General features: G+C 47.1%; 3 protein-coding genes across 5 annotated transcripts; 1 reads left to right on the forward strand and 2 right to left on the reverse strand.

Annotated features, from left to right (window-relative positions):
• Positions 1-4,875: 4,875 nt before the first annotated feature.
• On the reverse strand, positions 4,876-7,546 carry ADRB1 (adrenoceptor beta 1). Its single transcript, XM_069978817.1, has one exon. It carries the CDS (start codon positions 6,517-6,519, stop codon positions 5,344-5,346), a length of 1,176 nt encoding a protein of 391 aa, XP_069834918.1. The 5' UTR covers positions 6,520-7,546; the 3' UTR covers positions 4,876-5,343.
• A 31,148-nt stretch (positions 7,547-38,694) lies between these two features.
• On the forward strand, positions 38,695-119,632 carry DCLRE1A (DNA cross-link repair 1A). 3 transcript variants are annotated; one of them, XM_069979752.1, is made up of 11 exons: positions 38,695-38,790; positions 80,600-80,720; positions 110,219-110,621; positions 111,694-112,866; positions 115,945-116,078; positions 116,450-116,568; positions 117,569-117,712; positions 117,981-118,126; positions 118,390-118,544; positions 118,638-118,779; positions 118,949-119,632. In XM_069979752.1, exons 3-11 carry the CDS (start codon positions 110,228-110,230, stop codon positions 119,107-119,109), a joined length of 2,568 nt encoding a protein of 855 aa, XP_069835853.1. In that variant the 5' UTR covers positions 38,695-38,790; positions 80,600-80,720; positions 110,219-110,227; the 3' UTR covers positions 119,110-119,632. The 3 variants fall into 3 exon arrangements, with proteins under 3 accessions (XP_069835853.1, XP_069835854.1, XP_069835852.1); XM_069979753.1 differs by lacking the exons at positions 38,695-38,790; positions 80,600-80,720 and adding an exon at positions 108,974-108,992; XM_069979751.1 differs by lacking the exons at positions 38,695-38,790; positions 80,600-80,720 and adding an exon at positions 109,303-109,392.
• On the reverse strand, positions 77,804-108,891 carry NHLRC2 (NHL repeat containing 2). The gene is made up of 11 exons (XM_069979755.1): positions 108,695-108,891; positions 105,446-105,598; positions 101,740-102,195; positions 98,403-98,524; positions 97,741-97,870; positions 93,960-94,038; positions 92,066-92,297; positions 87,900-88,022; positions 84,317-84,526; positions 78,623-78,839; positions 77,804-78,158 (listed from the first exon to the last, which is right to left on the reverse strand). Exons 1-11 carry the CDS (start codon positions 108,855-108,857, stop codon positions 77,899-77,901), a joined length of 2,145 nt encoding a protein of 714 aa, XP_069835856.1. The 5' UTR covers positions 108,858-108,891; the 3' UTR covers positions 77,804-77,898.
• Positions 119,633-123,256: the final 3,624 nt, after the last annotated feature.

The raw sequence follows: 123,256 nt of genomic DNA on the forward strand, positions 1-123,256 counted from the left end.
AGTCAGCAAATCCACATAAAAGATCGCTCTGTGACTGGGAAAGCTGGGTGACAGCTAATATGGGGGCAATCTCTGCTCCCACCGGAGCCGTCACCAGTAAATATGGCTATTCATGTAGTGACAAAGCTGCTATTGTCATACCTCTATACAATGGGGCAGATATGCCTTTCAGGACTCTTCCTAGGCCAATCTGACTAATACACAGGTATACAACTGAAAGCTGGATGTGCGTGATATAAACCAGGCAGAATTACCGATTCTAGGAAAAGCTGACTATTACCTTATTGCTAGGCAGATATATTGCAGATATATAACCCAGCTTTCCCAGGCACAGATATACCAGGATATGATGACTTCTGGGTAGACTTTCTCTGGGGTCTCAGGAGATGCGTGACGCCATTCATTGCTGTGAAAAATAAATGATGACACATGAGATCTCCATTTTCAAGAAGTTGGATGATGGGAGTTAGTAATTTTATTTAACCACATCAGGGGATCCTGTAATAACACTGATATCTGTCATGTACTGGATAATAACACTGATTTCTGTCATGTTCTAGATGTGATACAGGATAATAACACTGATATCTGTCATGTTCTAGATGTGATACAGGATAATAACACTGATATCTGTCATGTTCTAGATGTGATACACGATAATAACACTGATTTCTGTCATGTTCTAGATGTGATACACGATAATAACACTGATATCTGTCATATTCTAGATGTGATACAGGATAATAACATGGATATATGTCATGTTCTAGATGTGATACAGGATAATAACACTGATATATGTCATGTTCTAGATGTGACACACAATAATAAAACTGATATGTCATATTCTAGATGTGATACAGTATAATACCACTGATTTCTGTCATGTTCTAGATGTGATACAGGATAATAACACTGATTTCTGTCATGTTCTAGATGTGATACACGATAATAACACTTATATCTGTCATGTTCTGGAAAATAACACTGATATGTCATGTTATGGATAATTACACTGATATGTCATATTCTAGATGTGATACAGGATAATTACACTGATTTCTGTCATGTTCTAGATGTGATACAGGATAAAACCACTGATTTCTGTCATGTTCTAGATGTGATACAGGATAATAACACTGATATCTGTCATGTTCTAGATGTGATACAGGATAATAACACTGATATATGTCATGTTCTAGATGTGATACAGGATAATAACACTGATTTCTGTCATGTTTTAGATGTGATACACGATAATCACACTTATATCTGTCATGTTCTGGAAAATAACACTGATATGTCATGTTATGGATAATAAAACTGATATCTGTCATGTTCTAGATGTGATACAGGATAATTACACTGATATATGTCATGTTCTAGATGTGATACAGGATAAGAACACTGATTTCTGCCATGTTCTAGATGTGATACAGTATAACAACACATATCTGTCATATTCTAGATGTGATACAGGATAATACCACTGATTTCTGTCATGTTCTAGATGTGATACAGGATAACACTGATTTCTGTCATGTTCTGGATGGGATACAGGATAATAACACTGATATCTGTCATATTCTGGATAATAACACTGATATCTGTCAGGTTCTAGATGTGATACAGGATAATAACACTGATATGCCATGTACTGGATAATAACACTGATATCTGTCATGTTCTGGATAATAACACTGATATGTCAAGTTATGGATATTAACACAGATATCTTGATGTTCTAGATGTGATACTGGATAATAACACTATTTGTCATGTTATAGATAATAACACTGATATCTGCCATGTTCTGGATAATAACACTGATATCTGCCATGTTCTGGATAATAACACTGATATCTGCCATTTTCTGGATTCATCATCATCGTCGTTCACAGTGAAATAACAGACGGCACCAGGTTTCGTGTCAAAACTGGTTTATTGTATTCACAGTCTCCCTGGTACTGGTGGCACTGGGGGCGCAGCATAAAGAACGTTGCTCCTGGCGCTTCACAGAAATGGCGCAACTACCTTAGGGAGAATGTATAACTACTGAGTCACGCTTTTACGTTAGCCCAAAATCAGGCTGAACGGCTCCACCATGATGGCTGCCTTATAGTGAGAGTCTCCTTGTTGCCTGTAGCAACCAATCACAGCTCAGCTTTCTCTTTACCAGCGCATTATGAGAAATGAAAGCTGAGCTGTGATTGGTTGTTAAGGGAGTCATTGTTTGGTTGCTATGGGCAAGAAAGAATCTCCCTATGAAAAGCGCCATAAATTTTGGCGTCATTTTTATTTCACAGACGTAATGGGAACATAGAGTCGTAAATAACCGTCCTAAGCGTCTGTCGGCGCCATATTCACCGTGCAGTGACATTTACCAGGAGATATTATATATGTGACTCCCATCTAGATTATCACCCCCACCCTCCGCTCCAGCATCGGGTTTCATTAATGCTTGTGACGCTGACGCTCGAGTAGAACTACAACGCTCAGCAATCCTAATGAATCTCCAAGTATAGTGGATCCAAAATACTTATCCTGATGGGGGTTGTAGTCCGACATTTCCTATTTTTAAAATGCAAAGATAACTCAAGGTTGTGGGACTAAAAGGCAGCATTACACATCTGGCTGGGAGTAGTAGTTCTATCTATATACTAAGAGTCTCAGTATTGGCTACCTGACTGGGAGTAGCAGTTCTACTATATATATATATATATATATACTAGGAGTCTCAGCATGACCTACCTGACTGGGAGTAGCAGTTCTACTATATATATATATATATATATATATATATATATATATATATATATATATATATATATTAAGAGTCTCAGCATGACCTACCTGACTGGGAGTAGTAGTTCTTAGATCTATATACTAAGGGCCACATGTATCATCCGGCGAATGGATGATTTTCGGCGGAAAGTGCCGATTTGAGTCTTTTTTTAAGCAAAAATGGCGGATTTGCGAATAAAATATTCGCAAATCGGCACTTTCCGCCGAGTACGCCAGGGGGCGGAAAAGGGGCGGAGAGTGGGCGGAACGGAGGGCGCGGACTCAGAGTCCGCGCGATTTATCATCCGTTCCGCCAAAATGTATGCCGAAAACCTACTCCAGTCCTCAGCTGGCGTAGGTTTTCGGCGGTGCGCAACGGCGCGCACGGGATTTATGTAGAGGCAGTCCGCCTCTACATAAATCTCCGTAGCGCCGGAGCTGCGGGGGCATTTTTACGTCCGGCGTAAAAAACGCCGGACTTAATAAATGCCTCCCTAAGAGTCTCAGCATTAGCTAACTGACTGGGAGTAGTAGTTCTGCGATACATGACAGCCATTGTATTTGTGTTAGTAATAGACTCACCATATGAGACATGATGGGATGTGTGGTTTAAGGCAGCTACATTAAAGACTACTTAGGGGTCCTCAAGTGGAACTAAACAGTGTTAGACAGAGTAGGCTGGGAGTTGTAGTTCCATAAAAGGTGACAGCTCTGCACCTGAAATCATTTGTGTTAATCACATGACTTACTTGCCTTTAACAGTTTTAAACACTGGGAGTTGTAGTTCTACAAGACGTGACAACCACTATAGCATTACATACAGGAGTGGATGGGAGTTGTAGTTCTACCAGAGTCGGTGGCCACAGAGTTGTGCAGATTCTATGATAACAATCCCTGTAAATTGTGACCTTAATATAAAAGTAGCAGCTGTGCCCAAACACTGTGCAAACCTACAGAGCGCTGTATCTCAGCTGCCCCCGAGGTGTATCCATCCCCCACCCCCACCCCGTATAATAATATCTGTTTAATATAAACATATTACATTCTGTGTCGTGTGCAATGTGCACAATCTGAGGTAGAGGTCAGCAAATAATAAATTACAGCAATACAATGCGGAAAAAGGCAGGGGTCCCCCACCCTCAGAGGAGCCATCACACCTCTAAAGGAGCCCCCCCTAACCCTCAGAGGAGCCCCAAGACTCCCAGAGGAGACCCCCCCAACCCTCGAAGGAGCCCTCACACCTCCAGTGGAGCCCCCACACCCTCCAGAGGAGCTGTCAAATCTCCAGAGGAGCCCCCTAACCCTCAGAGGAGCCCCCCCTAGCCCTCAGAGGAGCCATCACACCTCCAGGGGAGCCCCCCCAGGTGAGCTTTCAAACCTCCAGAGGAGCCACCCTAAACCCCAGAGGAGCCACCAAACCCCCAGGGGAGCCCCCCTAACCCCCACAGGTGCCTTCACACCTCCAGAGGAGCCCCCACACGCCCAAAGCAGCCCTCACACCCCCACAGGTACCCTCACACCTACAGAGGCGCCCCCACACCCCCAGAGGAGCCCTCACCCCCCCACAGGTACCCTTACACCTCCAGAGGAGCCCCCATACCCCCAGAAGAGCCCCCACACCCCCAGAGGTGCCCCCACACCCCCAGAAGAGCTCCCAGACCCCCAGAAGAGCTCCCACACCCCTAGAGGCGCCCCCACACGAGCCCTCACACCTCCAGAGGAGCCCCCTAATCCCAGAGGAGCCCCCTAATCCCAGAGGAGCCCCCACAGGAGTCCTCACACTTGCAGAGGAGCCCACACCCCAGAAGAGCCCCCATACCCCCAGAGGAGGCCCACTCCCACAGGAGCCCCCCCCACCCCCACCCCCGTTACACAATCTCCTGTCAGGAGTAAATTATTATAGAGAGGAACGAAAAAAGAAAGAGCAACAAATCCTCACAAATAAGGAAAATTCCCAGCACACTGTGCCCGCAGCATGGAAACCTGCCATGCCAACCCATGGAGAGGGACAGGGCAGTGCCAGCCAGAAGCCCCAGGGGTCCACATCAATGTCCCCCAGCCCCATCCCCCCCAGAGGCACCTGTGGCTAGTAAAGTGCTTCAGACACCCCATCACTTAGGGCAGTGTCCCCAACCTGTGGCTCTACAGAGGCAGCAAAACTACACAACCCAGCATGCCCTGATACACAATAGGAGTTGTAGTTTCAAAACAGCTGCAATTTGCTCCAGCTCTTGCAAAACTGCAACTCCCATCATGTCCTAACACACTATGGGAGTTGTAGTGATGCAACAGCTGGAGAACAGTGCACCTGCTGCAGAACTCCATCTCCCACCCTGTCCTGTCAGCCTTCCTTGGTCAGGCCAAGATTTGTGGTTCTGCAAAACTACAATTCCCATCATACCTTCACGCACAATTGAAGTTGTAGTTTTGCAACAGCTATAGAGCCTTCAGGTGTCTGCACGATGGGAGTTGGTTTTGCAACAGCTGTATAGACAAAGGTTGGGAGAACTGATTTTGGGCATCTCAGAGGGTAGTGCCCACCTGCCCACCATCATGTCCTCATGTGGGCGGCCCAAGGGGCTCCAGGGACTGCTGGGTGGTCCCATTGCACTCAGACCACGTGGCCAGTACATTGGTGGTATCCAGAGAGTTTGCGAACCCTGTAGAGTGGCGGGAGATGTCGGTGGCAGCGTGGAGCCTTCTGTTTGCCTTGCGGGGGCAGCACAGGAGCCTCTTGAAGGCTTTCCTGAAGTCCGGGCTCCTGCAGTAGATGATGGGGTTGAAGGCAGAGTTCACATATCCCAACCAGTTCAGGAACAAGAAGAGCTTATCCGGGATGAGGTTCCTGTAGAAGACGTTCACTATGTTGGCCAAGAAGAAGGGCAACCAGCAGAGGGTGAAGGTGCCCATGATAATGCCCAGGGTTTTCAGTGCTTTCTGTTCCTTGACCACCAGCATTTTGGAAAGTCTCCTCCTGCTGGAGCGGGCATTGCCCAGTGTCTGGTTTTGGTGGAACCTGCCCTCACATTTATCGATCTTCTTCATCTGCTTCTTGGCTTCTTTGAAAACCCTGAAGTAGACAAAGATCATGACCACCAAGGGGACGTAGAAGGAGATGATGGAGGAGGCGATGGCGTAGGCTCTGTTGGTGACAAAGTCACAGCACCCAGGGTCCTCGTAGCAGCTCAGGGCCAATGGGTCTTTGGTGTCCCTCCACCAGTGCATCATGATGGGCAGGAAGGAGACCAGTGCGGAGATGGCCCACACTGTGCACACAATGCCTTTGGCCCTGGCCTTGGTGAGCAGGCTCTGATAGCGGAACGGGGAGGTGATGGCGATGTAGCGGTCAATGGCGATGACACACAGGGTCTCTATACTGGCAGTGACACACAGAACATCCACTGAGGTCCAGAACTCACAGAAGATGGAGCCATACATCCAGGTGCCACTCACCACCAGGGTGGCCCCCAGGGGCACCACAAAGAGCCCCATGATGAGGTCAGCACAGGCCAGAGAGGTGATGAACACATTGGTCAGGGTCTGCAGTCTCTGGTTCTTAGCAATGGCCACAATGACCATGATGTTACCCATCAGGATGAGGAAGATGATGGTGGTCATCAGGGCAGCCATACCTATGGTCCACTGGGGGGACATCTCGGAGGGAGGGAATAGGGGGCTGGCCTCTGTAGAGCCACTCCGGTTCCTGACGTCAGGGGGCACCCAGCCGTCCCCCATGAATCCTGGGGGAGTCAGCAGAGGACGGGAGGCTGAGGAAACATGGAAGGAAAGTCAGGAGCAGGTGTTCACAGGTGATGGGTGTGGAGCCCTAAGGGCCCCTGTGGTCAGTGCTGGAGCCCTGATAGTGGAGGGCTCTTGTGCCTGGTGCCAGCTGCTGATCTACAGGTGAGCCTGCAGGTGCTGGGTGCAAGAGTCCAGGGGATGCAGGGGCAGCAGGTCTCCCGGATGATATGGTCTGGAGCGCTTTTTCTGTTCCCTATGGTTCTAGAGGCTATGGATTGTTCACACTTGATTCTCAATGCTTTAAGTTCTGTATAGCTGATTCTGGGTTCTGCAGCTCAAGTTCTAGGTCATCCAGGTTCTGCAACTCTAGTTCTGGATGCAGTTGTTTTTGCAAACCTGGTTCTATAGACTCCTAGTTCTTTAGTCCAGGTTCTGGTTGCTTCAGGTTTTGCATTATGTGTTTTACATTTTTCTAGCTCCGAAGCCCGGGTTCTAGAAGATTTGGGTTCTGCATGTCTTGGTCTGGATGCTCTGGGTTCTGCAGTCCTGGATGTTCTATGTTCTGCAGCCCAGGTTCTGGATAACCGGTGTTCTGCGGTCCTGGTTATGGATGCTCTGGGTTCTGCAGCCCAGGTTCTGGATGTTGTAGGTTCTGCAGCCAAGGTTATGGGTGTTCTAGATTCTGCAGCCCAGGTTATGGATGTTGTAGGTTCTGCAGTCAAGGTTCTGGATGCTTGGGGTTCTGCAGACCCGGATGTTGTAGGTTCTGCAGCCCAGGTTCTGGATGTTCTGGGCTCTGCAGACCAGGTTCTGGATGTTGTAGATTCTGCAGCCCAGGTTCTGGATGTTGTAGGCTCTGCAGCCAAGGTTCTGGATGTTGTAGATTTTGCAGCCCAGGTTATGGATGTTGTAAGTTCTGCAGCCAAGGTTCTGGATGTTCTGGGCTCTGCAGACCAGGTTGTGGATGTTGTAGGTTCTGCAGACCAGGTTCTGGATGTTCTGGGCTCTGCAGACCAGGTTCTGGATGTTGTAGGTTCTGCAGACCAGGTTCTGGATGTTCTGGGTTCTGCAGCCAAGGTTCTGGATGTTGTAGGTTCTGCAGACCAGGTTCTGGATGTTCTGGGTTCTGCAGACCAGGTTCTGGATGTTGTAGGTTCTGCAGACCAGGTTCTGGATGTTCTGGGCTCTGCAGACCAGGTTCTGGATGTTGTAGATTCTGCAGCCCAGGTTCTGGATGTTGTAGGTTCTGCAGCCAAGGTTCTGGATGTTGTAGATTTTGCAGCCCAGGTTATGGATGTTGTAGGTTCTGCAGACCAGGTTCTGGATGTTCTGGGCTCTGCAGACCAGGTTCTGGATGTTGTAGGTTCTGCAGCCAAGGTTCTGGATGTTCTGGGCTCTGCAGACCAGGTTCTGGATGTTCTGGGCTCTGCAGACCAGGTTCTGGATGTTCTGGGCTCTGCAGACCAGGTTCTGGATGTTCTGGGCTCTGCAGACCAGGTTCTGGATGTTCTGGGCTCTGCAGACCAGGTTGTGGATGTTCTGGGCTCTGCAGACCAGGTTCTGGATGTTCTGGGCTCTGCAGACCAGGTTGTGGACAATCTAGATGCTCCGGTTCCGGTGCTGGCGTCTCCCGGAGCCCTGCTCTCCCGGTCTCTGCTCCTCCATCTCCTCCCGGAGCAGTACATGATTGTGAGCCCGGCTCTCCGTCCCGCTCCGCGATCACCTCCCCTCCCTCCTCCCGCCCTCCAGCCAATCAGCACTGAGGAGGACGAGGTCGCCACGCCCACCTGTCGAATCCCGGAGTACAGTGACGTCGGCAGACAGGAGAAACGGTGAGAAAAACCCTCTAATGACGTCATTACACAACTTTCACATATCTATTAGACACGTGACCCTCTAAAAGCTACAGAGTCCAGATACAGCAGTGATATATACAGGTATATACAAATATCAGTTATACAGCAGTGATATACACAGGTATATACAAATATCAGTTATACAGCAGTGATATATACAGGTAACAGGGGATATACACAGGTATATATACATATCAGTTATACAGTGTAGATATATACAGGTAACGGGAGATATACACAGGTATATATACATATCAGTTATACAGCAGTGATATATACAGGTATATACACATATCAGTTATACAGCAGTGATATACACAGGTATATACACATATCAGTTATACAGCAGTGATATATACAGGTAACAGGGGATATACACAGGTATATACACATATCAGTTATACAGCAGTGATATATACAGGTAACAGGGGATATACACAGGTATATACACATATCAGTTATACAGCAGTGATATATACAGGTATATACAAATATCAGTTATACAGCAGTGATATACAGGTATATACACATATCAGTTATACAGCAGTGATATATACAGGTATATACACATATCAGTTATACAGCAGTGATATATACAGGTAACAGGCGGTATACACAGGTATATACACATCAGTTATAGAGTGTAGATATATACAGGTAACGGGAGATATACACAGGTATATATACATATCAGTTATACAGCAGTAAGAAAGTAACAATTGAAGACAGCGTCTCTTAGAGTATCAAAAAGGTTTCTTCTTTTATTTAGCCATATGCGTACAAAAAAATCAAACAACGTTTCGGCCCTTTAAAAAAGCATACTGAGCCTTTCTCAAGTATATTACAACAGTGTGCAAACAGGAGTTTTATATACAAAGTGACCAATCACCATTGACATACAATTAAAGAACGTGCCAATCATGAGATCCTAGGGGCGGGGACATTCATCAGTTAAACAAACCTTCATAGTTATATCCATAACAATAGACATTAGATATACATTGTCCCCTCCGGGAACTAACCCGTTACACCCTCCGTACTCCGCCCCTAGGATCTCATGATTGGCACGTTCTTTAATTGTATGTCGATGGTGATTGGTCACTTTGTATATAAAACTCCTGTTTGCACACTGTTGTAATATACTTGAGAAAGGCTCAGTATGCTTTTTTAAAGGGCCGAAACGTTGTTTGATTTTTTGTACGCATATGGCTAAATAAAAGAAGAAACCTTTTTGATACTCTAAGAGACGCTGTCTTCAATTGTTACTTTCTTTGTGGATGAAGTACTGGGTACGAGCCAACCTGGTGGAGGACTGTGCGTCTGTATGGGAACACCGCTGTTTTCACTTGGGAAAAACTAGTTATACAGCAGTGATATATGCAGGTAACAGGGGATATACACAGGTATATACACATAACAGTTATACAGCAGTGATATATGCAGGTAACGGGAGATATACACAGGTGTATACACATCAGTTATACAGCAGTGATATATACAGGTAACAGGCGGTATACACAGGTGTATACACATATCAGTTATACAGTGTAGATATATACAGGTAACAGGCGGTATACACAGGTGTATACACATATCAGTTATAGAGCAGTGATATATACAGGTATATACACATATCAGTTATATTATACAGTAGTAATACCACCACTCTCTAGACATGACATGACCTCATCACTTTCAATATACAACAGTGACATCACCACTATAGGTAATATTATACAGCAGTGACATCACCACTATAGGTTATATTATACTACTGTGACATCACCACTATAGGTTATATTATACTACTGTGACATCAAAACTATAGGTTATATTATACTACTGTGACATCAACACTATAGGTTATATCATACAGCAGTGACATCATCACTCTAGGTAATATTATACAGCAGTGACATCACCACTATAGGTTATATTATACTACTGTGACATCACCACTATAGGTTATATTATACTACTGTGACATCAAAACTATAGGTTATATTATACTACTGTGACATCAACACTATAGGTTATATCATACAGCAGTGACATCATCACTCTAGGTAATATTATACAGCAGTGACATCACCACTATAGGTAATATTATACAGCAGTGACATCATCACTATAGGTTATATTATACAGCAGTGACATCACCACTCTAGGTTATATCATACAGCAGTGACATCACCACTATAGGTTATATTATACAGCAGTGACATCACCACTATAGGTTATATTATACAGCAGTGACATCACCACTATAGGTTATATTATACTACTGTGACATCATCACTATAGGTTATATTATACTACTGTGACATCACCACTATAGGTTATATTATACAGCAGTGACATCACCACTATAGGTTATATTATACTACTGTGACATCACCACTATAGGTTATATCATACAGCAGTGACATCACCACTATAGGTTATATTATACAGCAGTGACATCACCACTATAGGTTATATTATACAGCAGTGACATCACCACTATAGATTATATTATACTACTGTGACATCACCACTATAGGTTATATCATACAGCAGTGACATCACCACTATAGGTTATATTATACAGCAGTGACATCACCACTATAGATTATATTATACTACTGTGACATCACCACTATAGGTTATATCATACAGCAGTGAAATCATCACTCTAGGTTATACTTGCTGGCGGTGGGGATGGGGTGTTTCCCATGCAGTGATGGGTTATATAATGTGGGCGGCATGCTGTGTACCACATGACAGCCTGTGTGAGGACATGACCCTGCCGCTTATCCTCTATTTCCTTATAATAGTGGTGCCTGCTGGAACGGAGCACACCGAGGATGTGATGTCATCTCAGACACCCCAGGGGAACTACTATAAGGGGTCCAACACTCTGCTATATTATACTGTATACTCTAATACAATAGTCCCCAATGGACAAACACCATCCCCAATATAATGCTACCACTCACCAAAGTTTCTGCACCAATAACACATAGCAGTAACACTCAAACATAACCAACCCAACCAGTCCAACCAGTGTCCTTATAACACTACCAACCCAACCAGTGTCCATATAACACTACCAACCAACCAGTGTCCTTATAACACTACCAACCCAACCAGTATCCATATAACACTACCAACCAACCAGTGTCCTTATAACACTACCAACCCAACCAGTGTCCATATAACACTACCAAACCAACCAGTGTCCATATAACACTACCAACCAACCAGTGTCCTTATAACACTACCAACCCAACCAGTGTCCATATAACACTACCAAACCAACCAGTGTTCATATAACACTACCAACCCATTCAGTTTCCATATAACACTACCAACCCAACCAGTGTCCATATAACACTACAAACCCAACCAGTGTCCATATAACACTACAAACCCAACCAGTGTCCATATAACACTACCAACCCAGCCAGTGTCCATATAACACTACCAACCCAACCAGTGTCCATATAACACTACCAACCCATTCAGTGTCCATATAACACTACCAACCCAACCAATGTCCATATAACACTACCAACCCAACCAGTGTCCATATAGCACTACCAACCCAACCAGTGTCCTTATAACACTACCAACCCAACCAGTGTCCATATAACACTACCAACCCAACCAGTGTCCATATAACACTACCAGTCACACCAGTGTCCATATAACACTACCAACCCAACCAGTATCCATATAACACTACCAACCCAACCAGTGTCCATATAACACTACCAACCCAACCAGTGTCCATATAACACTACCGACCCAACCAGTGTCCATATAACACTACCGACCCAACCAGTGTCCATATAACACTACCAACCCAACCAGTGTCCATATAACACTACCAACCCAACCAGTGTCCATATAACACTACCAGCCCAACCAGTGTCCATATAACACTACCAACCCTACCAGTGTCCATATAACACTACCAGCCCAACCAGTGTCCATATAACACTACCAACCCAACCAGTGTCCATATAACACTACCAACCCAACCAGTGTCCATATAAAACTACCAACCCAACCAGGGTCCATATAACACTACCAACCCAACCAGCGTCTATATAACACTACCAACCCAACCAGTGTCCATATAACACTACCAGTCACACCAGTGTCCATATAACACTACCAACCCAACCAGTGTCCATATAACACTACCAACCCAACCAGTGTCCATATAACACTACCAACCCAACCAGTGTCCATATAACACTACCAGCCCAACCAGTGTCCATATAACACTACCAACCCAACCAGCGTCTATATAACACTACCAACCCAACCAGTGTCCATATAACACTACCAGTCACACCAGTGTCCATATAACACTACCAACCCAACCAGTGTCCATATAACACTACCAACCCAACCAGTGTCCATATAACACTACCAACCCAACCAGTGTCCACTACCAGTCACAAACATCTCCTTGATGATACAGAGAACTGTGTGGTCATACAGTTACAGCTGCACAGTCCTCTCTATCCCCTCCCTGCTTTTCTCTATGATCATAGAGAGAACTGTGTGGTCATACAGTTACAGCCGCACAGTCCTCTCTATCCCCTCCCTGCACTCATCTATCTGTGTACAGTCACAGTCTTCTGGATCCGCTGCATGAAATAATAAATTACGGCTGCTATAATGTGTCACATTGCGCTATTTCTGCCCCTCGATACTACCAGATTTCTTTGCCTTTCTAAACACAATGGGATCTGGCAGCATCTGCATCATAAACGTTATGGTCAGGCTGTCCGGGTTCTTCTCGTCGTCCCGGCCCCATTACATTGCGACACACGTTGCGTTGCAGATTGCGCCATTTTCAGTAAATGAGCCTACAGGGCATGGCTACCTGGGCCGCCTGGACTGTTATGTGATGAGTCTGCGGGTCTTTGTACCGTCCCCAATGTCGCCATCCGTCTCGCTGATTAGGACTAATATTGACGGAAATGTAAATGAGCGGCGCTCGGCGCGGGGGATGAATATTCATGATTCCCTCAATTGTAATTAAATTAAAAAAAATGAGGTTGTGAGCAGATACAAGTCAATAATCCGGCTTCACCTTGAGTGCAGAGGGGGAGGTGTGAATGGAAAACATAGGAATCTTACAGTCCTTCTCCCTCACAGTGTAAAGTACTCACCCCATGGTCTGAATGGTCTGACAACTATTTGCCCCATTAGACAGTTTGACCCATCAGACAGTTGTCAGACCCAACACCTTGTATTTCTCTTCCTATACCGTGATAGAGACAGAGGGGATTCCTGACAACCACTTTCACCCACCCAGCTTTCCCAGACTCCTGAGTGGCAGATCCCATCTGCAGCATAATACACGGAATTGATCAGGATCAGCGTAGTGCCGTATCTTTATCATCCTGTCATTTACTATAAATTATTACATATAAAAGGCTATTAATAGTGATAATGAGCGGAGAGAAGTAATTATCTGGGCTGGCACAGCGGGCACCACAATCTGAGTGTAACACTCCCTATGAGTGTACAAGTCCCGGCAAAGACTAAGGAAGAAGCCAAATATAACCTCCCTTCCCGCACCTGATGGGTGTACTGACTACACCTGATAGATGTGCTGACCGCACCTGATGAGGGGGCACTGACCGCACCAGATGAGGGGGCACTGACCATACCTGACAAAGGGGCACTGACCGCACCAGATGGGGTTACTGACTACACATGATAGATGTGCTGACTGCACCTGACGAGAGGGCACTGACCACACCTGATGAGGGGGCACTCACCGCACCAGATGAGGGGGCACTGAAAATACCTGACGAGGGGGCACTGACCGCACCAGATGAGGGGGCCTTTGACCGCACCTGAAGAGGGGGCACTGACCGCACCTGACAAGGGGGTACTGACCATATCTGATGAGGGGCCACTGACCGCACCTGACGAGGGGACCTTTGACCGCACCTGATGAGGGGGCACTGACTGCACCAGATGAGGGGGTTACTGACCCTACCTGATGAGGGGGCACTGACTGCACCAGATGAGGGGGTTACTGACCGCACCTGATAAGGGGGCACTGACAGCACCTGATGAGGGGGTAATATACTGTACCTAATAAAGGGGCCACTGACCGCACCTGATGAGGGGGCACTGACCGCACTTGATGAGGGGTCATTGACCGCACCTGATGAGTGGCCACTGACAGCACCTGATGAGGGGGTAATATACTGTACCTAATAAAGGGGGCACTGACCGCACCTGATGAGGGGGTAATATACTGTACCTAATAAAGGGGGCACTGACCGCACCTGATGAGGGGGCACTGACCGCACCTGACTAGGGGGCCACTGACTGCACCAGATGAGGGGGGCACTGACTGCACCAGACGAGGGGGCACTGACCGCACCTGATGAGGGGGGAATATACTGTAACTAATAATGAGGGCACTGACCGCACCTGATGAGCGGGGAATATACTATACCTGATGAGGGTGTGCCGTATGCCAGGGTAGCCTATGCAGTGTTGTGGCAGCTCTGTGGATGTAGGGTCACTTGGGCACTTGTCACTGTAGCCTAGAGTGGTGTTGGGACCCACTCAGTGTCGGACTGGGGTATCTGGGGCCCATCAGAGGAAATGATCGTGGGGGCCCACCAATTAAGAACCAATGACATGTCAGTCAGTGTTAGTGCAGGTTCCAAAGCTGGGGGCCACCGGAGGATACTCAGGTCCTTTGGTGGGCCAGTCCAACACTGGACCCACCCGAGGAAAAATGGACGCGGTGTGTAGGTGCAGGTTTAAAATGACAGACAAGATAACACACTTTGGGATGCAGGTGCAGGTGTAGTTGTATAGACTTTGTAGGTAAGAGTAGAGTGGAGTAGAGGAGCGTCTTGAGGCCCTGTCCGAGGTAGCTGTGCACTCTGCCGGGATAGTGTAGTAGAGAAGAGAAATATCCTCGTACTCACATATAGATCCCTCTGATCTGACCGCCTTTTGCCCTATAGCAGTGCTTCCCAACCTTTTCCACCTCAGGGCACCCCTTTGAAAAAAAAAATCAGCTCTCTGCACCCCTAATAAATAATGTTCAAAAACCGTCCATCAGTGACTCACAGGTGACGTCTTCTTTGATCTGAGGCGTCACTTTCACTTTTCCTCTCCATCCAGCCCGGACCACCATGATGATTTCTTCCAGCTACGTTTCATCTCTTCAGAACCTTCGAGACAAACATCTTAGGCTCCACACATTCTAGTAACTCACTTCCCTTTCTCCCTCCTATAGGCTCCATACAGTAGTAACTGCACTGTTTGGTGTTATGTGCAGTAAAGTGAGTAGGACTATGGGTTGCCATCTGTATGTAGGATCCCCTGCTGTACCCTCATATACTAATAATGCCCCCTGATGTGCCCCCTTATACTAATAATTCCCCCTGCTGTTTACCCCATACAATAATAATGCCCCTGCTTTGCCCTCATATACTAATAATGCCCCCTCCTGTGCCCCCTTATATTAATAATGCCCCCTGCTGTGCCCTCATATATTAATAATACCCCCTAATGTGCCCCCTTATACTAATAATGCCCCCTGCTGTGCCCCCTTATACTAATAATGCCCCCTGCTGTGCCCTCATATACTAATAATGCCCCTGGCTGTGCCCTCATATAATAATAATGCCCCCTGATGTGCCCCATTATACTAATAATGCCCCCTGCTGTGTACCCCCATACGATAATAATTCCCCATGCTATGCCCTCATATACTAATAACGCCCCCTGATGTGCCCCCTTATACTAATAATGCCCCCTGCTGTGTACGCCCATACAATAATAATGCTCCCAGCTGTGCCCTCATATACTAATAACGCCCCCTAATGTGCCCCCTTATACTAATAATGCCCCCTGCTGTGTACCCCATACAATAATAATACCCCCTGCTCTGCCCCTCGTAATAATGTCCCCCATAATGTGCCCCCCATACTACTTAGCCCCCACCTACTGTGCACCAATTGTTAAAAAAAATCATACTCACCTAATCTGAGCTGTGTTGCTGCAGGGAGCAGCTCTTCTTTCTCTTCGGGCTCCATCTTGCAAGCCACAGGGAAGGAACCTCCGGCAGGCCTGATGACGTGCGGGCGGAACATCAAAGTTATTAGTGCATCCCTAGAAACTGGGCTGCCGCAGATTCTAGGGGTACTTAAAGTGTCACAATTGTGTCACAGTGTCACAATTCCTACCGGGATCCCTCGGCACCCCTGGCGGGTTCTCCCAGCCCCCTGGTTGGGAAAGGCTGCCCTATAGTGTTGGGGTACCCATCCTACTAGTGTAGTACGAGTTCCCAGGTCCCTGTACTGGGTGGAGCAGACTTTTCAGAGTTTCCCAGAATAGCCGTGTGTTACAGCAGGATACGTAGGCTTGAACTGCAGCTTTGTCAGTACCAGTACTGGGGTCAGTACCTAACTCAAGTATACTGCCCTGTAGAAGTTATCCTTCTTGATTGGTCTAGCATTGCATGCTAGCGGTGGCTAGTGGCAAAAGAAATCTTTCTCTGTGTCTGTGTCTTGCTCTTTCCAACACTCCTGACAAAAAGACTCTGCTACCAGGAACTAGATCCTTTATAAAGGGTTCCCTTAGCTAGTGAGCGGTTGGTGGGCTGATAGTGATAGCATTGAAGTCACCTAATAGTGGGGCACTGATCACACCTGATAGGGGTGCACTGACTGCACCTGATAGGGGTGCACTGACTGTAACTGATGGGCGGCTGCTCTCTGCACCCATAAAGCCTATTTCGATATACAAGTTGTAGTTCAAGTGAAACTCAACCACCAATAACCCTGCATGTATTTCACTAAGCGGAACTAAGATTAAAATGGGTAATGGCGGACGAAAGGAATGCGACGCTGCCGCCATCTTGACACATTGTGTGTATATACAGCCCTGGCTACTGTGGGCCCCTTTCTCCTGTGTGTCCCTCACTCTCAGGGTGTAGTCGCAGTTAGTCTCAGAATTGCGCCAAAAATGTTAAAATTTTGGAGAATCTTGTTTCCGGTCTAATGCGACTACACCCCAATATGGTGATATGTCGCTTTCACGCAGTATTTTCTATACTTGATTAGGGCATGGTACAATGTGGTGCCATCTTTTTTAGATTGAAGAAACTTCTTGTGCTGCCATTGTTCTGCCAGACAGAAATGCCGCCATATTCTGTGTTTATTTTCCGCACAGACACCTGTGCTGGATCCAGCAGAGCGGCGGCGTCCTGTCATTCCATTCTCTTCTTGGCATCGCTCACTGTGCTGTCCAGTGATCCGAGCAAGGGACGGAGGAGCGAGCAGTGATCGGTGAAGAGCGCTGATCCCCCCGTGAGAGGTGGCGGCATTATATAAGTAGATTATGTGATAAACCGCCAGGCGCTCACCGTCCCCCCGTCATCTCCTATCTTCTCGCTGTTGTTTGGTTTTGCGCGTCAGGTGCCAAATAACCGGCGCCAGAAATTCCACCACGGATTACAGATGCGAATGTTCATCAAATGTCGCCAATCTCTGAGGCTGCGGAAATTATACGGAGGGGAGGAGAGATTAACCCTTTGCGGGAGCTAATTGTATGGGGGGGCTATCAATATGGCCGCCATATAACCTAGGAGCGGGAGAGGGGTAGGTTTACTAGTCAGAGCTTACAGAGAGCTGGGTGACAGCCTCGGGCCTAGGGGTCAGCTATAATAAAAGGGCACTCGAGTGTAATAAAGTATCGGCCCCTCCCGGTGACAGATCCAGGTTCATTATACTCCTGGGAGCCGAGCCCGCACCACGTCTGGTTAAAGATGAACCGGCCGCCTGTTATTGTGGGAGATTAAGATTCTTTTCCACAGGGATGCACAAGGTCAGGGAAGGTGATGGCGGCTCCCAGAGAGGGGTGAGATCTGTGTGTGAGGACCGGCACAGGCAGGAAGTGGAGCTGTTGCCCATAGCAACAAGGAAAATGGAGGATGATAGTGGAGGTGTCGCCCCGGCAGCCAGTCATAGTACACTGTGCAGTGTGGAGGCTACAAAGAGGAACACATGGAGGGATCATTCGTTTTGTGTTGTTATAAATGAGGTCCACAGAGGCCCCATAACAGTGACAGTCACAGAGCCCCCATAACAGTGACAGTCACAGAGCCCCCATAACAGAGACAGCCACAGAGCCCCCATAACAGTAACAGTCACAGAGCCCCCATAACAGTGACAGTCACAGAGCCCCCATAACAGAGACAGCCACAGAGCCCCCATAACAGAGACAGCCACAGAGCCCCCATAACAGAGACATCCACAGACCCCCCCCATAACAGTGACAGTCACAGAGCCCCCATAACAGAGACAGCCACAGAGCCCCCATAACAGTGACAGTCACAGAGCCCCCATAACAGTTACAGTCACAGACCCCCCCATAACAGTGACAGTCACAGAGCCCCCATAACAGAGACAGCCACAGAGCCCCCATAACAGTGACAGTCACAGAGCCCCCATAACAGTGACAGCCACAGAGCCCCCATAACAGAGACAGTCACAGAGCCCCCATAACAGAGACAGCCACAGAGCCCCCATAACAGTGACAGTCACAGATCCCCCATAACAGTGACAGTCACAGAGCCCCCATAATAGAGACAGCCACAGAGCCCCCATAACAGTGACAGCCACAGAGCCCCCATAACAGAGACAGCCACAGAGCCCCCATAACAGTGACAGCCACAGATCCCCCCATAACAGTGACAACCACAGATCCCTAACAGTGTCATCTACAGATCCACATAACAGTGTCATCCACAGATACCCCATAACACATCTACACATCCCCCATAACAGTGACAACCACAGATCCCTCATAACAGCGTCATCCACACTGACATAATCCACAATACACAGAGGATGGATGGACACAGATACTGGATGGAAGATATGGGGCAGAAGGGGAGTCAGTGAGTGAAGATGATGGGGACTGTGGAAGATCTTGGGGGGTTGGGGCACTGTACATGGGGAGCATTGTACCTGGGGGGCACTGTACATGGGGGGCATTGTACCTGGGGGGCACTGTACATGGGGGGCATTGTACATGGGGGGCATTGTACATGGGGGGCATTGTACATGGGGGGCATTGTACATGGGGGGCATTGTACCTAGGGAGCACTGTACATGGGGAGCACTGTACCTGGGGGGCACTGTACATGGGGGGCACTGTACATGGGGAGCACTGTACCTGGGGGGCACTGTACATGGGGAGCATTGTACCTAGGGAGCACTGTACATAGGGAGCACTGTACCTGGGGGGGCATTGTACCTAGGGAGCACTGTACATGGGGGTCACTGTACACGAGGAGCACTGTACCTGGGGGGCATTGTACCTAGGGGGCACTGTACATCGGGAGCACTGTACTGGGGGGGCACTGTACATCGGGAGCACTGTACTGGGGGGGCACTGTAAATGGGGGGCAATGTATAGGGGGGGCTCTGTACATGGGGAGCACTGTACTGGGGGGCACTGTACATGGGGAGCACTGTACTGGGGGGCACTGTACATGGGGAGCACTGTACTGGGGGGCACTGTACATGGGGGGCACTCTACTGGGGGGGCACTGTATAGGGGGGCACTGTACATGGGGGCACTGTACATGGGGGCACTGTACTGGGGAGCACTGTACTGGGGGGCACTGTACTGGGGGGCACTGTACATGGGGGGCACTGTACTAGGGGGCACTGTACTAGGGGGCACTGTACATGGGGGGCACTGTACATGGGGAGCACTGTACTAGGGGGCACTGTACATGGGGAGCACTGTACTGGGGGGCACTGTACTGGGGAGCACTGTACTGGGGGGCACTGTACTGGGAGGCACTGTACATGGGGAGCACTGTACTAGGGGGCACTGTACATGGGGAGCACTGTACTGGGGGGCACTGTACATGGGGAGCACTGTACATGGTGAGCACTGTACATGGGGAACACTGTACTAGGGAGCACTGTAAATGGGGAGCACTGTACATGGGGAGCACTGTACTAGGGAGCACTGTACATGGGGGGCACTGTAAATGAGGGGCACTGTACGGGGGAGCACTGTACTGGGGGGCACTGTACACGGGGAACACTGTACATGGGGAGCACTGTACTAGGGAGCACTGTAAATGGGGGGCACTGTACGGGGGGGCACTGTACATAGGGGGGCTCTGTACATGGGGAGCACTGTACTAGGGGGCACTGTACTGGGGGGCACTGTACTGGGGAGCACTGTACATGGGGAGCACTGTACTAGGGAGCACTGTACATGGGGGGCACTGTAAATGGGGGGCACTGTAAATGAGGGGCACTGTACGGGGGGCACTGTACATAGGGGGGCTCTGTACATGGGGAGCACTGTACTGGGGGGCACTGTATAGGGGGACACTGTACATAGGGGGGCACTGTACTGGGGGACACTGTACATGGGGAACGCTGTACTGGGGGGCACTGTATATAGGGGGGCTCTGTACATGGGGAGCACTGTACTGGGGGGCACTGTAAATGGGGGCACTGTATAGGGGGGCTCTTCACATGGGGGGCACTGTATAGGGGGGCTCTATACATGCGAGGGCACTGTAACTAGGGGGGCTCTGTACATGGGGAGCACTGTACTGGGGAGCACTGTACTGGGGGGCACTGTAAATGGGGGGCACTGTATAGGGGGGACTCTGTACATGGGGGGCACTGTATAGGGGGGCTCTATACATGCGAGGGCACTGTACCTAGGGGGCACTATAAGTGGGGGCACTGTACATAGGGGGGCTGTGTTAGGGTCCGGTGAGATGATTGATGATTTGCAGGGAGCAGAATCTGATCTGTCTCCGCTAAATATAATCCTCATCACGGAATAAAACAACAATCACTGGGGGCACAGAACACGCTGCACCTCGTTCAGGGTTCATATTCGGTTCCACCAGACCCCCCGACCCCGGACAGATGGACACAATATCTCCAGCGAAGATTCACAGCCAAGAAATGTATCATTGATGCGAATCCTCCATACTACGTGCCAGCCCCTCCCCCCACTTCTCATTCATAAATCCTGGCAGGACCTGGCGCCATCTGCTGTAGAACTACAAATCCCAGCATCTTCATCATGTATCAATTATCTCTAATAATCAGGGTCCAATTGTCATCATAACATTATCTGATACCCAAAAGAAGAAGGAAGGTGACGCCTGCTGCCAACCCCCTCATGTGACCCCATCGAGGGTACAACGGCCGCAGCCTTGTCACATCCTGATTTTTTTGAGCATTAAAGGGATTTTTGATTGGGGGGGGGGCTGTTCATTTTACAGGAAAAAACACCCGAGAGCAGACTAGTTATGTACAATGTATCAGTCTGGGGTCCTGACTGTTGAGCTCACAGAGCATTGTCTACACTGGATACAGCTGAGAGCAGGACTAGCTATGTGGAGCAGGATCCCCCCTTCTGTGTGTGTATACAGTGTATGGAAACATCATAGCAGCTAGCCTCCTCCTTCTAAGGAAGTGCTATAGAGATATAGGGGAGCAGGATTCCCTCTTCTGTGTGTATACAGTGTATGGAGACATCATAGCAGCTAGTCTCCTTCTTCTGAGGGTGTGCTATAGAGATATAGGGGAGCAGGACCCCCTCTTCTGTGTATACAGTGTATGGAGACATCATAGCAGCTAGTCTCCTTCTTCTGAGGGTGTGCTATAGAGATATAGCGGAGCAGGATCCCCTCTTCTGTGTATACAGTGTATGGAGACATCATAGCAGCTAGTCTCCTTCTTCTGAGGGTGTGCTATAGAGATATAGGGGAGCAGGATCCCCTCTTCTGTGTATATACAGTGTATGGAGACATCATAGCAGCTAGTCTCCTGCTTCTGAGGGTGTGCTATAGAGATATAGGGGAGCAGGATCCCTTCTTCTATGTGTATAGTGTATGGAGACATCATAGCAGCTAGTCTCCTCTTTCTGAGGGTGTGCTATAGAGATGTAGGGGAGCAGGATCCAGGGCCGTCTTAACAGTATTATGGTCCCCTGGGCAGAGGTGCGAATTGCCCCCCCCCCCCAACCGCCACCATCAAATCCCCCACATCTTTGCATATAGTGCCCCCCATAGTAGCCAATCCCCCCCATATAGTGCCCCCCATAGTAGCCAATCCCCCCATATAGTGCCCGCCATAGTAGCCAGTGCCCCCCATAGTAGCCAGTGCCCCCATAGTAGCCAGTGCCCCCCATAGTAGCCAGTGCCCCCATAGTAGCCAGTGCCCCATAGTAGCCAGTGCCCCCCATAGTAGCCAGTGCCACCCATAGTAGCCAGTGCCCCCATAGTAGCCAGTGCCCCCCATAGTAGCCAGTGCCCCCATAGTAGCCAGTGCCCCCCATAGTAGCCAGTCCCCCCCCCATAGTAGCCAGTCCCCCCCATAGTAGCCAGTGCCCCCATAGTAGCCAGTCCCCCCCATAGTAGCCAGTCCCCCCCCCATAGTAGCCAGTGCCCCCATAGTAGCCAGTGCCCCCATAGTAGCCAGTGCCCCCACAGTAGCCAGTGCCCCCCATAGTAGCCAGTCCCCCCATAGTAGCCAGTCCCCCCCCATAGTAGCCAGTCCCCCCCATAGTAGCGCGTCCCCCCCATAGTAGCCAGTCCCCCCCCCATAGTAGCCAGTGCCCCCCATAGTAGCCAGTGCCCCCCATAGTAGCCAGTGCCCCCATAGTAGCCAGTCCCCCCCATAGTAGCCAGTCCCCCCCCCATAGTAGCCAGTGCCCCCACAGTAGCCAGTGCCCCCACAGTAGCCAGTCCCCCCCCCCATAGTAGCCAGTCCCCCCCATAGTAGCCAGCCCCCCCCCATAGTAGCCAGTCCCCCCCCATAGTAGCCAGTCCCCCCCATAGTAGCCAGTGCCCCCATAGTAGCCAGTGCTCCCCATAGTAGCCAGTGACCCCCAAAACAACAAACCAGTTACTCACCCGTCCGCCGGCCCCAGCAGCTCCTCTCCCGTCAGCGCACACTCCCGACATCCTCCGGCACAGGCAGCGGGGTACAGAGAGACTGCCTGTGCCGGAAGTGACCTGCTGCACGACACATCCAGGACACAGGCAGCGTCTCTGTACCCCGCTGCCTGTCCCGGAGGATGTCGGGAGTGCGCGCTGCCGGGAGAGGAGCTGCTGGGGCCGCCGGACGGGTGAGTTCCTGGACTGCCCGCCCCTTCTATCGCCGCTTAGCTGAGTCGATCAGAAGCCCAGGAAAGTGCTGCTCATAGCACTTTCCTGGGCTTCTGATCGGCTGTCAGCTGAGAAGCGATAGAAGGGGCCGGGCGGGCTGGGCGGGCGGAGGGGGTGGCTCAGGGCCGCTCACTATGCATATGCATAGTGAGCGGCAATAGAGGGGGCGGGTGGGACGGCTTCCTTGCGGTGCTCAGCACTGCTTGGGAGCCGTCTTTGCTTTATAGGACGCACTTTTTTATAAGTGCGTCTTATAAAGCAAAAAATACAGGTGTGTCCCAGAGGGCAGGGGCCCCCTAGGACGCAAGGGCCCCCGGGCAGCCGCCTACCCTGCCCAATGGATAAGACGGCCCTGGCAGGATCCCCTCTTCTGTGTATATGCAGTATATGGAGACACCATAGCAGCTAGTCTCCTCCTTCGGAGGGTGTACTATAGAGATATAGAGAGCAGGATCCTCCTCTTCTGTGTATACAGTGTATGGAGACATCATAGCAGCTAGTCTCCTCCTTCTGAGGGTGTGCTATAGAGATATAGGGGAGCAGGATCCCCTCTTCTGTGTATATACAGTGTATGGAGACATCATAGCAGCTAGTCTCCTGCTTCTGAGGGTGTGCCATAGAGATATAGGGGAGCAGGATCTCCTCTTCTGTGTATACAGTGTATGGAGACATCATAGCAGCTAGTCTCCTCCTTCTGAGGGTGTGCTATAGAGATATAGGAAAGCAGGATCCCCTCTTCTGTGTGTATACAGTGTATGGAGACATCATAGCAGCTAGTCTCATTCTTCTGAGGGTGTACTATAGATATAGGAGGCAGGATCCCCTCTTCTGTGTATACAGTGTATGGAGACATCATAGCAGCTAGTCTCCTCCTTCTGAGGGTGTGCTATAGAGATATAGGGGAGCAGGATCCCCTCTTCTGTGTATATACAGTGTATGGAGACATCATAGCAGCTAGTCTCCTCCTTCTGAGGGTGTGCTATAGAGATATAGGGGAGCAGGATCTCCTCTTCTGTGTATATACAGAGTATGGAGACATTATAGCAGCTAGTCTCCTCCTTCTGAGGGTGTATATAGAGATATAGGGGAGCATAATCCTCTCCTCTGTGTGTATACAGTGTATGGAGACATCATAGCAGCTAGTCTCCTCCTTCTGAGGGTGTGCTATAGAGATATAGGGGAGCAGGATCTCCTCTTCTGTGTATACAGTGTATGGAGACATCATAGCCAGGGGCGGAACTACCGCCGTAGCAGCCGTAGCGGCTGCTACGGGGCCCCTAACATCAGGGGGCCCGTGGCCTTGGCCCCCCGAAGATGACCGCTTGCAACACCCGGCGGCCGAGCGGGCCTCCCGGGTGTTCAGTGTTCTGACTGACAGCGCGAGAAGCCATAGGCTTCCCGCCCTGTCAATCATTCTTGTGACCGCAAGCAAGCATTGCGCTTGCGATCACAAGAGTGTCCCACCCAATGAGCAGCTCTTTGGTGAAGTCCTGGCAGCGTCATCGCTGAGCGCTCAGTGTGCGCCGCCGCGGCTGGGACTTCCGGTACTAAGAACACAAACCGGAAGTCCCAGCCGCCGCGGCGCACACTGAGCGCTCAGCGATGACACTGCCGGGACTTCACCAGAGGGCTGCTCATCGGGCGGAGGCAGAGAGAAGAGGAGACCGGCGACCGACGGGGGAGCGTGGGGTTAGGTGAGTTATGTGTTTGTTTTTTTAATCAGAGGGGCAACACTGCGGGCTATGTGGGGAAGGGGATGCACAATACTGGGGGCTATGTGGGGGCTGGGGATGCACAATACTGCGGGCTATGTGGGGAAGGGGATGCACAATACTGGGGGCTATGTGGGGGCTGGGGATGCACAATACTGGGGGCTATGTGGGGGAGGGGATGCACAATACTGGGGGCTATGTGGGTAAGGAGATGCACAATACTGGGGGCTATGTGGGGAAGGGGATGCACAATACTGGGGGCTATGTGGGGAAGGGGATGCACAATACTGGTGGCTATGTGGGGGAGGGGATGCACAATACTGGGGGCTATGTGGGGGAGGGGATGCACAATACTGGGGGCTATGTGGGGAAGGGGATGCACAATACTGGGGGCTATGTGGGGGCTGAGGATGCACAATACTGGGGGCTATGTGGGTAAGGAGATGCACAATACTGGGGGCTATGTGGGGAAGGGGATGCACAATACTGGGGGCTATGTGGGGGCTGAGGATGCACAATACTGGGGGCTATGTGGGTAAGGAGATGCACAATACTGGGGGCTATGTGGGGAAGGGGATGCACAATACTGGGGGCTATGTGGGGAAGGGGATGCACAACACTGCGGGCTATGTGGGGAAGGGGATGCACAACACTGCGGGCTATGTGGGGAAGGGGATGCACAATACTGGGGGCTATGTGGGGAAGGGGATGCACAATACTGGGGGCTATATGGGGGCTGGGGATGCACAACACTGCGGGCTATGTGGGGAAGGGGATGCACAACACTGCGGGCTATGTGGGGAAGGGGATGCACAATACTGGGGGCTATGTGGGTAAGGGGATGCACAATACTGGGGGCTATGTGGGTAAGGGGATGCACAATACTGGGGGCTATATGGGGAAGGGGATGCACAATACTGGGGGCTATGTGGGGAAGGGGATGCACAATACTGGGGGCTATGTGGGGGAGGGGATGCACAATACTGGGGGCTATGTGGGGAAGGGGATGCACAATACTGGGGGCTATGTGGGGAAGGGGATGCACAATACTGGGGGCTATGTGGGGAAGGGGATGCACAATACTGGGGGCTATGTGGGGAAGGGGATGCACAATACTGGTGGCTATGTGGGGGAGGGGATGCACAATACTGGGGGCTATGTGGGGAAGGGGATGCACAATACTGGGGGCTATGTGGGGAAGGGGATGCACAATACTGGGGGCTATGTGGGGGAGGGGATGCACAATACTGGGGGCTATGTGGGGAAGGGGATGCACAATACTGGGGGCTATGTGGGGAAGGGGATGCACAATACTGGGGGCTAAGGATGGACAACACTGGGGGCTACATGGGGGATGCACAATACTGGGGGCTATATGGGGGATGCACAATACTGGGGGCTATATGGGGGATGCACAATACTGGGGGCTATATGGGGGGGATGCACAATACTGGGGGCTATATGGGGGATGGGAATGCACAACACTGGGGGCTACCTATATGGGGGATGGACAACACTGGGGGCTACCTATATGCGGGACGGGGATGGACAACACTGGGGGCTACCTATATGCGGGACGGGGATGGACAACACTGGGGGCTACTTTTATGGGGAATGTGGGCCATCTAAAAGGGGAACTACACAGAGGGGCCATTTATGAAGGGGACTAGGGGGCATCTATAAGGGGAACTACACTGGGGGGGTTGACACAGAGGGGTCATCTAAGAGGACTACACAGAGGGGACCATATACTGTAGGGCAGGGATAGGGAACCTTGGCTCTCCAGCTATTGCAAAACTACAGCTTTATTTTTGACTGTCCATACATGATGGGAGTTGTAGTTTTGCAGAAGCTGGAGAGCAGAGATTCCCTACCTCTGATATAGGTGATGCACAGAGGGTGTCATCTACTATAAATGGATTACACAGAGGGGGATCTCTACTATAGTAGATGCACATGGGGCCATCTATATGGAGGACTGAACAAGGGGCAATCTATAAGCTGTCTACACAGAGCCTAATTTGTCTGTCTGGCAGATTCTGTGGATTCGTGGCTCGGAGTTCTTATAATGGCCCAGGACAGATGGAGAAGAAAATGAAAAGGAAACAACTCTAATGAGAGAAGGCGTCCCCTGTGAGTTACTTAATATAACTGCAGTGTAATTTATATGGTGTATAGAACCTGTGTAGAGCTGGGTGTGTTGATGGCATAGTGGTTGGTCGAGGAGGGGGGGGCCCCAATCAAAAGTTTGCTGTGGGGCCCAGCCATTTCTAGTTACGCCCCTGATCATAGCAGCTAGTCTACATCCTCAGGGACAACTGAAAATTAGTCTTGCAGAGTGGAAAAGTGGTGAAAAACATCATATACAAGTTATATAACATACAGAGGTGATATATACACTGTATGCTGTATATGATGCTATTATTTGTAAAGTATATAGTGACCTGACTTACATCTACAGTATGTAGCAATACCATTTATATATGTTGTATATAGTGGTACTATATGTGTGTACAGTTGTGTGATGATGTCGCTTACATGTACAGTATATAGCAGTATTATTTATATATACTGTATATGGTGGAATTATTTGTGTGTACAGTTTATGAAGACCTTACCTTTACACTATATAGTGGAATTATGTATGTATGGTATTATATATACTGTATATAGTGGAATTATGTATGTATGGTATTATTTATATATACTGTATATAGTGGAATTATGTATGTATGGTATTATTTATATATACTGTGTATAGTGGAATTATGTATGTATGGTATTATTTATATATACTGTATATGGTGGAATTATTTGTGTGTACAGTTTATGAAGACCTTACCTTTACACTATATAGTGGAATTATGTATGTATGGTATTATATATACTGTATATAGTGGAATTATGTATGTATGGTATTATTTATATATACTGTATATAGTGGAATTATGTATGTATGGTATTATTTATATATACTGTGTATAGTGGAATTATGTATGTATGGTATTATTTATATATACTGTATATAGTGGAATTATGTATGTATGGTATTATTTATATATACTGTATATAGTGGAATTATGTATGTATGGTATTATTTATATATACTGTATATAGTGGAATTATGTATGTATGGTATTATTTATATATACTGTATATAGTGGAATTATGTATGTATGGTATTATTTACATATACTGTATATAGTGGAATTATGTATGTACGGTATTATTTATATATACTGTATATGACAGTAACATTACTTCCAGGTACATTGTGGATATATTATATGGTAACATTATGTATATGCTCCGAATATAGCTATAATAAAGGGGTATTCCATTCAAGCTTAACTTTCGATATGTTGCTGCCCATGGTGAGACTAACAATTCCTTCCATACTTGTTATTATATATTCAGTCTCCTTCCCCTAGTTCTCAGCTGCTGCTTTCTGCTGAAGACACAACAATCTGTGTGTGAGCTTTTCTCTTTGTCTCCCCCTTCTCCCCCCTCCCTTCTGAGAAGCTGATGTAAACAAGTCCCCGGCAGGCTGTATCTGCAACATTGTAGCTTCTTTGTGATGCTGGGAGGGTTATTCTGAGGTCAAGTTGCTGATGAACTCACTCCCAGCATTACAGAGAAGCTACAATGTTGCAGATAAAGCATGACAGAGACTTGTTTACATCAGCCTTCTCAGAAGAGAGGGGGGAGGAGGGGGAGACAGAGAAAAGCTCACACACAGATTTTTGTGTCTTCAGCAGAAGGCAGCAGCTGAGAAATGGGGGAAGGAGACTTCCCCCAGTTAGATAATAACAAGCATGGAAGGAATTGTTAGTCTCACCATGGGCAGCAACATACCAGAAGTTATGTTTGAGTGAAATATCCCTTTAAATGGTGTCCCCCAATCTACAGGTGACACTGGCTGAGGGCATGTGAGTCCCTGACCCTAATAAGCAGCCAGGGCGGCCGGAGTGGTCACAGGGTGCAGCCCTTGCTGATGTGTGTCCAGCTTATCTGTGATCCTCGATCTCCACCAGGTCTCATCCTGTATTGTAGATTGTGATCGGTGTCGTAACTCCTCTGTATTTGTGGGATCACTGATGTGTTATTCCTTCTCGCAGAACGCTCTGTCCCTGCTCACTGTGTTTGATTTCTCCAGATTTAGTATCTATAGAAACATCACATAGTGGAGGATCTCAGGCAGATGAATGACTCGGAATGCTCCAAGACCCAATTCTGTAGTCAGCACCCAGCTCTGTAGTCAGCACCCAGCTCTGCAGTCAGCACCCAGCTCTGCAGTCAGCACTTACAGCCAGGACTCTGCAGTCAGCACCCAGCTCTGCAGTCAGCACCCAGCTCTGTAGTCAGTACTCAGCTCTGCAGTCAGCACCCAGCTCTGCAGTCAGCACCCAGCTCTGCAGTCAGCACCCAGCTCTGCAGTCAGCACTCAGCTCTGCAGTCAGTACCCAGCTCTGCAGTCAGTACCTAGCTCTGCAGTCAGTACTCAGCTCTGCAGTCAGTACCCAGCTCTGCAGTCAGCATGAACGCTGTAGTCACCCAGTTTGGCTGGATTCCCTGCAGTTACTTTCTGGGCTAAATCTAACAGGGACACAACCATTCCTCTTGGGTTTCGTAGATACTTCAGTCCTTATTCTGACCCATTACACATTCCCTGTACACCTAACAGGACAGCGCCCCCTGACAGCGCCCCCTGACAGCGCCCCCTGAGCCGGGAATAACAGGCTGCACCTCACACTGCATTATATACATATACTCCAGGGACAAACAAATCACTAAACAATACGTGTCCTGACCGGCCATGATGCGGCCCGGCGGGACCTGATCCACAGACCATGTACATGGGTGATTGGCAGCCGCACATATAAAGCATAACAATAATGTTACACACTACAAAAGAAATAGTGCTTAAAAAGAAGATATTTAGATATATGGCGGTAGATCAGGATATACAAACGTATGGCAGCAATATCTGTGTGCAAGTGCAAAGAAAAAGTGCAAAAACGGTAATAGGCTCTGTGTAGAAAAGCTGTGACGTCTCACAGTGGATCAGGTAAGATCTCCCCACGTGTTTTGCCGCCTGGACTTCCTCAGGGGTAAATAATGTGCCCCACAATACAGATATCTATAGCAATAGTTATCAGTATTAAATGAACACCAGCTGATGGTAAAGAAGCGACATGAAAGACATGGATCCAGCAACGCTATCCGCCGCAATCAGCCATAGAATCGTCCTGGTGCCATCTTGCCGTAGTCAGGTGACTAGTAGGTCACCTGACCACTATTACCGCGAGATCCAGGGCCGATTTACTAAGGTGTTAGCAGCAGCAAATTGTGAACCGACACATTTACTAAAGGTGTGCAAAACAATTTGTCCAAAAACCTGATTAACCTGTAATTTTTGTCCGAAAACCCTGCCAAGTGGGCGTGTCCTCTAAAACCCCCCACACCCGAGAGATTTACTAAGCAAACAGTCATTTTGTAATGGGTTTTCTAATCTTAAAAACAGCCACTTCTTGGGTGGCGGGATGGTCGGGTTTCAGTTTTATCCTATGAAAAACCTTCCAGATGTCCATCGGGCGTGCGTCACATTAATTAATTTGGCGCAACCCTCCCCCCGACACAAACAGCAGCATAATGGTTAAAAATTTACACATTGTTAGTAAATGAGGCCAAGTGAGGTCAATGCATGTTTCAGTGCGCCTGTGCGTTACACAGAAGTTCCGTTGCACCTGCGCATTCTGCTGGACAAGGTAAGTATCGTATCCAGGCAAGTATTGTATCAAGGTAATGTATCAAGGTAAGTATCGTATCAAGGTAACGTATCAAGGTAAGTATCATATCAAAGTAACGTATCAAGGTAAGTATCGTATTAAGGTAATGTATCAAGGTAAGTATCGTATCAAGGTAACGTATCAAGGTAAGTATCGTATCAAGGTAACGTATCAAGTTAACGTATCAAGGTAAGTATCGTATTAAGGTAACGTATCAAGGTAAGTATCGTATCAAGGTAACGTATCAAGGTAAGTATCGCATTAAGGTAATGTATCAAGGTAACGTATCAAGGTAAGTATCGTATTAAGGTAACGTATCAAGTTAACGTATCAAGGTAAGTATCGTATTAAGGTAACGTATCAAGGTAAGTATCGTATCAAGGTAACGTATCAAGGTAAGTATCGCATTAAGGTAACGTATCAAGTTAACGTATCAAGGTAAGTATCGTATCAAGGTAACATATCAAGGTAAGTATCGTATCAAAGTAACGTATCAAGGTAAGTATCGCATTAAGGTAACATATCAAGGTAAGTATTATATCAAGGTAATGTATCCAGGCAAGTATCGTATCAAGGTAACGTATCAAGGTAAGTATCGTATCAAGGTAACATATCAAGGTAAGTATCGTATCAAGGTAACATATCAAGGTAAGTATCGTATCAAGGGAATGTATCAAGGTAAGTATCGTATCAAGGAAACGTATCAAGGTTGGTATCGTATCACGGTAACGTATCTAGATAAGTATCGTATCAAGGTAATGTATCAAGGTAAGTATCGTATCAAGGTAACGTATCAAGGTTGGTATCGTATCAAGGTAACGTATCTAGGTAAGTATCGTATCAAGGTAACGTATCTAGGTAAGTATCGTATCAAGGTAACGTATCAAGGTAAGTATCGTATCAAGGTAACGTATCAAGGTAAGTATCGTATCAAGGTAACGTATCAAGGTTGGTATCGTATCAAGGTAACATATCTAGGTAAGTATCGTATCAAGGTAACGTATCTAGGTAAGTATCGTATCAAGGTAAGTATCGTATCAAGGTAACAAATCAAGGTAAGTATTGTATCAAGGTAACGTATCTAGGTAAGTATGGTATCAAGGTAACGTATCTAGGTAAGTATCGTATCAAGGTAACGTATCTAGGTAAGTATCGTATCAAGGTAAGTATTGTATCAAGGTATTGTATCGTGTCACACAAACCAATGAAAGATTCAGGTCTAACTCACTCTGCCATTACAGCAGTATCCAAGAATATAGAATCAATTCCTACATCATTCATAAATCAGCCAATCCTTATCCATGCAGATGCAGGTTATATAACCACAGAGGGCACTGCAATAGGATCACATGGGCCGAACGTAGATAATGCACTAGTACAATAACCATCCAATGACCCATAAGTCCTTCTGTTATATATGGCGTATAGAGCGTCCCGAGATAACTATACATGCCGTCAGCCAATACATCTGTGAAGCCCAGCACTCCCTCCCAGGTTATATATATATATATATATATATATATATTGTATATTTATATCTCCCCTGTATATGTCACTGCTAACAAACAGCAAATCTTTCTGTCCTGTACTGTTGCACAACTAGGCAAGTATTCCCTTCAGGAATCTGGGAAAGCTGGGTGATGGTAATCCTGGTGCCGTCACTAATCATAGCGTGATGAGGAATCAGGTCAGTGACTTTCACAACCAGCTGGATGATACCAGAGAAAATTACACGTCTGAGGATGGAAAGTCATAAATCCTAGGATCCAGAACACGTAACGATCATCCCAAAGCATCAAGAGGAGGAGACACTGAGGGGTCCAGCATCTTCACTGCTCCCCAATGCTAGCCAGGAATCAAAGTTATTCTCTACCCCAATTGTTATTGCTCTGTACCCCAGGTATCAGTGACTCATAGAGCTTGGATTTAGGGACACAGTGTGTATTATAACTAATATCAGGGTTACAGTGTGTATTATAATTAATATCGGGGCACAGTATGTATTATAATTAATATCAGGAGCACAGTGTGTATTATAATTATTATCAGGGCACAGTGTGTATTATAATTAATATCAGGGTACAGTGTGTATTATAATTAATATCAGGGGCACAGTGTGTATTATAATTATTATCAGGGCACAGTGTGTATTATAATTACTATCAGGGGCACAGTGTGTATTATAATTAATATCAGGAGCACAGTGTGTATTATAATTAATATCAGGGGCACAGTGTGTATTATAATTAATATCAGGAGCACAGTGTCTATTATAATTATTATCAGGGCACAGTGTGTATTATAATTAATATCAGGAGCACAGTGTCTATTATAATTATTATCAGGGCACAGTGTGTATTATAATTAATGTAAAGTGCACAGTGTGTATTATAATTAATATCAGGGTACAGTGTGTATTATAATTAATATCAGGGCACAGTGTGTATTATAATTAATATAAAGTGCACAGTGTGTATTATAATTAATATCAGGAGCACAGTGTCTATTATAATTATTATCAGGGCACAGTGTGTATTATAATGAATGTAAAGTGCACAGTGTGTATTATAATTAATATCAGGAGCACAGTGTTTATTATAATTATTATCAGGGCACAGTGTGTATTATAATTAATATCAAGTGCACAGTGTGTATTAGGCCATGTTCACATTACATATAACATCGGACGTTCTTTGACCCGGTTGGATCACAGAATGGCCGGTGTTACTGATGATCATCCCGGCCGGTACTGCAGTACCAGCCGTGTGATCTCCATTTCTGCTGAATTAGGATGCGGGCACACCCGTGTGCGCCCGCATCTGAATTCTCCGCTGCATACAATGGAGTGTGCGGTCGGGATTCCCTTTAGCTTCAGCACAATGTAATCACGGCCGTGTTGCTAATCGGCAACCCTGTGTCAGCGTGTCATTATCCTGTACCCCAAGTGTCATTATCCTGTACCCCAAGTGTCACTATCCTGTACCCCAAGTGTCATTATCCTGTACCCCAAGTGTCATTATCCTGTACCCCAAGTGTCACTATCCTGTACCCCAAGTGTCATTATCCTGTACCCCAAGTGTCATTATCCTGTACCCCAAGTGTCATTATCCTGTACCCCAAGTGTCACTATCCTGTACCCCAAGTGTCATTATCCTGTACCTTAAGTGTCATTATCCTGTACCTCAAGTATCAGCTTGTCATTATCCTGTACCCCAAGTGTCAGTGTGTCATTATCCTGTACCCCAAGTGTCAGCGTGTCACTATCCTGTACCCCAAGTGTCAGCGTGTCATTATCCTGTACCCCAAGTGCCAGCGTGTCATTATCCTGTACCCCAAGTGTCAGTGTGTCATTATCCTGTACCCCAAGTGTCAGCGTGTCACTATCCTGTACCCCAAGTGTCAGCGTGTCACTATCCTGTACCCCAAGTGTCAGCGTGTCACTATCCTGTACCCCAAATGCCAGCGTGTCATTATCCTGTATATGTCGGTGTTACTGTGGTACTCGGCCAGTTATGTAGATGTTATCTGTCATGACGCCAGCACTGTAGTGTTGTACTGGTGTGATGTTGATACCTGTTTGTATGGCCGGTTTATGTCCCCAAATAGTCAGTAACCTCCGGGCTTCTTGTGGGTCCCTTGGGCTTTTGTCACGGCAACCTGGAGTGGTAGTTGACCCACCTGAGATGTTGGTACCGCCACCTACAGAGAAGGGGACAAATAACCCAAGGTGTACTGTGGTGTGTGTATGGGTGCAGGTGCAGTTCTGTGCATTTTGTACAAAAGTATAACACATGTACATATAATTGTATAAAGGTGAACAGTACACCCTCTGTAGATGTGCAGACTTAGTGCTTTTAACAGTAGGTGCTTGGAAAGAGTGAGAGCTTTGGTAGTAGTAGTGCTTTGTAGAGGTAGAGAGAAGAGGAGTTGCCAGAGGAGCCCTTGCCCAGTGTAGATCCTGTCGGAACTGTAGTGTAGATATAGATAGATAAGTGATACTCATACTTACGTTTAGACCTATGTCTTACCGCTTTCTGCCCCCTGGTATCGTAGAACCCATACCAGGTGGGTAGCAAGAGCCCCAGTTGTCGGTTATCTGGGTGTCACAGACTTCCAAGGTTACCCGGTTGTATTGCACAGCACAGTAGGATACGTAGACCTTAACTCTGGTAGCTTTGTCCTACTGGGGTCAATTCCTGTGTTAACAAGATATCACCCTGCACATTTTTAAAAGGTTCCTGGCGTGGGCAGGGTGTTCCTAAGTGGCTGCTCTTCCATATAGTGAACTTAGCACTGCATAGTAGAAATAGTGGTTGCTTGTCTGAAGAAAGTCTCTCCCAGCTTCTGCCTTTGGTCCCTGCCAGGGGTCCTGGCCAAGGAATTGCTTTGTGTCCTCTCTCACTAGAAACTAGGACCTCACTCACTTCCTCCACCAGTTTAACTCCTCCTACAGGGGCTTTTGTGTACCCTCTTATGAGTGGTGGGGATGAGTGTGGGCAAGAGAGAGGGAGAAGAAGATAGGATAGAAAAGAAGGAGCAAATCCTAGTGGATTTGAAATGATGCAGAAAAATGTAACTGATGACTTTCAGCTGTGCATAGAAGTAATGCATAAAAAACAACAGTGACACCTAGTAGGGAATATACATACTTTATCCACCACTTTTACCTGAGTGCACGACTTATTGGGGTGCATATATAACAACACCCATGGTGGGACACCACAGTTTTGTTGTTACAATATTTTCCTTCAGTGTTTATTCTTGGATTCACTTCTGAGTCAGTAGTGATGTCAAATGGAGACCATAGGTGCCGGCGGCCATGTTCATAGCCATCAATTGTTTATCCAGGAAGTTTTTTGTTTGCTGCAATTTTACGTCTGACTTGGTAAATAGAAACATGGAATGAAGCCCAAGTACACGACAAGGTGCGAAATCTGCCATGAGGAGCGCAGAGAACAATGATCACTTCATCTAAAGTGAATGTAGTCTACCGTCTACCATATGGTCCATGTATGCAACAAACATGTCTATAGACCCCTATGAATGAATGTATAAAACAATAGTCACTGACGGAGGAGACGTCCGGGGCAAACATTTCTCTTCATATCCACATGTATTATAATATACTGCTAAAAAAAATAAAGGGAACACTCCAATAACCCCTCCTAGATGTGCATGAATGAAATCTTCTCATTGATTACTTTGTTCTGTACAAAGCTGAATGTGCTGACAACAAAATCACACAAATCATCAATGGAAATCACATTTATTACTGGCGGCCTGGATTTGGAGTCACACAAAAAATTACAGTGGAAAAACATCCTCCTAATGTCCTTAAAACAAGTGACACTGAGGCTGAGTATTGTGTGTGGCCTCCACGTGCCTGTCTGACCTCCCTACAAGGCCCGGGCATGCTCCTGATGAGGTGTATGACCTCCCTACAAGGCCTGGGCATGCTCCTAATGGGATGGCTGTATGACCTCCCTACAAGGCCCGGGCATGCTCCTGATGAGGTGTCTGTATGACCTCCCTACAAGGCCTGGGCATGCTCCTGATGAGGTGTCTGTATGACCTCCCTACAAGGCCCGGGCATGCTCCTGATGAGGTGTATGACCTCCCTACAAGGCCCGGGCATGCTCCTGATGAGGTGGCTGTATGACCTCCCTACAAGGCCCGGGCATGCTCCTGATGGGGTGGCTGTATGACCTCCCTACAAGGCCCGGGCATGCTCCTGATGAGGTGTCTGTATGATCTCTCTACAAGGCCCGGGCATGCTCCTGATGAGGTGTCTGTATGACCTCCCTACAAGGCCCGGGCATGCTCCTGATGAGGTGGCTGTATGACCTCCCTACAAGGCCCGGGCATGCTCCTGATGGGGTGGCTGTCTGACCTCCCTACAAGGCCCGGGCATGCTCCTGATGGGGTGGCTGTATGACCTCCCTACAAGGCCTGGGCATGCTCCTGATGAGGTGTCTGTATGACCTCCCTACAAGGCCCGGGCATGCTCCTGATGAGGTGTCTGTATGACCTCCCTACAAGGCCCGGGCATGCTCCTGATGGGGTGGCTGTATGACCTCCCTACAAGGCCCGGGCATGCTCCTGATGAGGTGTCTGTATGACCTCCCTACAAGGCCCGGGCATGCTCCTGATGGGGTGTCTGTATGACCTCCCTACAAGGCCCAGGCATGCTCCTGATGGGGTGGCAGATCTCTTGAGGGATCACCAAGCTTGGGCTCCCCAACCCACTGTAATGCAGGCTGTACAGGACCTGTGGTGACATCATTGTCACATGATAAGGTCCTTCAGTATGTTCTCTAATGTTATGTTACTGCATTGTCTCCTGGCTGCAGCTTTGCCCTGATTTGTGCAAAATTGTGGTAAAAATACACCACTGAAAGTATAAGTCTGTTTGGGTGGCCATGGACCCCCCAGGAGCTCAAGGCCCTGGGCTACCGCCCGAAACTGACTTATTATAATCCGCTACTAGATCTCCTCCCAGAACTGGACTAAATCCGCTGGCATCCGCTAACTCCTGGACAGTCTGTGCTGCAATGTGAATCGGATTCAGGTCTGGGGAACGGGCGGCCAGTCCATAGCTTCACTGCCTTCATCTTGTAGGAACTGCTGACACACTCCAGCCACACAAGGTCTAGCATTGTCCTGCTTTAGGAGGAACCCCAACCGGACCAGCATATGGTCTCACAAGGGCTCTGAGGATCCCGGTACCTAATGGCAGTCAGGCTACCTCTGGCAGCACATGGAGGGCTGTGCGGCCCTCCAAACAAACGCCACCCCTAACCATTACTGACCCACTGCCAAATCGTTCATGCTGAAGGATGTTGCAGGCAGCAGATCGGTCTCCGTGGCGTCTCCAGACGTCGGTGAACCTGCTCTCATCTGTGAAGAGCACAGGGGGCCAGGGGTAAAGCTGCCAATCCTGGTATTCTCTGGCAAATGCCAATTGCCTGCATCGGTGGACGTTGGGCCATCATACTATCCTCATGGAGTCAGTTTCTAACCGTTTGTGCAGACACATGCATGTGGCCTGCTGGAGGTCAGTGCTCCTCCTGTTCCTCCTTACACAGGCGGCGGTAACAGCTCTGCTGCTGGGTTGTTGCCCCCCTTACGGCCTCCTCCACGTCTCCAGGTGTACTGGCCTGTCTCCTAGTAGCGCTCCAGCCTCTGGACACTATTCGGACAGACACAGTAAACCTTCTTGCCACAGCTCGTATTAATGTACCATCCTGGATAAGCTGCACTACCTGAGCCACTTGTGGGGGTTATAGAATCCGTCTCATGCTACCACTAGTGTGAAAGCACCAACATTTAAAAGTGACCAAAACATCAGCCAGAAAGCATAGGTTCTGAGAAGTGGTCTGTGGTCCCCACCTGCAGGACCCTCCTTTATTGAGGGGATCTTGCTAATTGCCAATTATTTACACCTGTTGTCTATTCCATTTTCAACAGCATGTGGAATAAATTGTCGATCAGTGTAGCTTCCAAAGTGGACACTTTGATTTCACAAAAGTTTGATTTGCTTGTATCTTTAGCTCCATGTGTCCATATATATATATTAGGATAGTTAGCCCACGTTCTGTGTTACAGGTCACATTGTGTAGGATACAGCAGAGATCAGTGAGGAGGTAAATCCAGTAATGAAGATGGTTATGAAGTGACTCACGTTCCTCATTTACATTCAGGTATTCAGATCCGACCTGTGATTGATTTGTAATTTGCATATTTCTTATTTATAGCAGTCTCTGGGATCTGTGACTTTTAAAGGGTTCATTCTAATTTTCAGAGTGACAGCTAAGAAATATTATCTCATTCAGGAAGTGAATTCTCCATATTTTCATCGTACTCCAGAACCATAAGAAATGTAAGAAATTACTTAGCACTCCTGCTACATGGCATATAGTAAATCACTGCCATGGAGGATCTGAGAAGCAGCCATGTTACTGTCGCCAAGTGTCTGTCTGTCTCCTGTCACCATTCTCTATATTTAGCGGAGTTGCTATATATATATATATATATATATATATATATATATATATATATTGTGACAAGGCACAAGGTATGGTGGTCGATGACAGATACGTGTCACCGTGGTTCAAGGCCTCGGTGGAGTAGGCCGGATAGAATTGGTCAGTAACCATAGGTTACTGACAGTTTTTTTCTAATTTAGTATACCTGCTTTCAAGCAGTTGTTCCGGGCCGGCTTTTACTGGAGCAGTCTCAGAGTTGGGTGGGATGACTGCTCCCACGTATCCATCCCGGGTTTTCCCTATAACAACCAGGAGACTAGGTGAGCTGGGTGTGGTGTGTAACTCCAAGGCTGGAGCTTGTTTGGAGGTTCTGCTGTGTTGGTTCCAGGCAGAGAAGCTGGAGAATCTGCTGTAGCCTAAAAAGACTGTTCTGGTGAGAAATCCTGTTTTCGTTTAACCCTTTGTGCCTGAAGCCAGGCTATCCTTATGTTATTTGCACCTGCTGAAGAGAAGCTATTTTGTTACTGCTTGGACTTTGTGAAATAAAACCCAGTGATTTTAACTCTGCTGTGTCTGTGATACCTGTGACGGAGCTAACCCCCCCACAAGTGGTGTTTGGATGCAGCAGCAGCAGCAAACCAGCGCCCAGCAGCAGAGAGCCCACATGGAGGCCATGCAGGCCCAACAGGAGACCAATAAACTCCTGCTCCGTCAGCTTGCCGCACTGAACGAGACATCCCAGAGGAAAGAGGAGGCAGCTCCTTCTGGGAAAGAGGACATTGGCAGAACCCGGAAATCGGTCAGGGAGGCGCTACAAAAGATGACACCAGAGGACGATGTTGAGGCCTTTTTGACCATATTTGAAAGAGTAGCAGAGAGGGAAAAATTACCGCCAGAGCAATGGGCGGAGGTCCTTGCGCCTTACCTGACCGGGGAGCCTCAGAAGGCCTATTTTGATTTACCACTACCAGAGGCCAAAGACTACAGCAAACTAAAAGCGGAGATCCTGGCCCGCCTGGGTGTGAACCTGGCTGTCCGAGCCCAACGGGTGCAACACTGGGCATATAATAAAGATAAGCCACCCAGGTCACAAATGTTTGACTTGTTTCATCTTGTACAAAAATGGCTACAGCCAGAGTCCTGCACCCCAGCACAGATGGTGGAAAGAGTTGTCATGGACCGGTTCATCCAACCTGCCAAATAACCGCTCCGGTCTCTCATTTCCGTAGCCCATTAGTACCCCTGCCCATCATAGAAACACCATTTGAGCGCATAGCCATGGACATTGTAGGCCCGTTAGTCAAATCTGCTAGAGGCCACCAATACATTTTGGTTCTCCTGGACTATGCTACACGATACCCAGAGGCCGTACCCTTAAGAAATACCTCATCAAAATGTATTGCACGAGAATTGGTCCATATTTTTTCCAGGACAGGGCTGCCTAAAGAGGTCTTGACCGATCAGGGAACACCCTTCATGTCACGGGTTATGAAAGAATTATGTAAAGTCCTGAATATAAAGCAACTACGAACATCAGTATACCATCCACAGACTGATGGGTTAGTAGAGCGTTTTAATAAGACGCTGAAGGCTATGTTAAGAAAGGCTGTAGAGAAAGATGGGCGAGATTGGGACTGTCTGATACCCTATCTATTATCCTCTATAAGGGAAGTCCCTCAAGCCTCCACAGGGTTTTCACCCTTTGAACTCTTGTACGGACGACACCCTCGAGGGTTACTGGATGTAGCTAAAGAGACCTGGGAAAGCGAGGCAACGCCATATAAAAGCATAATAGAGCATGTTGCACAATGTTATGCCAATAGTTAAGGCCCATCTTCTCCATGCTCAAGAAGCCCAAAGTAGGGTATATAACAGAACGGCCAGGATTAGACAGTTTCACCCTGGGGATCGGGTACTTGTACTGGTACCCACAGTGGAAAGTAAATTCCTTGCGAAGTTGCAGGGACCGTTTGAAGTCCTTGAAAAAGTAAATGAGGTTAATTACAAAATACACCAGCCAGGTAAAAGGAAGCCCATCCAGGTATATCATGTAAACCTCCTCAAACCCTGGAAAGATAAGGATTCTATAGACACACCTTGTTTCCTTACTCAGCCAGAGGTGGGTTTCCAAGATGTCACTATTGCAGACACCCTTTCACCGTCTCAGAAACAGCAATGTAGGGAACTCTTAGAACAGAATAAGGATCTGTTCTCTGAGCTACCTGGTCTCACCTCCGTGATTGAGCATGAGATTGTCACAGACCCTCATATTAGGGTAAACCTAAAACCTTATAGAATACCTGAGGCCCGTAGACAAGTGGTTTCCCAAGAGGTAGAACGAATGCTAAAGTTGGGTGTTATAGAAGAGTCTAAGAGTGGGTGGTCAAGCCCAATAGTCTTAGTGCCAAAACCAAGTGGGGAGTGGCGCTTCTGCAACGACTATAGAAAGCTTAATGAGGTCTCCAGTGTGGATGCATACCCGATGCCACGGGTGGATGAACTCATCGAAAGGCTAGGTCCAGCCCGGTACATCACCACCTTGGACCTCACAAAGGGGTATTGGCAAATCCCCCTGTCTAAGGAGGCCAAGGAAAAGACTGCCTTTTCCACCTTGGAGGGATGCTACCAATACACCAGAATGCCTTTTGGGTTGCAGGGAGCTCCTGCCACATTTCAAAGGGCGATGGATCGCATACTGATCCCTCACAAGAAGTATGCTGCTGCGTACCTAGATGACATTGTGATATTTAGCCGTGACTGGGGAAGTCATCTAGAAAAACTACAGGCAGTCTTAGATGCCCTAAGGAGAGCGGGATTTACCATCAACCCCCAAAAATGTGCGGTTGGGATGGAAGAGGCCAAATATCTGGGGTACATTGTAGGTAGAGGCTTAATTAAACCTCAGATTAACAAGGTCGAAGCCATACAGAATTGGCCCCGCCCACTAACAAAAAAACAAGTAAGGGCATTCTTGGGTATGGTAGGCTACTACAGACGGTTTGTCCCAGACTTTGCCACAATAGCAGCTCCATTAACTGAACTCACAAAAGGGACCCAGTCAGTTATGGTTAAATGGTCACCGGAGGCAGAGAGAGCCTTTAATGAACTAAAACTTGCCTTATGCAAGCAGCCAGTCTTGGTAGCACCCGATTTCTCTAAGGAATTTGTGGTCCAGACGGATGCGTCCGATGTAGGCCTGGGTGCAGTAATGTCCCAGGACATAAATGGAGAAGAGCACCCAGTTATGTATCTCAGCCGTAAGCTTTCCCCTGCCGAGAAAAATTACTCCATTGTGGAAAAGGAGTGCCTGGCCATTAAGTGGGCATTGGATTCCCTTAAGTATTACCTACTGGGCAGAAGGTTTAAGTTGGTTTCTGACCATGCCCCACTGAAATGGATGAGAATGAAAAAGGGGAATAATGCCAGGATAACACGCTGGTTTCTGGCATTACAAGATTATTGTTTCAATGTGGAACATAGAGCAGGTAAATTGCATGGTAATGCAGATGCCCTGTCAAGGGTACACTGCCTGCTGGTTGAAAGTGCCCAGCCCCACGGCTTTGGGCAGAGGGGGGGGGGGTATGTGACAAGGCACAAGGTATGGTGGTCGATGACAGATACGTGTCACTGTGGTTCAAGGCCTCGGTGGAGTAGGCCGGATAGAATTGGTCAGTAACCATAGGTTACTGACAGTTTTTTTCTAATTTAGTATACCTGCTTTCAAGCAGTTGTTCCGGGCCGGCTTTTACTGGAGCAGTCTCAGAGTTGGGTGGGATGACTGCTCCCACGTATCCATCCCGGGTTTTCCCTGGCCTATAACAGCCAGGAGACTAGGTGAGCTGGGGGTGGTGTGTAACTCCAAGGCTGGAGCTTGTTTGGAGGTTCTGCTGTGTTGGTTCCAGGCAGAGAAGCTGGAGAATCTGCTGTAGCCTAAAAAGACTGTTCTGGTGAGAAATCCTGTTTTCGTTTAACCCTTTGTGCCTGAAGCAAGGCTATCTTTATGTTATTTGCACCTGCTGAAAAGAAGCTATTTTGTTACTGCTTGGACTTTGTGAAATAAAACCCAGTGATTTTAACTCTGCTGTGTCTGTGATACCTGTGACGGAGCTAACCCCCCCACAATATATATATATATATATATATATATATATATATATATATATATATTTATTCATTATCCCGTACTGGTCTTCAGTTTTGGGTTATACTTCAAGTCTACGTTCACAATTCTGCAGGCCTCAGAGCTAAAATCTCCCAGAATCCCCTGTTCATTCAGTGTCTGTACTGAGCATGCTTCAGGCAGTTACCTTTTGGACAGGTATCAACTATCATCAAATTTTTTTTTTGCGGCACGAATCCGTATACATGTATGGCCGTGTGAACGGGGCCATTGAATAACATTGGTTTTATGATCTGTGCGCTATTGCGTGCCCACAATTGCGGACAGAACAACAGACTTGTGAATATAACTTAAGACTCTAATACTAGCCAGGCTGGTATTGTGGAAAAGATCCTTCCAAGCTCCAGCTACACGACAGTCAGTAGTCAATCCCGGAGCCAGCACTCCTCAGAAAGTCCTCACGAAGCAGTGTCAACACCAGCCCGTGCCCAGGGCAGGACGTTTCCTCAGCACCGTCTCCTGTCATGTCTCAGCCGTAAGTCAGCTTTGAAAGATTCATCAGCAGGAGAACTTCTGTCAAGCCTAGCACCCCCCCAGAGTCTCAGCCGCTCTACCCTTAAGATCTATTGGAGGGATGTCAGGACAGTCAGCGATTGGAAGGCAGCATTGAGAATCCACTGGTTTATATGGTATAGGAGTGAGACGGCACTCTGCAGTAGAGGTGGTGCTCGTGGTGGGCAATAGTCCCAGCAGACAGTAAAGGAAAGTCCCGGCACTCACCAAATTCTTTAGTGTACTTTTATTGTGGTATCACATCATACAGTTACATACAAGGAGGACGTGGCGTTTCGGCCTGTGGCCTTCATCAGCTGCCACTGCTGAGAGAACAGTCTCAGGATGAAGCCATCCCAATAAGACAGCACTACGTCAGCACCCACCCTAGGGCAGACATGCTAAATGGACTACCCGCTAAGCTGATTGCCCTGCATATGACCAGGTCCCTGTAGTCTCTCCCATTGCAGGTAGTACAGTCCAAGCCACTTAGGGAGCTGTTGGCTTATGCCCAACCAAGACGGAGAGTGGCAAGTCGCCATTTATCGGCCAATAAGCAGTTCCCGCTCTGCACAGCTGCCTGGAAAAGAAGGTTGGCAACTCCTTGCGTCTTTGTGTCTCTAGTAGAGTGCAACTCGGCACGGACATTTGGAGTTCTAAGTACGGACAAGGGCGGTATATGTGCCTCACTGCTCATTGGACAAATAATCTACCGGGAGAGGCGCAGGGGCAAAGAATGGAGGTCCCACAACTCCAGCCTCCTATGCTCCTTTGGGGCCATTATTCTCACACCTCATCGTCTTCCTCCATCACCTCGTCCTGTCATGACAACTTAACACACCCCATCCTCCCTATGGCCAAGCCCACTGCTGTCAGCCTGTCCTGCCTGGATGAATGCAGCAACATTGGGCACGAATCCTGTAATGTTATAGCTCTGTGATGAGATTGTTTTCTCGTAAAATATTGTACTTTTCCACATTTGAAAATTTTGAAATAATTCTATTTTTAGTTTAAGGATAATATTTGTAAATTTTTTTATTATTTTTAATTTTTTAATTAAATTTTTAATTGACATTTTTTGTTCAATTTTTGAAAATAATTTTTAGTTTCAATATTTTTAATTTTTAAAATTCTTATTCAATTTTTAGCATTCAAAATTTTGATAGATTTTTTTTAAATTGCTGCTGTCTGTAAAGATGAATCTCACTATATACATACATAAACACACATACATATACACACTCATCCACACGCACATACACACATCACACACATACATGTCTGTAATAATGAATCTCACTATATACATACATCCACACACATACATACATACATACATTCACACACATACATACATACATACATACATACACACAGGCACATACATACATACACACACATACATACATACATACATACATCCACACACATACATACATACATACATCCACACAGGCACATACATACATACACACACACACACACACATACATACATACATACATACACACAGGCACATACATACATACATACACACAGGCACATACATACATACATACACATACATACACACAGACACATACATACATCCACACACACATACACACAGGCACATACATACATCAACACACATACATACATACATACATCCACACACATACATACATACACACAGGCACATACATACACACACACACATACATACATACATACATACACACAGGCACATACATACATCCACACACACATACACACAGGCACATACATACATACACACACACATACATACACACATGTATAGGAGAAAACCACGGCACTCGATATTGCAAGAATAAGTGAAAAGTTTATTTTTTAGCAAAATGATATACGGTATTTTACTCCGACCATACATAGAAAATATAAGGGCTGAGACCAGGTGCAACGTTTCGGTCCGCTATGGACCTTCCTCAGGCAATAGGGTCTCTTGGATGCTGCATGTAGGGAGAGAGGTCGGTGGAGTGTGTCATTTCTATGTATGGTCGGAGTAAAATACCGTATATCATTTTGCTAAAAAATAAACTTTTCACTTATTCTTGCAATATCGAGTGCCGTGGTTTTCTCCTATACATGATTTATGGGTGAAGAACCCAGTTACCACTGAGCACCGGCTTCCACATTCTAAGGCAGAGGTGTGCAGCACTGACCCTATCTAACATACATACACACAGACACACAGGCACATACATACATACACACACATACATACACACACACATACACACATACATACATACACACAGGCCCATACATACATCCATACACATACATACATACACGCAGGCACACACATACATACATACATACATACACACAGGCACATACATACATACATACACACACACACATACAGGCACATACATTCATACACACATACATACATACACACACAGGCACATACATACATACACACACATACATACATACACACACACATACACACAGGCACATACATACATACACACAGGCACATACATACATCCACACACACACACACATACATACATACATACATACACACACATCTGTAATGATAAAATTCGCACTGCAAACAACACAACTAATCCGGCTCCTGGGGATTAGGATCAATGAACCTGGAATCAGAGCACAGGGAAACCCCCTGCACACCGCTCAGGATTCCCTCTATCTTAAAGGGATCTGCAGTTTGTGTTCTCGCTGCCTTTCCCGGTGTTGCATGTGAGTTATTGCTCCCTGTTATCAGCCATGTCAGGCTGAGGAGAGGTGACCGTAGATGGGATGAATACAGTCTATTACTCAGCAATGACCTCAGCAATAATCCCTATAGACAATGAATAGAGCGCAGGCCGTGTGTATGTGGAGCACTCCGATCATTCAGGGGACAGTTATCTGCTGTCTACAGATGGGGGATGAGGGACGTGTGCTGGCCCTTTAAGAAAAAGCTTGTGCTCTCTGTTTGTCGCAGTAAATGTCTCTGCCTGTATGGTGATTGGCTGCGGAGATGTAAGGGAAATCCATAATCAGCCGGGAAGAGATACTAATCCCTGAGAGGGAACCTGTATAATCCTTAAAGGGTCCTCGCTGTTTGGTGTCTCATACTGGAAATAGATGGTGCTGGATGATAGAGTCTGCCCCCCCACTACCCCATGATGTGTGCCCTCGGCCTCTGCCCCCCCCCCCCCACTACCCCATGATGTGTGCCCTCGGCCTCTGACCCCCCCCCCCCCCCACTACCCCATGATGTGTGCCCTCGGCCTCTGCCCCCCCCCCACTACCCCATGATGCGTGCCCTCGGCCTCTGACCCCCCCCCCACTACCCCATGATGTGTGCCCTCGGCCTCTGCCCCCCCCCCACTACCCCATGATGTGTGCCCTCGGCCTCTGCCCCCCCCCCCACTACCCCATGATGTGTGCCCTCGGCCTCTGACCCCCCCACCCACTACCCCATGATGTGTGCCCTCGGCCTATGACCCCCCCACCCACTACCCCATGATGTGTGCCCTCGGCCTCTGACCCCCCCACCCACTACCCCATGATGTGTGCCCTCGGCCTCTGCCCCCCCCACCCACTACCCCATGATGTGTGCCCTCGGCCTCTGACCCCCCCCCACCCACTACCCCATGATGTGTGCCCTCGGCCTCTGCCCCCCCCCCCCACCCACTACCCCATGATATGTGCCCTCGGCCTCTGACCCACCCACCCACTACCCCATGATGTGTGCCCTCGGCCTCTGACCCCCCCACTACCCCATGATGTGTGCCCTCGGCCTCTGACCCCCCCCACTACCCCATGATGTGTGCCCTCGGCCTCTGACCCCCCCACCCACTACCCCATGATGTGTGCCCTCGGCCTCTGACCCCCCCACCCACTACCCCATGATGTGTGCCCTCGGCCTCTGACCCCCCCACCCACTACCCCATGATGTGTGCCCTCGGCCTCTGCCCCCCCCCCCCACTACCCCATGATGTGTGCCCCCGGCCTCTGACCCCCCCCACTACCCCATGATGTGTGCCTTCGGCCTTTGAGCCCCCAACTACCCCATGATGTGTGCCCCCGGCCTCTGACCCCCCCCCACTACCCCATGATGTGTGCCCTCGGCCTCTGACCCTCCCACCCACTACCCCATGATGTGTGCCCTCGGCCTCTGACCCCCCCCACTACCCCATGATGTGTGCCCTCGGCCTCTGACCCCCCCCCCCACTACCCCATGATGTGTGCCCCCGGCCTCTGACCCCCCCCCCCCCCACTACCCCATGATGTGTGCCCTCGGCCTCTGACCCCCCCACCCACTACCCCATGATGTGTGCCCTCGGCCTCTGACCCCCCCACCCACTACCCCATGATGTGTGCCCTCAGCCTCTGACCCCCCCACCCACTACCCCATGATGTGTGCCCTCAGCCTCTGACCCCCCAACTACCCCATGATGTGTGCCCCCGGCCTCTGACCCCCCCCACTACCCCATGATGTGTGCCCCCGGCCTCTGACCCCCCCACTACCCCATGATGTGTGCCCTCAGCCTCTGACCCCCCAACTACCCCATGATGTGTGCCCCCGGCCTCTGACCCCCCCCACTACCCCATGATGTGTGCCCCCGGCCTCTGGCCCCCCCCCACTACCCCATGATGTGTGCCCTCGGCCTCTGACCCCCCCCACCCACTACCCCATGATGTGTGCCCTCGGCCTCTGACCCCCCCCCCCACTACCCCATGATGTGTGCCCCCGGCCTCTGACCCACCCACTACCCCATGATGTGTGCCCTCGTCCTCTGACCCCCCCCCCACTACCCCATGATGTGTGCCCTCGGCCTCTGCCCCCCCCCCCCACTACCCCATGATGTGTGCCCTCGGCCTCTGACCCCCCCACCCACTACCCCATGATGTGTGCCCTCAGCCTCTGACCCCCCCACCCACTACCCCATGATGTGTGCCCTCAGCCTCTGACCCCCCAACTACCCCATGATGTGTGCCCCCGGCCTCTGACCCCCCCCACTACCCCATGATGTGTGGCCCCGGCCTCTGACCCCCCCACTACCCCATGATGTGTGCCCTCGGCCTCTGACCCCCCAACTACCCCATGATGTGTGCCCCCGGCCTCTGACCCCCCCCACTACCCCATGATGTGTGCCCTCGGCCTCTGACCCCCCCACTACCCCATGATGTGTGCCCCCGGCCTCTGACCCCCCCCCCCCCACTACCCCATGATGTGTGCCCTCGGCCTCTGCCCCCCCCCACTACCCCATGATGTGTGCCCTTAGCCTCTGACCCCCCCCACTACCCCATGATGTGTGCCCTTAGCCTCTGACCCCCCCCACTACCCCATGATGTGTGCCCCATCGTCCCCTAAAACCTCTGACATGCCAATTCCTGGTGTCATGCTCTTCTCTCAGGATGTTAAAATCCTATTCAGCTACCATTATAGCTTTCATAGTTGTCACCCAGCTTTACCAGAGCCCTGAATGTCCAAACGGGCTCACAGACAACTTTGTAGACTAATAATAATAATATTTATTTGTATAGCGCCAACAGATTCCGCAGCGCTTGTTTAAATATATAAATACATTACAGGTTATCATAATACATTGTAACAAATCCTCATACATGGTGGGGGTGGGGGGTGGGGGTACAGTACTATCTGTACCGACATTATTTACAGCAGGGGTGAGGAACTTTTTCCATGTCGAGGACCAGTCGGGCATTAATAAAATCATTTGAGGGCCGCATACTGTGCGCGGCAGTTAGTAGCGGGGGTTTGCAGCACCCGGGGCAACGCAAAGTATTGTTCCCCTAGTGCCCCTGCTATTGTAGTTAACCCCCAGTCATGTCCCTGGTAGCCTAGTTAGACCCCCCAGTCATGTCCCTGGTAGCCTTGTTAACCTCCCCAGTCATGTCCCTGGTGGCCTAGTTACCCCCCCCCCCAGTCATGTCCCTGGTATCCTAGTTACCCCTCCCCAGTCATGTCCCTGGTATCCTAGTTACACCCCCCCCAGTCATGTCCCTGGTATCCTAGTTACCCCCCCCCCAGTCATGTCCCTGGTATCCTAGTTACCCCCCCCCCCCCAGTCATGTCCCTGGTAGCCTAGTTAACCCCCTCAGTGATGTCCCTGGTGGCCTAGTTACACCCCCCCCCCCCCCCCCCCGTGATGTCCCTGGAAGCCTAGTTAACCACCAGTGCCTGTCCCAAAAAAAACAAAAAAAACCCCATCCTACTCACCTTTCCTCCGCTCCCACGCTGTACAGGTTCTCTTCTCTTCCCTCTAGCCCGTGCCCGTCTTCTCCTGCAGGCGGCACGCGATGAAATGACATCTACACACGCGGCCCGCAAGAGAAAGAAGACGTGTGCCACTCTGGTGGGGAAGGAGCTGGCACTCACAGCATCCTCCTGTGTCTGGCAGCCGTGTATGCCGACTCCTTCCCCACCAGAGCGGCGTGCACATCACAGGGGGAAGCCGGAGGTTCCCCACCGCTGATTTACAGAGAGAGACAGGGAGGCAGTACTATCTGTACTTATATTATTTCCAAAGAGAGACAGGGAGGCAGTACTATATGTACATTATTTACAGAGAGAGAGACAGGGAGGCAGTACTATCTGTACATTATTTACAGAGAGAGACAGGGAGGCAGTACTATATGTACATTATTTACAGAGAGAGACAGGGAGGCAGTACTATTTGTACATTATTTACAGAGAGAGACAGGGAGGCAGTACTATCTGTACATTATTTACAGAGAGAGACAGGGAGGCAGTTCTATCTGTACATTATTTACAGAGAGAGACAGGGAGGCAGTACTATCTGTACATTATTTACAGAGAGTGACAGGGAGGCAGTACTATATGTACATTATTTACAGAGAGAGACAGGGAGGCAGTACTATCTGTACATTATTTACAAAGAGAGACAGGGAGGCAGTACTATCTGTACATTATTTACAGAGAGAGACAGGGAGGCAGTACTATCTGTACTTACATTATTTCCAAAGAGAGACAGAAAGGCAGTACTATATGTACATTATTTACAGAGAGTGACAGGGAGGCAGTACTATATGTACATTATTTACAGAGAGAGACAGGGAGGCAGTACTATCTGTACATTATTTACAGAGAGAGACAGGGAGGCAGTACTATATGTACATTATTTACAGAGAGTGACAGGGAGGCAGTACTATATGTACATTATTTACAGAGAGAGACAGGGAGGCAGTACTATATGTACATTATTTACAGAGAGAGACAGGGAGGCAGTACTATTTGTACATTATTTACAGAGAGAGACTGTATAGAGTTCCATGACTAACCATGAATTACACTAACGCCACCAGTAATAAAGACAGACAACCGTGTTTCTTTGCTGGGTGATGGTCGGCCACAGCTTTTATTTTAACCATTTCAACCGTTAGATAACCACGGGCACTGGAGTGCCCAATAACCTATGGGGTAGCCTCGGGGTGCCACCGGCGGACTCCCACCGTACACGTACGACAGCTATACCCCAGCACTGCTAAACAGGTTTTTTCCCGCCACGAAGGAGCTCTGTGCCTACACAGGGCTCCGACCACCACCCAACAGGAAGAGTGCCTGCTCTATTCCGTCCTGCAGGCCGGACAAGAATATGTCCGTCCCGATGTCTGAAAGGTGAACTCCATCGTCTGACATCAGCCCGCTACCCCCCCCCTTCTAGCTGGCGGTGTCGTACGCCCACGCCAGACCTCGATCTAACAAACCTGGACATACGGGCATTGAGTGTCCGTCTGGATCTTTCCACTGCCTCAGGATCCCTAGCATAATGCCACAACAGGCGAGGGATAATCTCTGACCATACGAGTACGCATTCAGAGAATAGGGATCCTAAGCGCTCTATGTCCGCCCGCATCAGCGTCCCCAACTCGCCTATTTTGCAATGACACAGGTCATTACCCCCTGCATGGACTACGAGAATGACAGGGCCTGTCGCCGTAGCCGCAAAGGCCATGACCTCCGGGAGAACCTGCTGCCACCGCAATCCCCGGATCCCTCTCCATGACACTCGGATGTGCCTAAAGCCAAGGCTCCGACCTCCCGGACGAATCTCCGCCCTTTGACCAGCCCGGAAGATGTAGGAATGGCCCACTATGAACACCGAGGGAGGCACAATCCCTAAAGGAAAACAAAGTTAGTACACTTATAATAACTCGGGTCTAACGTACCGCGCATAGCAGCTGGAGCGCCAACGGCCAATCCTCTTGACCGTTTCCTCTGACAGGCCTGCCCTGGCCGCCTCAGTGGCTGCCCCGATTCTGAATGAGTGGGTCCCATATTCCTCCGCCCTGAGCCCTAGCCCCTTAAGCAAAGTGCGGAACATTGCCTTAAACTGATAAACCGTGAGGGGGGTACCATCCTCATGCAGCAAGAACTGACTACCCGGGACCCTGATTCGCAAATATTCGCCCACCAACTTGACCGGGCACACGTGACCATTGATAGACCATAACGGCAGCCAGGCCCCCTGAGCAAGTTGGTGAATCTTGGACTTCCTAATCCGAACCCGGACCACCCTATCGCCCATGACCACATCCGACTCCATTAACCCTCCTGTTTTGCTCTTAGAAGGCGGGAGAAGCTCACCCACCGTAAGGGCCCCGAAAAAGGCTAGACCAAACGCTGCTGCCATAAGGGCTGCCTCGTAAGGAGATCTGCAAGCGATGGAGCAATGAGAAACTAGGCGAGCCAGCAACTGGTAAGAAACCGGCCTGCGTTCGTCCGCCGTAACCCTTTCTTTCTACCAACCCTTCAACGCTTGCCTGATTAAAAACGCACGAGTGACATCTTCCCAACCTAGAAGTTTAAAATAAAAGGAAACGCCAGCTAGCCTCCGCTGCGCAACAGAACCTGATGCGCCATCCCTTCGCAAGCGCAACAACAATTCAATCGTGACCTCCAGGCGACAATTTTTATTTTGAACAACGTCCCTAGAACCTACCAAGGCACACCACTCCTCCCACGCCTTAGCATGCTGCTGCCACGTGGCCGGGGAGACCGATGCTGACACCAGGGACATCACTTCAGGTCCACCAAGTTCCATAGCCGCTCTGGGCACTCCTTGCCTGTTTTGACCGCCCCAGGCAAAAGACTCCGGAACTCCTGCCAATTAAAGCGAGACAAAGCATCAGCAACCCTGTTATCCACGCCTGGGACATGACTGGACCTGAAATAGATGTTAAAGTCGAGGCACCGAAGAACCAAATGTCTCAAGTTAATAACAGGTGTGGAAGAAGAAGACAAATTGTTAATATACATGACAACGCCATACCTCCCAACTTTTGCAAAGAGCAAAGAGGGACATGTGCGCCGCGGTCCCAATAGCCACGCCCCCATAGCGACCCTCCATAGCCACACCCCCATAGCAACCCTCCATAGCCACGCCCCTATATCAACCCTCCATAGCCACTCCCCTACAGTCACCACATGCTGCTGACTGAATAGTGCCCTATACAGTATCCAATCCCGCCAAAAATGCCCTATATGGTATCCAATCCCCCATTATAGTGCCCCACATAGTATTCAATCCCCCCAATAGTGCCACACATAGTATCCAATGCCCCCATATAGTGCCCCACATAGTATCCAATCCCCCACATAGTGCCCCACATAGTATCCAATCCCCCACATAGTGCCCCACATAGTATCCAATGCCCCCATATAGTGACCAACATAGTATCCAATCCTCACATAGTGCCCCACATAGAATCCAATCCCCCACATAGTGCCCCACAAAGTATCCAATCCCCCACATAGTGCCCCACATAGAATCCAATCCCCCACATAGTGCCCCACATAGTATCCAATCCCCCACATAGTGCCCCACATAGAATCCAATCCCCCATATAGTGCCCCACATAGTATCCAATCCCCCATATAGTGCCCCACATAGTATCCAATGCCCCATATAGTGCCCCACATAGTATCCAATGCCCCATATAGAGCCCCACATAGTAGCCAATGCCCCCATATAGTGCCCCATATAGTAGCCAATGCCCCATATAGAGCCCCACATAGTAGCCAATGCCCCCATATAGTGCCCCATATAGTAGCCAATCCCCCATATAGTGCCCCACATAGTAGCCAATCCCCCATATAGTGCCCCACATAGTATCCAATGCCCCCATATAGAGCCCCACATAGTAGCAATGCCCCATATAGTGCCCCACATAGTATCCAATGCCCCATATAGTGCCCCACATAGTAGCCATGCCCCCATATATGCCCCACATAGTAGCCAATCCCCCATATAGTGCCCACATAGTAGCCAATGCCCCCATATATGCCCCACATAGTAGCCAATCCCCCATATATGCCCCACATAGTAGCCAATCCCCCATATATGCCCCACATAGTAAACAATGCCGCCATATATGCCCCACATAGTAGCCAATCCCCCAAATATGCCCCACATAGTAGCCAATGCCCCCCATATAGTAGCTAATGCCTCCATATAGTGCCCCACATAGTAGCCAATGCCCCCCACATAGTAGCCAATCCCCCATATAGTGCCCCACATAGTAGCCAATGCCCCCATATAGTGCCCCACATAGTAGCCAATACCCCATATAGCGCCCCACAGAGTAGCCAATCCCCCCATTAGTGTGGCACCAGCGGCAAAAACAATAAACCAGTAACTCACCTGTCCTCCGGTCCCAGCAGCTCCTCTCCCGGCAGAGCGCGCACTCCCGTCATCCTCCGGGGCAGGCAGCGGGATATACAGACACTGACTGTGCCGGAAGTGATTCATGAGCAGGTCACTTCCGGTACAGTTAGTGACTCTGTACCCCCGCTGCCCGCCCCGGAGGATGACGGGAGTGCGCGCTCTGCCGGGAGAGGAGCTGCTGGGACCGGAGGACAGGTGAGTAACTGATTTATTGTTTTTTTCGCTGGGGCCACTTAAAATGCGGGACACGGGGGGCCGTTCCGGGACCGCGGGACAGAACCCCGAAAACGGGACTGTCCCGCGAAATCCGGGACGGTTGGGAGGTATGGACAACGCTCATGTTATTGGCAGGGCCGGTTTTAGACTAGATGTGGCCCTGGGCAAAGTTAAAGGTGGGGCCCCAAATGCTGAAATATTTTAGCAACAATTTAAGGTCCCCATACATGTTACTCTTTTGTTGGTGGTACCTGTTGCTCCTGGTGGGTTCGGCCATCAGTGTAAGGTGTATGGGGCTCTCTGGACAGTCCTCTGACAGATGATATCAGTGGACATAGGGGATCAAGCTTGATGGAAAATCAATGCCCAACCTCTTTGTTCTAAGAGAGATAAGCCGCCATCAGATCTGTATGGCTATGGCTTTACCCTCTCATAGAAAACACAGGAAAACTCAGATGTGCCAAATTTCTGTGTATGGGGAGGACGGGACCAGATGGGAGAGATAATTGTCAGCTGAAGGAATGTTCAGCCAGCAGTTATTGGAAGCATACGGCCACTTTTAAGGCCGTATTACACGGCCTGATATTCTGCAGAAGTGAGCGCCAATCTAGTAGAATGGAGCTCGCTTAGAGAGCCTACTACAGCAAAAGCTATGGAGGAGATTTATCAAACTGGTGTAAAGAAGAATTGGCTCAGTTGCCCCTAGCAACCAATCAGATTCCACCTACTTAGAATCTGAGTAATGAAAGGTGGAATCTGATTGGTTGCTAGGGGCAACTGAGCCAGTTTCACTTTACACCATGTTTGATAAATCTCCCCCTATGTGTATATATACAGTATATCATTAGTGATGTGTGTGCAATCCTTGCTGTATATAGTAAACAATAAAGATATATATATACTACCTGATCATGTTCCCCGGTGTCCTCAGGCCTTGTCTGTGATATATACTACCTGATCATGTTCCCCAGTGTCCTCACAGAGCGATAGCGTCCTGATTCGGACAATTTTCGCTCCATGTATTAGGGCCCTTACTCAGTTCAGAAGTTTACATGCCGCTACATGTCAGGACTACCGCTACATGCCGGGACCGCAGCTACATGTCGGGACCGCTGCTACATGTCGGGACCGCTGCTACATGTCGGGACCGCCCCTACATGTCGGGACCGCCCCTACATGTCGGGACCGCCCCTACATGTCGGGACCGCCCCTACATGTCGGGACCGCCCCTACATGTCGGGACCGCCTCTACATGTCGGGACTGCCCCTACATGTCGGGACTGTCCCTACATGTCAGGACCGCCGCTACATTCTGGGACTGCCCCTACATGTCAGGACCGCCGCTACATTCTGGGACTGCCACTACATGCCAGGACTGCCGCTAAATGCCAGGAATGCCGCTAAATGCCAGGACTGCCGCTAAATGTCAGGACTGCCGCTAGTGGTGTAAATACAAGAACTATTTATATGAATTGCTTTAAAAAAATAAATTAAAAAAAATCACTATAATCAGGACCAAATATTACCTCCATACCGTTATTGAAGAAAACACACTATATATAGGCCAATATTACCACCATAAAAGTGACCGCCCCATAATGACTCTACATACAGACCAATATTACCGCCATAGAGTGACCACCGCATAATGACTCTATATACACTATATACAGACCAATTTTACCGCTATAGTCTGACCACTGTATAATAAATGACTGTATATACACTGTATACAGACCAATATTATGTGGCGATCACTCTATGGCTGTACTATATATACTGTACTGTGGCTGTACTGTATATAGTGTCATTATGTGGTAGTCAATCTATGGCAATAATGACTCTCTATATACGCTATATACAGACCAATATTAATGCCAAAGAGTGACCACTGCATAATGACACTATATACAGACCAATATTACCGCCATAGAGTGACCACTGCATAATGACTCTATATACAGACCAAAATTACTGCCATAGACTGACCCCTGTATAATGACTCTATATACACACTATATACAGACCAATATTATGTGGGCGATCACTGGTTGTACTATTGGTCTGTATATAGTGTGTATATAGAGTCATTATGTGGTGGTCACTGTATGGCGGTAATATTGGTCTGTATATAGTGTCATTATGTGGTAGTCAATCTATGGCAGTAATGAGTGTATATATACACTATATACAGACCAATATTAATGCCAAAGAGTGACCACTGCATAATGACACTATATACAGACCAATATTACCACCATACAGTGACCACCACCTAAGGACTGAATACCACCTTATTTTTTTCTCAATAAAATACACCGTATTGCCTTAGTGATGTCATCATACACTATATATAGGAGCTGCAGCAATTACATAGGACTGATGAGGCCGGAGAATGGCTGCAGCTCCTATATACAGTCTATTCACCTCAACACTTGGAGTCAGCAGTGCTTATACACACACACCATTATATATATATATATATATATATATATATATATATATATATATATATATATATACACACACACACACACACTAACACACCCATGAAAACACATTATACAGATACAAACCATCCAGTCCACACACTATATACTTGACATGTAACACACACTACATTCATGCATTATACACCTACATTTATACACATTACACACTACATGTACAGAATACTTACTCCCTCTAGCATGCTGGGTGTAGTGGTGCATCTCCCTCATGTTCCTTGCAGCAGGCTGTCATCCTCACCCGGCAGCCCTCTCCTCCATCGTCCCGACAGCTCCACACCAGAGCAGGAAGTCAAGTGCAGTGAGAGGAGCTGGAGGGAGGGGGAGGGGGAGCAGACACGGAGCCCAGCGTCCTGCAGCCTCTGCGTGACACCTGATAGCAGCAGCCAGGGATCACTCCCAGACGCTGGAGGACGCTGTCTGTGCTCTCCTCTCCACTGGAACTGCGGTAGGGGGCCCCTGGGGGATGGGGGCCCTGGGCATTTGCCCTGCTTGCCCCCCCCTAACGCCGGCCCTGGTTATCGGACCAAAAGCAGATGTGACGATTGGCAAGCTGAGGACCCCAGATCTCCACCGCAACGACTATCGGGAACAGCTCAAGCAGCGTAAGGTTACTGCAGAGACCCCGAGACCTCCAGGCTGCTGGCCACTCTGCCACGCACCAATCATTACCAAAGATAGCACCAAAACCTATGGAACCAGCTGCATCCGTAAAGAATGCTAATTCCTGGTTCGTCATACGTTCACTCATCAGGCAAGTACGTCCATTGTAGTAGGACAAAAATTGGAGCCAGATCCAGAGATCTGCCTTAAGGACACCGGTGAGGCGTATTCTGTGGCCTGGGCGCCTTGCGCCTCTAGTGGATATGGCCAGGCGTCCGGAAAAAATTCGCCCCATGGGCATGATTCGGCAGGCGAAGACCAGGTTGCCCAACAACGACTGCACTTGCCTGAGAGTGACCTTATCAACAGCTAGGAAACCTTCAATCAAGCTACGCATTTTTTCCAGCTTGTCGCTAGGAAGGCGGAAAACCATTTCCACTGTGTCTATTTCGATACCCAGGAATGTTAGACGAGTGGCGGGGCCCTCCGTCTTCTCCTCAGACAAAGGTACCCCAAATTTGTCCATGAAAAACTTGAAAGTGGTTAGCAAGTGCACGCAAGAATGATCCCACTGAGGACCAACAAAAAGAAAATCGTCTAAATAGTGCAAAACAGCATTTGACCCTGTCTCAAATCACACCACCCACTCCAGGAAGGAGCTGAAAACCTCAAAGTAGCGGCACGAGATGGAACAGCCCATAGGCAGGCACATGTCATAATAGAAAAGACCGTCCAACTGAAAACCTAACAAATGGTGACACTCGCGGTGAACAGGGAGCAAGCGGAAAGCCGATTCCACGTCCGACTTGGCCATAAGGGCACATGAGTCCGCCTTCCTCACCAACATGACCGCTCTGTCGAATGAAACATAAGAGACCGATACATCATCTTCCGGAATACCGTCGTTAACCGACATGCCTTTAGGGTGCGAAAGATGATGGATGAGTCTAAACTTACCCTCCTCACGCTTCGGAACAACACCAAGCGGCGACACCCGCAGGTTATCGAAAGGAATTACTCCGAAAGGGCCGGCGATACGCCCTAAAGCGACTTCCTTAGCAATCTTCTCTCTCATAACCTGAGGGTGCTCACGCGCCGACTTGAGATTGTCCGAAAACTGAGGCGAGCTGGAAAACAAAAATGGAATGAAAAAACCTTCAGTGAAGCCTTGAAGAATTAAAGCCGCTTCGTCCTTATTGGGGTACATTTCTAGCCAAGGGCGCATCGCGAGAATGCTCACTGGCGTCCTTGGCTTCGGACGCAGGGGTTTTTGCAGCTTGCTTACCTGCGGGTCTGGGGCATCGTACGACTGCATGAGTGCCCCCGCAGGAGGAGCACTCGTGCTTGTACTTGCATATGCCGGCAAATTTGCGGTAACCCTCATTGTAGAGCCAGCAGGCGCCCGGTCGAGCCATGAAAGGGGGTCGTTCTGGGAGTCATCATTAACCGCAGCCAGACATCCGTGGCCCTGACTTCCCCTCATACAGTCAGGCATCACCCCTTCCTATGCAGACGGGTGCTGTTCAGACAGGGAGGCAGTACTATCTGTACATTATTTACAGAGAGAGACAGGGAGGCAGTACTATCTGTACATTATTTACAGGGAGAGACAGGGAGGCAGTTCTATCTGTACTTACATTATTTACAGGGAGAGACAGGGAGGCAGTACTATCTGTACTCACATTATTTACAAAGAGAGACAGGGAGGCAGTACTATCTGTACCTACATCATCTACAGGGAGAGACAGGGAGGCAGCACTATCTGTATGTACATCATCTACAGGGAGAGACAGGGAGGCAGCATGGAAAACAGTGGTGGGAAAAAGGAGCAAACACAATGTACAAAATACAGCTACATTTGTGGAAAAACATGGCTGCTTTCAGCCCACATCAAGTAGTATCCATGGGTTGGGTCTGGTACTGCATCTCAGCTTCACTGAAGTAACTTTGTACAGTTGGGGAAAAAAACAGTCAAGGGGGCGGAGCCGCAATACCACACACAACCTGCAGACAGGAGTGGCGCTGTGCTTGTATGCAAAAAGCCATGGTCTTGAAATCCTGAGCAGGTCCAGAATAGCTGAGTGCTCTAGGAGTTAATAAGTCCTGATGTAACTTTCCGTCTTTCATGTGTCTGCGTGTGATGAAGAGCACGATGCGTCCGGCAGCTCATTATCCTCGTCTGATGTAACCTGATTAATTAATCATAGCGGCTCTGCCAGTATCTGCAGCTCATCAGACACAGCTACATCCAGGACTAAGAGGGTCCCGACTGTTACCTGCAGTATATGGGGGGGGGTCATTATATACCTGCTGTGTATAGTATCAAGGGGGACCCTGACATATCTCAATGAGCCTACAGAGACACCGTACTCCCTCCTGGGGACTCTGCCTGATCCCATCTCTCTGGAACCTTAAGAAGATTACGTGAGAAGAGTTTCATGGACTGTTACATAGCGGTGAATATGTGAGGCCAGGGAGAAGACGTCTGTAAGTCACCGACAACACAGAAACACCTGACCAGAACAGCAGTGTCCATGTCTGTTTTACCTCCACTCGTCCCCCGGTATAAATCCCCCAGTGATTGGATGTAATCCATGAGTGTAGCATTTACCTGCAGCACCTCCACAGGAAAAATGAAGTATTACACATTGTCTATTCACATCGATGAGGTGTCTATGTAATGCAGGACAGGTCTTCCAGAGCAAGAGACGCTCTTTTAAACATTTAAAGGGAAAGTGTCACCTAAATGGAGTCAGATACTAAAAATTATTATTTTACTCTAATCTGTTTCTATTATCTGACTGTAATTTTATTTTATTTCACTTTTTGTACATTGTTATGGGGCAGCTGTATGGCCTGGGCTGTTCTTAGCATTTAGTGACATGCTTTACAGCAAGACTCATGGACATAGACGACAATAGACAGACTTTGTCCCTTGAGATGAATGTGAGACATTACTGAGCGCGCTCTGTGACCTGTGAAGAGGTCATTCTACAGGGAGCTGCTATTGTCTCTTCTATCTACTGATGTCACATGACGCTGCAATGCTGTACAGATCACTTTACAGCAGCCTCCTCTTATCCCCACAGACACAACAGGAAGTCTCAGCTTAGTTTTAGCCCCAGTGGTGAGAATGAAAACTGCAAGACATTAGGATTATTTTATAATATAGTTAGAAATATGAAAAATTAGAAAAAATGTCACCAAGAATTCTTTAAAAATCTGTTTAACATAAAAACATTGTTTACACAATAAGTCATTTTCTGATGACACAAACAAGTTTTGATTAGTTGGGGTGTGTGCTACAAGAATGGATCAGAAAAGGTGTGTACTAAGCTCACTGCGGCTCTATGTCATGTGATGGACACATATTGTAAGCCTATGGGATTGCCTTGGTCTTGGAATGGGGAGTGAAGCACTCAGCTGTGCGCTTCTCTCCCTGCTGATTGTAGAGATCAGTCAGTGTGTATAGGCTGGGTTTCCATGTCTGCATTTAGTCCCGCACAGTGTTCCTGGGTGTCCTCTCTCCCCTGACATTGTGCTTTGCAGTAGTCTGGCCCCACCACGGACATAGTCAGCCATTGCTTTGCGTGCCTCCTGTCCTGGACAGTGTGTCCTTGGTTTTGAAGATGATGGAGTTGTTGTCCTCTCCTGTGTTCTTTGGCCGGGTCTCTTGTGTTTTCACAGTACGGGGATAATGTGGGGTAACAATGGCTGCCTTCATCTCCCGGCTGTGATTTACACCCGCCATGACGCGTCGCCTTAGGCATCTTCTCTAATGTGTTTACCGCGACGGCCGCAGCCCACTGGCGACCAGACTCTCACCATGAAATCCATCATCCGGCTCACGGTTGCTCAGTGTTCGGATCCTGGACTAGGCCTCGGCCCGGGCTCATCCGCCTCCAATCTCACAGCGCATCTTCTGGTTTTGTGTTGTTCCTTTTCCGATCTTTTATCATTTACACGCGTGGCGCCTTTTTTTTACCCTCCTTTCTCCTTTGTTGTGGTACAAGCTGATAACACATTGTTACGACGGCCGCTGCTCTGAATCAGATCTGATATTACTGTCATGTTTATATGTAAACTCTGGCTGGAACAGACAGTGAACCTGCGGATCGGGGTGGAGTAGCCGCTGCCTATTAACCCTCTCCTATAGGAGAGATTTTTCTTTCAAATCAACTGGTTTCAGAAAGTTATATATATTTATAATTTACTTCTACAGTATTTAATAATCTCCAGTCTTCCAGTACTTATTAGCTGCTGCATGTCCTGCAGGAAGTGGTGTATTCTCTCCAGTCTGACACAGTCTCTCTGCTGCCACCTCTGTCCATGTCAGGAACTGTCCAGAGCAGCAGAAAATCCCCATAGAAAATCTCTCCTGCTCTGGACAGTTCCTGACATGGACAGAGGTGGCAGCAGAGAGCCCTGTGTCAGACTGGAGAGAATACACCACTTCCTGTTTGTCTGTAGGTCAGTCTGGTGACCCAGTAACATGACCCAGTTACAGCACTGATACACATGGATACAGCTATGCTGGGATGAAACCAGTAACAATGTAGAACCAGTGATGGTTAGCAGGCATTATATAGGCTATAAAAATGGACCTGATGGGTGATGCAAACTTATTCCAGTATCTGCAGAGTGACTATTTTTTAAAGCATTTTTTTGGTGAAAATCTCAGCAGGACTCTACTCTTAAAGGGGCTTTTTAGAAAGTAAGGGGAAGTGCACACGACCCTGCAAGCCAGTGACTGGGGATACAGGGGTCTGGAGTAGCACAGAGAAGCCTGGGGGGGGGGGGGGGGGGGGGGGGGGGGACGGGACAGAGGGGTCTGAATGATACGTATTCCTTTAGGCTGTATTCACACAATGTACTTTTGATGAAAAGATCGGCCATTCTTTTCATAATGCAATGATTTGCATTGAATTCATGGCCGTTGTTTCACACAATGTATTGGTTGTTTGCTACCCCCGTCATAATAATGATCATGTCAATTTTTTCCGGCAGTTGTCCATAGACTTCACTGCAATTTTAATTTAAAACAACAGCTGTTTTGAGTGCCAAATAACGTCCGTTGTTCATACATTGTGTGAACAAGGGTGCATGTCTATGGTGTATTTGAGTGCTATACCGGTCAGACGAACAGCAGTTGGCGGTCATCTATTATATATTTATTACATCTATATTGTGATCGCAGCTTTGACTGTAAGTGTTGGTAGAAAGTAGATGTGAGTGGAAACACAAGCAGCCACTTCAAGAGCTGTATTCATAATTCTGCTGTGGTATACGATTTTACATCACTGTTAAAATTCCCATCTAGATAAGAATGGAAAACAAAGGATGTAACACCGTAATTATGAATGCAGCTCTGGAGGCAAGTAAAATAAAGGGAATAGTAGCAGAATTGTAAATTCAGCTCTGGCATTGATGGCCGTACAGGACGTGTTGCCATGGTCTGCTGGGGCTGTGGCCGTACTGTGTAAGTTTTAGTCATGTGCGGATTAAGGACCATTACATAACACATGCCCCGCTGTAAGGTCAGGTCTCTGTGATGCTGTTATTTCTGGTCATGAGAGCCTTGGTCCGGCTGGGAATGGCGGCCATAACATGCTTGGGTAAAACCTTCATTAACCTCATATGACAGCGGTGCCATTTGCATGTCCATACAACTATTGATCATTGGCCCCAGTGGATTTCAAAATATACTGTTTACACTGGAAATTTCTCTGGCGCTCCACATGTTCCTGCTTCACTGCACTGACCATAAACGGAAATGCAAATGATAGAGCGAGCGAGCGTGGACGCTGTAATGTCATAAAAACATCTCCGGGCCATTACTATTATTTGCTGTGTTGATGCCAGTGAGGATGGATGGGGCGCCTGGGATTTTTCCACCTGATAACAGCGAAGTTGGCAGAGACCTCATAATCCTGCAAGAAAATCCACCAGTAATTACACATCACTAGTGGTTACTACACAAGCCCACCCAGCTCTGCTTCATATCACCAATAGCCTCTTCTGTCATATACAAGAACTACTACAATACTGCTATATACAAGAATATAACTACTATAATACTGCTCCTATATACAGGAATACAGCTACTATAATACTGCTCCTATATACAGGAATATAACTACTATAATACTGATACACCTTTAAATTCTAACCAGCACCAAAATAATCAAATAATCAATTTTTACATAAAAAAGAAAAGAGCACAAAGGTATATACATATTGTCACAATAATACTGTGACATGTGACACCATGCCAGCTTAGAGGCTGGACTTACTCCACCACGATCCTAAATATACAAGCGGAGAGACAGGGGACACTATGGATGGCGGTCCCTAACTCCTACTGGTGACGTGATATGTGGTGGCTCAGGGTAGGTAGGCAAGGGGCGTGTAGGGCATCTAGGTGGGGTGTGCCTGATTTGCCCTACGTCTGATGTACTATTCTAACCTGCCCTAGGCGGAGTAACGTCCTTAGAAGGACGTCCCCCGCACCCGATCCTAACCCTGATTCTCCTCGTTATGCCCCTATGTATAGTGTGACTAACTGTCTCACTGATGGACCCTAGGCTGACTAGTCAAGCTAGTGACAAATATAGCCCTCCACCAGGAGAAAATTAGGGATATAGGGGAGAGAAAATGCGGGTTGGTTCAGACAAATGATTGTCAGTGTAAATTATTCATAAATAGGGTATAGACACGGTGCTCAAATCCCATTTCTCATAATCTCAGTTGTCACATAAGTTAGTGCATAATACAGATGAAAATTGCCATAGCATACAGGGTACGATGTGTAATGACCCAAGTGATAAATGCAGACAAAAATATAAAACTGTCAGCCGGACACTATTTATCTAAGTATTGATGAAGGAATAATACTCATCATTAATCCGGATGGCAGAGCGGTCTCAACGCGTTTCTTGATCCCCACAATCATCAGGAGACCTAATAGGGGTTCTGATACCAAGCATCTGTAACCATGATAGACATGTTGCTCTGATGGAGGCTACCAGGCGTCTATGCATCTCTGGCTGCCGCGCTTTGTTTTATGTGCATAGCTCCTCCTACCATCATTCCCATTGGTGGTGGAGGCAAAGGTTATCCAATCCGGGCCGTCTTATGATCGAGCCCGCTGGTGCCTGCGTACTACATGGAACACATATATGGCCGCTGACGCATGCGCACTATGTGAAGCATATACCCGGCCGTAACCAATTACTAGCTGTCACCGGATATACCAGACATATGAGGATATGGTGTATCCCAGCTAAACCAAACCAGTCTCCAGGACCGCCCGTGTTTCTAATATTGTGATAGTAAGTGAGACTATGCTGTACATGCACGGTTTCACGGGTACGAGGGGTGACTGTGCGCCTGCGCGGGCGTCTAACGTTGTCATGGTAGACAGATGGTAGTGCGCCTGCGCGGGTATGAACTTGCAATTCTTTCATACTGGCAATGTATACCAAGCACATACTGAACGCGCACGCGCCCTGGTCGGCGCATGCGCTGTATCAACATAGATACTTGCCTGCGTCTCTTGTTGCCATAAAACAAGTGAGATGATGGCGCATGCGCGCCCAACTTAGACTTTACCTGTCCTAGCAATGTGTTCACTACGCATGCGCGGTCGGCAGTCCATGGAGCCATTTAGCTATGTAGCGGTTTATTGTGAATAGATCGCTCTCTATCGATACAGGGTGAGTACAGTGTATTATGCACTAACTTATGTGACAACTGAGATTATGAGAAATGGGATTTGAGCACCGTGTCTATACCCTATTTATGAATAATTTACACTGACAATCATTTGTCTGAACCAACCCGCATTTTCTCTCCCCTATATCCCTAATTTTCTCCTGGTGGAGGGCTATATTTGTCACTAGCTTGACTAGTCAGCCTAGGGTCCATCAGTGAGACAGTTAGTCACACTATACATAGGGGCATAACGAGGAGAATCAGGGTTAGGATCGGGTGCGGGGGACGTCCTTCTAAGGACGTTACTCCGCCTAGGGCAGGTTAGAATAGTACATCAGACGTAGGGCAAATCAGGCACACCCCACCTAGATGCCCTACACGCCCCTTGCCTACCTACCCTGAGCCACCACATATCACGTCACCAGTAGGAGTTAGGGACCGCCATCCATAGTGTCCCCTGTCTCTCCGCTTGTATATTTAGGATCGTGGTGGAGTAAGTCCAGCCTCTAAGCTGGCATGGTGTCACATGTCACAGTATTATTGTGACAATATGTATATACCTTTGTGCTCTTTTCTTTTTTATGTAAAAATTGATTATTTGATTATTTTGGTGCTGGTTAGAATTTAAAGGTGTATCAATTAGGTGAACAATTTTATTGGATATATATTAAACGCTAAGTTTTACTTACCCTTGGCAGTGATATACATTTGGAATTAAGGGTATTATTTATCACAGGTGGCAGTGAAATTTCTTTTTGAGTTATGGCAGGTTTTTTGGATTCTACAGCAAATACCGAATCATGGCTAACTAAGGCAGGAGAGGTTTTTTCCGAGCAGGAATTGGTACAGTCACAGACCACTTCACATACGTTAAAATCAGCATTTAAGGAACTAACACAGTGCTACAAGAGGAAGACAAAATCGTGGTGGGAGACCCAGGCTCTTGAGAACTACATCAAAAATAAAATAGTACCAAAAGGACTGCGGATCCCAATTAAACCAGCAAAGAGGGTTGGGACCCCGGAATTTCTCAATAAATGGGAGAAGGAGGCTACAGATAGTTCCATACGATTCATGCAATTATTGCTGGAGGAGGAAAAAAAGATCTTGGAAACAACATCAAAAGACCTAAAGGAACTAGCCGAAAAAGCAACAACATTTAAGGAGGATTCAGACTTTACCAAACAAGAAGCAATTCTACAAAATACGGTGGAAAAATATCAGAATATCATAAGGGATCGCAAACATAAACAATTTGTCCGCGACGTAGCGGAATTTAAGGACAAGAAGGCATACAACTTTGCACCCACCCCCGAACAAGGAAGTAATCAAACTGACCAATCGTCATCTGAAGCAGATACCTCGGATACTGAAAGTGGTCATCCTACACGAGGTGGTCACAGAGGTAGAGGAAGAGTTGGGAACAATAGGAGAGGTGGAAGATGGCAAAGACAGGGGAGAGGGTCATCATCCTATGGATCCTCGTCTCCTTTTTTGGACCAGGAACCACCTTACCCCCTCAGAAATCGGAGAGGGAGGGGGGAAAGTTGGAGATCATAAATCTGTCATCCAGAACCCTGACGAAGGACGAGGAATCAGTCCTACAAAAAGGCCTATCGTTCGTACCAGTCACAAAATTTGACATGTTTTCTTGGATAAAAGATTTACACTTATTTTGTAGGAAATTAAAATGGCACAAATTTTTTTTCTTCCATAACCGTAAACAATGCCTTGAACTTGGGATCTCGGAAGAAGAACTAATCGGGTTACAAGCTCTGGAAGGGTTACATGAGGAGGCACAGAGAAACCCTGGACAAGGTCCCTTTACTAAACTCAAACCCAAAAGCACCCTTATGCCACCTGTCTCGGATCAATCAAGTATCGATATTTTCCTTAAATTGGTCTCTCATGATTTAGAGACACTGTCTGAGAATCCTCCGGCCAGGCATCAAAGATATAATCTCTCTAGGACGGAACAACAAGCATTAAATATGTTGGAAAAGGATGATTCAATTATCCTGAAACCCTCAGATAAAGGGGGTAATTTAGTCGTGATGGACCACAAAACATATAAAGATATGTGTATGACAATTCTATCAGATCCTGATTGCTACAGGACACTTCCCTCAGACCCAACTGAAGTATTCAAGAGAGAACTTATCAATATCTTAGATATAGGCAAACGGATGGGTCTAATTGATCAAAAAGAATTTGATTATATGTATCCCAAAACCCCACAGATTGCTACATTCTACTGCCTCCCCAAAATACACAAAGGGACTAACCCATTGAAAGGCAGGCCGATAGTGTCAGGGGTGGACTCTCTCACACAAGGAATCAGTGTGTATATTGATCAGGTACTAAGGGACTTTGTTACAAGTCTCCCATCATACACAAGGGATACGACCGACTTGCTTTGCAAGATCGAGGGTATCCCTGTGGATGACTCGATCTGGCTGGCGAGTATTGATGTGGAGGCTTTGTATAGCTCTATCCCTCATGAAAAAGGCCTCCAGGGAGTTAATCACTTCCTGAAGACTCGGGGAAGAGCATTACAGGCTCATAATGAGTTTATTCAGGAACTTCTAGAGTTTGTCCTTAAGAGGAACTACTTTCTGTTTGATGGGAAACAGTACCACCAGCTCAGGGGGACGGCAATGGGGAGCCCATGTGCCCCCACTTATGCCAATCTCTTCCTGGGCTGGTGGGAAGACACCCTAGTCTTCCCAGCAGAGGACATGCCTTGGTCGCCACATATTGTCCTTTGGACAAGATATATAGACGACGTCTTTGTGCTGTGGTCAGGTAGCCGGGACGATTTCAACATGTTCGTTGAGTCACTAAATGATAATAACTTGGGTCTGAGATTCACGTCCGAGATACATAAAGATAGGCTCCCTTTTCTAGACATCTTGATCTGTAAAAATCAAACAGGCAGCCTATCCTCAACACTCTACAGGAAACCCACCTCAACGAACAGTCTGCTACATTGGAACAGTCACCACCCACTGCCCCTGAAAAAAGGTATTCCTAAGGGACAGTATTACAGGGTGCGACGGAATTGTTCTTCCGATGATGAATTTCACGAACAGGCTAGGGATCTTCGAAGGAGGTTCCTGGATAGAGGATACCCGGATGGAATCCTCAAAAACGCCTTTAAAAGTGCCAGGGAGAAAGATCGTAATACTCTGTTGAGATCAAAAACGAGAAGGACTGATGAAGAGGGTATCTCCAGGATCATCGGAACATATGATGACTTATCGCAGGAGATAAGACAGATCATCACCAAACATTGGGCTATCCTGATGGCTGATCAGAGTCTGCACCATGTGATAACAGACCATCCCTTAATTACATACAGAAAGGGAAGGAGCCTGAGGGATCGTCTGGTACACAGCCATTACCAGGGTCCCGGAAAAGAAAAAACATGGCTTGAGAAACAAACCATTGGCCAATTTAGATGCAGTGGCTGTAAAGCATGCACCTATATACGGAAGACAAAAACCAATATAGCATCAGCTACAGGACAAACGTTCCAGATAAGGGATCTTGCTACGTGTCGTACAAAAGGGGTCATATATATGGCACAGTGCCCCTGTCCGAAAGATTATATAGGCAAAACATTCAGAGAACTTAGGAGACGGATCTGTGAGCACATGAACGATATCCAACATGGCCGGGAGACACCGTTGGCCAGACATATAAATGAGATCCATAACGGGGATCTCAAAGCTGTTACCTTTGCAGTTTTGGAAACCGTGAGACCTTCAAAACGAGGGGGAGACTTCAATAGGAGACTACTGCAGAAGGAACTACAATGGATATACAGATGTAAAACATACTCACCACTTGGAATTAACGAGGCACTATCATTTGGATGCTTCATTTAGATTATTTTGAGCTGAATCCTCTTCAGTACCTTGGTCTGCCTTTACTTAAATAAATTGCTGTAATTTTATCTATCCAAATAGGTGTATTATCAGCACAACAATAGTGCATTTCACCAATGTTATCGCAGGTCTTATTTTTGTTACATGACCAATCATTTAATATCATTTTTTTCTTATCCGTGGTACTGCCCTTAGGGCACCATGTAACTACCTATCACAAATTGTTTACAGTAGTGAATGGTTATCCTTTGTAGGAATTTCCTACACTGTACTCACCCTGTATCGATAGAGAGCGATCTATTCACAATAAACCGCTACATAGCTAAACGGCTCCATGGACTGCCGACCGCGCATGCGTAGTGAACACATTGCTAGGACAGGTAAAGTCTAAGTTGGGCGCGCATGCGCCATCATCTCACTTGTTTTATGGCAACAAGAGACGCAGGCAAGTATCTATGTTGATACAGCGCATGCGCCGACCAGGGCGCGTGCGCGTTCAGTATGTGCTTGGTATACATTGCCAGTATGAAAGAATTGCAAGTTCATACCCGCGCAGGCGCACTACCATCTGTCTACCATGACAACGTTAGACGCCCGCGCAGGCGCACAGTCACCCCTCGTACCCGTGAAACCGTGCATGTACAGCATAGTCTCACTTACTATCACAATATTAGAAACACGGGCGGTCCTGGAGACTGGTTTGGTTTAGCTGGGATACACCATATCCTCATATGTCTGGTATATCCGGTGACAGCTAGTAATTGGTTACGGCCAGGTATATGCTTCACATAGTGCGCATGCGTCAGCGGCCATATATGTGTTCCATGTAGTACGCAGGCACCAGCGGGCTCGATCATAAGACGGCCCGGATTGGATAACCTTTGCCTCCACCACCAATGGGAATGATGGTAGGAGGAGCTATGCACATAAAACAAAGCGCGGCAGCCAGAGATGCATAGACGCCTGGTAGCCTCCATCAGAGCAACATGTCTATCATGGTTACAGATGCTTGGTATCAGAACCCCTATTAGGTCTCCTGATGATTGTGGGGATCAAGAAACGCGTTGAGACCGCTCTGCCATCCGGATTAATGATGAGTATTATTCCTTCATCAATACTTAGATAAATAGTGTCCGGCTGACAGTTTTATATTTTGTCTGCATTTATCACTTGGGTCATTACACATCGTACCCTGTATGCTATGGCAATTTTCATCTGTATTATGCACTAACTTATGTGACAACTGAGATTATGAGAAATGGGATTTGAGCACCGTGTCTATACCCTATTTATGAATAATTTACACTGACAATCATTTGTCTGAACCAACCCGCATTTTCTCTCCCCTATATCCCTAATTTTCTCCTGGTGGAGGGCTATATTTGTCACTAGCTTGACTAGTCAGCCTAGGGTCCATCAGTGAGACAGTTAGTCACACTATACATAGGGGCATAACGAGGAGAATCAGGGTTAGGATCGGGTGCGGGGGACGTCCTTCTAAGGACGTTACTCCGCCTAGGGCAGGTTAGAATAGTACATCAGACGTAGGGCAAATCAGGCACACCCCACCTAGATGCCCTACACGCCCCTTGCCTACCTACCCTGAGCCACCACATATCACGTCACCAGTAGGAGTTAGGGACCGCCATCCATAGTGTCCCCTGTCTCTCCGCTTGTATATTTAGGATCGTGGTGGAGTAAGTCCAGCCTCTAAGCTGGCATGGTGTCACATGTCACAGTATTATTGTGACAATATGTATATACCTTTGTGCTCTTTTCTTTTTTATGTAAAAATTGATTATTTGATTATTTTGGTGCTGGTTAGAATTTAAAGGTGTATCAATTAGGTGAACAATTTTATTGGATATATATTAAACGCTAAGTTTTACTTACCCTTGGCAGTGATATACATTTGGAATTAAGGGTATTATTTATCACAGGTGGCAGTGAAATTACTATAATACTGCACCTATATACAGGAATATAACTATTATAATACTGCTCCTATATACAAGAATATAACTACTATAATACGAACTGGAGAGAGTGGAACGGCTGCACATCCCATCTATGGCTGATACTAATGCCGCTAGGCCTATATTAAAAATCAACACCAGAGTGTCTGTATATGAATTGATCAAGCCATATTGCCCCGTGTACCACCGCGCAGGTCCTCTGGTCCACACGGGTCCCTACGCTAACTCCACACCGTGTCGGTCAGCGACCGCCAACCCCGCAAAGCGTGCTCATGCAGGGAAGGGAGGCCATGGAACGGCCCTGCAACCCCAATGTCACAGGACCAGACCCAAAAAGCCCCACCAAAACCCAGCCAGCACCACCGGCGGGGAAGGCTGCCCCCAAACGACACAAGTATGGATATGGTATTACACTTACCATTGCTGCTCTCACAGAATGGGGAAGACATAAGGTCCAGACATGTGAGCACAGACATATCCTGCTAATTTTGGTCCTGTGGGTCTTATAAAGGAGTGCGAGCTGTTCAGAGAGGGAGAACTGTAAAACACAAACTGGAGAGAATGGAACGGCTGCACATCCCATCTATGGCTGATACTAATGGCGCTAGGCCTATATTAAAAATCAACACCAAAGTGTCTGTATATGAATCGATCAAGCCATATTGCCCCGTGTACCACCGCGCAGGTCCTCTGGTCCACACGGGTCCCTACGCTAACTCCACACCGTGTCGGTCAGCGACCGCCAACCCCGCAAAGCGTGCTCATGCAGGGAAGGGAGGCCATGGAACGGCCCTGCAACCCCAATGTCACAGGACCAGACCCAAAAAGCCCCACCAAAACCCAGCCAGCACCACCGGCGGGGAAGGCTGCCCCCAAACGACACAAGTATGGATATGGTATTACACTTACCATTGCTGCTCTCACAGAATGGGGAAGACATAAGGTCCAGACATGTGAGCACAGACATATCCTGCTAATTTTGGTCCTGTGGGTCTTATAAAGGAGTGCGAGCTGTTCAGAGAGGGAGAACTGTAAAACACAAACTGGAGAGAATGGAACGGCTGCACATCCCATCTATGGCTGATACTAATGGCGCTAGGCCTATATTAAAAATCAACACCAAAGTGTCTGTATATGAATCGATCAAGCCATATTGCCCCGTGTACCACCGCGCAGGTCCTCCGGTCCACACGGGTCCCTACGCTAACTCCACACCGTGTCGGTCAGCGACTGGCACGGTGTGGACTTAGTGTAGGGACCCATGTGTATCAGATACCGGCACGAGGTACATGGGGCAGTATGGCTTGATCAATTCATACACAAAATTCTGATGTGTTTTTTATTTAGCCTAGCGGCACTAGTATCAGCCATAGGTGTGAGGTGCAGCACTCTGTTTCTTCCCTGAACCCCATAACTACTATAATACTGCTCCTATATACAGGAATACAACTACTATAATACTGCCTCCTATATACAGGAATATAACTACTATAATACTGCTCCTATATACAGGAATATACTACTATAGTACTGCTCCTATATACAGGAATATAACTACTATAATACCGCTCCTATATACAGGAATATAACTACTATAATGTACAAGTAAAGAGTCAAAGATACGTGCACTCACCGATATAGTGTGCCGCTGGGGTACTTTACTGGAGGTTACATCCAAACATGCAGGGAGGGGGGAGTGGAGGCAGGTGTATTCTCAGGTGTTGTCTACACCTGAGAATACACCTGCCTCCACTCCCCCCTCCCTGCATGTTTGGATGTAACCTCCAGTAAAGTACCCCAGCGGCACACTATATCGGTGAGTGCACGTATCTTTGACTCTTTACTTGTACATTACCTTTCTGCTTATACGGAGCACCCTGAGTCCAGTGGCCATAGTGGGGACACCTCGCTGGTCTTTTTTCCTGTGAATCCGGCTGCCGGAGATTGCGAGGGCGGTGCGATTCACTCCTCCTTTCTTGCTAATAACTACTATAATACCGCTCCTATATACAAGAATATAACTACTATAATACTGCCCCCTATATACAGGAATATAACTACTATAATACTGCTCCTATATACAGGAATATAACTACTATAATACTGCCCCCTATATACAGGAATATAACTACTATAATACTGCCCCCTATATACAGGAATATAACTACTATAATACCGCTCCTATATACAGGAATATAACTACTATAATACTGCTCCTATATACAGGAATATAACTACTATAATACTGCCCCCTATATACAGGAATATAACTACTATAATACCGCTCCTATATACAGGAATATAACTACTATAATACTGCTCCTATATACAGGAATATAACTACTATAATACTGCCCCCTATATACAGGAATATAACTACTATAATACTACTCCTATATACAAGAATATAACTACTATAATACTGCTCCTATATACAGGAATATAACTACTATAATACTGCTCCTATATACAGGAATATAACTACTATAATACTGCTCCTATATACAGGAATATAACTACTATAATACTGCCCCCTATATACAGGAATATAACTACTATAATACTGCTCCTATATACAGGAATATAACTACAATAATTGCCACAAAGAGAAAACAGGTAACCAGCATAGCGGTGTATAGTATGCCCTAGTACATGGAGGTGGATATATTGCCGTGTAGGAGGCTACAACCATATAAGATGCCGTACTCCCGGGGTGCTCGGAGCAGAAGCTAGCAAACAGTCAATGATAAGGTAAGAGAAAACAGGTTCCGTACTCACCGGATCCGATGCAATCAGGCAAATCTTTATTGTGTGAACTTACACATAGCGGGGAGGGGATGGAACAGGTGCTCAACGCGCCTCTTGCGGCAACGGACGTTTAGGCTATACCAGCCAATCTTCTGGCCAGTTGGTACCTTGTGCTGGGCAGTGCCACAGGCAGAGGAGTAGACAGGGAATGCATGCTGCAGGTTCTATAAGATTATCAACTGTACAATAGTCTGCAGTAAATTAATGTTCTGCAGCAGCTCTTGTGGGGAACTGTCACAAATGCTGGGGGAAGGGAGTAGGCAGGGTGGGAGGATTGTGATGAACAGCTGAGGGAAAACTATTTTTGTACTGAGCAAATGTTCAACCAGGAAGTACAGGACTAAAGACCCCAAAACCAAATGGATCTTTGGTGGTTACAGAACCAGGGTAGACAGGTAAGCAATGCTATATGCTTCTGTAGTATTTTTTTCTACCTGATGTTACCTTTATTCTCAGCGCCATTCCTGCGCTGTTAGTTGTGCCCAGCTGTTTGGTGCACTGGGGGCGTGGCTACCGCCCCTCCAATCACCGATACAGCCGGCCCCCTCCATTAACAATCATAAGAAGGGGCAGGCAGGCCAAGAGGGCTGAAGCCCCGCCCCCAGCTGGAGCGCTTCCCCTAATTATCATCAATGAAGAGGGCCGTCCGGATCGGTGCCCTTATCCTCAGCACAGGAATGGCGCTGAGGATAAAAGTAAGAGACACACCTTCATCCTCAGTGCCCCGTGCCCACTAGGGAGCCATCAGCAGGTTAGATTCGGCTGGGTTCACACTATGTTTTTGCAATCCATTTTTTTCATTCGTTTTTGCAAAAAACAGATGGAAAAACGAATGCATTTGTGTGCATCCGTATTAATCGGTTTTTCCATTGATTTCCATTATAAATAAAAGTTGTTTTTTTTTTATTTTTTTTAACATGCACAAAACACAAAAATAAAAAAAAGCATCTGCACAAATGCATCCGTCTTCCCATCTGTTTTTTTTGCAAAGACAGATGAAACAAACGGATTGCAAGAACGTAGTGTGAACCTGGCCTGACCTGCTGATAATTCCCCTTTAAAGAAAAAACCACACTGAGATGGAGAATATTTATTGTTTAAAATAATTTAATAATTTTTCTGGCCACGACATCCAGAGTTGTAGAACAAACGTGCAGAACTGCTAGTGTGCGGTGCAGCGACCTCCTAATACACCTGGTGCTTCATCAATCCCGGGATCTTGGAGTGTTTAGTAGAGAGGATCTCCAGCGTGCTAGAGAACGTCCGGTCCCAGGGTTTTTTGCAGCCGCTATTCAGTGAAGAGTGTATACCATGTGAATGTACATATGTACAATGTGTATACACTCCGGCCGCGATTCCCTCAGCCTTCAGCACAACGTAAGTTCCGAACTAATCACGGCCGTTGCAACAACGGCTGTGATTACTATGTAACTTATGTTGTGTGAACAAAGCCTTACAATGTATCAGGGATTTCATATATGGTGAGAAGCTGAAATACAAAGGTTTCTAAAAAGTCACAGAACTTTTTATAACTTCTCTCTTAAGAGCGGATGACCCCTTTAAAGGGCCCCATCAGTGCTCTTCGGCAGATACAGTCATGTTATGAGCTCGGTCAGTGATGGTGACGCCGCACCAGGCACCTCGGTAAATGATAACAATCCACGCAATATAATATAAGGAACAAGGCACTTGTAGGATTTGGATATAAGAGCTATAAATGTGAGATCTCCTCTGGGGGTGATGGGGGAGGCATTGGGGGCACAGATAGTACTGCAGACCACAACAAGGCAGGTCCCTTAAAGGGGTACTCCAGCAAAAATATTTTCTTTCAAGTCAACTGGTGCCGGAAAGTGCAAAAGGTTTGTAACTTATTTCTATTGAAAAATCTCCAGTCTTCCAGTATTTATCAGCTGTTGTGTGTCCTGCAGGAAGTGGTGTATTCTCTCCAGTCTGACACAGTGCTCTCTGCTGCCTCCTCTGTCCATGTCAGGAACTGTCCAGAGCAGCAGCAAATCCCCATAGAAAACCTCTCCTGCTCTCCAGGATGGAAAGAATTTACCACTTTATGCAGGACATACAGCAGCTGGTAAGTACTAGAAGACTTGATCTTTTTTAAACAGAAATAAATAACAAATCTCTGGCACTAGATGATGAAAAACAAAAGACATTTTTGCTGGAGTACCCCTTTAAAGAGACAGGACTACATGAACTGTCCCCTTCTGTTTGTGGCAGCTGTAATGGAGGCCGGACTGGTCAGGACCCAGCTTTCCCAGTAAGGCTGGAGTAAGGAGGCTTCCATCCCAAGACTGAAAGTTATCCACATTACAGGGGGCAAGCAGCTGATTGGTGGGGGTCTAACTGCGGACCCCCACCAAACATGAGAATGGAGGGCAATTGTAGCAGTGCTCCCATAGGCAGCAACTGGAGTGGGGGTCTGAGCCTGACCGCCGCCACATTATTCCCTAAGGCCGGGATGGGGAACCCCCATCCCCCCAGCTGCTAGATAAAGCTTTGGCTGACCAGGCATGATGGGGCGGCTGAAGGTTCCCCAGCCCTAAGGGGGGCACTGACTTCCATTCTCGAGATCAGAGGGGGTCCCAGCAGTCAGCTAGTTATCCCCTATACATAACTTTACATTTTGGGATAACCCCTTTAAGAAAGCTGGGTAATTGTCCCTATGGGATCTACCATGGATATTACTCGGATTCACTGCAGGGAAATACAGTGACACCTGAGTAAGGACCTGAGTATGCACCTGAGGAAAGGATCAGTGCATATTAAGGCAGAGTTCCCATTCAGGACACTGGGAAAGCTGGGTGACACTTAATTCAGAAGTAAGAGGTCCCATTTTTGCTGTTATCCAACTTTTGGCTATAGACAGTGTAAAAGGGTTGTCCGGGACCTGCACCTGCAAAAAACAGCTACTTTCGTGCAAGAACAGCACCACCCCTGTCCTCAGGCTGTGTGTGGTACTACAATTCAGCCCTATTTACTTCAATGGAACTGAGCTGCAATATCACACCCAAACAGAGGACAAGAGGGGCACTGTTTCTGGAAGAAAGCGGACATGTTTTTCTAAGCCTGGATAACCCACCTGACAGAAGAGGAATAAGTGTCGTGCTTTAGGCTATGTTCACACAGAGAGTCAGGGATTTCCACAGGAGAAACCTTTATCAGATTTCTGCTGTGGATTTGCACTGTGATGTGCCCTGAGACAAATTTAAGAGGTACTCCGGCAAAAATACGTTTCTTTCAAATCAATTGGTGTCAGAAAGTTATATAGATTTAAAACTACTATTTAAAAATATTCAGTCTTCAAGTACTTATAAGCTGCTGTATGTCCTGCAGGAAGTGGTGTATTCTCTCCAGTCTGACACAGTGCTCTCTGCCGCCACCTCTGTCCATGTCAGGAACTGTCCAGAGCAAGAGACGTTTTCTATGGGGATTTGCTTCTGCTCTGGACAAAGGTGGCAGCAGAGAGCACTCTGTCAGACTGGAGAGAATACACCACTTCCTGCAGGACATACAGCAGCTGATAAGTACTGGAAGACTGGAGATTTTAAAATAGAAGTAAACTACAAATCTATATAATTTTCTAAAAGACGCTGAGATCACATAGATTACACTGCAGAATATGCATCACTAGATCTCTATGTGAACATTCCCTTACAGGAATAGATCTTTACTAACAGGCTTATTGGCCGCCGCCTGGTTTCATGTGCCCCTGGCAGTGTGCTCAGGTTGTTAGAAGGCGTAGGAGAGAAGGAGCGGGGCGGTGCTGCTGCCGCTGGTGTCTCTGGTGCTGGTGTGCAGCGGCTGCAGGAAGGACACGGACTTCATCATACACAGTGTACCCTCAGTGCAGTAATACACACAGACCCCGACACGCAGCTCAGGATCAGCGCTGGGGAACTGCAGGGGGAGAGTCACCTCTATCTGGCTGGGCTTAGTCAGAGTCCCGATCTCGCCATAGGTTTTCTGTCCGGTTAGAAGCCAGTCATGACCTAGAGGATGAAGAGCAGATCTATGGTTACTCTCCAGTATAACAGCACCAAGAGCTGACAATCTATACGAGACTGAGAAGCTGCATTGTCTATTGGGCTCTGAAAGCAGCTTGGATTGTCCGCCATGCTGAAAGAGGTTGATTGCCAAATTTTTTTTTTCTTTCCAATTAACTGTGACACAGTGCTCTCTGCTGCCACCTCTGTCCATGTCAGGAACTGTCCAGAGCAGGAGAGGTTTTCTATGGGGATTTGCTGCTGCTCTGGACAGTTCCTGACATGGACAGAGGTGGCAGCAGCGAGCACTGTGTCAGACTAGAGAGAATACACAACTTCCTGCAGGACATACAGCAGCTGATAAGTACTGGGAGACTGGAGATTTTTTAATAGAAGTTAATTACAAACTGGCACCAGTTGATTGGACAGAAAACCCCTTTAAGGATCCCATTTGACAGCCCACGTGTTACCTTCTGTGAATAGAAACCAGAAGCTGGGGGCCCCCTCGGTCAGCTTTGCCCCGGCAGGAAGTTTGAGGTCCAGTGAATAGTGTAGGGTCCGCCCGGGGGACACCGATAAGGGCGCCAGCCTAACGTTAGGGGTAGATTTCGGCAGCTTTGGGTTGTTGATCCGTAACGGCAGCGCGCTGTCCACCACATCGGCCGACTCCGCTGAGAACACAGGAAGCTGCAGGAGAGATGGAGGAAGGAACATCAGTCATTAAGAGAATGGAGGGGATTGCTTCTAAGAGTTAGATACACTCACATTAGATACAGAGTGTATCTAATGGCACTTGCTGCTGGAGATGCCCTCCTCTACCACATACTCATTGTGCACGGTGACAGACTAGTCACACATAATAGATGATGTCAATATATCATCCTTATAGCCGCGTAGCTGTGTATGGGCAAAAATCAAACTACACCTAAAGGGTAACTCCACCTGCAACATAGGGTGTGCACTGCCAGTAGTATGCAAAAAGGCATAAGTTGTCATCAGGTTTTCTATCAGTTTTTCAGTAAAACACATCTATCAGTTATATCAGTGTCCATACGTTTATTTCATCAGTTGTGGGGGCGATTCTCTCCGATGCTTCTTTGCTGCACCGGAGGGAAACGCCGCCGGATCGCCGGATATGTGTAAACTAGGCCTAAATGTATCGCTATTGGCCGCACATGCCCTGTTTATACAGAAAGATGTGCATGGTTCGTCACATAATCGCTGGTCGGGTTTAGGGGGTTATGTCTGTATGAATGATCATTGGTGAAATCATCGTGTGAAGACCCCCCTTAATTCTACGTATATAAAGCAGAGCCAGGCCAGCAGGGTATTAAAGGGGTATTCTACTCAAACATACTTGCTATTATCTATTCAGTCTCCTTTCCCCAGTTCACAGCTACTGCTTAATAAACATGTTTAATATTTTTTAGGGGCCTAAGATATTGTTGATTATGATGTCATCTGCCGAAAACCCAACAGACCCAAAACTGGACAGGACACTCTCTGCTCAGTCATATACCCCAGTCTAGACCGAACATAAACCTCAGCCTAGACTGGACAGGATGCTCTCCGCTCAGTCATATACCCCAGTCTAGACTGGACAGGACGCTCTCCGCTCAGTCATATACCCCAGTCTAGACTGGACAGGACGCTCTCCGCTCAGTCATATACCCCAGTCTAGACCGGACATAAACCTCAGTCTAGACTGGACAGGACGCTCTCCGCTCAGTCATATACCCCAGTCTAGACTGGACAGGACGCTCTCCGCTCAGTCATATACCCCAGTCTAGACCGCACATAAACCTCAGTCTAGACTGGACAGGACTCTCTCCGCTCAGTCATATACACCAGTCTAGACTGGACAGGACGCTCTCCTCTTAGTCATTAGGGCCTAAGATATTGTTGATTATGATGTCATCTGCCGAAAATCCAACAGACCCAAAACTGGACAGGACACTCTCTGCTCAGTCATATGCCCCAGTCTAGACTGGACAGGACGCTCTCCGCTCAGTCATATACACCAGTCTAGACTGGACAGGACGCTCTCCTCTTAGTCATAAACCTCAGTCTAGACCGGACAGGACGCTCTCCTCTTAGTCATAAACCTCAGTCTAGACCGGACAGGACGCTCTCCGCACAGCTTCTCTCTTGTCATACAATCGGCAGACTGCTCGGGAGAAGTTCTCTCGGGGAGGGGGACCGTCTTGTCGCTCTGTGAAGTTGGACGAGTTAATAACAACCGATAATAAAAGTTTTCTAGACACAAAGATTTCTACAGAACAAAAGAGGATAATTCTCTGCTGACAGCAAAATGAAACCCGGCAGAAACGTGCGAGCGGCGAGTTCACAGCGGCGCATTATCATATTGTGTAGTGTGGTGTGTGGGTGGCAGCGGGTGGGGGAGGGGGCTTTTATTTGATGACTGATGGTTCTCATTATATTGGCAGGTCCTGCGATACTTCTCACCCCAGAAGATTGTACAGACGCCCACCTGACTGATGACACAAACCCCCGGCCTCACTCAGGGATGGAGGATCCTATAGAAACTTCTCTGTAGCCGACATTCAGGTATTAGACGCAACAGTGAGCACATTAGATGGAACAGGCGGCCGCCACTGAGACAGCTGCTGCTTCTTAAAGGGATATTGTCCCCCCCCCCCCCCCCTCAAAACGTCATGTTATTATTATTGGTGGACAGTGCCTTATGGGCGGGGTTTTACTGCCAACGTGCCCCATATCCCCGTCTACATCAGTGCCTTATGGGCGGGGTTTCACTGCCGCCATGCCCCATATACTAACCTACATCAGTGCCGTACAGGCGCGGTTTTACTGCCACCGTGCCCCATATCCCCGTCTACATCAGTGCCTTATGGGCGGGGTTTCACTGCCGCCATGCCCCATATCCTAACCTACATCAGTGCCTTATGGGTGGAGTTTCACTGCCGCCATGCCCCATATACTAACCTACATCAGTGCCTTATGGGCGGGGTTTCACTGCCGCCATGCCCCATATCCTAACCTACATCAGTGCCGTACAGGCGGGGTTTTACTGCCACCGTGCCCCATATCCCCGTCTACATCAGTGCCTTATGGGCGGGGTTTCACTGCCACCATGCCCCATATCCTAACCTACATCAGTGCCTTATGGGCGGGGTTTCACTGCCGCCATGCCCCACATCCTAACCTACATCAGTGCCTTATGGGCGGGGTTTCACTGCCACCGTACCCCATATCTCCATCTACATCAGTGATGTATGGGCTGGGTTTTCACTGCCACCGTACCCCCATATCTCCACCTACATCGGCCCCACCTCCCTCTGCAGCCTCATCATAATGGGCCGACCTAGAGGCCTAGGCCCTGCCCCCTCTGATCCAGCAGCCACATAGGGGGCGGGGCTTATGCATCTAGGTTGGCCCATTCATATGGTGCTGCATAAAGGGCGGGGACTAGGCAGCGATGCAGTCAAGGAGGTGGGGACTACAGCGCCAATGTGGAGAACAACAGCTGTGAAGCCCCACCTATATGGCACTGTCCACTAACAATATCATGTATTTATGAGAGGAAAGACCACCAAGAAATCCTTTATACGGTAAGATATGAAATGTCCAGAATATGAGCTTAAGAAGGTGCCGAGAACTCCGGATATGGAAAGAGGGGGACAATATCACTTTAGGGGACAGAGCCATAATTCACAAGGGAGCTTCTTAAAGGGGTACCCCCACCTTACACATTTATAATTTGACATGATAAGTGTATGACATGGGCGTATTACATCATGACATCAGCAGCTCAGTCACACCGGGATCCATGTCTGCATCCAGCACAACACTGAATCGCTGTCCAACAAAATATTCCGAAACTTGTGATGGAAAATTCTGTCTCCATGCGGAATCCAAATCAGAAATGTATTACATTCCCATTAACCATGGAAGAAAAAACACACAGATAAATGACAGAGTTCTCCTTTTTCTTCACCTCTCAGCTGAGAGCAGGACTAGCTATGTACAATGTATCAGTCTGGAGCTCACAGAGCATTGTCTACACTGGATACAGCTGAGAGCAGGACTAGCTATGTACAGTGTATCAGTCTGGAGCTCACAGAGCATTGTCTACACTGGATACAGCTGAGAGGAGGACTAGCTATGTACAGTGTATCAGTCTGAAGCTCACAGAGCATTGTCTACACTGGATACAGCTGAGAGCAGGACTAGCTATGTACAGTGTATCAGTCTGGGGCTCACAGAGCATTGTCTACACTGGATACAGCTGAGAGCAGGACTAGCTATGTACAATGTATCAGTCTGGAGTCCAGGCTGTAGAGCTCACAGAGCATTGTCTACACTGGATACAATTGTAACATGTTCAGTATTAGGTCACACAGTGTTGTAGCCTGGGGGTGCAGGTAATTAATGTTTTCATTCACTGACAACAAACAGAGATTATGAACACAATGAGGGAATAAGAGACTAATAAAAGTTGCAGAACGTCTCAATCCTTCTATTTCAGCACAGACTGTGAAGTGTTGCCACGTGCAATGTTCCATCATACATATTACCTTCCATATTGTGGGCGATCAGTCTTATTCCTGTATACAGATGTGATCACCAGCAAGCAACACTTCAGTTTGTCACATGATCACTGGTCAGGTTTAGGGGGGTAATGTCTGAATGAATGATCACTGGGGAGATCATGTGGAGACCCCCTTTAATTCTATGTATATGAAGCAAAGCCAGGCCAGCGGGGCATGAAATGAAGGTCTGTCTCCTCTGCAGGACAGAAGTGATGACATCATCACCTAATAATAACCGCATCACTGCCGCTGGGCGCACATGACCCCTACCTACCTGCAGGAGCTCTGTATGACCATCCCAGAGCAGCTAAGGACTCCTGAAGTATCCCTCCACAGAGCCCGACGTCATGTGACCGTGAGAGCAAAATCCCCATTCATGCTGGAAATTTCCATGTAAATCGCATGTCATGTGACTTGTGTTATTCAAGACAGCAAAACAGAAGGAAAGTGGATGGTGGGGATTGCAGTGTCTGTAAGCTTTCTGTCCAGTTACTATAACACCCATCCCCCTCCTCCTCTCTGTAGTGATTACTATAACACCCATCCTCCTCTTCCCCCTTTCTGTCCAGTTACTATAACTCCCATCCCCCTCCTCCTCTCTGTAGTGATTACTATAACACTCCTCCTCCTCCTCTCTGTAGTGATTACTATAACACTCATCCTCCTCTCTGTAGTGATTACTATAACACCCATCCTCCTTCTCTCTGTAGTGATTACTCCAACACCCATCCTCCTCCTCCTCTCTGTAGTGATTACTCTAACACCCATCTTCCTCCTCCTCCTCTCTGTAAGCAGCAGTGGCTGCTTTGATGCTGAGTGGCCTACCTGGTCATGTTCATATAGGATGCTGTACTTTACTATTGATATAGGTCAGGGATGGGGATGCCTGGACAGCCAAAGCTAAAGCTGGAGGGCCAGAGGCTTCCTCTTCACCAGGATTTGTGCCATGTCCTCGCACTGTTCTGTGTGTTTTACACCAATGTCCATTCACCTTTAGAACAGAGAAGGGGTCTCCTTGCTGAAAGGTCCAGTATGATGGTCGTGGGGTCCCATGGGGTGTAAGCTGCTATTATTACTGAACAGATGAACATCGGATCTTCAGACATCTTGAAATTTGAAAGGATGGAACAGACCGGTAGAGGCCACAACTCTTAGCCGATTTCCTTAGACTTTCCTAGGAGTGGCACCTGTCCTATAACCCCCGACTGACCACTACATCTAAAGGCCCTATTCCACGGAACGATTATCGTCCGTATTCGGCCGATATCGGCCGCTACGGACGATAATCGTCCCGTGGAATAGAGTGCAACGATCAGCCGACATAATTCATGTCGGCTGATCGTTGCAGTCGCTTGTTTTTCAACATGTTGAATAGGAGCGTCGGCAGCAGACGCTGCTATATCCTATGGGCTGCCCGGACGATCAGCGATCACCCGGGCAGCCCCCTCCAACCAAACCCCCCACCCCCCCCCCCCCCCCCCCCGCAGCTCCCCGCCGCCCCCTCCCGCACTCACCCGCTCGCTGCTGGAATGGAGTGGAAACAATGAACCAAGTAACCATCAGGCTGGGAATCCTGGAGGAGACGTCACTCACCACAGACACCATTTTGGTTTCCAGATCCAGGACTTTTATCTGGTGATTATTAGTGTCGGCGACGTAGAGTAAGCGCCCATCCTCCGCTGCGCACAGACCTCCTGGCTCATTGAATGAGGTGTCTGTGAAGCTCGGTCCTGGCACATTCCCTGCCGTCCCTGTACCCGCCAGTGTCACGCAGCTCTTGGACTTTGGATCCACAGTTTTGATCTTAAAGAAGAGAAACCCTTTAATACACTCCACATATTAGGTCTCAACAGTAATCATTCATATGGTGCATTAAAATAATGCAGGAAGTATTGCATCTCCCATATACACGTGCCTGCCAAGTCACAAAGGACAGTGGGCACAACCCCCCCCCCCCCCCCAATACAACAATATATTCACCAGACCAGAGAATGAACACAGACCCCAGACCAGACCCCCAAGGGTAGACCTCAAACACTTCATAAAAATCACAGACCTTTGACCATATCTTACTGTTTACAGAGCCCACTGCTTATACACCACAGAGCAGACCCCACTGCTTACAGATCCCAGACCAGACCCCCAAGGGGAGACCTTGAACTCTCACAAATCACAGACCTTTGACCATACCTCACTGCTTACAGACCCTACTGCTTATACATCCCAGACCAGACCCCACTGCTAACAGACCCCATACCTCACTGCTTTTAGACCCCAGACCCCACTGCTTACAGCCCCCAGGGCCAGACCCCACGGCTTACAGCCCCCAGGCCAGACCCCACTGCTTATAAACTCTAGACCAGAAGCCATTGCTTACAAACCTCAGACGCCACTACTTACAGATCCCACTGTATAAAGACCCCAGACCATACCTCACTGCTGACAGACCTCAGACCACACCCCACTGCTCTAACTAATGCAGACCTTCAGATACTCCCTCTCCCCAGTACCACACTTTCTTACACTCCCGGGCGCTGCTACAGGCAATATCCCTCATATTAACCATATAACACTACAACCTGATAATAAGATTATAATAAACTACAGCATTGCCATAATACTACCTTAAAGGGGTTATCCAGCGCTACGAATACATGGCCACTTTCCCCCTACTGTTGGCTTCAATTCAGGTGCGGTTTGCAATTAAGCTCCATTCACTTCAATGGAACTGAGTTTCAAAACCCCACCCAAACTGGAGACAACAGTAGGGGGAAAGTGGCCATGTATTCGTAGCGCTGGATAACCCCTTTAATAATTCTAATCAACATCATGTAATGGCACAATATAAGACACTACACAATTGCGCTAATATAGTCAGCCATGACACCACACACAGTACACCACCTCTATTTATCAGTTGTGTCTAGTATTGCAGATCAGTATCATTATAGGGGGTGGTTCATCTAACATAATTAATTCTATAAAAAAATCTCCAGTCTTCTAGTACTTATCAGCTGCTGTATGTCTTGCAGGAAGTGATGTATTCTCTCCAGTCTGACACAGTGCTCTCTGCTGCCACCTCTGTCCATGTCAGGAACTGTCTAGAGCAGGGGAGGTTTTCTATAGGGATTTGCTGCTGCTCTGGGCAGTTCCTGACATGGACAGAGGTGGCAGCACAGAACACTGTGTCAGACTGGAGAGAAGACACCACTTCCTGCAGGACATACAGCAGCTGATAAGTACTGGACAACTGGAGATTTTTTTTAATAGAAGTTAAATACAAATATCTAGCACCAGTTGATTTGAAAGGAAAATAACTAAAATGGTGAACAACCCCTTTAAAGTCAGCATGACTATAGTGCAATACCAGACAGAACCAATGGACAGAGGTGGCGCTGTTTTAAGTAAATAAGCAGAGCCTTCCTTCTAATCTCGTAAACAGAGCGTAAAAGCATTAGCCGCATAGTAACCCCTGCCATTGTTCTGAGCATTGTCTCACTAGACGTAATGAATTCTTCCGGAGTAATTCTACTTCTTTAATGAGAAACAAAAAACGTCTTAATATTCAAATAGAAACCTTAAAACCCCACAATGTACGGCCTCCGCAATCCGCCAGCGCGCTGGGACTGGTAAACTCCTCAGACGTCGCTATTAATCTAACAAAAGTGATTACAGATTCCGGATGAAGATTTCTACACAAAGGCGTCAGATCTGTGATTAATAAACAGCGGATCAGCAGCAGCGAGAAGCGGGGAAGAAATTATCCTCTAAATCACAATGAGAGATTCATCTCCGACGCATGAATGGGAGAATATTAAGTGTTTTACAGACTTCTCTGCTTAAACTTTAACCCAAGTAAGTGAGTCCCCCGTGTTGTGTGTAACCCCGCGTGCCCCGCACCTCCCTGCAAACACTTATAATAAAGGAAACTATCAATTAGACGTCAGGGAGGAGGCAGCTGGCCCAATCCCCGGATAGTGACGGCACCAGGTGACTGTCCTCAGGGAGCTGAGAGAGCAAGTGTGATACAGAGAGGACTGCTGACATCACCGGGGCTGCGGCTACACATAACCGGACCACACACCGCCACACTGATCACATAGTGACATTATACAGGTGTACAGTCATCTACAGAGGTGTACACGTAATGTAACAGATGTCACCTGCAGTCCTATGTAGTACCACAAATAACAGTGATATCTCTCTGACCTGCAGTCCCATGTAATAGCACAGATAACACAGTGATATCTCGGAGTACAGATACTGTAGTAGATGGGACCTGCAGTCCTATGTAACACCACAGATAACACAGTTATCTCTCTGAGTACAGATAATGTAGATGTCACCTGCAGTCCTATGTAACACCACAGATAACACAGTGATATCTCTGAGTACAGATAATGAAGTAGATGTCACCTGCAGTCCTATGTAACACCACAGATAAGGCTGGGTTCACACTGCGTTTTTGCAATCCGTTTTTTTCATCTGTTTTTTGAAAAAAAACAAAAAAACGGATGAAAAACGGATTGCAAAAATGGATGCATTTGTGTGCATCTGTTTTGATCCGTTTTTCCATTGACTTCCATTATAAAAAAAACGGATCCGTTTTTTTGACGAACACAAAAATGTTGCTGACACTATTTTTGTCCGTTAAAAAAAAAGGATCCGTTCAACGTATGCTAAAAATGCAGTGTGAACCCAGCCTAACACAGTAATATCTCTGTAGTAGATGTGACCTGTAGTAATATCTCTGTAGTAGATGTAACACCACAGATAACACAGTGATATCTCTGAGTACAGGTAATGTAGTAGATGTCACCTGCAGTCCTATGTAACAGCACAGATAACACAGTGATATCTCTGAGTACAGATAATGTAGTAGATGTCACCTGCAGTCCTACGCAACACCACAGACAAAACTCAACGTAACCTGAACTTTACTGGCCACTATGTGAAACTTAGATGTTTACTGTGTTTATGACCAAGGTGAGGGGAAGCTGTAGAGTTCTGTATGCAGTGTACGCCCCCTAATGGTAGATACAGGGGAAAAAAAATAGATCATGATATTTCTTTAACTTTAGATTTAAGGTATCGCAATCCAGTGAATTCGAGGGTGGGGGTGATATCAAACATCTAGACTGATGATGATGATGATGAAAATGGATAAGAACCTTACCTTGTGATTATATGAATCGGCCACATATAGGATTCCTTCCTTATGGGACCAGGATACCCCCAGTGGGTGCTGTAGCTTCACGTTAATTCCTTTCCCATCTATATCACCGAATGCAAACAGGTCCTGAGAACACAAGTAGACAGTATAATAATATATATATATATACACACACACACACACACACACACACACTATAATACTGCCCCTATATACAAGTATATAACTGCTATAATACTGCTCCTATATACAAGAATATAACTACTATAATACTGCTCCTCCAGTGATACCCTAGCTTGAGGAAGCGGCAATTAGCCGGAAAACAGCTGTCCTGGGGTAGCGTATGCCCGCACCTTCACCTGTCCTCCCTTCCCTGATGTATACTGTGCCTGAATAAAGATTCCTGAAGATCGGTGAGTGCCCGGACCTCTGTCTTCATTGTTTACATAACTACTATAATACTGCTCCCTATATACAAGAATATACCTACTATAATACTGCTCCTAAATACAGGAATATAACTACTAAAATACTGCTCCTATATACAGGAATATAACTACTATAATACTGCTCCTATATACAAGAATATAACTACTATAATACTGCTCCTAAATACAGGAATATAACTACTATAATACTGCTCCTATATACAGGAATATAACTACTATAATACTGCTCCTATATACAGGAATATAACTACTATAATACTGCTCCTAAATACAGGAATATAACTACTATAATACTGCTCCTATATACAGGAATATAACTACTATAATACTGCTCTCTATATACAGGAATATAACTACTATAATACTGCCTCTATATACAGGAATATAACTACTGTAATACTGCTCCTATATACAGGAATATAACTACTATAATACTGCCTCTATATACAGGAATATAACTAATATAATACTGCTCCTATATACAGGAATATAACTACTATAATACTGCCTCTATATACAGGAATATAACTACTATAATACTGCTCCTATATACAGGAATATAACTACTATAATACTACTCCCTATATACAGGAATATAACTACTATAATACTGCTCCTATATACAAGAATATAACTACTATAATACTGCTCTCTATATACAGGAATATAACTACTATAATACTGCTCCTATATACAGGGATATAACTACTATAATAATGCCCCCTATATACAGGAATATAACTACTATAATACTGCTCCTATATACAGGAATATAACTACTATATTCTTGTATATAGGAGCAGTATTATAGTAGTTATATTCCTGTATATAGGAGCAGTATTATAGTAGTTATATTCCTGTATATAGGGGGCATTATTATAGTAGTTATATTCTTGTATATAGGAGCAGTATTATAACTACTATAATACTGCTCCTATATACAGGAATATAACTACTATAATACTGCTCCTATGTACAAGAATATAACTACTATAATACTGCTCCTATATACAGGAATATAACTACTATAATATGCACAAGCCAAAAAGACAGAAATGGCTGCACATCGCACCCATGGCTGACACGAAAGCTTGTTCAGCTACATTTAAAACCAACATCAGAAGTATATAATTTGGCCAAACCATATTGCCTCATGTACCACGTGCAGGTCTTCTGATACACATGAGTCCCTAACCAAACATCATCACTGTGCCGGTCAGCGACCACAATCCCCGCAAAACGTGCGCAAGCAGAGAAGAGGGGCCACGGAATGGCCCTGCAACCCCATTGTCACAGGACCAGACCCAAAAGGGCACCCCAAACCCCGCAGGCGCCACCGGCGGAAAAAGTGGACGCCAAGCAACACAAGTGTGAACAAGCTCTTACCTCTCTCCATTCCTCTGCAGGTAGAATGGGAGAATACTAGGAGATCCTCCCCTTATGTACACAGGTGCTTCCTGCTAATTTGGATCACATGGGTCTTACACAGCACGAATGCTAGCCACAGCACGAGTGCATATTTTATGTATTCTGTCCCTTTTTTCATTGTGGCTAGCACTCGTGCTGTGTAAGACCCATGTGATCCAAATTAGCAGGAAGCACCTGTGTACATAAGGGGAGGATCTCCTAGTATTCTCCCATTCTACCTGCAGAGGAATGGAGAGAGGTAAGAGCTTGTTCACACTTGTGTTGCTTGGCGTCCACTTTTTCCGCCGGTGGCGCCTGTGGGGTTTGGGGTGCCCTTTTGGGTCTGGTCCTGTGACAATGGGGTTGCAGGGCCATTCCGTGGCCCCTCTTCTCTGCTTGCGCACGTTTTGCGGGGATTGTGGTCGCTGACCGGCACAGTGATGATGTTTGGCTAGGGACTCATGTGTATCAGAAGACCTGCACGTGGTACATGAGGCAATATGGTTTGGCCAAATTATATACTAACTTCTGATGTTGGTTTTAAATGTAGCTGAACAAGCTTTCGTGTCAGCCATGGGTGCGATGTGCAGCCATTTCTGTCTTTTTGGCTTGTGCATATATAACTACTATAATACTGCTCCTATATACAGGAATATAACTACTGTAATACTGCTCCTATATACAGGAATATAACTACTATAATACTGCTCCTTTATACAGGAATATAACTACTATAATACTGCTCCTATATACAGGGATATAACTACTATAATACTGCTCCTATATACAAGAATATAACTACTATAATACTGCTCCCTATATACAAGAATATAACTACTATAATACTGCCCCTATATACAGGGATATAACTACTATAATACTGCTTCTATATACCAGAATATAACTACTATAATACTGCTCCTATATACAGGAATATAACTACTGTAATACTGCTCCTATATACAGGAATATAACTACTATAATACTGCTCCTTTATACAGGAATATAACTACTATAATACTGCTCCTATATACAGGGATATAACTACTATAATACTGCTCCTATATACAAGAATATAACTACTATAATACTGCTCCCTATATACAAGAATATAACTACTATAATACTGCCCCTATATACAGGGATATAACTACTATAATACTGCTTCTATATACCAGAATATAACTACAATAATACTGCTCCTATATACAGGAATATAACTACTATAATACTGCTCCTTTATACAGGAATATAACTACTATAATACTGCTCCTATATACAGGGATATAACTACTATAATACTGCTTCTATATACCAGAATATAACTACTATAATACGAACTGGAGAGAATGGAACGGCTGCACATCCCATCTATGGCTGATACTAATGCCGCCAGGCCTATATTAAAAATCAACACCAGAGTGTCTGTATATGAATTGATCAAACCATATTGCCCCGTGTACCACCGCGCAGGTCCTCTGGTCCACACAGGTCCCTACGCTAACTCCACACCGTGTCGGTCAGCGACCGCCAACCCCGCAAAGCGTGCACGTGCAGGGAAGGGAGGCCATGGAACAGCCCTGCAACCCCAATGTCACAGGACCAGACCCAAAAAGCCCCACCAAAACCCAGCCAGCACCACCGGCGGGGAAGGCTGCCCCCAAACGACACAAGTATGGATATGGTATTACACTTACCATTGCTGCTCTCACAGAATGGGGAAGACATAGGGTCCAGACATGTGAGCACAGACATATCCTGCCAATTTTGGTCATGTGGGTCCCATAAAGGAGTGCTAGCTGTTCAGAGAGGGAGAATTGCAAAACACGAACTGGAGAGAATGGAACGGCTGCACATCCCATCTATGGCTGATACTAATGCCGCCAGGCCTATATTAAAAATCAACACCAGAGTGTCTGTATATGAATTGATCAAACCTATTGATAACTACTATAATACTGCTCTCTATATACAGGAATATAACTACTATAATACTGCTCCTATATACAGGGATATAACTACTATAATAATGCCCCCTATATACAGGAATATAACTACTATAATACTGCTCCTATATACAGGAATATAACTACTATAATACTGCTCCTATATACAGGAATATAACTACTATAATACTGCTCCTATATACAGGAATATAACTACTATAATACTGCTCCTATATACAGGAATATAACTACTATAATACTGCTCCTATATACAGGAATATAACTACTGTAATACTTCTCTTATATAACTATTATACCATGCAGCTATGACACATGAGGTCCCATGTCTTAGTGATATTAGGGTTACCATAGGATCGCGTTCTCCCCCTACGACATGTTTCACGGCTCCTTCCGTTAGGGACACACTCCTGATGCAGCTGCTCTCACTGTCGGCCACAAAAAGGCAATTCCAGGGATCAGCGCTGCACACGGCCAATCCAGACGGCTGGGCGAATCCGGCTTTGTGTGGATACGAGTTGTTCCGATTTTCTTCATTCCCGCTCCCAGCAAACCGGATGCAGGTTCCCGCAGCGAGGAGGCTGGAAGGAGACAAGAGAAACATGAAGGGAATTATCAGCACCCCAGAGATAAGCGGCCCCTAAAGATTCACCTCTGACCTTTTTCCCTCATCTCCATATAACCCCAAACCTATAGTTATTGTCTAGGCTCCTCCCCCTTATTGAGGCTCCTCCCATCAATGTTTGTGCTCTTTGTTTACATGTTTTTACTGGTGGTTTTAGTACTCAGGATCAGTAATGTAAATTATGTACCCAGAGACCCCCGCAGCAGGATAGTGAGTGCAGCTCTGGAGTATAATACAGGATGTAACTCAGGATCAGTAGTGTAATGTATGTACACAGTGACCTCACCAGCAGAATAGTGAGTGCAGCTCTGGAGTACAATACAGGATGTAACTCAGGATCAGTAATGTAATGTATGTACACAGTGACCCCACCAGCAGAATAGTGACTGCAGCTCTGGGGTATAATACAGGATGTAGCTCAGGATCAGTGATGTAATGTATGTACACAGTGACCTCACCAGCAGAATAGTGACTGCAGCTCTGGAGTACAATACAGGATGTAACCCAGGATCAGTAATGTAATGTATGTACACAGTGATCCCAGGAGCAGAATAGTGAGTGCAGCTCTGGGGTATAATACAGGATGTAGCTCAGGATCAGTGATGTAATGTATGTACACAGTGACCTCACCAGCAGAATAGTGACTGCAGCTCTGGAGTACAATACAGGATGTAACCCAGGATCAGTAATGTAATGTATGTACACAGTGATCCCAGGAGCAGAATAGTGAGTGCAGCTCTGGGGTATAATACAGGATGTAGCTCAGGATCAGTGATGTAATGTATGTACACAGTGACCTCACCAGCAGAATAGTGAGTGCAGCTCTGGAGTACAATACAGGATGTAACTCAGGATCAGTAATGTAACGTAGTGGCTTGTTATAATTCTCTATATACCAGTATACGGCCCAGTATACGGCCCCTTTATGTGACTGGTGAGCAGGCTACACTCTGCTGTGGGAATGGGAAGGTGGGTGACTGTTTGTTGTACTAGAGCACAGAGCTGGGGGGGATAAGCGCTCGGGGGAGATTTACGCTCGCTTTCTGTGGGATTTATTCTGGTTTTATTTATCACTGTCCTCAGAAGCCACAATGCAGCTGGAGGCAGGACCCCAGTGAGATTGTACCGGGGATACGGACAGCGATTATACATTGGGGGGGGGCGTAATCTAAGTATGTCCAGAAACTAAGTCCTGAGACAATGGATGCAGGAAAGCTGGGTGCCTGGCGTCCATTATATCCCCTACGGGGGTCTCGTCACATGCTGTACAGGGGAGGATACTGCACTTCATTGTGTGTCTCTATTTGTTCTCACCATATAAGCAGATCTGCCATTCAGGAACTCTAGAAAGTTATGTGACAAAATGAGATACAGCCATGAAAAGACTGAGCAGAGCCATACCCTCCTGCCCTGACCTTATATACCACAGTGTACGGGACATAAAGCATCATGAGGAAACCCATTAGAGCCAAGTGCTGCTGGTGACAGGACGGTGATGAAGACGAGGATCCATATATAAAAGCTGCAGAGAAGCCTCCATTACAGCCCGGGAGATTATACTCCGTCCTCATCACACCGGCTCACAGAGGCCGCATCATCAAAGAGTGCCATCACCTACCTGCCCCGGGGTAACGTCCCCTCCTCTAATAACAGAGCCCAGATCTGATGGGTCCCGGCCATGGCGATCCACAGCACCCCTGCAAAGTAATGGAAGAAACATCATTACCCAGAGGCCCGAGCTTATATCAGTACTGGAGCGTTATAAGAGGAGCGGCTGATATCACTCACATATGATGTAATAGGAGGTTATATCAGTGCTGGAGCGTTATAAGAGGAGCGGCTGATATCAGTCACATAGGATGTAATAGGAGGTTATATCAGTGCTGGAGCGTTATAAGAGGAGCGGCTGGTATCAGTCACATAGGATGTAATAGGAGGTTATATCAGTACTGGAGCGTTATAAGAGGAGCGGCTGGTATCAGTCACATATGATGTAATAGGAGGTTATATCAGTGCTGGAGCGTTATAAGAGGAGCGGCTGATATCAGTCACATAGGATGTAATAGGAGGTTATATCAGTACTGGAGCGTTATAAGAGGAGCGGCTGATATCAGTCACATATGATGTAATAGGAGGTTATATCAGTGCTGGAGCGTTATAAGAGGAGCGGCTGATATCAGTCACATAGGATGTAATGCATGTAGGATATATCAGCTATGGGGTTAGAGGGGTTGGGGTTGCCCCTTATGATGTTCTATAGGACACAGGCAGCTCCATTATTCTGTGTGCAGAGATATTCTCAGTTAGTCGGTGACTGTTCCGGCTGTGATTGCTGCGGCTTGTTTGTGGATGGGGTACGGGAGGAATCGTGACTGTATTCTTCCTCCATGAGATGTAATTGCACATTGCTGACAGCTCATTGTACACTTTAATCATAGGGAATATTTATATTTATGAAGACGTGCTGAGAAAGTCGCCATCGCACAGGAAGGTACAACTCACCCAGATTAAAGTTACGGAGGGGAGGCTGCCCACGAGCTGCCGGCAGGGTACATGGACAGCCAGGTCACTGGGTGCAGCCTGCGACGACCCCCAACAATCCACCTATCTATCCCTACCCCAGGAGCGTATATCATCACATGACCCAAGCAGGATCTCCACAAGTCTGTCCACAGCCACCATCTTTACTACAATCGCCAGGAAGTCTGTCAGTATCTGTCTATAACTTTCTGTCAGTAACTTGTCTATAACTTTTGCATTTCAAAGACTCCCCCATTTTGGGTGTGCAATGGTTTATTCCCAAATGATTATCATTCTGCGACACCTGCCCTGTTGTGGACTGGACCACTGCACACACATAATGGGGGTGGTGATGAACATAGAAGTTGGTGAACTTAGGTACCTGAGAATTTATAGAGTGCAAAACTCCATGAATACAAAACATAGAGAAAGAAAGACACAGATCTAGTGATGTAGCAGTAATCCTTCACTAGACGCCCGCCATTAGACTGAAACAAAGAGGCGGGCGGCTCATGTATCCAGTGGTAATAACAGCTGAACAGACGCTAATGCTTTCCTGTCCTGTACATGTGTGACGCCATCCTGACGCTCAGCACTTATAACATTATGCTTTATATCATCGACAAGTCAGGCGTAAAAGAGGCGAATGAGAATAAACGTACGAGTCAGGAACCATACTGCAGGAACGGCCGTGAATTATTAACGCTGTGAGGTTCAGTCTATGGTTATATGTCCATTATGTGGATGACGGCCTGGACTAGTATTAATGGGGGCAAAGTGAAGTGACAGGATCAGTACAGTGCTCTCTGCTGCCACCTCTGTCCATGTCAGGAACTGTCCAGAGCAGCAGCAAATCCCCATAGAAAACCTCTCCTGCTCTGGACAGTTCCTGACATGGACAGAGGTGGCAGCAGGGAGCACTGTGTCAGACTGGAGAGAATCCACCACCTCCTGCAGGACATACAGCAGCTAAGTACTGGAAGACTGAAGATTTTTTTAATAGAAGTAAATTACAAATCTTTGGCATTCATTTGATTTTAAAGATTTTTGCTGATTTACCCCTTTAAATGCACCAGTTGATTGGAAAGAAAAAAAATTTGTTGAACAATCCCTTTAACTGTATGGGACATGAAGCATCATCAAATGACAAAATGAGGAAATCCCATTACAGCGCCTCCTCTAATAACAGAGACAAGATCCAATGGGTCACATGGCACAATGAAGTGACTATTAATGGGGGGGGGGGCACAGTGAAGAGACTCTATTAATGGGGGGGGGGCAAAGTGAAGGGACTCTATTGATGGGGGGGGCACAGTGAAGGGACTCTATTGATGGGGGGGCACAGGTAAGGGACTCTATTGATGGGGGGGCACAGGTAAGGGACTCTATTAATGGGGGGGCACAGGTAAGGGACTCTATTAATGGGGGGGCACAGGTAAGGGACTCTATTAATGGGGGGGCACAGGTAAGGGACTCTATTAATGGGGGGGCACAGGTAAGGGACTCTATTAATGGGGGGGCACAGGTAAGGGACTCTATTAATGGGGGGGCACAGGTAAGGGACTCTATTAATGGGGGGGCACAGGTAAGGGACTCTATTAATGGGGGGGGCACAGGTAAGGGACTCTATTAATGGGGGGGCACAGGTAAGGGACTCTATTGATGGGGGGGCACAGGTAAGGGACTCTATTAATGGGGGGGCACAGGTAAGGGACTCTATTAATGGGGGGGCACAGGTAAGGGACTCTATTAATGGGGGGGCACAGGTAAGGGACTCTATTAATGGGGGGGCACAGGTAAGGGACTCTATTAATGGGGGGGCACAGGTAGGGGACTCTATTAATGAGGGGGCACAGGTAAGGGACTCTATTAATGGGGGGGCACAGGTAAGGGACTCTATTAATGGGGGGGCATGGTGAAGGGACTCTTATTAATGGGGGGGCACGGTGAAGGGACTCTATTAATGGGGGGTTGATGTGTGCACTACACATACACTTATATCGGTCTATGTACATAATGTAACCTGTGCAGTTACTCAGCAGTATCCTGTAATGATAACTATACAGCCACAATAACACCGCACCGGGGACAATGATTGTGTTCTCATTATAGTCATGTAGCCTTTAAAACTCCCAAAACCCATTCATCTACACCCCCTTTACATCAATCCCAGTCCCCATGCGTCATTTCCATTCTGTGATATTGCTTTTGGCTGGAAATTGCTGATATCATTTTGGCAGTGGACTCGTCTGGACACTAATATAGTGTGTGCTGAGGCATCTCCTGGTCTCTTCCCAGGCAGCTCACAATCTATTAACAATCCATTAATAGCTATGCTCCCTGAAGATGCTGCGTCTCGCAGTGAAACATGTCAAAGGGGCTTTGTTTTTTCTTTTAAATTGCTACCCCTAGTGCTGTATATATTATATACATAATCAGTCACAATAACTGATACATCAAAAACATTGTTGGTGCCTCTGTGCATAAGCACTAGAGTGTGGGTTTTTAATGATTTTGGTAAATTTCTTTTAGTTTTAGCAAGGTCTCTTATACCTCGGGCCTCACAGCCTGTGGGACAGGTGTTAGTGGTCACATTGGACTCCCAACCTCCGACTAGGAGGACCTGTGATTGTTGTAGCTCACAATCTATACACAAAGTAAGACATGGAATAGTCTGCTGTTATAGGTAACCACGTATATAATATATGGCAGCTGACATGCATGGATAAAGCGGCAATAATGATCAGCTGTGATCCAGCGATCAGACACAAATCTCAGCTTCAGTCAGTGCAGCAAAGTCATTGTACCTGCTCAGTCATGTGTGGAAGCCCCTTTAAGATGAGCTATATAAAAGTAGATAAAAAAAAACAAAGCCGCACCTGGAGCCCCAAATGCCACATCCCAGGGTGAGCTGATTGGCTGCTGCTCTCCCTGAGCTCCGCCTTCCTTGTCTACACCTTGGTTGCTGGTCCCGGCCACAGTGCTCACTGTTAAAGTGTCCAGATTAACCTGAAATGAAGTATAAAGAAGCCAGGTCAATAAATGGACTATGTTACGTCTGAGACCCCCCACAATACAGCGCTCAGCAAACAGATCAATGGCGATTCCAAAGCTGAAAGCTTCATCTTTCTACTCATGTGCATTCCCTGCTGTAACCCTGCAAACTGTGCATGGAAAGAACCACTATATAATTATAGGTGTAAAGTTTTTAATTCACAGGATAAGCCTTGTCTCTGTGTGATGGTGACAGGTTACTGCAGCGTAATGTATGAAGCTAAAGTTTGTGGCTCAAGTACAGTGTTTATCTCTGGCACCACAGCTGGCCTGTACAGAGGGATCTGGGGGGGGGACAGAAGGGAGAAGGACAGAAAGTTTGGAGGTGAAAGAAGAGAGGACGTGGGGATGCGGGGGTGGCGGCCAGAGAAGTTTGGAGGCATCAGCCAAGCCCATGTTAGTGGGGGACTCAGATGAATGATCATTCACTTATGTTCTGCTCATTGTCCCACACAATATGCCTTCTTTGTGAATGGATAAACTGTACCTTCCTGATGAGATGGTTCTCTGTATCTGCCACGTAGATGGTGTTTCCTCGTATAGCCACTCCTTGAGGGGAATTGAATAAGCATTCTGAGAAGCCGCCATCCTTCCAGCCACTGCCACGGCCTGTGAGAAACACAACAACCAGTCACTTATGTTTCTATACATTACATCTCAGTGTCACAGATATAGGGCAGGTCCATAGTCATCAGGCCTTCTCCTCATCCGGAAAGACGTTCTCCAATGCAAACTGCACAAAGGCAGCAGAACCACAGTATGTAGTCCGCTCCTGAGCGCCCCCTAATGGTTACTGCAGACAGGATTTCACCATGTAATGGCCAGGGGGGTGTAGACTTTTAGCAGCACCCCTGTAAAGCAGCTGGAAGGGGCTGCAGCTTCCACAAGGATTACCCACCATGCACAGCTTCATACAGGGGCTGCCCGTGATGTTGCAGCTCCTTTTATTCACGCCAATGGTAAGAGCTGCAATAACCACTACTGAAAGTATGGCACTGGGCCTGGATAGCTGCAACATTCACAAAAGGAGTTTCAGCCCCTTTATTCAGCTGATCGGTGGGAGTCCGATCTCCCCAGATCATCAGTCCCTAAAAACTCGTAAAAGCATGTACCATTAGGTCCTAAATACAGAGATGTGCCTGCGCCATGGAGGCATCCGCCATCAGTATATGTTATGGTAAGCGCCAATACATGAAAACGAAATGAAGATCAATACTAACCAATGTCACAATTTCCAATAATAACCCGAGTAATAATAAGCCCCCTCCCTAAAAAATTAACCACAACAATACTAGAAGGATAAAAAACCCAAAAACTATAGAGTTATAGATCTTAATGCATCACTGAAAAAAATATGGCAGCATTGTGAAAAACTTTCCCTTGTAGAATCAATAATAATACAAAGAAATTGTAAGGGGGGGCAGCTTTAGATTAGAGACGCGTCGGGACTGTATCCTCCTCCTCCTCCGCTGTTGCTCAGGGTCACACATCTGCAGAATCACTCTCTCCCGGAGGATCTGGGACGCAGACGTACTCCTGTCCTATATGGTTTAAACTCATCCCCTAATAAATTATATTCTGTTTCTTACTCAAAAAAAAACATTAGAAAAAGGGCCAAGAACTTTCCAGCCATTCATCCTCCACCATCACAGACACATGAAGGGAAGATACATCCCAGGTATTCCGGTGCCAAAATCTATAGGAAACTACTATTATCCTGCAGATGATAGGAGACACAGGATGTTATGATGGATGCTGCCACATAGAGCGCTTAGTGCCGTTCCTTTAGGCCAGGCATGTCCCAAAGTCTGGCCGGAGGGCCATTTGCGGCCCGCGTTCCGAACTTTTACGGCCCCCCAGGTATCCAGCTTGCTATTATCTGCCTGTGTTATAAAGCATATAGCATGTAAAATGGTCGGCCCTCGCACATATTCACTTCATCAAATTTGGCACTCTTCGAAAAAAGTTTGGACATGCCTGCTTTAGGCTATTTGATCTATCAACCTGTTTCTCACACTTCTCTATAGGTTTTAATCCTCAAAATGGATATGTTACAAGAGGTTTTTCAGGACCCTGGCCTATCAGCAATACACTGGATGGCTCCGTCCCCTGTGTGGTGGTGGTGGTGCCAGCGGCGTCAGGGTACTGCTCTCTGTTCTCTACACATCCTATGCAGACCAATGTGTATAATGGTGATAGTCAAACTCTGTAGTTCCGTTCCTGCATTCAGATTCCCTTTTATTTGTCCCCTACTTTTGGCTAACATACAGTATGTGTATTAGCACAAAGTGGGCAACAAACAGAAGAATGTATAAGGCTAGGTTTATAATACTTATTTTTATGACAAGAACGGCCGTCGTTGGCAAAGAAAATAATGGCTGTTCACATCACAGAGAAATGTGTTGCATTGAAGTCAAGGCAAACAGCAGCCGTTGTTCACACAGCGTATTGAGAAACAGTTGATGTTTGCTACGGCCGTGGAAATAATTGACATGTCAATTATTTCCGGCTATTGTGTATTGATTACAATGCAATTTTCAATGCAAACAACGGCCGTTGTTCTCAAGTTGTATTGTGTTGTTTGCTACAGCCATGGAAATAATTGACATCATGTTGTTTGACACTTACTATACTGGTGGTTGTTTATAAGTGCCAAACTACAGCCACTGTCCGTACCCTGTGTGATTATAGCCTAAGGGCCCTATTCCACCGGACGATTATCGTTCAGATTATCGTTAAATCGTTCGAATCTAAACGATAATCGTTCGGTTGAAATGCAGTTAACGATTAACGACCGAACGAGAAATCGTTGATCGCTTTATAAGACCTGGACCTATTTTTATCGTTGCTCGTTCGCAAATCGTTCACATTGAATAAGACATCGTTCGGTCGTTCGCAATAGATACGAACGCAATAGCGAATAAATACGGAAGAAGAAACGATCGCAATTACGATCATAAGTAACGATTATCGTTCCATGGAAATGAGTGAACGTTTTCAGGTCTTTCGCAATAGCGGTCGTTTGAGATCGTTAATCGTTAACAGTTATGCTAACGATAATCGTCCGGTGGAATAGGGCCCTAAGGGCCCTATTCCACCGGACGATTATCGTTCAGATTATTGTTAAATCGTTCGAATCTAAACGATAATCGTTCGGTTGAAATGCAGTAACGATTAACGACCGAACGAGAAATCGTTGATCGCTTTATAAGACTTGGACCTATTTTTATCGTTGCTCGTTCGCAAAACGTTCGCAAATCGTTCGCATTGAATAAGACATCGTTCGGTCGTTCGCAATAGATACGAACGCAATAGCGAATAAATACGGAAGAAGAAACGATCGCAATTACGATCATAAGTAACGATTATCGTTCCATGGAAATGAGTGAACGTTTTCAGGTCTTTCGCAATAGCGGTCGTTTGAGATCGTTAATCGTTAACGATTATGCTAACGATAATCGTCCGGTGGAATAGGGCCCTAAGACTGCAGGAGCTGGCTACAGAGTTTGTTGTCTGTTACCAGTAATATCTCCGTACAATAAAGGGATTACATATTACTAGAATATGCTATTACTTTATGGTTACGCTCTGACCTCTGGGACCCCACTGATCCTGAGATTGAAGGGGCCTGGAGGGGTCAGTGCTGGGGCTCCTTTACCTGCACAGCACCTCGCCCTTCATTCTCAGGGTTGGTGGGGGTCCCCGACTCCCATCAATCATAACGTGATGATATATGGTAGTGACACGCTATCACTCAGATGGGTTAACCCCATAGACTTTATTTTTATATAAGTCATATGGGTCATATAATATCACATTCTCACCTCCGATAGTGTGAAGGATTTGGCCGTCCTTGGATACAACCAGGATTCTGTGATGTCCGGTATCAGAGATCACCAAGGTGTCACCGGACGGGTCTGCGACCACCTTACCAGGAAACAGCAGCGGTGACGGGGGCAGCGAGTCCTTGTACAGTCGCAAGGGAATCCGGTGCTCCTTTATTTCCTGTCTCTCCTTGTAGAATTTTAAAGCCATAGAAGAGAAGAGGAACAAGTTCTCCTTGTGTCCTTCTCCAACCAGAGAGAAGAGTAGGTTTCCCTGAGGGCCGAGCAGGACGAGGGTCGGCCAGCATGACACCTGCAGCTCCTGCCATAGGGTGGCGTCTGCATCGTTCACTACCGGATGGCTGATGTTGTATCTCAGGACGGCACTCTTTATGTTATCCAGAACCTTCTCATTGGGAAACTTGGCTGAATGCACCCCGATAATGACCAGTCCATCTGCAAGAAGAAGAAGCAGTGTTACTTCGGCAAGAGTTCTCGAGTCCAGACTTTGATTCCTGCCCCACTCTACAGACTGGGAGGTACTTCCCAATATAACAAGTCTATGGAGCAGTATCTATGTACCGGTAGTATAGACAGTTTATACTATATACACTATATAGGCACTTTATTAGATCAGCTGCCCAGTCAATATTGTATCCTCCCTGTATAGAGGTCAGACCTGTGACCCCAGAGTGCAGCACAAAATCCAGTCATCAGTTTGCTGTGGATTAGATTTAGGCTATGTTCACAAGTTGTAATACAACAACCGTTGTTTTGAGTGTCAAACGACGGCCAGTGTATTACATAACGCATTATCAGCCGTAGGAACGTTATATTACACCCATGGAAGTCTGCCGGTCGTATGGGTGTAATTTAAAATCAATTAACCTTTGACTTTTACTCACACTACGGCCGGCAGGACGGCCACACAGTGCGTGAACAGTCTATTTTCTACGGCTGATTTTTGTGAAAACAGACATGTTTATTATTTATTACAGCTGCAGTGAACAACAGCCGTGTTTGGTGCACTGTGTGCACAACAACGACTGTTGTTCTACTGAGATTAATAAAAAATCTATTACTTCAGAAACCTACGGCCGTTGTGTTCGATAACCACTATATTACATAGTTACATAGTTAATACGGTTGAAAAAAGACACATGTCCATCAAGTTTAACCAAGGAGGGGATGGATACAGGGAAGGGGGAGGGGTGATAGGTTCTATACATATGCATTTATATTATTTTGCTCTAAGAACTTGTCTAAGCCGGTTTTGAAGCCCTCTACTGTTTTTGCTGTGACCAGATCCTGTGGTAGACTGTTCCACAGATTCACTGTTCTCATGGTAAAGAAGGCGTGTTGCCTCCGGAGGGTGGACCTTTTTTTCTCCAGGCGGAGGCAGCGCCCCCTTGTCTCTCCAGGCGGAGGCAGCGGCCCCTTGTCTCTCCAGGCGGAGGCAGCGGCCCCTTGTCTCTCCAGGCGGAGGCAGCGGCCCCTTGTCTCTCCAGGCGGAGGCAGCGGCCCCTTGTCTCTCCAGGCGGAGGCAGCGGCCCCTTGTCTCTCCAGGCGGAGGCAGCGGCCCCTTGTCTCTCCAGGCGGAGGCAGCGGCCCCTTGTCTCTCCAGGCGGAGGCAGTGCCCTCTTGTCCTTTGAGGGGGTTTTACCTGGAACATCTTTTCCCCATATTTCTTGTAGGGGCCATTTATATATTTAAATAAATTAATCATATCTCCCCTTAAACGTCTCTTTTCCAGACTAAACAAATTTTATTCTTTTAATCTCTCCTGATAACTAAGATGCTCCATTCCCCTTATTAGTTTAGTTGCCCGTCTTTGTACCCTCTCCAGCTCTAGAACATCCTTTTTATGAATCGGGTTCTAAAACTGGACAGCATACTCCAGATGAGGCCGCACCAAAGCTGTAGGTTTCTAAATTCATTAGTGTGTGAGAGCATAGCCTAAAGGTGAATTCATATTAAATGGGAATCCAGTGATCTGAGGAGGAGGCCAGGTCATTGCCGGGGCTAGGATTTCATTGTCAACCTTGTGGGATTGTAACAATGTGGAAAATATAAGTTAATGGTACAACTGAGAGAAAAAAATCCAGCGACTGAAACAACTAATCGCTACAAAGGGTCAGAGGAGGATGTCAGGAATGGTTCTCAGATGAGCAGGAAACTGCAGCCGAGCACAACGCTGGTGTCCAACTAAATGTCTGATCCCACAACTCACCGCTTCTGAGCACAGAGGGATTATAACAGCAGACTGATAACTCCATAGTCTTTAGGCCCCTGAAAGACTACAGGGGCCTAAAGTAAAAACTGTATCTCAGCAGTTTAGAAACAAGGCCAGTCAGCTAGATCCAGACCTGGTGTGATGAGGCACCATGCTGACGGGAGGGTCGCGACTTGCCACAAGCCAGGACCCACTTTGTGTCAGTTCAGGCTGGTAGAGATGTAATGGAGAAGGGAATATATTCCTGGTGCACCCTGGCTCCTCTTACACCTGTACATAGACAGTAGGTCTTAGGGCCCTATACCACAGTAACAATAATCGGCCGGATCGGCCCCATTTGGCCCGATTCCTCCCGATTCCGCCGATTATCGTTCGGTGAAATAGAGATAACGATCAGCCGATGATTGTGTCATCGGCTGATCGTTCATTTAGGGCCAGACCTAAAATCATCATTCCCCCACCGCGCATCGCTACGGTGTGTGTGTGAATAGCGATGCGCGGCGGGCGACCGACATTTTGACAAGCAGCAGCATCATACATTACCTGTCCAGGCTTCTTCTCCGCGCAGTCTTCATCCCCGGGTCCCGCGCGCTCTATCTTCAGAATGGCCGGTCAGCTGACGGAGCGCTCAACCAATCACAGGCCGGGACCGCCGCTGCCTGTGATTGGCTGAGTGTGGCCTGTCAGCTGAGAAGAAGCCTGGACAGGTAATGTATGATGCTGCAAGGACATCGGTAATGATGTCCTTGCAGCCCTCGCTTAACGATCGTCAGGCCGTGGAATAGGCCCAGTAAACGAGCGGCGATCTAGCAGATCGCCACTCGTTTACATTGTTGATCGGGCCCTCCTCGGCCCGTGGAATAGGACCCTTATCGAAGCATTGTGGTGGCCAAGGTCTCCATGCTGGCCGCTTCCCCAGCAGCAGACACTGGCACTTCCAAAAAGGTCATATGGTTATGGATTGGCTCCAGAAACATGACAGCGAGTTTTGCTTCCCCGGCCTTCACATTGCCCAGATCCTAATACTATAGACATCTGGGAAGAAGGTAAAACAGGCTCAGAGCAGTTTAGGACCATCATATTATGAATGGTGTATAGTCCCACGCTACTAGATGGGGGCCCCACTAAAGTGGCCACTCATACATAGAATCAGTGTTGGAGTGTCCATATACCTATTGTACAGCATATATATATATACATACACACACACACACACACACACACACATAGCTGCTATAATCCTACAGAAAGTACAGTGTATAAGGTGGCATGTATTATGAATATGCTGCACCCCCTTTTCTGTATTTACTAGAGATGAGTGCTATCGAATCTGATATCATTCGGCATTTGATTACCGGTGGCTGATAGAACTTGGATGCCGCCTTAGGGAGTCCTGGAAACCATGGATACAGCCATAGGCGCTCAGCTCTAGCATTCTGGCTCACTTTCACTATTTCTTGCAGCTGTCAGTACCTGTGTCAGAGTATCGCTTCTCCAGAGCGTGCAGGTTCGGGAGGATGTGCATACAGTTAATGCAACAATAAGTGAAAAAATCCAACACCACAAGCTTCCCGCTGAGAGCCCTATACAGAGAAAGGGAGCCGTCCGTGTTCAGCCATTCCAGCCCTGCAAAACACGATAGAATTAAACAAAGAAGAAAATGGAGGGGGGGGGGGGGGGGGAAAATCACACAATAAATCCACACATGACAGCTTGTTCTAGGAACAAAATTATTGGGGTTAATCTTCCTATGATAACTTTTTGTAAGAAGCTGATTATTCTCTATAGGGATCTAGAGGAGTCACCTCACTAGATGTTGGAGTAAAGGTTTATTGAATGTCATTGTATTATGTTTCCTCCAGAAGTTCTGTAACTGGTTGATAATTACTGTCCCATATGAGGAGAAAATCATCTATGAAATGGACCAGACCCTCCCAGAGATGACGAGGTCAGACACTCCCAATAGACAAATCAGTGTAGCTTTGGGGCAAATCTGGTCCCCATGCCGGTTCCCCAAATCTGTGGATAGGAACTTCTGTTACACAATTATTTTGAGCTACATTCGCAGGACTGTCTGCAGATTAGGACAGCACTCCGGATGTGCACCCATAGCTGTCTGCAGATTAGGACAGCACTCCGGATGTGCACCCATAGCTGTCTGCAGATTAGGACAGCACTCCGGATGTGCACCCATAGCTGTCTGCAGATTAGGACAGCACTCCGGATGTGCACCCATAGCTGTCTGCAGATTATCACAGCACTACGAATGTGCACTCATAGCTGTCGGCATCAGCACTGGCCCATTCATTTAGAATGTAAGATCATACAGCCCCAATATGGACCGGTAACATGTACAGATGTGTGTATAGGGCCATAAAAGTGAATGGGTCCACACAAGCGGATGTGAAAGGGGCCTAAGGGTGCATGTACATAAGTCACTGCAGATTCTGCTGCCCCTGAATCTGAAAATCTGCAGTAGTGGAAGTTTTGCTACTGACTCATTGAGGCCAATGGGTGGCAAAATCTGGTGCACAAAGGGGGAGATTTATCAAACATGATGTAAAGTGAAACTGGCTCAGTTGCCCCTAGCAACCAATCAGATTCCAACTTTCATTTTTCAAAGAGTCTGTGAGGAATGAAAGGTGGAATCGGATTGAATGCTTTGCAATTTACATATCTGTGTGAACTGCGCCTGCCTATCCTTGCATGGGATCCCGAACCGGAGCCGTATCTCCCTGGCATCTAACTAGCAGCAGTTTGAAAGAGCGCGCGCTCTCATACACGCGGACGCCACAACAGCGCAAGACAGCACACCATGCTGCACTAGACCGCGACTGCTCAGTTCTCATGTTGGCCGTATAGACTGAGGCACGGACTACTGCCATAACACCGCATCTGACCGTGGGAGCTACCACCAACAGGGTGAGAGGTGGATATTCCACCACCATTTATTTGACTTCCATTCTATTTTTCCTCCTATGAGTAAAAATCTGAAAGGAGAGACTATCCTTCTAAAGCATAAGCATAACAGCTCAACAGCGATACGAGCCCATGTCATACATCGAGATTCGGGATTACTGCTAAAACTATTCAAGTGAGGTGTCTGCGCTGGGCCCGGCGCGGTTTACATCACCAGGCTCTTTTTTATACATACTCTTTTACTTTTTGTTTTTTATTCCATTTTTTATGTTGACTCTTTTATTAGATATGAATTTTATTAACTTTTCTATGCATTTAGATTGCTATTATATATGAATTTGAGTAATAAATGTTGTCATTAAGCTATATAGGTGTACAATTACCATCTTAGTAACATAATACCATTTTAGCAACATATCACCCACTTTTGGAGAGCCTACTATATTGGTATATGTCTGCAGATTAGGACAGCACTCTGGATGTGCACCCATAGCTGTCTGCAGATTATCACAGCACTACGAATGTGCACTCATAGCTGTCGGCATCAGCACTGGCCCATTCATTTAGAATGTAAGATCATACAGCCCCAATATGGACCGGTAACATGTACAGATGTGTGTATAGGGCCATAAAAATGAATGGGTCCACACAAGCGGATGTGTGAAAGGGGCCTAAGGGTGCATGTACATAAGTCACTGCAGATTCTGCTGCCCCTGAATCTGAAAATCTGCAGTAGTGGAAGTTTTGCTACTGACTCATTGAGGCCAATGGGTGGAAAAATCTGGTGCACAAAGGGGGAGATTTATCAAACATGATGTAAAGTGAAACTGGCTCAGTTGTCCCTAGCAACCAATCAGATTCCACCTTTCATTTTTCAAAGAGTCTGTGAGGAAAGAAAGGTGGAATCTGATTGGATGCCGGGGGCAACTGGGCCAGTGTCACTTTACACCATGTTTGATAAATCTCCCCCATTGTGTTTATGTGAACTATGACAGGACCTGAGCTGTAAGCTAGCACTGATCTAGGAGTCTGCTACCCAGCTCAATGACCGTGACGATGGGGCTGCACAATGCGGATGGGGCTGCACAATGCGGATGGGGCTGCACAATGAGGATGGGGCTGCACAAACAAACCACAAGACCGTGCAATCATTGGCTTCACTCAGTCGGCCACACATCTCCCATGTAATAGGACAACTAATGACGTTTAAACACGGTAAACGTGAACGATCAGCTGATCAGCTTCCGTTTGTTCTTTGGCCGATCGCTGGTCTGTTACACAGGATGATAACCGTCTTGAATCTAATATCATAACTTCAATTCGGTTGATTAGGTTGTCTGACCCCAGTGGTCTCTATAACGCTATGTGACAGATCAATGTTAAAGTTTTGTATCAGGTGACAAGAAGTTGTAGTTCTGTCACCGCTCGTGGACCGCTGCTTTCTACCCTTCAGACTGTATTTTATTGCATTTAAAGGGGTAGTTCAGCAAAATAAATAAATAAATAAAATAAATTCCTGCAAATAAACTGGTTTCAGAAAATAAATAGTATTTGTAATTTACTTCTATTAATAAATTCCCAGTCTTTTAGTACTTATCAGCTGCTGTATGCCCTGCAGGAAGTGGTGTATTATCTCCTGTCTGACTATTAATACTGTATGAACACAGCCCTAGTCTTCTCACAGCTGAGGGTCTGCTACAGCTGCCTCCTGCCTGGACATACACATATCCAGCACATACCTCCCTCCTGAGCTGATAGTTACAATGTATCAGCCAGGTATACACCCATAGCCATAGTCAGTACCTGGAGAGAAGTCTGGAGCCCTGAGCCCCGCTGCCCGTCCATTCACCTTCTCCAGATACTCCAGCACCAGCCTCTCCCTCTCCTCCTGAGACTCCGCCTCCTGCAGGGCGCCCTCCAGCGGGCTCTGGAGCCCCAACAAATCATTCAAGCTGCAAGTCGCCATCTTGCTCCTCCTTCTATGATTGACAGGCACAGGGTTACCGGGCAACGACAGCTGGCATCTGTCACTTTACGTTAAAATCCGCAGATTCGCGTCACCATCCTCAGAGCAATCCTTTATAATACATATAGAATATTAGTAATAAATATCCTTATTATTACTTCATCAAAAAACACGAATCTCAATTTAAAATTTTTATTAGAAAATTATTTCTGTAGTTGCTGTGGTTACGAATGTGCTGATCGTGAGAATAGATTTACGTCCGAATCTAGTCTTTCATTTTGTTTCTTTAGATTCGACACTAACGATATTGTAATAAAACCGCTAATCGATAGTTTGGTAAATCGGAACAATCTTGTAGAAATAATTTCGATGACGTTTATTGGATGAAGATTTTATTTCCATGTAATTCTTTCCGTCTTGTGGGGGAGGTGGGAGGAAAGTGCGGCGGCGGATGCGCAGGCGGAGCCGGGGGGGAGGCGCTGAGAATGGCCGGGAAAAGACGGAGGAGATGACGGGAGGAGCGGACTGCGGCGCGGTAACACCGGGACTGGGGGGGGGCTCATAGAGAAATAATAACGAGAATTTATATATTTTAGGGATACTAGGTCGCTAATGTTATTGGCCACTATCTGTGCGTAACACTGCGACTCTTCCTATATTAGTGAATGGGACATTAGCGGCCGCTTTGTTCACTCTAGGAACTTGTGCGACTATTTTTTTTTTTGTAAGGGAAAAGTGCGACAACCGCATCACATGATCCCTGTCACTGTTCAGACTGAGCTATATTTTTTCTTTGAAACAGTGACCCCCCCCCCCCAACCTGTGCCCCTACAGCTGTTATAGAACTACAACTCCCAGCATCTCCTGACAGCCGGCCCAGTGTTCCCCAGATGTTTCTCTAGCTCAGAGGTTTCAAACACAGGACCCTCCAGCTGTGATTACACTACAACTCCCATCATGCCCGGACGGTCAGAGATAACGTTTTGGCTGCCCAGGAATGATGGGAGTTGTAGTTTTGAAGTAGTAGTTGGAGAAATTTACCTACGGGGGGGTTCAAACTCACAGTCCTCCACTGCTGTTGCAGAACTACAACTCCCATCATGCCTGGACAGCCAGAGCTTTAGCTAACAGCTGCAGGCTGAACCCATCCCTGTTTTATCAGCTAGAAATACCTGCGTAACTTTAGTCCAGGGGCAGGGAACCTCGGCTCTCCATCCAATACAACTCCCATCAAAGCTAAAGCTTCGGCTGTCCAGGCATGATGGGAGTTGTAGTCTTGCAACAGCTGGAGAGCCACGGTTCCCTGCTCTAGTCCACCTATGTCTCTTCCATCCTGAACACTTTTTCTTCTCTCCTTTCAGTGCTGAACAATGTCGGACAATGAAGATGATATCTGGGGTTATAAATCCCTCCGGAAAAACAGAGCAGCGGATAAAGCAGGATGTCAGGATCAAGGGAGGAAACCAGGGGGGCAGGCAAGAGGAGGGGGTACCAGGAAGAGGAGGGAGGCCAGAAGGACCCCAAACAGCCCGGCCGTCACCTCACCCCGACCAGTGCAGGGAACGGACTCCCAGGAGGAGCCGCCATCTACACCCAGAAGGAAAAAAGCTGAGAGTGTGAAGACCCCGAGCCCCCCTGTCACCCCTCAGAACAGACACAGCGGCCATTGTCCCAGCTGTCAGATGCCGTTCTCCATATTACTAGTACAGACTCCCCGATGGCACGTGAGCGAATGCCTGGACACCCCATCAGCCGTACAGACAGGTACAGGTCCCATTTTAAAGGGGGTTTTCCACCTACCACACTGCAGAGCAATTGATCGTCTGATCGATAGGGTTCAGAGCACTAGGACCCCCCCCCCCCCAGATCATAAGAGCGTGGTCTTGTGTGCCCAAAGATCATGTCTGCTGCTGTATATAAAGAGATCGTTCCCCCCTCCTTAAAAAAAAAAAAATCTTTCAAATCAACTGGTACCAGAAAGTTATACAGATTTGTAATTTACTTTTATTTAAAAAAAAAAATCTCCATTTATTTTCCAATACTTATCAGCTGCTGTATGTCCTGCAGGAAGTGGTGCATTCTCTCCAGTCTGACACAGCGCTCTCTGCTGCCACCTCTGTCCACATCAGGAACTGTCCAAAGCAGGAGAGGTTTTCTATGGGAATTTGCTGCTGCTCTGGTCAGTTCCTGACATGGACAGAGGTGGCAGCAGAGAGCACTGTGTCAGACTGGAGAGAATACACAACTTCCTGCAGGACACACTGCAGCTGATAAGTACTGGAAGACTGGAGATTTTTTTTGTTAATAGAAGTGAACTACAAATCTATATAACGTTGTGACACCAGTTGATTTGAAAAAAAGATATTCACTGGAGTTTACCTTTAACCATGGGGTGTATGAAGATGGCCGATCGCTGTTCTTGTGATCGGTCTCCATGGTTGGATCCTCACCATTTACAGTAATGTTGCTGTCAAAAGTTAAAGCATTGCTGCAAATGTAACATAACCCTTGTAAGGCTGTGTTCACACTAGTGTCACTGAGGCTGACTGCACCACTCTGCCTGTCGGGGACCGTGAAATCTTGGCAGTAGTGTTACCAGAGCCTTAAAGGGGTATCCTGGTATATAACATTCATCCTTAGAATAAATCCATGTGATCATTGGGGTTCAACCAACCCTGCACCCCCACAAGGGAGTAGAACAATAATACTACCATGTGACTTCTGACCATAAGGGTCCTTCCACGTGGACCACTATGTGAGAGGAGGGGGTTCTCCTTTCGGTCACCAGTCTCTTTTTTCCTTGATCGGTTTGTTGATTCTGTGATCTCTTTTGCAGAGTGTCCAGACGGTCTGCGCTGCTCGTCCACTCTTCCCTCTCACTACAAGCGCTTCTCCCATTTCCTGCTAGCACAAAGCCGGGATGGGGATCAGGCCTGGTTTTCGGTGCCCTGTACCCCCGATCTGGTTCCACCCAAAGCTGCTAAGTCTGAAGTTTCCAATGGTTTCAGTCCTGCAAAATCCAACACAAAAAAGAACACAAAGCTGAAAGCGTCCCAGTCCCCCTCCAGCTCCCAGGAGTCGGGGAAGAGGACCCCGCTGGACATCTGGCTCTCCTCACCATCCAAGGCCTCTCAGGACTCCTTCTCCTTATCCCAGGAGAGTCCCAGCCATGTGACTGCTGCCACACACCCTCTACCTCAGCAAGACGCTGATGTGTGTAACACTGCCATCTCCTACTCCCCTCTAGTCAGTGACCAGGAGCTGTTCAGTGACGATGAGGACAACATGAGAACCCCAGATAAGACGCCTGGTCACAGCCAATCATCTGCAGCAATGAATTCTCACTCACAGTACTATAATAGCAATGAGCAGCCTATGGGTCGCCCCACTAATGATGGCAGCAACAGCTGTGGCGATGTAGAGATGATGGTGGCTGATTATTGGTCTGAATGCAGCACACCTGTGTCTGATATCAGTGAGTGGCCCCCAGCACAGCCTTATCCAGAGGGTGCGGCCCACCTCAGCTCTGATCAGCCCTGTTTACTCCCCACTAGGACGTCTCCAGCGACTGCTAAACCTTGTGCACTGATTTCCCAGCGTGCCGTAAGGGCCGAGCAGCAGCCAACATCACAGATACAGGAAAAGTTATCACAGGGGTCTCAGGAAATGTCGGCTGTGGCCTCCTCCAAAGCCATGAAGCAAATGGACATCGGGGTTTTCTTTGGACTGAAACCTAAACCTAAGGAGGTTACCCCGGTGGCTGAGGTGAAGGTGCCCCTAAAAAGCCAGAGCCCCAATGCTGTTCTTCCCTCACAGGGTGAGAAGCGGACCAGGAAGAGGAAGGCCACAGGTTCTGTGGGAGATGCTGGCGGAGTGGCAGAGATTCCTCCTGTGATCCCAGAGTCAGTGACTACAGGAACCCAGAGAAGAGGTGGCAAGAGATTCGGGCAGAACACTGAGCAGGAGGGGAAGGGAAAGAAGCAGTGTCCCTTCTACAAGAAAATCCCAGGTCAGTGTTCGCAATGTAGATTTTTATTTGTTGTTAAAGGGGTTAGAAAAACCACCGCTGCTAGAGACAGCACCACCCCTATCATCAGGTTGTATGTGGTATTGCAACCCAGCTCCATTCACTGTTGCATTTTTCTGTGTTTTTGTGTGTTTGCAATTTCAGCCATAGCAATGTGCTCCTGCCTAGTGTGAACTGTGTTCTAGGAGAGCTGACCAATTTTTTTCTTTTTTTTTTTTTCTGTGTTCAAGTTGGGGTAGTGGCTGCCTCTATTTGGTTGTGCACTCCACCTGTCTGACCCAGGTGGTGCAATTATTTTTGCAGGTATTAGACTGATCTTGCATGCCCAGAGCATAGGCGTACTACATGCCATGGAGAGGCCATTACAGTGTAGGGTCTGCCTAGGGCTGGGCGGTATAGCGTGAAAATGCCGATACCGTCCCTGGCGTCGGTAAACCGACCTCAACTTTGCCAGGGCGGTATTTGCGGTATTTCTCCTCCGCCCCCTCAGCTCTCCAGTGTCCCCGCTCCCAACCTGCCTGGGATTCTAGCCAGGGTGCACATTTACTATTGAGGCAGGTGACCTCCCCTGCCCTGCAGCAGTCTGACATTTGGCAGCAGCCCATCGCCCCCCATCTCCTCTCACCCCGAACAGTGGCTGACCCGCTCCTCATACCTGGCAGACACGCGGCATTCCCGGCCGCCCCCGCCACTCACTCCGGAAGAGCCGACCCGCTCTTCATAACCAGCACTGAGTTCACACGCGGCCCTCCTGGCCGCACGCACCCGCAGGTTCCTGGTCTCTGGAGAAGGAGGTTGCAGGGACCGGGGGATCGTGTGATGGATGGCGTCACTGTGGGTGGTGAAGCTGTATAGCGGGATCGGGGGTCTGCACTGTGCCCCCACATCCCACTATACAGCCCCAGCGCAGCGACGCCATCCATCACACGATCCCCCGGTCCCTGCAACCTCCTTCTCCAGAGACCAGGAACCTGCGGGTGCGTGCGGCCAGGAGGGCCTCGTGTGAACTCCAGTGCTGGTTATGAAGAGCGGGTCGGCGACTGTCGGAAATGCTGCGTGTGTGCCGGGTATGAGGAGCAGGTCAGCGACTGTTCGGGAGGGGGGGGGGGGGCAGAGGAGGTGGCAGCCGTGAGGGCCAAGTGTGTGCCAGTGCTGTATCTTCTCCCTAGTGACAAGGGAGAAGATACAGTTTATATCACCCCCAGCTTCTGCCCCCCCCCTTCTGCCCAGATCTCCCCCAGCTTCTTCTGTCCCCCCGCCCCAGTTCTAATTGCAGTCCCCCTTGCCCCCGCTTCAGCTGCCCCCTCTTCTATTTGATGTGCTGCCAGAGGTTGGGGGGCTCATACAAAATTCATGGGGCCCCATGTATTTTTTTTTTTTTTTTTTTTTTTGCTATGGGGTGTCATGAATCCTAGCTATGCCCCTGCTCCACCCCCAGCTGTCTTTTGTGATCCTCTAAGGGTGTATTTACACAGAGATTTATCTGACAGATTTTGGAAGCCAAAGCCAGGAATGGATTTAAAAAGAGGAGAAATCTCAGGCTTTGCTTTATGACCTGATCCTTGTTTATAAGTCTGTTCCTGGCTTTGGCTTCAAAGATCTGTCAGTTAAATTTGCCTGTGTAAACGCACCATTAGACACATGAATGCTCAGCTTAGCTGAGTGTGCATGTGTTTTTAATGTAGAACCTGCATAGCTGTATACCTGTGTATACACGTCTTGTATTGTGGACATACATATATAATACTGCCACTACAGGACGTGTAACTACAGGACGTGTATATACGGGTAACGGGTATACAGCTATACACACTACAGGATGTGTATATACTGGTATACAGCTATGTACGCACTACAGGACATGCATACACAGGTATACAGCTATGTAGTACATAGCGCTATACCTGTATATACACGTCCTGTACTTGGTACATTGCTGTATACCCGTATATACATGTCCTATTGTAGCTGTATACCTGTATATACATGTCCAGGTTCTCTGAGACCCCCTAATTATAATAACAAATAATGACAATAGACTAAATGGCTCATCCTTGTGTTGCTGCTCAGTGAGTTACTTTTTTTTTTACTCATTAAAACAAAATATCCCCAGGTTGGCACGGTTAAGTGGGTGTGGCTTGCAGAAGGGTGTGGCTTACCTAAGGGGCGTGTCATAATTATCGTTCAGTTATCGTTACCGCGGCTACATGTACGATTAACCGCGATAATGATTTAGGTCAATATCGCCCAGCCCTAGGTCTGCCCTGATATGAGTCCACCTTATCGTGGTGAGGCAGTTTACGCTGTTTGCAAATAGTAACCAAAAGCCTCATTATTTTTGTGGGAATTTTTTTTGGCACTTGGGGGGGCTGCTTTTAACTATATTTTCATGTCTGTATCTTGCTGTTGCATTTTTCTGTGTTTTTGTGTTTGCAATTTCAGCTATGGCAACATGTTCCTGCCTAGTGTGAACGGTGTTCTAAGAGAGCTGACCAACTTATTTTTTTTTCTTTTTTTCTGCTCTTTTTTTTTTTTTTTTTTCTGCACTCACTTCAATGGATCTGAGCAGCAAAATCCCACACCCAACCTGAGAACGAAACTGGTGCTGGTTCTGGAAGAAAGCCTCCATGTTTATTTTTTTTATTTTTCCCTTTGTTTTGTGTTCGGTGCACCCATTTTCTGGTCATGTGGCTTGTGCTATTCTCAATGCTGTTCAGAAAATTGTGGTTGTGCTGTGGAGAAGGGGTCTTCTCTCCTGTGTGTGTAAGGATTACAGATCAGCTGTGACTGCAGTGACCAGATGGCTTTTACCAGTTGTGAATAGTTGGGGGTATGTGCACATGTGGCAATTGCTCCATTTAGCCAAATAGGTGGATATCGGTTAGAGAACTTTTCTGTCCTTATAGAGCCCAGCAATCAGTTTCTACCATGAATTGGTATTAGACTGTAAAAGCTGTAGGCAGCAGCAGAATCCCTTTGTGCTTCCAAGGTTCCTTATGACTATTCTCGTTTCTGTGACTGTCTGATCTCTCACCCCTCTTTATAATTGTCTCCCTGTAGGAACGGGCTTTGCTGTGGACGCCTTCCAGTACGGTGCGATAGAAGGCTGCTCTGCCTATTTCCTTACTCACTTTCACTCAGATCACTATGGCGGCCTCACAAAGAAATTCCGCTTTCCTATTTATTGCAGCCAGGTACAGATAGTGTTTTCTTGTTTTTGTTTTTGAATAATGCTTTTATTCACCTTTTGACATAATGGGGGGGGGGGGGGGAGGGTTACAGAAAAGAGGGGAGGGCAAAAGGGCATAGAACCATCCCTTAGTATTCAGGTGGAAAATATACGTGGGGGGGTGACCTGGATATGGAGAAAAAATGGTAGACACCTTGTCATTAGCATAATACTTATTGATGTAGCAGCTGTTATTTGTGATGGGTCTTCTCCAGCCCCTATAGCTGCTGGCTTGTGGGTGGGGTATAGAGCTACATCTGGATTGTGGGCAGGATATAGGTATACATCTGGATTGTGCAGGGATATATTGATAACAATCGTTCTTGTCTTTTTCAGATCACAGGGAACCTGGTGCAGAGTAAGCTGCGGGTAGAGAAGGAGTTCATCAATTGCTTACCCATGTACACAGAGTGCACGGTGAATGGTGTCCGAGTGGTGCTGCTGGACGCCAACCAGTACGTATCCTGTGTGACTGGAGCTGCAGCCACCGGCTGTGAACTCTCCAATGATTTCTGTTGTAAAATAACTTCACCATCCGTCACGTCCTTCCATTGGATTGCATGGTGACGTGTCAGTACTATATAACTTTATAATGGCCTGCTGCCTTATTGCAGTGTTGGTCATACCCGTCAGCCGTGTGTTCCATACATCATTTAGAGACATTTTATTTTGGCCTTTGCCTTTCTGAACACAGTGTAGATGGCAGTCAGTCACTGCTGTGTATACAGTGATCAGGAAGCAGCGCCTATAGATGGCAGGCAGTGACCGCCGTGTATCTAGGGATCAGGAAGCAGCACCTATAGATGGCAGTCAGTGACTGCTGTGTATCCAGGGATCAGGAAGCAGCGCCTATAGATGGCAGGCAGTGACCACTGTGTATCCAGGGATCAGGAAGCAGCGCCTATAGATGGCAGGCAGTGACCGCCGTGTATCCAGGGATCAGGAAGCAGTGCCTATAGATGGCAGGCAGTGACCGCTGTATATACAGTGATCAGGAAGGGACAGAACTGCTCCAGTAGTGATCATGTAGTGTTGGCACCTTGGGTTCTCTGCACCTCTACAGGAGTCTGTGTCCCTGATATCATCCCCAATTACAGGGGGAGAAGGTGAAAAAGTCACAAACATACATTGTACCAAACAATCAGGACAAGGGGGAGATTATTTTAGACTTTGTGTGCTATTAGCTATGAGACGTGTTCTGTAAATGAAGGCATAGGCCTCTGTACAGGTTACAGCTCTGTGTATCTCTGCATCTATACATGACCATATCCTAACGTGATAATCCTGGATAATGGTGCCCTATACTGTTATACAGGTGTAGGAGATTCATTCACTACAGAAATGCTGCCTGCCTCCCCACATGTATTTGGACTCCCGCTATTTTCCCCCAGGTTTACATGTTCTCCATCATACATGACTGACTGCTCATCTTTCCCTTTTGCTGTCATGTCGTAGCTGCCCGGGGGCCGTTCTGCTTCTCTTCATCCTCCCCAATGGGAACACTATATTACACACAGGAGACTTCCGTGCAGAACCCTCCATGGAACGGTATCCAGCGCTGCTTGGCCGAAAGATCCACACGTTGTACCTGGACACCACGTAAGACCATTATACCTTCATCTGCACTACTTTACATGAGGGAACATTACAGCAGAAATCTGATTACTTCTATATGTAAACTGTAAAATGGTGATAAATCTATGTAAGAACCAGCAGAATAGTGAGTGCAGCTCTGGAGTATAATTCAGGATGTAACTCTGGATCAGTACATGGTAAATAGATACAATCCACATAGTGCTTCTGTGAATACACTATGCATATAGATATTTTGTGATGTACCTTGTTTATTTGGTCTCCCCCTTCACAGATACTGCAGTCCGGAGTACACCTTCCCTCCGCAGCAGGAGACTGTGCAGTTTGCTGTGAACGTTGCATTTGAGATGGTGACTCTACATCCCAGAACTCTGGTGGTTTGCGGAACCTATTCCGTTGGAAAGGAGAAGGTGTTCTTAGGTAACTGCTTGCACTCTGCTACCTTTATGTGGTTCATAGTATTGAATGGAATCAGTGCATGTCCGACCTCCAATGAATAAGACCACCATCCTTGTGATTGGTGGGAGTCCCAGTAGCTGGACTCAGAATCAGTACAGAATATGTAATATATGTACACAGTGACCCCACCAGCAGAATTGTGAGTGCAGCTCTGGAGTATAATACAGGATGTAAATCAGATCAGTAATGTGACAGCTTTTAATGCTCGTTCCTCCTGTTTGCAGCCATCGCTGGGGTTCTAGGCTGTAAGGTTTGCATGTCCCAAGACAAATACAAAACAATGCAGTGTCTGGAGTCGGATGAGATCCGCTCCCTTGTGACCACAGACTGGCACAGTACCGCTCTGCACGTTCTTCCCATGATGCAAGTTAATTTTAAGGTAAAGTTTCTGTGCTCCTTTTGGACTCCGTTAGTCTTCACCTGCCTTGCGTCCATTGCTCTGTGTATCCTCAACCTGCCGTTTTGCTTACAGGGTCTTAATGCCCACCTCAACAAGTTCTCCGGTAAATATGATCGCATTTTGGCCTTTAAGCCGACAGGATGGACGTATTCTGATGGCTGCAGTTCAGTGGCCGATATCAGGCCAGATATCCGAGGAAAAGTCACCATGTATGGTATGTATCCTGTCAGTATTCTATAGTATGGCGGTGGGAGAATATTGTGGTTTTTGTAGAATATATGGAGCTGTGTATCCCAGGAACAGACCTGGTTTGCTATACAGATGAAAGGGCTTTTCTTGTCCCCCTCCCTTCCATGTTGTCTCTAATCTCTGTCCTCTCGCAGGTATTCCTTACAGTGAACACAGCAGCTTCTCAGAGCTGAGGAGATTCGTGCAATTCATAAGGCCTCAGAAAATCATCCCGACCGTCAATGTGGGGAACTGGAAATCCCGCTCTGCCATGGAGAAGTATTTTGCAGAGTGGCTTTCAGAGACCCGGAGATGAGGTTTTATAGGATCTGTATCAAGCACTTTACTGCCGGACGACGGAGAGGAGCATAATAACACGGAGTAGTCCCATGTGACTGAGGGTACAATGTATGATGAAAAGCAACTTTCTAATACTGCTTCAGGTCTTTAGCAAAGTCTGTTTGCTGCTTATAGCAGGGATGGGGAACCTTCGGCCCTCCAGCTGTTGCAGAACTACAATTCCCAACATGCTTGGACAGCCAGAGCTTTAGCTAACAGCTGCAGGGTTGAACCCGTTCCTGTTTTTTAAGCTGGAAATACTTGGGTAACTCTAGTCCAGGGGTAGGGAACCTTGGCTCTCCAGCTGTTAGCTAAAGCTTTAGCTGTCCGGGCATGATAGGAGTTGTAGTTTTGCAACAGCTGGAGGGCCAAAGGTTCCCCATCCCTGGCTTAAAGGAGAACATTAATTCAAGCAGTGCTCTCCAGCTGTGACAGGACTACAGCACTCATCATGGCCCACGCTCAAGGCTGCTTTACAGACTGTGAGGCCACTAAGGGAGTTGAGGCCACTAAGGGAGTTGTAGTTTTGCAACAGCTTAAGGAGCACAGGATGGGAGCAGCTCTTCACAGCCAGATTTTTATTTATTTATTTATTTTTCTCTTTATAGCTGTGTATTTGCTGTCATTGAAAGTGTGTAGAGATCACTTCTCTGCCTCTTGGCTAAGATCAATTGTAGTAAAGGCTGTAGAGATTTCAGCCTCTGGATGTGAACGGTTCTCCCACCTGTTAAACGCAAGCAGAGATCTTGGGAAATGGTAGGAAATATTAGAAAGCTGCTGAATCTTATTATACATTCATGTAAAACGGTATATAAAATAAGCAGAAAATATTGGTGACCTTTTTATCAAGCAATACCTCATGTCTGGGGGGGGGGGTCAGTAGAGACCGGCCGCACAGTGGGAATGTCTTCTCAGTGTTCAGGAGAAGTCACATGACTGGTGAGCCGGACTGTGCGCTGCCCTCAGGGACCCCAGCTGGATCATGTATTCTCTGTATTACAGCAGGTGGCGGCCATGTCCTGTATTCTGGCGCTGCCACCTTCTTACAGTTCAGGATCTGCCGCCATGTTGTCGCTGCAATCGCCTTATGTCTAGTGTTGTCACATGTCGTCATTTTAATGTTAATGAATTTATTAGTATTATCTATTGGGGAGATGGGTAATTATCTATTTAAGGAATCTTTTATGATATCATGGAGAGTTTAAATAAAAAAATAAACTTTTTATGACACTGTTTCTCATCATTTTGTCTTAGAGAATAACGAGCGCCACTGCCACCTTATTTCAGACTAGTCTTGGGCGGGGGGGGGGGGGGGGGAGGTTACTGCAGTACATGTTAGAACTCCGGTGGGGTGGCGTCGATTGAACTACTACTCCCATTGTGCATGGATAACCAAAGCCAAGCTGTCACAGCATGGAGGGAATTGTATAGGGGCTGGAGCTCTTTGTGTTAGAGAACTAAATGCCCTGCAAAGGCAGTCACATGGTAACATTCTCCTGCCCGCAGCCACCACTAGGGGGAGCTAATAAAAGATGGGCTTGTCATTGAACTCAAGGGGAACTGTGTTTCAGGTAAACAATACAGATTACAGTATAGTTAGATTAAGAAACTTGGCCTTAAAGTGTCACTTTATTTCTGAAAAAAAAAAAAAAAAAAAAGTCCAGGCGATTTTAAGAAACTTTGTAATTGGGTTTATTAGGCAAATATGCCATTATCTGCATTCAAAAAGACTTTCCCCAGGTCCCCCCTCCTCCTCTCTCTCATTCACTGCTCATTATCAGGAAATCTCCAGGGCTGTGGAGTCAGAGCTAGTTTTGGCTGGAGTTGGAAAAAAATGTACCGACTCCAGCTTTAAAAAAAAAAAATCTTTAAAAAAAGTTTTGACCATGAATATATATTATGAGCAACATTCTAATAGGATACTGGCCCTGGCCCTATTACATAAGGGTGGTCGGGGAATATATCAGTAATAGGACACTGGCCCTATTAGATAAGGGGGGTCAGGGAATATATCAGTAATAGGACACTGGCCCTATTAGGGGGGTCAGGGAATATATCAGTAATAGGACACTGGGCCTATTACATAAGGGTGGTCAGGGAATATATCAGTAATAGGATACTGGCCCTATTAGATAAGGGTGGTCAGGGAATATATCAGTAATGGGACACTGGCCCTATTAGATAAGGGTGGTCAGGGAATATATCAGTAATAGGACACTGTCCCTATTACATAAGGGTGGTCAGGGAATATATCAGTAATGGGACACTGGCCCTATTAAGGGTGGTCAGGGAATATATCAGTAATAGGACACTGGCCCTATTAGGGGGGTCGGGGAATATATCAGTAATAGGACACTGGGCCTATTACATAAGGGTGGTCAGGGAATATATCAGTAATAGGATACTGGCCCTATTAGATAAGGGTGGTCAGGGAATATATCAGTAATGGGACACTGGCCCTATTAGATAAGGGTGGTCAGGGAATATATCAGTAATAGGACACTGTCCCTATTACATAAGGGTGGTCAGGGAATATATCAGTAATGGGACACTGGCCCTATTAAGGGTGGTCAGGGAATATATCAGTAATAGGACACTGGCCCTATTAGGGGGGTCGGGGAATATATCAGTAATAGGACACTGGCCCTATTAGATAAGGGGGGTCAGGGAATATATCAGTAATAGGACACTGGCCCTATTACATAAGGGTGGTCGGGGAATATCAGTAATAGGACACTGGCCCTATTACATAAGGGTGGTCGGGGAATATATCAGTAATAGGACACTGGCCCTATTACATAAGGGGGGTCAGGGAATATATCAGTAATAGGACACTGGCCCTATTAGGGGGGTCAGGGAATATATCAGTAATAGGACACTGGCCCTATTAGATAAGGGTGGTCAGGGAATATATCAGTAATAGGACACTGGCCCTATTAGATAAGGGGTGTTGGGGAATATATCAGTAATAGGACACTGGCCCTATTAGGGGGGTCAGGGAATATATCAGTAATAGGACACTGGGCCTATTACATAAGGGTGGTCAGGGAATATATCAGTAATAGGATACTGGCCCTATTAGATAAGGGTGGTCAGGGAATATATCAGTAATGGGACACTGGCCCTATTAGATAAGGGTGGTCAGGGAATATATCAGTAATAGGACACTGTCCCTATTACATAAGGGTGGTCAGGGAATATATCAGTAATGGGACACTGGCCCTATTAGATAAGGGTGGTCAGGGAATATATCAGTAATAGGACACTGGCCCTATTAGGGGGGTCGGGGAATATATCAGTAATAGGACACTGGCCCTATTAGATAAGGGGGGTCAGGGAATATATCAGTAATAGGACACTGGCCCTATTACATAAGGGTGGTCGGGGAATATCAGTAATAGGACACTGGCCCTATTACATAAGGGTGGTCGGGGAATATATCAGTAATAGGACACTGGCCCTATTACATAAGGGGGGTCAGGGAATATATCAGTAATAGGACACTGGCCCTATTAGGGGGGTCAGGGAATATATCAGTAATAGGACACTGGCCCTATTAGATAAGGGTGGTCAGGGAATATATCAGTAATAGGACACTGGCCCTATTAGATAAGGGGTGTTGGGGAATATATCAGTAATAGGACACTGGCCCTATTAGGGGGGTCAGGGAATATATCAGTAATAGGACACTGGGCCTATTACATAAGGGTGGTCAGGGAATATATCAGTAATAGGATACTGGCCCTATTAGATAAGGGTGGTCAGGGAATATATCAGTAATGGGACACTGGCCCTATTAGATAAGGGTGGTCAGGGAATATATCAGTAATAGGACACTGTCCCTATTACATAAGGGTGGTCAGGGAATATATCAGTAATGGGACACTGGCCCTATTAGATAAGGGTGGTCAGGGAATATATCAGTAATAGGACACTGGCCCTATTAGGGGGGTCGGGGAATATATCAGTAATAGGACACTGGCCCTATTAGATAAGGGGGGTCAGGGAATATATCAGTAATAGGACACTGGCCCTATTACATAAGGGTGGTCGGGGAATATCAGTAATAGGACACTGGCCCTATTACATAAGGGTGGTCGGGGAATATATCAGTAATAGGACAC

Source organism: Dendropsophus ebraccatus, chromosome 8 (genome assembly GCF_027789765.1).
Source record: "Dendropsophus ebraccatus isolate aDenEbr1 chromosome 8, aDenEbr1.pat, whole genome shotgun sequence".
Taxonomy (NCBI): Eukaryota; Metazoa; Chordata; class Amphibia; order Anura; family Hylidae; genus Dendropsophus; species Dendropsophus ebraccatus.

What these genes read in the sequence shown, in the direction of transcription:
- ADRB1 (XM_069978817.1), bottom strand. Translation starts at nt 6,519, where the DNA reads ATGGGGGACGGCTGGGTGCCCCCTGACGTCAGGAACCGGAGTGGCTCT.
- NHLRC2 (XM_069979755.1), bottom strand. Translation starts at nt 108,857, where the DNA reads ATGGCGACTTGCAGCTTGAATGATTTGTTGGGGCTCCAGAGCCCGCTG. An exon ending in GAAGCGATACTCTGACACAG is followed by an intron (nt 102,196 to 105,445) that starts GTACTGACAGCT and finishes TTCTTCTTGCAG; the next exon opens with ATGGACTGGTCATTATCGGG. An exon ending in TGTGGCATTTGGGGCTCCAG is followed by an intron (nt 94,039 to 97,740) that starts GTGCGGCTTTGT and finishes ATTACTTTGCAG; the next exon opens with GGGTGCTGTGGATCGCCATG.
- DCLRE1A (XM_069979752.1), top strand. Translation starts at nt 110,228, where the DNA reads ATGTCGGACAATGAAGATGATATCTGGGGTTATAAATCCCTCCGGAAA. An exon ending in CCCATCAGCCGTACAGACAG is followed by an intron (nt 110,622 to 111,693) that starts GTACAGGTCCCA and finishes TCTCTTTTGCAG; the next exon opens with AGTGTCCAGACGGTCTGCGC. An exon ending in ACGTTGTACCTGGACACCAC is followed by an intron (nt 117,713 to 117,980) that starts GTAAGACCATTA and finishes CCCCCTTCACAG; the next exon opens with ATACTGCAGTCCGGAGTACA.